The sequence below is a fragment of the Chaetodon auriga genome, chromosome 21 (assembly GCF_051107435.1).
Source record: "Chaetodon auriga isolate fChaAug3 chromosome 21, fChaAug3.hap1, whole genome shotgun sequence".
Taxonomy (NCBI): Eukaryota; Metazoa; Chordata; class Actinopteri; order Chaetodontiformes; family Chaetodontidae; genus Chaetodon; species Chaetodon auriga.
The window spans coordinates 5,460,778-5,604,956 of record NC_135094.1 but is presented as its reverse complement, the minus strand read 5'-3'; the positions used below and the strand labels follow the sequence as shown (position 1 = coordinate 5,604,956).

General features: G+C 41.5%; 2 protein-coding genes across 2 annotated transcripts in view; one reads left to right on the top strand and one right to left on the bottom strand.

Annotated features, from left to right (window-relative positions):
• The window catches only part of cdh19 (cadherin 19, type 2), a 22,106-nt gene extending 11,566 nt beyond the window's left edge, over positions 1-10,540 (top strand). Inside the window, exons 7-12 of the mRNA XM_076761804.1 lie at positions 938-1,191; positions 2,492-2,628; positions 3,959-4,080; positions 4,392-4,509; positions 6,018-6,269; positions 8,217-10,540. Coding sequence (XP_076617919.1) covers positions 938-1,191; positions 2,492-2,628; positions 3,959-4,080; positions 4,392-4,509; positions 6,018-6,269; positions 8,217-8,737 — 1,404 coding nt within the window. The 3' untranslated portion in view covers positions 8,738-10,540. The remainder of the gene's footprint in view (positions 1-937; positions 1,192-2,491; positions 2,629-3,958; positions 4,081-4,391; positions 4,510-6,017; positions 6,270-8,216) is intronic.
• Positions 10,541-32,816: 22,276 nt separating this feature from the next.
• On the bottom strand, positions 32,817-132,875 carry LOC143340181 (cadherin-7-like). Its single transcript, XM_076761839.1, has 12 exons — positions 132,501-132,875; positions 127,275-127,838; positions 89,680-89,974; positions 78,971-79,090; positions 65,389-65,556; positions 63,364-63,551; positions 61,246-61,499; positions 60,019-60,155; positions 57,449-57,570; positions 47,347-47,464; positions 42,806-43,054; positions 32,817-33,476 (listed from the first exon to the last, which is right to left on the bottom strand). The coding sequence occupies exons 2-12, from the start codon at positions 127,509-127,511 to the stop codon at positions 32,962-32,964; spliced, it is 2,403 nt and encodes an 800-aa protein (XP_076617954.1). The 5' UTR covers positions 127,512-127,838; positions 132,501-132,875; the 3' UTR covers positions 32,817-32,961.
• Positions 132,876-144,179: the final 11,304 nt, after the last annotated feature.

Here is a 144,179-nt window from a genome sequence, read left to right as displayed (position 1 = left end):
TTCATGAGTTAACACATTATGTTTTGTTTGTCCAATCAGAGGAAAAAAAACTAAGTGTAAAAACAACAAGTTGTGCATTATGTGCTGGACTCTTTCTTGGTGAGGGCAGAGACTTCCTAACATCTCCACTAGTTACTGGAAAATGACGCTGGTGACAAGACAACAGAGAGCAAATAAGCATAATTCCCAAAATGCTTGGCCCATGAAAGGCAGCTAGCTACGTGCTAGAGGCTCCCATCCCTCTGCTGTACACTGAGCAACAGAGCAGGACAATGGGCCAATCAGCTGCTGCCTTCCAGGAGCAGAATTATCATCAAACAAAAACCAAACAGAAAAATGAATATTGAAAAATTATGACTTGACTGGAAGTCATTCATTTAGGCACGAGCTCTGTGTGTTCAAGTGCGACCCAGTGATTTCAAAAAGTGAGAAAGGCCTGAATAATTTCTATTAGTTAAGAATGCTCGTGATGCTGATTACACTTGGACTCATGTGCCATACTGGATTTATTTTCCCACATACAGTATGCCTCTCATCTGTAGCACAGGAGATTTCAATTTAGATGGTGTGATGATGAAAAAAAAATGAAAATAAAAAAAAAACATTATTGACTGTCTCTGAATCATTCTGGGAATGCGGTAATGGTTTGCATGCTGTTTTCTTATTACTAGCATCATAATGTTAATCGAAAACACAGCATTATTTAAGTGCGTGCTCACAGCTGGTAGCTTATTGACATTGACTAAACAATTTTAACATCCAGTCGGAGTCATCCTGCTCTCACAGGAATAATCATCTCTCTTAAGTACGAGTTGGCAAAACATATTCGAAAAGCTGTTACTCTTTAAGCTTGCTTAATGATGATGAGCGAGAGGTTTCTGCTTTGAACAGCCACAGTATTAATATGAATTGTTACAGCTATTTCTTTCCTTCGCAGCCGTTGGACTTTGAAACTAAAAGACGTTTTGTCATGGCCGCCGAGGCAGTCAATGACCACGTGGACACTCGTTTTCTGACTTTGGAGGAGTTCAGGGACAGGACGACACTCAAGATTGTTGTGGAGGATGTGGATGAGCCGCCTGTCTTCCTCTCACCGGTCTACGACTGGAAAGTTCCTGAAAATGTAGCTGTGGGAACTGTGGTTGGCAGCGTTAGTGCCAGAGACACTGACACAGTCAACAAGCCCGTCAGGTAATGTGAACCGCCTCAACCAGGAAGAATGGCATCTGCCAGCCTACTGCCAGTATGATAATGACGAGGTACATACCCTCGCTGGTGGGGGCGTAATGTCCCCAGACAGCCTGCCCTAGACAGCTTCCTCCACAGGGTGAAAAATCATTCCATTTCAAATAATGTTACTGGCTCGGTGCATCCATTTTTACCCTTGATCTCTGGATACCCTGTACATGGTCATATTTATCTCATATTACTTTAGTAGGAAATGAGCCCTGCTGAATAAATCATGACGATTTTTTTTTTAACCTCACAGGCTTTTCTATCTATTGCTGTGGTATTATCACAAAGCGACGTGGCTAGGACGTGGGAATGTAATAAAGCACCATACGAGGTGGCATATGGAATTGAGATTTGCAGTCATTTGCAAGTGGGGCACGTTGCAGAGGAGACAGCAGCAGTGCTGGTGCCTGTAGTCCATCTCAACAGAGCTTAAGAGTGGCAGGTGCTGCATATCATCCTCAGCCTAGCGTCTATTACTGTCCCTTTGGTGACAGTGTCTCATTGATTAATAAATTCAGGCTGACATTTTAGGGGTTTCCATAGTTCTACTAAATATGATTAAGTTTGCTTTGGTCAAATTAGCTTATTTTCCATGTCATTATCAGCAAAGTGACTCACACAAATGATTCATTACTTGGCGTGTTTTCAATCCTGGTTGCTCTAATTCACCGTGGTGTTATAATCACTTGTATTAATGAGGGTTAAAGGTATGGTGGTGTGAAAGACCTGCGCAATAACAAGCAAATATTTCTTTCATAAATAATTTTGCTTGCTTGGTCTTTGGATGATAAATTTATGCTCTTTTAAGTTTATGTTTACATTCAAAAATGCAAGGAATAGCTACTACCAGGAAACAAAACACAGAGAAGTGTGTTATGTCACTGCAGCTGCACCAGCTGTGTCATTGTGTACACAGACTATTATTCAACTTCTCTGTTTGTAAGAGTTCCTGTCTCACTGCTTTTAAATGACATTTCCTCATTAATGACAAATGGAGAGAGTCTGTGGTCAGCTTAGAAATAACATTCAATTAAAACAACTGAGAAACAATGCACAAAACACGCCATGTTTTTTCTCGTGTTGTTGTTGCTGTGTGACATTATTTGTGTGTGCAGTCCCTTTGTTGGATATCTGTCAACAGATAAAAAAACTGAGCAGTTTGCCTAATTAATCTCCCTGTGGTATCACAATGTTTTGTTTGCCCAGAAAACAACCTTGCTTTCTAAATGTGTATCTCTGTGTTTTTTTCTTGCAGATATTCAATTGATAAAAGGAGTGATACCACAAAAGCTTTCAAAATAGACCCAAACAATGGAACTATAAGCGTCACTAAAGCTTTGGACCGAGAGACTTCAAACTGGCATAATTTGACTGTTGAAGCAAAGGAAACGAGTAAGGAGAATTTCATATCATATGCTACAGCATATTGTTGATACGACCAATTTATGACACATTTATCCCACTCAGTCATGAAACATGTCCAGAATATATTCAAGCCAATGTGTTGATGAAAAATGCAACCAGACTGTTGCAAGAGGTTATTTGATATAAATGCAGTCGACCTTATACAAAATAACAACCACAATTTGATTAAAAAGTATCCGTATACAGAGTCAGCTGTAACACCTGAACAATACCTGTCGTGATTGAGAGCTAGTTCAGAAGCAAGCTAGGCTAACAGTTAGCTAAAGACATGGAAATGGTTGCAATAGAGGCTAAAAAGTAATGAATAAACAGTTGAATTTATTTGCTGAAAGCAATTAATAAAAAGTTGAAATAGCCAAAAAACAATGAATACATTTGTGGTTAAAAGTAATGAATAAATAATTGTAAATAGCTAAAAGCAATTAATAAACTGCTGAAATAGTTAGCATAAAGCAATGAATATGTTGTTAGCTAAAAATAATGAATGAATGATTTAAACAGCTAAAAGCGTTGAGTAAACATTTGAAAGAGTTAGCCAAAAGTAATGAATACATAATTTAAATAGATATCTAAAAGAACTTAGTTAAAATCAATTAATCAACAGTTGAACTTGTTAGCTTAAAGCAGTGAATAAATTGTTAGCTGAAAATGAAAGCATGATTCAAATAGCTAAAAGCACTTCGCTACAAGAACATAGGTTAAAGCAATTTCTAAACAGCTGAAATAGCAAAAACAATGAATAAATCGTTAGCTAACAGTAACGAATAAATGATTGTAGACAGCTAGAAGCAATTAGCCAAAAGCAATTTAGGAACAGTTGACATAGTTAGCCGAAAGCGATGGATATGTCGTCAGCCAAAAAGTAATAAATTAATGATCGAAATAAATAAAAGAAATTAATAAACAGTTGAAATTGTGAGCTAAAGGCATACAAATGCAGACTTCAAATGCAAAACCTACTTAATGTTGGCAGGTCAAAATGCTGCTTTTATGTAACTAAAACTGCGATACAGCATCTAGTTTAAAATTCAGTTTGACTACAGCTGTTCTAGAGTGATCCAAACCCTTACATTTCCACAGAAGGACAAACTTTTCTACTCTTTTTTTTACCATTCAGTCTGTCTTGTTTTGGAGAAAGTAGTGAAACTTCAGTGCCCATTTTTTTTACTTCACAGTCGTGTTTCAGAAAGTACAAACATTTATCAGTCTTAAGTAGTATTTTGACAGAGCTTTTACAAAGCATTTATGATACATGCACCCAGTGGACTCCAGCAAATGTCTATCTTCACTACTGCAGCGCACAACCATTTATCCTCCTCTGTGGTGGTGTTCATCAAAGTGCTGGACATAAACGACAATGTGCCAAGGCTTGCAAGAGATTACCAGCCATATATCTGTGAGGGAACACAGGCGGGAGAAGTATGTATATTATGATGCACTGATGTTTATGATTTACTATATATGCATTTCGGCAATGAGAATTTCCATGAACGTGGATGGTAAAAGTATTACATTGTATTAAACTGTTGTGCTGTTCAGTATGTCTTTTTAAACTTAGTGAAGGAATCACAATGAACCATTTGACTATTGTGTAGCGCTACACCACATAACAGTCAGCTGCTGATTGAGATTCTTCATATGATTACTTAGACCTCCAAGGAAATCTGTTGTGTGTATGTGCCACTTGTTCTGCTCATATTTCCTTGGTAATGTGTCTTTGTGTCTCTCAGCTCATTCAGCTGCTCAGTGCTACTGATCCAGACGAGCCTGTGGAGGGACACCACTTCTACTTCTCCATGGTGCCCGAGAAGCATATCAATCCAAACTTCACTATCAGAGATAATCAAGGTTATATTCAATTAGATGATTAGGCACACACGATGCCCCTGTAGCTCTGAATCTTTTGGTGCTGAAGGAAATGGTTCAATATTTTGGGGAAAACATATCCACCAGCACCTTAAAAGCTCACTCATTAACGAGCTAGAGCTTGTTTGTTAAACTTGTACAAAAATGAAAGTCTAAGAACCACAGCGACTCCCTGGAGTTTCTGTGACAACAAGACTACACTTCTGAGAGCTGGATATACACTGTGTTGATTGGTGAGCTTCAGAGGCAGTGCAAGCAGATTTTCTGACCTTTCTACTGAGCCAGACTAGCTGTTTCCAGTTTTGCAGTCTTTGTGCTAAGCTAAGCTAACATGCTGCTGGCTGCTAGCTTCATATTTATCACGCAGTCATTAGAGTGGTATTCATCTTCTCATCCAGCTCTGTGCAAGAAAGCAAATGAGCATGTTTCCCAAAATGTCAGAGTGTTTCTTTAGAGGTGCACTGCACCCCCCCGAAAAAGACTACTGGTGGTGATGACAAATCTTGGAAATGCTTCACAGTGAATAGTCATAATGAATTACAATAGCAGAATTTGGGTTGTGCATTGAACCAGTTGCTGAATTACTCAGTACTGTTGCACTGAGACCATCAGCATGAACTAAATTTGTGTTATTATACCTCATATTATACCTATCTTGCAGCAAGAAGATTCACTTAGCAAATTACATGAAACCACATGAAGTCACACTTAAAGCCTCATCTGGTGGCTGGAATAATGATGGTGAGCTGTGCAGCTAAACCACAGCCTATATGAACAGTGACATAGCTGACTGACAAAAGGAGAATGAAGGGATATCCTTTATGATAACAAGACTTTGAATTCAAATGAACACTGTGTACCCGTAAGTGTTTTTGTGCCACATGAAATCCTTCGCTAGGTTGTAGTTTTCGTGGCTGACAGCCTCTCGAGTAAGTAAAGTAAAGGAGTGTTTGCCTCGTAGCCAGCGGGCAGTCAACCATTTTTCCAAGTTCATAATGAAAGTGGGCAGTAAAAATCAAGCAGTTTTGTTTAAAGTGTGCAGCAGAGGCAAGTTTGAGTGTGTGGAGTGAGTTAGAATGAAATGTATGCAGGTGGAGTGTATGGGTGGTTAGCCAGGCAGGCACAGCAGTCCAGTCAGCAACCAGGAAATGAATAATGAATCAAGAAGGAACACATTTAATAAAATGCATTTCCATATGCCACAAGGCAAATTTGACTCCCAAAAAGTTACTGCTCAAGACTCTCGATAAAGTCTTTCGGGTGAACCCAAAACCGAAAAGAGATTTTCCGAATTTACTTTTGTACACACTCAAAATTAGATTTGACAAGGTGTTCGGGCCTTTCAGAGAACTTAGATTGTATTTTAAATCACATTACGCGTGTCACTTCACTTGTTGTTCAGCTTTGAATTCCCTCCAAAATATCAGCAGTGGAGGCAGCGCTCATGTGTTTTTGAAGAATAAGTGCACCTCTCTTGACTTCTCTTTCAGACAATACAGCTGGCATCGTCGCACGCAGGAGCACTTTTACCCGCAAGGATCAAACTCAGTATCTCCTGCCTGTTGTGGTGACAGATAGCGGCTCTCCAGCTCTCTCCAGCACCAGCACTTTGACCATCAGCGTGTGCAGCTGCCAACCTGCTGGCCACTGTCCCACAGGGGGGGTGAAGGCCCTCGCCCTGTCTATGGGGGTCAGCCTGCAAACCTTGTTAGGGCTTGTGGTCTGCCTGTTCACACTCACAGGTAAGCAAGCATGGTCTTAGCTTGAATTCACATCCCATCTCAGTCCAGAATATCAATCTGAGATATAATAAGGCTGTATATGAAGGAATACACTGTTTTTCAGAGCTTGGTCTCTTGGAAGTTTTAGCCATCTGGCATCAAAATCGTCTCAGGGTCTGTGTGCAAAATGAGAAATGAAGAGCTAAGTCTGGAAGATTGGTTCTTTTAAATATGGAGCCCCAAAACTGACAAAATTTGGTAAAATGTTGTCAAAACTATAACAGAATGCATCAATAATAATAATAATAGTAAGTTATGCATTCTCTTTATTCTCTTTTCAGCTTTATCCTTTAGCTTATTTTTATCATTTGCAAGTGGGTTTTATTCTCCATATTATTATTAAAATTATTAGCATTAGCTTGCAGGCTAAAAGCTACTGGTACAAAAGAATGTACAGTGACTACACTACTATAAAGGGTATACTATGTATTGTAGTATGTCTTGTTATCCTCCATACTCTGAATTAGTTCATTAAGACTATTACTGACTGATGTATTCAGCTGTATTTTTGACTTGTGCTGTAACCTTTCACTTCATTTTGTCAGCTTCGGGGCTCCATATCTAAATCTGACGTGTCTGTTACGGTTGTAAAATACTGAACGTTGAAATAGACTCTGTCAGTGATAGATGTACTTTCAAAAGGAGAAGATCTTTTTTTTTCATAATCCTCCAGACCCTGAAGACCTCTGTAAGGTTGGGAGCAATTCAAGTGTAAACACAGCAGGCTGTTGATGTACTTCAAGCCAATAAAATTACACCAGGGAGAAGAATTACAAAGATTTGCTATTCATAGAAAAGCATTTTGTTTCTGGAGTTTGGCATCTTCACAGGTTTTTCAAACAGCCAATAAAAAGGCTGTGGCTGGATTACCGAAGATCTTGTTCTGCCATTTTTCTCCAGACCTCAGTGAGATTGACAAGACAGACATCAGACAGGCATGATAAAAATATAGTTTGCTTTGTTTACACAAGAGGAGTCAAGTGGATGAGAGAGCCGACGTTTGCGCCTCACAAAGGGTTTGACTGATGATGTAAACTGACATTTTCATAAGATAGGAGCCATTTGAATAATGCCAGACATCTATAATTACTTGACTCATAGTCATTAGCATTAAGGTGACCAAGGATCAAACTCCCAGAAAGTCAGTATATTCCTTTAGGAAATTGGTCTTCACAGAGGATAATGAAACAATGACAGTCTCACTGATATTATGTTGTAAAAAAAAGTCGTTCTTTTTCAGCGGATCTGTTGAGCTAAAGCAGTTCCACCTCACAGCATTTTGGCAAGTATATAAACGTGTGTTGAACAGCAGGATTCTTCATTAACAAATTTGCACTTTCATTGAATCCCCTTTTTAAAACTCACCAGCGTGCCTTTAACACACACTTTTAAAATGCTGAAAGCTTGCAGAGCAATGATGTCAGGTAATGAGCGTATTGGTTGCAATACATCAGTAGCAATGCCATCCTGGGACACTGATGGGTTTGCATAGTGAAGAGCTTTATTATGACCTCGGCTGCTTTGTGTCCTCCCTGTGCCCATCACATGAAAGATTAATGACAATACCTGCTATGCTAACATTCTGTCGGATGAGCACAATACCCCGTGAAGACACAGCAGAAAAAAATAAACACTCACTTTGCATTCTGGGCCACATGGAGCAAATAAAATAATTCTGTCTTTATGTCTGGGATGAAATTTAAAAAATAAATAATTTATGACCTAATCTGCCCTCATTTTGACTTTTTGCATCATAATTCACAGAAAAACAAATCTGGCTGCTATTATCTTTGATGCACTTATACGTTCGATGCGCATGCTCCATCGGGCGCCCTGGAAGCTTTTTTCTCACGAAGCTTGTGCCCTGTTGTTTAACTGTAATGATCTCCTACTGTGTTGCGTCTGCAGTGCTGTCGATTCTAATGCTGATGGTGAGGAGACACAGGCGGAAGCAGCAGGAGGTACTGGAGGTGGAGGCGAAGGAGCTAGAGCTGCCTGAGACAGTGTCACAGAAGGTGCTGTATTACGGAGAGCCAGGGGGTTTAAGAGCAGACCTGGACTTCTGCCAGCCTGTGGTCCCGCTGCGACCTCACCCCAGGAGGAGGGAGAGGAGGCTGCGGAGGGAGGACGTCAGGGCCAGCATACGAATGTCCCTCCGAGAGTCCCACCTCATAGGGCCGGAGGATGAGGTCTTCAGGCAGTTTATTCTGGACAGGCTGGCAGAGGCTGATCAGGATCCTCACGTTCCCCCATTTGACTGTCTAAGGATCTATGCATACGAGGGTTCAGGGTCTCCCACAGGGTCCCTCAGCTCACTGGAGTCATCTGATTTGGAGCTTGGACCAGAGCAACCTGTTTATAATCCCAGACCCTGCTTGGTTAGACTTACCCCGTGGCATGGAGTACGAGAGGAAGACACCATCTTCTGAGGGCTCTTCTTAATCTTCAATGGCTGTTACTCTAATCTTTGCATGATGGACCAGTTCAATGCATTTCCAATGAGCTGCACTTAAACAAAGGTTCACCATTTCGGGAAATATGCTTACTCTCTACCGAACCCAGAGTTAGATGAGACACTCTCATGCTTGTACAGTATATATAAAGTTATAGCCAGCAGCCTGTTAGCTTAGCTTACTTTATCTTAGCTTAGCTTAGCTTAGTGTACAGGCTGGAAACAGTGAAGAAGCTTTCCTGACTCTTTCTTTGGAGGTCTGTATGAGAGATGCTCGGTGGCTGATTTTCATACTTTCCTCTTTCCAGTCTTTAAGCTAAGCTAAGCTAACTGACTGTAGCTTCATATGTATCATTCTGACAAAAGAGTGGAATTGATGTAGCTCTTAACAAGAAAGCAAAGTCTATTTCACATCTGCCCTCTATATCTGGACCCATTTATGCTTGCTGTATTTTATGAGTTCAAGAGAATATTTAACATTTGTCTAATATGAATGAATACGTCTCAGTGCCTTAAAGGGCAAAGCTTTGTCCTACATTCACTCTAATGCAACAATCATGTCATCAGGCAGCAGATATTATATAGGATTCGTATAAGTGCTAAAAGCAGCTTTTCCGACACTCGCTTCTAATGACTTCTATGATCTTTGAATAGCAAAAATGAGATTAGCATTACATGGGACAACAAGCTAAGTGTACAAAGAATGTGACTTAGAGGCTGCAGTTTGCATCCTTCACCTACCAAAAGTCATTGTTTGTGTTGTCCAACCTTAACCGTGACACTCTCTAACCTTGATGCTGCATTAATTTATTTTTGGTTATTTAGGGGCAGTGGAACAAGCTAAAAACACACTATTATCATATTATATTTAATGAACATGTTACCAATAATTGCCTTTTTACACAGCATAAGCATTCATTTGTGATGGTTGTGTTCCTGTTAGCTCCATTTTGTTCTCCACCAACTTCTAAGACTGGGCAGGTGCTGGACTGTGTTTATTAGAGTTTTTGTGCTGAAAACAAATAGCTCGCTGAGAGCCGTCCTTGTTGGCTGGAAAACCAAAACTTTGAGTTGAAAGAGTTGGTGATAACTTTCTGTTTGTTCATCACTATTTGTTGCTATAAAACCATAATATTCATGTAGCTTTAACCAAGTACTTGTAGCCTTAATCAGACTTGAATCCAAAAAACTGACAGATTAAAAATTACAGAATGTGTTTAGAGTTGGCTTGTAAGGCTTTAAAAATGACCAGTTTTGTTGTTTAAGCACAAGTACTTGTAGCAACTACAGTGGCATCAATAGACCTTCATGTGATCCAGCCACGACACACGTTACTGCATGCAAAAACCATTTTATTTACAGTAATCTCTGATGTTTACTTTGAAGTAGAAAAAGCAGCAAGGGAGAAAGTGGGTACACCATGACAGTGTATTACATCATCAGAGTACAGACATAATGAATATGCTAAGAGTATGAAGAGGTCAGGGTTTCTTAAAGAGTGCAGCACTGTGATTCATGCTTTTATTATTACAGTTATTACCTGCAGTATTACTTACCTATGAAATTTACATTTCTGATCTTATTTAGTTATTATGTTACAGTATGTTCTGTATGTGTATGTGCATTTTACATCATGAAATTATATAAATTAATGTGTACTTCCCTCAGGAATGTCTATGGGAACATGTTATTCTAAATATAGATTTTGTTTCCTGATCAGCCTCATTCTCAGACATTTAAGTTCATATACAGAAAAGTATCCATTAAATATCAGCTGTTTGACATGTATTACGCTGTATAATAGGACTTTTGCTTCTTCTTGAGTTCATCATCACACACATCGGCAGCGGAGAGAGAGCACATGGGTGACTGGCAGCAAAAACTCCCGCAAAGTAAGGTTGAATGAGGAGAAGAAGTTAGCCAAAGCTTGATTTGGGTTGTACAAAGGAAGTGAAACTTTAGAGAAGCACAACAGCTGGAGTGTTGAGGAAATTGTGCCTAATGTTCAGCGCCCGCTCTCTTCTTTCTTCATGGTCATTCACAGTGCTATTGGCCGACACCACATGCTCACTGTTTGTTGTGTGGGTGGCTGCTCGAGGGGTGACTGGAGGTAATTGCATGGGGATGAGGTCCAGCCCCCTTCACCTTCTCATCCACTAATTGGGCTGTTTGCTGTCTGTGAAGGTCAGTGTTTGGACCAGAGAGAATATACTTCTCACTGAGGAAAATACTGAAGACATTCTACACAAGCCTACTTGGAAAGTGGCTCGAATGCCTCGAGGTAAGAGACAATTTGAGGGAAACTACTAATTGCTTGAATCTATTCAGTCCTTCCTTTCCTGCCATGGTTACTTGTGTGAGTAGGTGCGCCACTCAGCAGGACAATTTCCAGACATCACTGCAACTCAAAGTGAGCTTCAAATAGCTTTTACTGTTGGAAACAATCTATCCGGCCAGTTCTTTTGAGACTAAATCATTGTCTCACAATGGCTTCTAAAGACACAGGTGTTCACCAAAAAAAAAAAGAAAAAAAAAAAGGCCTTTTTAAAGTCATTTCAAACCAATCTCTGCAGACCAACATGTAGGGTATTGGATTTGCCCATAAAGGCTCTGTTCTAATTCCTTTTTCAAAAGTACCTTAATGTCAAAAGTCATTCAGCTCCTGGTGTCATTTAACCTTCTGAATTTCTGTCATTACCCATGGTGAATATCACGGGTAATTTAACCTAACAGCCCTTTTCTTTGTGTAATTATACCCATTACAGCAATGTGAAGGATTTCACTCCGTCAACTGTCTCTGTCCTCTGCTCTCCCTCACAGGTTATAGATTTAGCTCGTCTTTTCAAACGCAGTGCCAAACTCCTCACAAAGCGCCACAATGCTCACCAGAGGGTCTTTGAGAGGGGCTCTCGTTTGGCAGACAGTGAGCTGATTGAAAACAGGTCTGAAAGGATTTTTGAAGCACTTTAAAAAAAAAAAAAAGACCATTAGCAACATGTTTGCCTTAAGGTTTGACTGAAGAGAAATCAAAGCATCCATGCGCAATAATGTGAACATAATTATAGAGTATGGAGGTTAAGATTTGGACGTGATTCTGAGCATCATAATACTGTTTAAGCGTACGTGTCTAAATTCGAAATATCACCCATCTTGTCCACAGTGCCAGAATTTTCCAATTAAAGTTTCTGAAAGTGAACAATGCGAGCAGAGACGCTGCAGGCTTCAGTGGCAGGATGCTGGTGAACTCCACCTTTGAAGTGGTGCTGTTGGTTGAAAGTGTCAGAATTTTGTTGGTGTTGAGGTTGAGGAGAGTCTGCCGGTGTTATCGAATCAGACGCTGGGTCACTTCCACCTTGGTGTGATTTGTTTGACCCAGCAACGCCGACCAAAACAACTTCACAGAGACCCTTTGGACGAAGCGGATTTGGTCCAAAATCTGGAGAGTTTAATTTGTGGTGAGATGGGATCTAAACTTAAATTATACTTGAGAAAAAATAGTATAATCAGTGTACTTACAGGATCAAAAGTACTCTTTAACACTGTATAGGAGCATTTTACTGTTGCACCCAGTTACCGGTTCTTGACCCAAACCCTCAGATAAATGTGAAGATAGTTAGGATTAATATGCTTGGGAAGAAGAAAAAACAAGTTCTCATACACAAGTTTGTTTTCAGCTTTTTGACTTCTCTCTAATCTTATATCAAATATTGCAGTTTTACCTCTGTGGGCCTCCTACACCAATTAAAAGTAAATATAAGTTTAACGGGGTATGTCTCTTTCATGGAGCTGAAACATGGCAATGGGTCTTTCTCTCCCGTTCCAGACACATCCAACCAACGAGTGGAGAGAGTTCACCGAGTTCACCCACTCATCCACTGATTTGGACCAGAGCAAACAAACCATAGATGTGAAAATACCCTGAATCCAGTCCAGACCTTCCTGCCACAGCTGACATTGCCTCTAATACTACCAGACACTCCAAAAATACAAAATATTACATGAATCCCTCCGAGGAAAGCTGTTTGTTTTCTTAATGCAGAGCTCAAAAGCATCTAAATCACATCACTAATTTCAGTGCAGGCCATTTGTAGGCCAAGTGTGTCCCTGTAAATGCTAATGTGGGAAAAATAATCAAATTAAGAAAGAAATAATGTTATCATATCCTGAATATGAACATCATGGGTACATTAATGTGCATGTAAAGATACTAATTGACATGTGATGTTGATGACAGAGGCTGAGTGAAGCTGGGAAGAGCTGAATTACACTGAAATGACTCAATTATTATAATAATCATAAAATTTTGGGATGAAAACAGCATTCTCCTCACAGGCGGCAGTGGATGTCTGGCATAAAGGGCACCAAAATATGCAGAATGTTAATGTTAATTCAGTTACATGTCAGATACAGAAAGCAGAGGTGTTTACTGGGGAACAGAAGATCAGAAGAAGTCAAAGGCAGACAGGTCCAGAGAGTCTTGCATAGTGAGAATCAGGTGAGTGGGCAGGTGGGCGTGGCTTGCAAAGGGAGTGACACTGGAAAAGCACGGGCTGAGCAGGTGAGTAGATGGCGAGAAAATGGCAGCAGGTAAGAGACGGAATGCACCACATTCATAAACTGCAAAACAAATGAGCTCACTGAGGGACTACTTACTGAAATTTTTCAATAATATGTGTGTATATTTGTGTTTATATATTTCAAAATGTTATATTTTTCATTGTGTGTGCGTGAGAACCACATGTTGTGTGCCTATGCTGTAATTTGACATGAACCTTTCAGGCTAATGAAAGTATGGAGATAATATCAATAAATATAGCTTTAAAATTCACATCATGAAAGAAAAGTATTAAAAAGTCTTTTGAACATGTTCTATAGGATTTTTTTAAAAAAAAGATGCGATTCAAACCAGACGAGAAAAGAGCTCCATAAGTATCTTCTATCTGATCTCTGCTCGTTCATTCAGATGCGTGAGAAGATGGAGATCGGTGCCTGGTTGAGTAGGATGGAGCTGTGAATAATGCATATGCTTATGAATTAAAATATTTCATTGATATGATCCCAGTGATGTCAAATTACAAGCAATTGAGCAGGAGCAGGACTGAGGCTTGACATTAGGATGTAGACAGTAAGCCTAAACATGACAATACTCAATATTAAACCACACTCACTACGACGCTATAATATTTAACCAAACTGACTACCGTGTGTGAGCCCTTACACAAAATCAGGCTATTATCACCAAAGCATGTGTGCTGGAGTCAAATCTGACAGCAAATGTGTTAAAAGATTATGCAAACTTTAATATTTTAGGATTTGCAGAATACATTTCCTGCAAGTTATTTCATGTGAACCTTTGCTATTCTGGTCCATTAATGAGCTTTCCCTCATTGCAGTGAGACTTGGGGATTGTCAGGCTTTGAAATGAAATTAATAAGTAATAATGCCGTGCAAAAACTTTGGAAACTTGTTTTGTTGCTCATCAGAGGCTAATTGGTGGCTGTTTTCGGGGGTAATGTGCGGCCCCGTTTACAACATAGTTGATAGTTTGATATCATGCCTGAGGCAACTGGATTATTATCAAGACTATTCATGCTCAAGCTGAATTTTCTTTTGCGTTGATGGATCTGGCTGAAGAAACTGTTTTACATTGCAAATTGAACATTTGCTGAACAGCGTCTCCCAATGGCAATTGTTCAGTCATAGTTTGTCAGGGCTTTAGTGAGAGTTTTTAACCTTTTTCAAAAACAAGGAAAGATAATGTAAGCTGTAATCATTAGCATGCCCGGCTAACTAGCTTACATTGAAAAGATACCTCATTTGCAACTAGTGCCGTGTAGTATTTCCCTGCTGCGTGCAGGGTTGCTGACTTTCAGCCTGGGACATGCAGCTTCAGCCTCGGTCTTTTAGCACAGCATCATGTCACATTAAGAAGGCGTCACATGCATTTTCAAGATCCCTCTTCAAGGGTTCTTGTTTTAAAATCAGCTGGAAACATTTAAAAAAAAAAAAGTCAGCCATAGAGAGCATTTGTTACGGAGACTCTGAAAGGTCATGGTGGAATTTTGTTTCCTGAAATTCTTACCTCACAATGTGTGTGTGTGTATGTGTGTGTGTGCAATGAATAGAAATGTTTGTGCTGGCTGAGCATTGTGTTGAAGCCACTGAGCTCCTGTGGTGTATAATACATCTGTCATGTCTGATAAGCTGCAGGACACTTTCTCGGCTAACGTTAATACAGCGTAGGAGCAGTGCAGCCACCATAGGCGTATCCATAGCATTACAGTCTTGTTAGCATTAGCATAACATCATAGCATTGTATTCAATCTGGGCTGCTTTGGGGGCTATTTAATGTTCAACTAATTCACGGAGCTAAGGTTAGCTTAATCGAGTAAGTGGGCTGTCGGCAGGTAGAAATGAGGAGCCATCTACTTTTATCTAAAGTCGGTGATCATTCTTAAAAGACTTTCAAGAGGAAAATCATTGTAAACTCTTTTTTTTTTTTTGCTGTGAGAGAATGAAATTACAGGGAAGCAGAACAGACTGCGAGGGTGTGTATGACTGCAGAGTTTGTGAGCCTGCTGCTAATCTCCCATCATCATTCTGACTCCAACATAAAAACATCAAAACATGCCCTGCCATTTCTTTTGACAAATCAAGATTGCAATTCATTTGCAGCAAAAACTGAACAGTGAGCCACACAAGAGGTAGCAGAGAGGCGTTCTGAATGATGGAGAGGTCATCCGTCAACTAAAGAGGCGGCTTCAGTCCTCATCACAGCCGTCATTATCACTGCAAAAGGGTGCATGCTACCAACTGTAGTTTGCAAAATCCTATTTTTCTTTCCTTTGTTGGGATGCACATTTCTGTAGCAACTAACTAACCTTGTTCTCTGATAAAACAAACAATCAGTTTTTCTAGCTGTTATCAATTTCTTACAACAAGTAATGGGATCTGACATGAACACACTACTACTGTTTGCTAAAAGCATAAATCTGACCACAAAAACACCCAAACTGTCCTGATGAAGCAGATTAACTTTGTTTTTTAGTGCTAAGCTCCAAGTAAAAACTTTTTTTTACATTTTTGATGCTGTTTATGTAGTTAATGCTGATTCACGCGTTGAGTTGTTGCTAACTTGCTAGCAAACATTTGCTTACTTACACCTCCAGCAGATACGTAGCAACGTTAGCATTCATTTGGAGTCTAGTTTCGGTCCATTTGATGAATGTGCATCAGTCCAATATTCACTCCCCTTTTAGCTCTGCTTTTGGTCTCCACCAACACATGACTCATGAGCTGGTAAATGCTGTATTTTCACAAACTAGTGTTTAATTTTGTCTGCAGCATGTTAAACAGTTTGATGCTGTTGGTGCTGTTGGTCCCCATTACAGGGGGAGATCTATAATTAGTAATGATTGCTGTGATCTTAATCTCATGTAAAACTGCCTTAATTTGTAAGGTAAAAATTCCACCACAAATTACCAACCATTTTTTGCCCAACACAGAAGTCATGTGATTATATTAGTCGCGCATAAATCAGCATCTCATGTTTTCTGTTGACAATCGAGGCGAAATTGTGATCGCGGCTCATCACGCGTCAAACAGCAGTCAGCAGCTGCGAGATCGGCTGCATTGACGTTTGAAACGAGTGGTGACAGGGAAGGTTAGGAGCAACAAGTGCAGACACAGAGCATCTGTTACTCCGTCTAAATCAGCTGCGAATGTGCTTGTAGCACATGCAGAAAGTGGGCAAAACAACTCTAAACTATATTTTTAATGTAGATGCTGAGGAACAGATGCTCCGCTTCTGAAACATTGATGTTAGGCACAGCCGTGACATCATATATGGGGGATAACGTCAGTAAATTTGAGTTAAATACAGACTCGGCTCATCCCATGTGAATGTGCCTCACGTAACACAGACGTGGAGGGTTATTTCTAAACCACATGAGGCCCCGTTGAAATACTAGTCCTGTGCGAATATGGCTTAGGAGACAGTGAGAGTGGACTGAAACAATGAAGCTGTAGGTCAGAAAACTGAAAAAACAATGAGCTGAAAGAAGAGAGGAACTGCAGAAGCTGTGGGTTCCTCACTGCGAGCAACACCTTTCACATTACACATAGTAATTTGATCCACTGGTAAGTATTGATCAAGGCATCTTTGCGGTTTAAAGCCACGTTTTCAGGAGCTTTAATACTCTGGTTCCATGGCTGCATGCAGCAGGTGTATAACTTGATTAATATTTTGAGATTGTTATCGAGTTTCTTTGCCAGGATATGGTAGAAGAAGGTCAATCTATATTCCTTCCACCAGTGTGGAAGGAAGAGGACCAAACAGCCTGAAAATGTTGCTGTGCTGTGTGTCTGGCTGTGGAAGGAGCTCTTGAAAGCAACATGAAAAGAAAGTAGGGTCACGTCATGGGTCAAAATAAGCTTCTGGCAGAAAGCACCGCAGGCTGAACTATGGGTTTACATCACTTTAGGTTTGTTTTTGTGATATAAATCACAAGGAAAAGTCATACGAGGAGTTAAATCAGTGGCTTTTGAAGGCAGGTTAGCTTTATAGTTCCACCTTTCCAAGACACCACAGCACTTATCTCATGAAGAACAAGGCCCAGATTATCGAATTAGTCAGACTGACACAGAACACACATGAAACTAGCTGCTGATTTTAAACTGAAGCAACTAAGTCGTGTGTTTTCCTTTGTCGTGACTCATCACAAGAAAGGTTTTTCCCTCGCCACGTACGCCGCGACACGTTCTCATTGAATCAAAATACCTGCAGCTATTTTCAGAGTTTGGCTCCTCACATCTCATCTTTTCTTCGTCACCTCGAAGGGCGCCGCTGAATTTAGAAAGAAATACTTTCCACTTATCATACATAACACATCCACTTGATCTGATTTCATATTGTTCTTTCCTTAGGTCCGTAGTATGAAACTACTATTATGGAATACCAAAGGCCTCGGGTCCAAAGTGAAAAGTCCCATTAATAAAGAAGAGATTACTTTCACTTGCTGTCAAGGCCCTGCGCTGCTAAAGGATTGATGCTCTCACATTAAATCAGCCCCTTGAAAGGTCCTTCCAAAACTGCACGAGTGCCAACTGTACGGGTAGTTTTTTTTCCCTTTATATTATGTTTCACTTTCAGGGCATGTTCAGTGGTATTATTAAGGCATTGATATTGGGATTTTGTTTGTTTGTTGATTTGGTCATTTTTTAGAAAACGCGTATTTGTCATTGATGTTTGCTCGCTTGTATCTTTCTTTCTTTCCCTCTTTCTTTCGCACTTTTCCCTCCTCCATCCCTCTCCGCGGAGCCACAGGGTTTGTTGTTCACTTTTTGTTGTCTGAGCCATCATTCAAAATGCAGGGCTTTCTGCTGACAGGCACTGAAGCAAGGAAATGAGAAATGACTTACACAGTTTAGCTCCTCTTCATTTTCGCTCGCCTTATTATGATCAAACACGTGCACCCCACGCTCGCACACACACACGCAACACGTGCACGCACTTTCACAGATGATTAGTGAAGCCTCCTCAGAAAAAAGACACCCAAATCTGTAAAGTGTTGAGAGGGTTTTTGTCAATGTCCACAGTCCATGACATACAGTACATTCGGGAGACTCTGACACCGCAGAGAGCGATGGCCCCTGCACGCCACTAATTAGCTGTCATTCATAATTGATTAAAGTCCGAATGTAAGTAATAAATGGAAATTGGATTTTATTTGGGGTGTCTTGTCGACTGCGTTTACCTTGGGCCCTGCCGAGACTGGATGTAAACATGGCTGCATAATTGCAAAATAATTTGCCAATCAGATTTATCTAATCATGTTAAAGGGCAGAGAGAGGCTGGAGGTGTCGGTTGGCTTTTTGGGAGTTTTTTTTTTTTTTTTTTCTGATTTAATTCTAAATTCAGGGCATCAGCAGAGGGATGGGCCTGGTCTTACTCTGGAGGCAGCACTTTAAATCGGGCACTTAACCCATCTTGACTTCTTCCTGAAAAGAAAAAAATAATTCGACTGAGGGCATTTTTTCATTTTCTCTCTTCCTGAGAGTCAGTTTTGTTTTCTGGCAGGAAAATGATCCGACGAGTCAATCAGTCAGCGCAAACACATGATTTACTCTGAAGAGTTGATTCTTCTCCCTCCGCTGAGCTGTTTATAATAAAAAACACTCTTTAATGAAGCTTAAAATTATTCATCAATTAACAGAAACCGTGCAAATATTCTGATAAGCGATTGATCATTTAAGGCATTTCTTATTAGCAGTAATGATGGAGATGCTGGTTCCACCTTCTGAATGGTGAGAAATTGCCTCTTTTTGCTGTCTGATCATCACTTATGGAAAGTAACTAAGTACATTTACTCGTGTAGAGAGTATTTCCATTTTATGCAACTTTGTACTTCCGTTGCACAATATTCTTCTTCATTACATTTATTGAACAGCTATAATTACTGATAACACACATGATCAACATATTGAATATGACACATTTTTATAGATTAAAGGCCCTAAATATCCACAGTGGTGTTTTGAGTGATATGGCGATAATGATACAAATGATAGGCTTAAAAAAAATCTGTTTTTAAATGTTGTTGCATGAGATAATAACCAGTGAACACAAATCATTATCTTGTAAAAACACTCTGACAGGGGCCATTTGGCATAACGAGGACATTTAGTTTGACATTTTCAGTCTGTTTTGCTTGTTATACATGTGTACTTTTACTCCAATGGAATTAGGAATGCAGAACTTTTACTTGTACCAAAGTATTTTTACATTGTAGTACTGCTGCTTTTACGTAACTGAAGAATCTGAATACTTCTTCCATCACTGGCGACAGTAAACTGAAGTCCTTGTGTTTTGGATCCCAAGATAATCTGCGGATCAACTGATAATGAAAGTAACATTAGCTCTCAATTTAGCATAATTATTTTGTTTATTTGCTGTTTTTCTCGACATAGCACTAGTGCAGTGGCTTTTATTTTGAAGGGGGCTTTTCCAGGCTAAGTTTTGTTGCATTCTGTGCTACAGTTGGCTGGTGCAGGACGGCCTTTCTTTGGTGTGTTTGACCCTGTATTAAACCACAGCACGGGAATAATAATGTGTACAGTGCAAGCGTGTGTCTGTGCACTTACTCTATGCAAGCACTTTAAGTAATCACTACCACTGCCACCAGTCCCTTCTTGCATTTTGGATGTCTGCGTGTCTCCATTGTGTATGCGCATATTGTGAGGAGTGTGCTCTCCGAGTCAGAAAAAAAGCCATCGATGCAGTCCTCAGAAGTAGCACATCATTAATAACGGAGGGACCTTTGAAGATCCTGCATAAATGTCTAATTAGGTTTGGTAACCTTTAGGAAACTCAAGTGGGTGAATACTAAACAGGCCTGGAGATCTTGTACTGCATGGCAAACTAAGCACTCAACATGTGGGAGAGAGCGCTGACATTGAGGAGGTTTGTTCCCCTGCCTGAAAGGGCATGCAATTTAAGCCACATTACAAGCGCGTCTGAACTCATTGGCCAATTTCTGGCCAATTTATCGTAGTTAACCATCCTGTGTATACACGTCATCACGGAGGTGGAACTAAAATATGCGTTTTTGTTTTTTTTTTTTTCTTTCTTTTGTCCTGCCCTTCAAGCTGTGTGGATCGTTGTTCTGCATAACTGTGACGAGCCTGCGTGGCATTTGAGTCTGAGTATTCGAGCCACCAGCCATGTTTGTACTGATACAGTGTTAAAAGGAGGTGACCTAGAAAATGCTGCCGTGAAAAAAGGCGCTGGGGTTGGTTTACACGGCTGCCCTTGTGTCTGTCTTATAACACAGGTATTCTATAGTCCCGACGGGGCGCTGTGTAAAAAGTAAATAAAAACAGAATGCAGCCATTTGCAAACAAACTGGGTGTAGTAACATCCTTCATCCAATCATGTGCTCACAAAGTGGTGAACCTCGCTCCATCCTCGCTCGTGAAACACTGAGCCTTTCCAGGATGCCCCTTTCATACCCAGACATGATACTATCACCTGTTACCAAAGAGCCTGTTTACCTGTGGAACGTTCCAAACAGGTGTTTTTGGAGCATTCCACATCTTTCCCACACTCAGACACACTTACATACAACATTACATACATACATACAACTCAGAATCAGCAGATATTTACAAAAATCAATGAAGCTGATGAGCTCAAACATTGAATATATTGTCTTTTATTGTGTTTTCAGTTGAGTTTATGTCAACAAGGACTAGCAATTTATCACACTCTGTTTATGTTTTGCACAGCATCCCAACCTGTTTGCTTTATTCTACAATAAAAAATCAAATTGGAAAACAGACTCTAATTTTGTGCATAAGTATGTTCTTAAAACATGAAAATGGACTAATTACAAGAATTATATTTGAAGCATGAGGCAGTTAACGGTTGGTGAAACGTGAAAATGTAAATATATGTAAATATAACAACAAACTAGATTGATCGCGTGAAGGAGCCGCGAGAACCTTTTGAAAGCAACTTATGATGAATCATGTTTTTCACCAAGTGACAAATATAAATAACACATATGTAAAAATACTGATCAGCTTTTCCCGTTGGGTGAGACAAGCTGTGACTGAAAGCCTGCAGGTGGAAACAAGCAGCTTCAAAAGGTTAGAAAAGATATCTGATATATTGTTAAGTACAATAAAAAATTTACAGTAACGCTTTAGATTACGATCCTTTTCAGCTTCCCAGGTCATTGCCTCCTTATTCCCTGACTTCACATCTCATTTCCTTGTACCTGCATTTATGCATCTATACGAACTGGCACGCTGTTACTACAAGAAATTACACTGTAAATTGGGAAGAGTTATGCTGTACATCGCCGGCTGTAATCTGAAATCCAATATATTTATTATGTTTTGTGTCTCCCAGCTGATTTCAGTCTGTCCAGATTTTCTAAAAATAAACACAGAGCGTCCCGGTCGTGATACCTCAAGCTCCTCGCTGTAAACCAATATAAACATACACCTCCCAAGACATACATCACAGGCGTATGCACTCAAACATATTTATTATATGCACCCACTGACTCACACACACACACGCAGGGTTGTCAGAGCACAGTGTAAAATCAGAGGGGCTGTTAATGGAGGCGGACAGCTTGGCTGCTGTTTCATCAAAGTGCAGAGGAAATGCAGATCTGTGTCCTGTAGGATGCAGGGAATTGGATCAGCTTCCTTCTGTCTGCTGAATTTGAAACACACACCAGCAGGGATTAGACAGCCTCCGCCACTGAACAGTGACTTTCTAATGGTCATCCGTGGGAAATATTTACTCAGTGTCTCGCATGTGTTGATACGCCCATCAGGAGCCTAAACATGGCGCCCGGCCGGATCGCTTTATTTAGCTGCCAGCTTTGAGGAAACCTTGAGGATATTTTCCTCCTTTGATTGATACGAGCGGCCCTGAGCGGCTCAAACTTTCCTCTGATTGTGTTTTTATCTGGTGTATGATAATGGAAACACAGTGTAAAAACAATACTCCCGGGCCTGCGCGCTGCTCGTGTTATTGAGCCACTGTATGTTTTTAGTTCTCAGTTTTATGTTGTGGCAGCGCTGCGGTTAAGGTCTGGTTAGGTTCTGGCACAAAACCCACTTGGCTAGGGTGAGGAAAAGATCACATTTTGACTTAAAATCCCCGGTTTTGTCACCACAAACACGCCTCGGGCTGCGATCTGCCTCCTGGCGGCCGTCACGCGAACTCATTGACATGTACCGACAATCTGAACTATGTCACTTTGATACTTAAAGAAACGCTGATCCATTTGAAACGTACAAATTTAACGTATCCCTGCTTTGCAGAAACGTACAATGCTAACATTTTATTCTGGCGACTGGGCTGGATTTTTATAAATGCTATGAGATCTGAGGAGACACAAGATATCCAGTTGTCGTCTTTATACTGAGCTCTATCATCCTCTATAATATCTGCATGGCAGTGTTGTATTTTTATATGACGTTTGCATTAACACGATTTGTTGTAGGTGTTAAATTTGGTGGATTTGCCAAATGCCTGTTAATTTTATCCATAAACAACAGTTTTCAATGGATTTTAATGGACAGTTTCACTCGTTAAAGATTGTCCATCTTTATCAGCTCATAAAAACATGCTTAACATCATTTTATCACCTTGAAACTTTTCATGAATCACTCATAAAGATCATTTTTTTTAGGTCTAACAGGAACTTTGACCTCCTTATTTGTGAAAAACTTTTCAGCAAAGAGAATTTATTTCATCATCCATCGTCAGTATACAACATGAACATAAAATATTTACCTTTTGGTGTTTTTGATTAAAGTTTGCTCAAAAGTAAAGATTTCTACTTTTAATTAATATGATTTTTCCATTATTGTTATTTTTTTAGACACACAGCAGTGGAGACCTCGAACGATGAGGAAGAAAAAAACAACATCCACAAAACACAAGGTTTCATTTATCAATGCCGTATTTTAAAAAAAATATATCAGAAAATAGTGAAAAATACTCGTCACAGTTCAGAGTGAAATCATCTAATTATGTGACCAACATCCCAAAATCCAAATGGGATCAATTTACATTCTAAATCTTAAAAAAGCAGCAAACGCTCTCACTTAAGATGCTGAAAATATTCATTTCTTGAATAATCGATTAATTGATTCACATCTTTCTGTTTGTAGCGTGATTGCTCTAATTGATCCAGCTGCTTCTTTTAAAGTGTCTACAAATAGCAAATACTTCAACTCTCTCTCACCCCTCTCAAAAAAAATTATGAAAGATCATTTTTATGCTAATCACTGAATATCTTCTGTCTTTGTTTCTTCCCCACTCTGACAATTCGTCGCAGAATAGAAGACGAGCCGAGAGGAAATGATAAAGGACGACAGTCTGGAGTTTTAGCCGTTTATACCAGGGCACGTTTTTATGAAACAAATGATAAATGTGAACCCAAATGACATAAACTCAAACTAGAGGGACACTTGTCGTCAGACTTTAGGGAACATGTGGTACTTGGTCTTCTTCGTATTGTTAATTTAATGATTTGTCTCATATTTCTCCGTATGCGCAGTGAAATATGTGATATATTAATAAAATAGCACTGACATCATGTAATTAGGATTCTGTATTCCAGATCATGCAACAAAAAACATGCAAGTTTCATGTTCACGATCATTCATGGCCCTCTTGAATGTACTTGAGTGCTACTTTCGCTGATTCCTCTGCTACTTCTAACACAAATAATCACATATGCAGGAGAAATGAGAGAAAAGGATCAGCTAAACCGCATTGACCCTGCAGGTGAAAGCATAAACAGCCTGAGCCACCGTTCTCCTATTAGACGGAGCTCTTTGTGGCGTTGCACATTTGTATTTCTATTTGGAATTAATTTCAACCTCTAATTACCCTGGAGAAGAGCAGCTTCGCTTTAGAGCAGCTACCTATTTAGTGTGTGAGACAACAACAAAAACAAGTTAGACTTCACGCCATTATGGGTGTCAAAACAAGGTATTTACTAAGACTAAATGCTGGAGCTACAGCAATTCCATCACAGCGCAGGAACAATGTGCCAGATGTTTTGTCATTAGGTATGAAGGCGGCGCAGTTCATCTCCACCATTCAACAAGGGCAGCGTTTTCACGGCTGCATTTAACGAATCACTTTAAAGCTGATGTTATTTTAGGAGAATCCGTGTCAGCCCTCGGGAACCATTGGTGCAATTTTATCACGTTCCGCAATCTGTCAGCGCCATCGTTTTATTTCAAGGTGAAGGTCACGCAGAAAAGTGTCAATTATAATCTTTATGGAAAGTGAATTATGCTCCATCAGCCGCAGCCACAAACACAAAGGCTTACCAATTAATGTAATCAAGAAGCACCTGAAATACCATTCTTACTCCCACGCCTCTTTCCTGTCTGCGTCTGTGTCCTCAGAACTACAAAGAGAAGGTGTCAACTGGTTTTGCCATATTGATGGAGCCGTGGGTCTACGGAGACCTCTAATTTTCTGAGTGAACGGTCCCAGAAAGAGCTAATGATATGTTAATGTTGAATGGCAGACATTAGGGAGGCCGAATGACGGCAATCCCAATTACCTCCGAGGGACGTGCCTTGTGTGGTCTCGTCACGCAAAAACAAACTCCGTAAATACAAATAAGGTGCGGAACAGTGGCTGAAAGGACTCAGGGGTGGCTGACAAGATGTCACGGAGCTGAGAGAGGAACTGAGGAACAGGAGACCATGCGACTCCAGCAGTGATTACGCCTCCACACTTTGTTTAGCTCCGAAAAAGCAAAAATTAACTGCGCCTCACTGGGAGAGAGTTCGTCTCCTGTGAGAACAATTACGCCCGAGCAGCTCTTACCTTCCCGGAAACGTGACAAAACTTGCACGGCTCTTTGAAAATATCGCTGAAAACTTTTTTGATGGCTCCTCTTGTTTGTCCTTTTCCGCCGCTGACTCCAGTTTGGCAGGAATGCGGGAATATCACCGTGTTTACTGCAGCAGCTGTGAGCTGCGTGGGGCGGAAGCGGTGGGAGGAGGTTAGTTTTGAATGAAGCAAGATTGAAATGTGCCACGTTAGATTTTTTGAATTCCCGAGCTTTCCCTCGTGTACATATCCCTTTGTGTGGGTTTACCTGTGAATGCATCTGTTAGTATGTATGTGTTCCTGTTTGGCTAGACTTAGCTGGAGATTGCTTTTCCCCATCCCCTCCTCTAGTGTGTGCAGCATATGGCCATTGTGATGGAGGGTAAAAGGAAATGACAGGCCATTTGAAGATGCTCTAGTCCCTGCGTCATGAATAATGCAAAGGGTGCAGCGAGGAGGTTCTCAGCGCAAGCTTCAAAGTTTATCGGCCTCCCCTGTCTCCCCGGGAGAGAGACTACAGTGCTGCGGGGAGATTAGACCGACACTGAGCAGGGACCTGGTCAAACTCAATTAAATACAACCAGGATAATTCCATCCTCTCATTGTGCCATTCGGTTTTATGAGGAAAATAAACCCGGCATGCTCACACCTTGAAACGACAACAGAAAGGGGAAAAACAGCCGATGAATTATTAAGCAGGGGGTCGACTGTGCGCTCATTTGTTTTGTGTAGAAATATGCAAATTAGAGGATGGCAGAAGACATGATCGATGAGCGTTTTCATTATGTCAAACACCGTAAAATCGGCAAACAGGGGAAGGATTCAAACTTTTTTTGCCGTCCCGGACTCACAGTCATCAACTCAAGGAAGTCAGACTGATAGATTTAAGCACAGTGGACGAAAATGCACAGAAGTGGTGTTAAACCGCTTTTGATGGGTTGTAATAGTCCCATTGACAGATGATTTATTAGTCATCCTGATTTGAATGTATAATTCAGCTAAAAATGACTAAGATAACCCCCCCAAACACCTACAGTAAACCTCACTGTTTGTTTAAATATGCATGTTTCCTTCCACAGTGTCTTTTGAGATCTAATTAGCCCCGAAGCCCCTCCTGATGGCAGATAGGCCTGCAGAAACCCTCCCTGCCACCCAGTCTGCTGTAGCATGTAAGTATTTTCCGTGTCTACATGATAAACAAACACTTATGCCACCCACACATTCAGTGCTATATCAAGCCAGGCTTGGCTAATGATGATAAACCTATGTAAAAGTACAAAGTGCTGCTAATTAGGCCTATGTCGATTATGGCTCATTAATGCTGATGTTGCCCTGACATGTTTTTGCCAATCATCACTGGAGAGGGCTCCAGTGCATCATTTTCTAATTACTTTAATTCATCATTGTACCGATGCTCTAAGCGTGTTCATATCAGCTTTGCAGTCACGTGTTTAAATGAGAATTATGGGGACCACATGACCCAAATTGAATGAAAAGTGGGGTTGATTTTGCAGAGAGTGGACTGACCACTCGCTCTTATTGTATTTTGTATGAGATATTGCTCCAAAAAAAATTTCTTTCAACCTTCCGAGGCAAAGAAATTGGATGATGTAATGAGGTTCCTTCAAGGGAGAGATTTCAAAGCTCAGAATGTAAGAAGACAAAGGTAAAAAAGTGGGAAAATGTTAGAAAACAAGATTAAACTAAATATTGTTTTTCAAGAGTCAAATACAATCTAAAATGTAATAGTCCTTGGACCAACAGCTATAATGCAGTATAATGCACGACTAGGTCTATGGTATGTCCTGTCATTAAATGTGCAGATAAATTTGCCTCCAACCTGAATTAACTTTGACTGAGAGCTGAACAGATCTCACAGTTAGCTTGCTGTTTTTGACCTTTCTGAGATTTACAAAATGGCAGCTGGTGAAAGCTGAATGAGTCGCTCATCCTGATGACCACAATTCATTTTTTCTCCAGTCAAATTTTCCTCCACTGGGCTGCTTTGTAACTCTGACCAATTTGATGTACCAATGAAAAAGCCATCTTGAGTTATTTTCCAGTTATTATCCTAAATTTCTCTTCTTTTACACCCTATTACCCCAATCTTGCCACTTTGACCTACTTTTCCACTCCCCAGGCGCTCAAGGAGCAAGCTGTTGCACTCCTACTCACACACATACCTCTCAAGAGAATTATTTATATTGCCCAGGTCTGGGACCGGTCTAATTTGTGTGGAACTATAGAGTACATAAACCTCAGGTCTGACATTTCTCTTGCTGAAGGCAAGGCGAACTGTGAGCGCTGCTGAGAGAGACAGAGAATAAAACATGGCGCTGCAACGGCCTTTGATCTTCCTTTCCCCCCCTTTTCTCTTTTTCAAAGAACCAGTGAGGAGTCGTCCAGCTGATGCCGGAGCTGGGGCCCCATTTCTCTGCCACCAACAGGCACCCCGGGATGGACGGCCGGCGGATTATTTATTTTTATTTTCGGTCGGTGCGAGAGCTAGAAAACGGAGACAGACTTTCTTTGGAGTTTTGTTTCATGCTGGGTAATCGCAGAAATAAATATTCACCCACATGCATAAATATGCGAGGACTTAGTCCCCAGTTGAGTTAAGCTTATATTTCAACTCATTTCTCAGCCTCTGTGCTGGAGAAGAGGGCAGCTTATACTCGAGGTAAATGTCTTAAACCCCAGCAGAAAGATATACCTTGAGCATATTTTTCACCTGAATACATGTGCAGAATTCTTGTCATGATTACACGTTAAAACACTCGCGTTCACAGTTGTTCAGTTAATGCATTACATTCTGGCACAAAGACAGACATCATGTTAATCTTAAAGTTAAAAGCTACAAAAACACACACTTAAAGAAATGATGCTGTTAATCACGTGCAAGCACTAATATTGCTGTTCCTCACTGAACTGAATATATAGGGAGAGTGTTATTGCGCGATAAATGATCTCAGACACCTGTGTCGCATGTGAAGCCAGGATGCGACAGCAGAGAATGATTTCTTTAACGTGCAGCCAAGAGGTCAAACTCTATTAGCGATGTTCCAGCAGACAGTCTGAGGAAAAGCGTCTTCCTCATCTCGTAGAGAGTCTCTGAAAATGGGCACCTCTTTGTCAGGGCAATTTGTTGATGATGCATGGTTATGATAAGAATTGAGTGAAGTGTCTGTAGCTGCCCAGGGTCCCCAGAGCCAAGTCGCCGGGGCCAACAAGAGTAATCAGCCCAGGTCCAGATTGGGCTCTTGATAGCAGAGGATCCCTGATTGCTCATAAGTACCCCCAGGCAGCAGGCATTTAAGACACTTTCTGCTGATTTTGATTGACAGCTGCTCAATCAAAATCAACATCTGGTTGCAGCTGTTATCAGTGCTGGAGTTTACATCACGTCTGTGTTCGATCCGCTGAGATAAATCTCATGAACTCTGTAAGTGATATACCTGCTGAGTTGAATGTCAGTTGTGTCTGTATTGGGGTTTCTTGTCCCTTTTTTCATAAAACTCAGAAAGCGAATGGCTGTGGAGGATAAAGAGGAGAATTTCATTTGAGTTTCAACACATATAGAAGTTTTTAAAGTGCAACTGTGTCACTTTTGTTGAACAGTCAGAGTTTCTGGATTATGCTACACACAATCAACTGTCAGCATTTAGCTAAAATGCTAAAGTACTGTTACAGTAGAACACGTGGAGCTCAGCACATCTTTAAAGTATTTAAACTTTAAAGTGAGAAAGAGAAGAATTAACTTTGGTCCACTTTGGCTACAGGTGACAGTGAAGTGCTAATGCTGAATGCTATACTATTGTTAAACATTTAGCTAAGATGCTAAAGCATTTATAGAGCAGCACAAGTGGAGTTTCAGAACACTTTTCTTTTTTAGTTTATACAAGTTTCAAACTGAGACTATGCAATGTTTGCTGAACAGCTGACTCAGCAGTTTCAAGTGAGACCGTTTTTATGCAGACGATATGCTGCTCTATATTTGTTTCAATCTTTGCGATCTTAACAAATGATTGATTCTTCTTGGCTATCCTCAGGACATTTGAAAGGCCTCTGTGTCCTCCTGTCCTCTAAAACCTTCCCTGGTTAAATGTTGACAAAAATTAGGTATTAATCATTACTCCTGCTCCTAATGTCAAAACAGTTCAGTAATCCTTACCCGTGTGTGACTCTAAGATTAGGATGTGATGCTGAAAAACATTTAATATTTTCAAATCTTGTTTACTGTGCTACACAGTACAAATAAAGTTAGAACAAAATGAAATTTATTAGTATGTCCATTATGAAGTCGGCTAACATTAGCTACATAAGCTACTGGTCATACGAGACCATAGAAGGTTGTACCAACAAAACCCCAGTATGTACTGAATTTAGGTGCGTTTACAGTACGTTTTATTGCATCTGAATACTTTTTAATCTGTAAGAGGAATTATTTCTTCAAATTGTGAAAACACAAAAATGCATTGAGCATTTTGCCTTTTTTAGGTTTCAAGTTTCATTTAATTCTCTTGGGGTGTCAACAAGAAATTATATATCATCTACCTTCATGTGATTAGAAATGTTCTTCAAAAGTGGAATCTACTGATTTCCACAAGGACCCTTCTCTTTGCTAGCTTTACAAGTGATCTCTGTGGTTTTGAATAAGCCATGCAAGAGGCTATCATGTATGGTAACCCGTGAATATGTAAGAAAGAACACTCTGCTCATCTCTTCCTGTAGGTTTGTGTGAACAGCATCATAATGAGCACACACAGTGACCTTGGTTACTCCTGACTCACACTTAAAAAATCTCAGATGTTTTGTTTTTGTCAGGTTCAAAGCTTTGGAAACTGTGTCAATACCTGTAAGGAGACGACATATTTACCAAGCAAAGATTCATAACAAGCTCATTGCAATGCCTTGCATCACTGTGAATTATTCTGTCAGTTGTAGTCATGAACCTTTGAGTGCTGTCGAGACGCACTGGGAGCTAAGACACTCTAGTCGGCTACTTTTAAACACAAATCTACATTGTTGTGGGTCATCAACTGGGTTAGAGTTGCACACTTGACTGCAGTTATTGCTGAGAGTTCAAAATGACAAAATGGAAGAAGCAGTGCGATCTGGCTTTTGAGTTTGGTTTGAACTCACAGCAAATGAAATCCAATAGTACATTTTCAGATACAAAGTGAAATTGCTAAACAACAGTTATGTTTGTACCATCTTCACAGGATAAATAAAAGCAATCTGAACCCAAAGATGGCACCATGTAAAGACCAACAACCACGCAAACAAAGGACATGAAAGCCAAATAATGGATTTCCCATGGCATGAGTATTCCTAAAATTTATGGTCCTGGTTTGCTGAAGGATCAGTTGGGTCTAATTGAGGCAGTGTATCAGCTCTGTAAGTAGCCTTAAACATTCATAGGCAAGATCTTTCTTTGTCCCATTTTGGTTTTAAAGTACTGCAGCTTTATTTCTAACTAAAACGATTGTGGTAAGAAGGATTAGAGTTTAAACAGCTGCTTATAGATCACATCTGGATCTCCATATCTTTAACATCCATAGACATGTCTCCTAGTCAAGGCTGCATTGAAGCTGCTGAACTATGGGTTTTGTCTCTGGGAATCTGGGGTTTGCATTCTGCGATCACACATAAAATTACACATTGTATGATTTTTAAGGCTCATCCATACATTTATTAACCATATTCTTAAATTTGCATGTTTCTAGGCCAAATTAAGGCCTTCGAAACAACATTTAGTATGCTGTAGGAAGGTAACATTTACAGAAAATAGCAAGAAACAGAAAATGAGAAAAAAAAAAAATTGAATATTAAGGCCTGTGAAAGTGCAGGTGTCATCCTGCAGAGGGACCAAACTTACAGGGAATATAATTAAACTGTTTAATAAGTTTATAAAATTAAGAAACATAAAATATCAAGAACATTTTAGCGCATTTGGTTACTGGGTCAGATGAAGACTGTTACTTACACCGTGCATGCTATATGTCTCCCTGTCAGGCTTAGCATGAGATGAAGTATTTGAACACACCTTTAGTGGAACTTCCGGCTAACTTGCAGAAGACTCCTCAGATGGCAGACGGTGAGCCTGGCAGTCATCACACGAGTCTCCGCGGAGCGTCGGCGCTCTGTGTCGATCAGGCCTTTCAACTACAGAAGCCTCATCAAAAAAAAAAAAAAAAAAAAAGTCTTCTCCTCCTTTCTCCCCAGCCCCCTCTTTTGTTCCTTGAGCTCCCCAAATACAAAGAGTGAGGCACTGTTTTTTTCTTAAATCATTGATTATTATTGTTGCAGGTTGTGGTTTATTATTATGACCTCTGTTTATTTACTCACTTCTGTACGTTCAGGTGGACTGAAAGAAATCCCTTCAGTGTTTTAAGGAACTGAATGTCAATTTTATTTTCAGCAAAAGGATAAAAACATCATCTGCACAATTCTGCCTCTTCAAAATAAATAATAATACATATCGGTTGTACATGTCGACACCCAATCATCGTAACATAATTTGTTTAAGCTGGAAAAAACAAAATCGGCACAATGCGGCACATGATTATTATCATACAGTGTGTCCTTTCACCATCAATAAACAAACCATGAACATTATTGATTTCATTTCTGAATGTCAATATATGCTGGACTCTGCAAACTACAGAAGCAAAATTCATTTACTTACAAACTGCAACTTCACCCAGTTAAGGATTCATTTCAGAAAATCTTTTTTCTCGAGTCTGGGTGGCGTAAATCTCGCTATCAAACATAACAAGTACTGAACCTTCAGCGAAGCTTCCCCACGTAGCAGACATTCCCAGCCCCACCCCACCCCACCCCCCGCCCGCCTCGTACAAAAGCAGAACAACTGAATTTTATAGCTCAGAAATTATACATTGGACTTGGAAATACAAAGGCGGAAGAAAAAACAGACTCAGACAAACACTACATTGCAACATCTGCAAAATGTATTGTTAGGAGAATAAGAGAAATTATACGCTTTCCTGTTTCACCCAGTGGAGACATCAAACTGACAAGAGCATCATTCTTTTTATTATTTCCACAACTTATGTCTTCACGTCACCTCCTTAGCACATCAACTACTTGTTTATACTGTATGTGCACAGTTGCATTTTTCACATAGTGTTGAGACTTATGACAGAGGCCATGAATAATGTGGCTCTGTCATTTAAATGTTTATGAAAAACAGCTTCTCCTCACCCTGCTTCCCAAACCCCTCCAAAAAAAAGAAGAAGAAGAAAAAAAAAACCCCATAGAAATTGTTGTCAAATTTCATATGAACAGTCAAGTGACTACTGATTAGCCGCCAGGGACACAGCATTTCATGAGAAACCTTTATGTTTTTTTTTTTTAGCACAAAGATAGCAAAGGAATGCATCAAAGCAAGAGTGCTGGGCCCGTGCCCATCGCTGGAATGAAAGGACAGGTGCCTCCCTGTAAAAATGCTCCAACATGTATGCATTCTGCAGTCACTGGTTGGAGTGGAGCCCAAATTCAGAAACCTTTAATGTCTTTTGCACACAAGGTTTCCTCCTTAGTCGAGCCACTTTTGAAGTCTGTGTCAAAACTCACCATGGCGCGCTTTTGAAAATCCATACAAGGAGGTAAACAAACCGAAAACCTTTGAAGTCAAAGTGTTTTTCTTTCAATCTCTCTTGTGTTGTCTTTGAATCTTTTCCTCCAATGCACTAAGGCAGACAAAATCATTTTCTCTGACAATAAATTACTCTTTTTTTTTTCTTTTTTTTTATTTGTTTTAAAGTCCGGCAAATGTTAAGAGAGACATTTAGGGGCTATGAGAAGACGCTGGTGCCGTCGCTGTTGCCGTACAGGTCGGCCAGCTTTTTGAAGCGAGGTCCCCAGTTGCTGAGATAGTCATAGTTCTGATCTGAGTCTGTACTTAGTGACTCCAGAGAGCTTAGCGACTCCGCTACAGAGCCGCTGCCTTCAAAAGCATATGTCTGCAGAGAGTCATATGGGGGAGCTGACGGGTCCACATCAGCATCCTTAAGTCGCTCCCAAATGAACTCTCGAAACACCACGTTGTCCGGCAGGGATTTGTAGGACGGGCGGGTAGCTGATGGGTAATGAAAGAAGGTAGGAGTATCTGGTGTGACATCTCGCCGCACGTTGGGGTCTCTGATGACGTTAAGGTTGCGAAGGGTAACCATGTCGAAGGCCTCCGTGTCCTCCTCTCCGCCACCCTCGTCATCGTAACGGACAATGTTCTCTCTGATGTCCCTCTCCTCCTCAAGGATCAGGGGCTCCTTCCTCCTCCGACGCATTGTCACGATTAGCAGAACCATCACTGCAGCGAAAGGGAGAGATGTCTAAGTGAGTGCTGACTGACAATGTGCATATTCTCGGTGCCAGTCAGCTGAAAAGATGTGTGGCTTTTAGAGGAGCTGAATACACTATGACAGTGATTACCAACCAGAGCGAGTACCACAGGGGGTATTTCGGCAGCTTCCAGGGGGTACATGGAGGGACTGTAGAGTAGGCTAGCTCAACTAAATATGTGTGTGTGTGTGTGTGTGTGTGTGTGTGTGTGTGGACATAATTCTGTTTACACAGTCACTCTGTGAGGACTTGTCATCCTTATGGGGACAAAACAAAACAAAAGTTCCCCATAATGTAAATCATAAACTTTTCAGGTGAAGACTCGGGTTCAGGTTAAGGTGAAGGTTAGGTTTAGGTTAGGTAAAGGTTAGGGTTGGGTTTAGGTAAAGGTTAGGGTTGGGGTTGGGGTTGGGCAGAAAGTGGTTGTACCGTGTGTTTGGATGTGTGTTTCCAGCACATACAATCATAAACTCACAGTATTGTATTGCAAGCATTGGACCAACAGTTCAAATTGTTACCTACAAAGTACTGAATAAACAGTTGAAATAGCTAAAGGTAATGCATAAACAGCTGAAACTGTCTACTAAAATTAATGGATAAATAATACAAATACAACTGAATGGATGGTATCAGTAATGAAAAAACTGTAGCTATAGCTAAAAGTAATGAATAAACTGCTGAAATCATTAACTAAAAATGATAAATTAATGGTTGAAACATCAGCTCCAGCAAATGCAGACTTAAACACTCGAGCATTGACAGTTTAGTTGTATGCAAATATTAGGCTAACAATATCCACTTCTTTTATACCACTAACAGTGTTAAATAAGACCCTGTCTAAACTCAAATCAAATACACACATTTACAGGTGTCAGTGAAGGGGATTTAACAGGGCTAAGGAGGTACATCTGACAAAAAAGGTTGGGAACTGTGAATCCAATCAGAGTTTACAAAACTAAACCTGGAATGTAATATATTGTGCCCCTCTGTGATTTCCCCCCACCTGCATTTTGCTTCGAGACGTCAAGACTCCACCACACTGAAATCTGTGGCCCTCTGAGATCCTACCAGGAGCCCTCCTCCAACCCCTGCTCCCTCTCCCATACATTATTGCTGAAAATAACTCTACGCCCAAGCAAACTGGCAAATGTCTAATGATCCTCTATCCATCAATGTCAAGCTGGTGCCAGTGAAATATCGTTCCATGAGCCCATATTTCTTTTCCTTCTCGGCATCGAGCTACTGCAGGCAGCAGTGGAAGAGGCCCAGGAACCAAATTCAAACACCACTTCACACCCTCTAATAAGGGAGCAAATGGAAGAGATGGAAGGGAGAAAAGTGTCGCATGGAAAGGCTGCAGGAGAGGAATGGGTAGCCCTCTGTTGGATATTTGGTGACTGAGGGTACCCTACAACAGCAGCACTAGTGCAGTTTTTGTTGAATACTTGGAATGGTCCCTCCAGTCTAATAACCTCTACTAATATCCGTGACACTTTTTTTTAGTGCTTTAAGACAGAACGGCAAACATTTCTGTGGAAGATTGTTTCCTCTGATTTGAGGAACTCGAGTCATTCTAAATTCTATTCGATTCAGTAGGGCTTCTCCAAAGTGAATTACAAAGTGGCACATTGAAATAGAATATTCTCAGTGCTCTCCAGCAAAGCTCTTTAGGGCTTAATGCTTAGAAGGCAGCTACGATGCGTCACACACTGGAAGTGAGCCAACATCCAATCACGCCCTACTAGGATGAGCAGGTAGATGGCCGAGAATACAAATAGTCAGTGTCAGGTACCAAGGGTCCTGTAAGAAATGATTTCCAGTCCAGACAGTTGAGTAAATGTGCAACCATGATGCTGCAGGAGCCCCTCTCTTCATAACACATTTCTGATGATGTACACTGAATGGAAAACAGAGATCAATTTAGTGCTACAAAGGCTTTTGCTGTAATTGAATTGTTTAAATGATCTACCCTGCACAATCGATACTGAACAAGGTGAGTTTTCTGTGCTGCCCTTTTCTTACCAGCATGCATCATTGAATGCACTTTTCTCATTAAAGTATTTTTTTTCCACGTGCCGTGTGATTGTGGTGTACCTGCGACTGATTATTCACTCATTCTGTCACCCACACACTCGCTATGTTTCTGTTCTGCAGTGCACTTTCTAAGAGGGATGTCACCCTGCCACAAAAGGAAGATTTATGTTTGTAGTAGTGCCATTCTTTTGTTAAAAATAAAACATCCTTCCCAAATGCTTAAAGGTGCCCAAAACCTATTTTCACAATTAGCTTCTTTCTGAACACTACATGAATGCAAAAGTTTCAGAAGAAAGTCAAAATAGTGGTTTTGGTTATGAGAGATTTCTGAGCTCATCTTACTGGTTTGTAGTGGGAGTGATGTTCAATCCTTTCTCATTCCCAGGCTGTCAAACACTGACATTTTTTATCACGCCTCTCATACAGATGCACAACGTTGAGCACCTGTATGAAACGCCTACAAAAAGCCTTTCTGCCAGAAAGTCTTCTGTCAGAAAGCCTTGCTAACATGTTAACATTGTAAAACAGTTGAGTTTGGTTAGGTTTAGTCATCAAAACCACTTGGTTGAGGTCAGAATAAGATCATAGTTTGGGTTAAAAAAAGTATGTTTACGTATATGTATACTTAATATGTATATATAAATTCACTTATGTACGTAAGGTGAAATAAGTCAACAGTGACTTCTGCTTTCAAACGGGACACAAACCTCAGTGTCCTGGGGTAAAGTCTTACGTTTCATCCATCCATCCATCCACTTCGACCTCCTCAATACACATTCTTTGTTGCTCATATGCTACGTCACCTCGTTCTGAGTTTCTTATATTGCTGGTTTGTGACATCACATATTTCCCTCCACCAATCAGGACTTAGTTGTCTGGTAGTTGCTTAGGTTGTCAGGCCAACGTCAGTAAAATCACTTTTCCATTGTTAAATTCATAACAAACAGTACATATGTTTGTTTTCAAACTTTAATTGACTGAACTTTGATTGTCACCAATTTAGCCATGACTATTCAGTGTCATTAAGAAATGGGTCAGTTTACCGGGGCTTAAAATCAGACAGTGGTTGCTAATAGGATGTCCCACGATACGTTGTTGTATCCCTCAGCTACACTAAATAGCTAACGGATGTCCTCAATTAGACAGCAAAGTATTCTGAATTGAACTATCAATACTTGAAACTGTCAACTGATTGTGTAGAGTACAATGTCCAATCGATTGTTCCTTTAAAACTCTTTATCTGGCTGGACAGAGCGTGCTGCCACAGTTTAGGTTCTGATTAAAAGCTTGATTTGATGGGACCAGCTGTTCAGTATCTGCTGCACATATAAAAACAGCATGTGATATTTTTCATGGCCAACTCGTACACAAAGCCAGACAGAATATTTTTACATACAGAGCAAAGCATCAATATAAATTATGGAACTTAGGAAGACTCAAATCCTGTTTCCCATTCATGTTGTTTTATGCTAAATGTAACGCACTCTTTTTAGTAAACACCTTATCGTTTCTCTAAAACTGTAATGTCTTTGATGAACTCAGGGTTATATGCATAAATTTATCTAATCATCTGACCATTAGTCCATAAGATCATAGTAGAAGTTGTGTGTTATGTTGTTTCAGTCATCATAGACTTTGTTTACATTTCCAGAATAAAGTATGATTTATTCATTTCTGTGAATGAAGACCAACAGTCCTCCAGGGCTCCACGCTCGCTAACCTCAACCCATTTTTGGCTGATCAAATCAAGTCTGAAGGATCAGATTTTAATTTCTCTCCTAAATATACATTGCCCACATACTCTATTGCTCTTAGAAAATAAATAATAAACAAATAATTGGATTTTGTTTATTTTTTAATCAGTTTTGACCATATGTTACGCTTGATCTGAAATGCAATTAAAATCTCAGTTTCCACATTTTGAACACGCTTACAGTTTTCAGATCTTTCCACATCTCCCCCTCTTTCTAAAACACTCTGTAACTACTGGGGCTGTAAAAAAATCATTATTGTTATTGTTTAATCTTATTATTATTTTCTTAATTAACTGATTAATTGTTAGGTCTATAAAATGTAAGGAAATAGTGAAGAGTGACCAAGGTGGTCTTCAAATTGCTTGTTGCATGTCTGACGAGCAGCCCAAAACTTGAAGATTTTCAGTTTACAATGCTATAAAACCAAGAAAAGAAGCTAATTTTCACATTTAAGATGGTGGAACAAAGGAATTTTTGGCTTTTTTGCATTATAAATAACTTAAACTAGTATGACTCAGCTGAAGCGATACCATAGCATCACTATATGAAGCAACCCGAGAGTCTTTTGCCCTAGTTTACAATGAAATGCTCATGAAGGTTGTATCACAGCTTAAGCCCTCCACTTGCTCTCTTGACCCCTTCCCAACCTCCTTTTTAAAAGTTTTTAACTGTTTATCAGATGAGATTCAAGCTTTGAATACTGCCCCTTGGCTTTGTCATCAGCAGACATGGCATCAATTGTCCCAGTTACGCTGACGATACTCAACTCTATACATCTATCCTAGCTCAACTAGGATAACACAGATGTACTTGTCACTGCAGCAGAGGCACATAGAGACAAACTGAGCTCTGAATTGGCACTAAAAACCCTGGTGTCTTCACAGACTCTAATTTAAGTTTCACCGCCCACATTTGGAAAGTGTCCAAATCTGCCTTTAATTACTTGAAAAATATTGCCCGATCAACCTCAGCTGAAACGAGATCCAGCTGCTCGTGTGCTGACCAGGACTAGAAAAAGACCACACATCACACCTGTTTTAAAATCGCCCAACTGGTTACCTGTTTCTGATGCCTACCAGTTGTTTTAGCTCTGGTGACCACATTTTTGGAAGTGCAATAATAAAAACACTTTGGCTTGAAATTTGTAACTAAAAGAACAGAGAAGAACAAACGTGGAAGAGAGAAAAAAAGTCCAGACTGTCTCCTGTACAGAGGACAAGGCAACATTTTGAACCACAACTTGACAAAGGGCGTAGAGACACACAAAACCTCCACTAAAACTTCTACATTTTATTCTTTATCACTGCTGTTGTGTGTTTGCTGTGATTCAAGCCGCTTTTATGGTTTCTTTGTTACTGCTGATGTTTTCTGTCAGACTGTTTACTGTGTATCTGTCCACATTATGCGTGCTTCTTTATTGACTTCACATTTCTGTTTTTATTTTGTTCCATGTATCCTTCTGCAAGCTGTTCGCACTTTTTATCCCAATTCCCCCACAAGAGGTCTTTTTAGCTTTTGCCAGGCTGTCATTAATCTGCTCTTAATTGACTTGCTTAGTTAAAAAAGGGCTGATTTGCCTTTTCTCCCTCTTTTTATTTTTAGCATGTCAACCAGTGCTGCAATGATGGCAAATACTCTTCAGATTTTAAACACACAAACCTGATGCAACCATTGGCAGGTTACAATGCGCACGGTCGAGCCTAAAGATTAGAAAAAGAAGAATTGTTCGCTGTCTGAACACAGACAAATAAATAGAGACGCAGACAGGGAGCTAACACCGGAGACAGACAGTAAAATGAGAACCAGATGCATAGACGTGAAGATTTATAGAATGAGTCTGATAAGACAGAAATAACTGTCTGGAGAATCAGAGGGCTACGTAATGTCCTAATTGGCCCTCTGGAGGATTGAGCAATACCTGACCTGTACAGGGAAAAAAGGCTCTGGATCTTAACAAGATAATGATCGTCTCACTAGTTTGGATGTTCCGTCCAAAAGTGACTGTATCATTAAAAAAAAAGGTTTTAAATGACATTTACAAAAAACACAGTTGTGCCCAGGCATTTTTAGGTATATTACTGTGAGGAGTGGAGGACAAGCTCAGTAATTAAATCTAAAAATATCAACCTATGATTAATGACCACTTAGCTTATGAGTACGTAGAGCCAAAGCGAATGCGCACACAGCTCTGCGTGGTTTAAAGGCAGGCAGGTGGAAACTGCACTCTTTGTATCAACTGTAGTGACTGAAGTTCTCAGACACAACTGATGGATCCGAGACAAGTAGAGTGGCACTCTGAAGAGCTCTCCACGCGCACCACGCATTGTGGTTATTAGACTCAGTCATGACGACAGATGACTAGAATCAGTGTGCTGCTGGCAGGAGTGTGTGTTCCTCTCACCTGATGAGAAAGCGAGAGATTGATGCAGGGAGGAAGGGGAAGAAAAAAAGCAGCAGATTTAAGACTGACAGCTCCCGAGGATGACAGCAGCGAGACGCCGGCGCGGGTCTTATTCTGGTTCGTGCCTCACCCTAAACAATACAATCGCGCGCAATCACAGCCTCAATTGCTACCTAGGAGATTGAAAGAGGTCTTGATGGAAGACCATCAAGGAAGATCAGAATAAAGGATCGGGCCGAGCGGTCGCGCATGGGCTGTTAATAGATGGTAAGAAGGAGGGGCTGTGCGAGGGGGAGAGAATATGCACGAAGAGGAAACAGAAAAGAAGGAAAGAGGCTGATCCAATTGAGCAAAACAGACTGATGGGGACAGCTGAGGACACACACACACTCACACAAACACAGGGACAAGGCAACTTGGAGGTATATTAAACTGGAGGCCATTAGTTCTAAGCCTGTGGCCTGAGGCCATGCTGCACAGAATAGAGCCAGCTTTCATTAGCAATGCCGGGTTCAGGGTTGTAACGTATTTCCCCCTGTTGCTCTTTTGAAGTTTTCATTCATCACTAAAACGTATTCTGTTGCAATAAAAAGAAGGCAAACTTCAAGGGGAGTGGAATAAAAAGCAAAGTTTGACCCCATCAAAGGACTCGTTTCAGTTATTGTAAATGCTGTTTAGATCCTTTCAATGAAGCTCACCAAAGCATTAAACTGTGACTCTGCCCTGATGTGGTAACGCTTTGTCTGTGGGTTTTATGAGTAATAATGCAGCCCGGAGGTGATGGCTCAGTGCTGCCATATCTTAAGGTTATGTTAATGAATTCTCATTTACAAGTGTCTTCACTAACATCTTAACATATGGCATTAACACTAGAAAACAGAAGCGGGGGAGTGGATGTCCTTGAAAGGCAGTATTCTATACAGCCGTTATCCTCTGACCTTCATGAAATATTAGAATTAAGCTTATAAAACACACTGAAACGTATCTCGGGGAAGCCATCGTGAGAGCTCCTGCAGATGAGAAAATGATCTAAAATCTGAAATCTCATCACTGACTCAGGCTGCCTTCGGGCGCTGCTTTCTCTCAATGAAAATGCTCGTCATTACATTTTATTTTTTAGCTTAGTGCGCTCAAAGGCAGGAGGAGCACTGTCACATTTCTGACACACAACCATGACTGCCAACAGAAGGTTTTAAATAGCTTCCCGAGACTTCAACATAAAGTGTGAATACTTTGAGGAGCATCTTGTATTTATTTGTGTCCAGTTAAGTTAAAATGTACGTATTAATTCAAGGTAACAGCCACAGGTGATCGCATATTCCATCAGCGAACAAACCTCAGAATTAATTTTATCGTCTGAATGCTCCATAAACTCTACAAGTACTCCAAAATTCCCCCCTAAAAACAGTATAGCGACTCTAGGTAATTGATCCTGTTGGCAGGATTTCAGTAACACTATTTTACTTGTAAACATCCAGGCTGCTATTCAGAGCTGGCAGAGCAGAGGTCACATGTATTTACCAAAGTGGAAATATGAGGGGAAGATAACTCCCCTCAGGTTTGACATTTGCAAGACCTCAAGATGCAACTCTGTTTTAGCAAAGCTTCTCTCACACATTCAACTGCCTGAAGAATACATAACAGCGAAGATGAGTCTGAGTGGGTTGTAAATACTGAGGTAAGCAGTGTTTTGTAGTGCAGCACTGTACGTCTGCATTACCTCCACTTAAATGTGAACTTAAATCTGAACTGCAAAGGTTGTTAGCTTAAATATATTCCTGCCGCATCTTGACAAACAAATGGAGCCTGTGAGGAAGTTCAGGCTCATAACCTGAACATGAGGCGATGCTGGAGTCTATTTAAGCTGTCCATGCCCTGGCCGGTCTGTGCTAAGGGACTTTTTGGATCTTTTCCTTATGCTTAAAGGAAAGCAGTGGGAAGGTCCTTTGAAATGTCCTCATCTCAGATTTGTGCACTCTCTGGAACAGCTGTCAGGAAGAAACATCTGCAACACACCTGGCCAGGCGACTGTCGGACAGATCTTGTACATATCAGGCTAAAACACTGTCTTATTTCATTTGTATTTTTTTTTATTTTAATTTAATAAAACAAAAAATAGAGAGTGGCTGGAATAACTCTGAGATGTCTTTATCATTTTAAGATTTTGGAAGGGAGGGTTCTTTTCATTTTAAGTCAAAAGCAGGGCCAGAGAAACTATTAGTGATGCTTTTTATCAAATGAAATACCAGATTCAGTCTCCTCTCCCCACCCCAGTAATTTTCATGCAGTCCCTAATGTAATGCTCATTTGCTTACTATCTGTAACTCGGCGGCTGGTCCTTCATAAGCTCACATGCAAACAGTCCAACGATGGGAGCTCAAGACAGCTTTGTGGAGTCACAGCAATGTTTGTGCAGCGCTTCCTGCTGCTGCTCTCTGGCATTCAGTGATTGGGTGTTGCTTCATCATCTGTCATATTAGCCATTACGTCTAATTGACTTGGCCACAAACACACATTTCAATGCAAATGCATAGTTTTCCCGCTCTGTTGTTAGAAAGTTAGCACAGCAGCTATCTCTCCAAACGTGTCTGCATCAACTGTCGATGTGACCTATTTGGGTGGGGGGTCTGCTTTTGATTTTGCTTGGTGCTAATTTCTGATTATGTGCTGCTACCATCTAACCATGCGCTCTAAGGTCATTTTCTTTTAGTTGTTAATTAACTGCCAAGATCTGAGGACATGGCACGTTTGTCAGAATAAGCCAGTGAGCAGTGGTGGAACATAATTAAGTGCAGTTCTGAGACACTTGAACTTGACTTGAGTATTATTGTATAACTTTAATAAATAGTACACTTTATACTCCACTACATGTGTTTCACTGCTTTCTACTATTTAAAATCAACTTAATATCAATCACTTTTACTTGTAATCGAGTATTTTTACATTGCAGTATTTAGGATCTAAACACTTCTTCCAGCGCTGCCAGGAGGCAAGCAACACCACGATGAGCTGTGAACAACCCCCCTGTTCAAATGCCTTCACACCAACCTCTTCCACAAGTTGTTAGACGGACTTTTGTTTCTGACTCTGAGGTCATACAGATCTTACCCAGAAGTGTGATGATGCAGCCTAAAATAGCCAGGAGGGCGCCGGTGCTGAGGCCGGTCGCGGTGTAGGCCACAGCTCCACAAGACAAGGCCGCGCCGTCAGAGTCACAGTCGCACACCCGCACCGAGAGTGTGTTTGTGCTGCTGAGGGCAGGACTTCCACTGTCCACTATCAGCACAGGCAGCCGGTACACAGGTTGCTCCCGTCTCCTGAAACCACCTCGCTTCGTCAGTACGGACGCTGTGTTGTCTGCGAAACAGAATCGAAACGTACATTAGGTCAGATTTGTGAGAAAAAGCCTGTAACGTTGCATTTAGTGCGCAAGTTTATTGGCTTTAAGTGAAGAGCGATCTGCATGTATACGACTAGCAAGGGGCTGAACTTCTATTCTGTAATAATTGCTGTGCTTTGGTTGTGCAGTTTGAAATGATTTTACAGTATTAAAATCAGCAATGCCAACAGATGGTGTCATTAACACAATTCATTATATGACACACTGTGGCGTCGCTCCCTGATCTTGACCACCTGTTGGCTAATAACAGCTTTGGTTTGATGGTAAAATCATATATGAATCTCAGCTTATGAGAGAGAGAGAGAGAGAAAGGCAGCCAGAGGAGAACAATATGCCATTACACCAGCTAAAAAAGCCATTTCATGACAACTTTTTCAATAGACTGAAATGTGCTTTCAAATTGAACAGTCACAATTGAAATGTAGATTTCGCCTTGATGGACAACTCCTTTGTTTTTCTGGGTGATATTAAGATTTCTCATTGCTTTGCTCTCAGAGTTTTAGAACAAGGTGAAAATAATATGGAGATGGGTTCTCTTGTGAATGCCACATTAGTGAAATCAACAAAATGTTCTCTCGGGTGAAGAAAAACACACAGTTGGCTGGTAACATCTGTGACGGGTAGAAAATTAAACCCGAATTGTTAAATAAATATGCTCTAGTACCAAATTTGAATTTTGAATGTGATTGCCAAATAATTAATTCCAAAGCCATGAGATGCTACATCGGCCTCCACTCTTTTGGTTTGAGGCTTTCCACAAGATAGAGGAAACTGGATGCAGGGATTTGCTCTCATTTAGCCACAAGACCATTAATGAGGTCAGGCACTGATGTTGGGCGGTAAGTTCTAGCTCGAAGTCTGTGTTCTGGTTCATCCCAAATGTATTGGATGGGGGGATTGGCTCTGACCTGATCCCTGACCTGATTCCTGACCTTCCACAGCAACCTGGGAAAACCATTATTTTAACGAGCTGGGTTTGTGCTTGCAGCCATTGTCATGTTAAAACAGGAAAAGGCCTTTCCCATACAAGCCCAGGAATTGCGTTCCAGTTGGACAACACAGCAAAGCGGAAAGTAAGGGCATGAAGGTTGACATGGTGGATGAATGTGTGCTGTGTTCAACTTTTTTATGTGGGAGACCAGAGTTTGGGCCCCATTACTGCCCTGCAATTACCCCTATTCCCTAAAACTGGCCCCTAACCTGTCGAAGGTCAATCCAAACAAACACAGGGCAGTATTTACCCAGAGGAACCACTGACTGCTGCTAACTATACTCTTTGCTGTAGCTATCTTTGGCTTTAGCTACTAGCTGCCATTAGCAATTTAATTCAGTTAGCAGTGCAGCTAGTTGTCCTATCAGCTGACTGGAATTTGCCCTGACTAGGAGCTCAGAGCACCGGGGGATTGGTGGTGTTCACAATCGACGATCTATACATTTCTCTCCTTGAAATATGAAGCTAGAGCAAGCATAGGTTTAGATTAGCATAAAGACTGGAAACACAGAAACAGCAGGAAATTCACCAGCAGCACTGAGGCTCTTTAATTATCCTGTTACATCTTGTTTAAGCCATACACAAACAGAAATGTAAGTAACAATATATGTAAAAAGTTATCTATTTGCATATAGCCATTTGTTTGCCACAACCACAAACCAAAGCACAGTAGTTTGGACCAATCAGCGTCTTATCAACAATGGTGGCTCCTAAAGAGGTGAGCCCAGATGCTGCTACAGCGTCAGTTATATCAGAACTTGAGAGCATTTCTTCATTGAAAGACATATCAAATAAAGGTATTTCTGGAGAACCAAGCTATCCTGAAAATAACTATACTGTATGTGGCATGCCTAAGTTTAGACATTTTGTATACGCCATGCTCCTGTAAACTGAGAGTACAAGAAAGGACGTAACAACAACATCATTTTGAGGCATGCTTCTGGTGACCTGACCAATGTAAGTCCAGTATTCACTCTCCTTTTAGCTCTGGTTCATCAACTCCTGGGGGAAATATCTGGCTCTTTAGCTGCTAAATGCTCCACTTTGTTCAGCAGCTTTGTCCGTCTGTCTCCCTAAACTTAATCATATTGTTGTTCCCATGCACCAATATTGCAGGGAAATCATTGTGAGAATGTTGGAATGAAATGATATGAATGAGTTTTTGCAGAACTGCCCAGTATTTACTTTCATGTCTGATAATAGTGTTGATGTACATACTCAACATATTAAAACCAAGCTAAACTGTGTGTTCCCAGGGAACCTTTTCTCAACAAAGCTATCAAAAACCGTCTTCCAGCCAAGTTGCTTGTAATCTGCTGAGAGGTTAGCCGAAACATCATTTACCACTCACGGGTCTGCACTCACATGGATTACAGTGGCACAACCTGGCTGCTGCTGCTGCTGCTACCTCTGAAATGTAACATGGCAGCCTTGAACAAAACACTCAACACAGGGAATTACCTCAGAGAGTGTGTCAGCCCTGCACATGTTTTAAAACGCAGCGGGGGTTCATGTAAGCAACCGATGATGTGCTCAGGCACAATTCTCATGTCTTTAAAGCTATATGCAAATGAACGCTTAAGTTTTCCTGTAGGAGAAGCTAATTTTGTTCATTCGCCCACTGGTTTGCGTGTAGGTGGTGAGCAAATCATCGGGGTACAAAGGTAGTTTTCAGCCTGTGTGTTAAGGTTAAAGTTATTCTGTGATATAGTATGTAGAGACCTTGCACAAAGCAGAACAGGGCTGGATTGTAGCACAAATTGAGTTATCTCAGTTGTGCTCCAGTTGCAGCAGAGAGGTTTGTTTTTGCATTCAGTTTTGATGAACAATTACAAAGCAACAGTAGTGAGGGCATTGTCATAGCAGAATTATGGTTTCATTTGGCACAGCTGGGCACGCCGGGAGGCACCAGTTACTCTGTGCTTCTTCTCCTGAGTCAGATTGCACAGTAGATTGTGTCCAGATAGAGGGCAGATATAGAGAGCTGAAGTGAGCAATGGCCAAAGTGTCAATTGCATTGCTGCAAGGCCCAATTCAAAAGCAGCAAATAGACCGTACCTAACTTGACCAACACCTTCAACAGACTCCGAAGGCCACTGGCAATTTTCTCAAGGGAGTTTTTGATTTAGCAGCTGTATGCAACAGGGCTGATCTGACACTTGGAGCTTTGACAAGGACGCAGACATTTAACTTTAAATTGGCGACTGACTTCAGGGTTTCTGCAGAGTTCACCAAGTTTAATTTAGGACTTTTTAAGACCACAAAGAATGCAGTTAGGTAACCTTCATGAAGCTGTCAAAAGTTTGAAAGCATACTGGAAAACCAGTAGGGACAATAAGGCCCAGAGTTATCTGTCAGATTTATGTTGGTGTTTGTATTATTTTATCCTAATGATATTATGATTAAAGCATAAGTTCACCGCTTTTCAAGACAACAGAAGCAACAGTCAAGTACTCACACCGACACCAAAACAGATTTTTCTCGCTGTCATCATTCCTCCCTTTCATACTGGCCATTAAAAGATCCCCTGCTAATGAGGTGAGTCGGTGTAAGTGATAGGGGACCAAATCCACAGTCCTCGTTCAAAAACGTGTTAAGAAGTTTATCTGAAATTAATATGAAGCTTCAGCCGTCTGAGGTAGATAAATCCACTGAATACAGTCAGAAATAACTTCTCATCTTTTTAATGACCAGTAAGACCAGGAGCCATGATTAAAGCAAGAAAAACCTGTTTCAGAGTGTTGTTTTATGACCTTTCCTTTAATGTTATTAATGCGACCTGGACAAGCGGCAGAAAATGGATGGATGGATTAACCAGTGAAGAATGAGGATTTCTTCTCGTTACGACACAGTGAACTTTTTAGCTACCGTAGCTGACAGTGTGTGTAGACAGTGGCTGTTACAGGTCTCATGGCACCGATTGATACTCCACCTTCACTTTAGGTGTATAACGTCTCCTGACAGCCCGAAATCAGACATAAAACACTTCATGAGTAACAAAACTGCCAGCAGGGCAGAGAAAACATTTAAGGCTTTTTAAAATTTAATTTCAAACTTGTTAATACCTTCTAAAGCCTTTTCTGAGGAAACAGAATTCAGTACTTTTTAAGAGTTCTCAAAACCTGCAGATACCCTGGAGTTGCAGATTTCTACCAGATAGAAAGTTAAATTAAATTTAACCACAGATAATCAGACAACATCAGTAAAACCAGATAGCCTGAAGGCAACGTCGAGGAATTACAAAGGCGGCGGTCACACCTTTGTTATCTCGCAGAGTGAAGTTGAGGTTGCCGGCAACAGGTGCATCCAGGGAGAAATAAAAGCGGTGGCCGCTCAGGGGTTCGTCCTTATCCACGGCGCTGATGGTCTGGATCACCTGAGGACAACGGGAACACCAACCAGACAAACGACATGAGTTACCTTGCTGATTTCATCGGCTGATTAGGTGTTAACTCGAGCTGTAAATTGTTTAATGTGTACGTGCAGTAAGAGCTTTGTTATCAGTTTAAGGAGAGCATTGTTGTCAGGCCTTTGTATATTCATCACTTTTCCCCATGTCATAAATTCATAGACGCATAAATCCTTCTTAAAAAGCCAAGCAACAGTGTGAGTGAGCTGGAGATTGGAGACAACTTGATCCTGATAGATGGAAAAGATTTGTTTTATAATGTTTGGCTGTGGTTTTGTGTCATTTATCTCTTGATGTACAGTAAGTGCTTATTTGGCAAGAGCTTGGCACCCTCTTAGAGATGATGTTTTTTCATTCGGGAAGTCTTTTCTCTGGAGCAAATCTGTGTCCACTCCCACCAAGACCATAACACTCAGTGGAAAAAATAATAATAATGGATTTTTTTTTTCTTACATTTCATAGCTCTTTTGGGCACTAACAACAAAAATCTAGTTTTATTTTCCCACTGACCACACAGTTTTGAAATTGTGAGCCTCCAGCAAACAGCTGAGATATCATTTCATGGCAAACATGCAGAGACAGCAGTGATGTCCGACCACAGTAAAAGCAGATTTTTAGCAAACTGCATTCATTATTTTCCATTTTTGTGAAATTAAAGACATTTTATAGTTGCACATCTCTTTTTTTTGACAAGAGCTATATGTAACCCCCAAGAAATAAAGACAGATTAATGGTGGGCCAATAGCACAGCAGTTTTGTACTTTTCTATAAGACATGCTGGCTTGTTTACTGCTAAGTATTTCCTATACACTTCAATTTGGACACACAATTAAGGCAGCAGCTGCACCAGCTCCAGGGGAACACAGTTATGTACATTTCTACAACTGTTATCATGCCTAACATTGACTTTATTGAGCCATTACTACCAATATTATGAGTATGACTCTGGATTTACCGTATTGGTGTATTTTCATTGAAAAAGTTGAGTTCTACAAATACACGGTGAAAAACATTTGATTTGTAAGACATGACAACAGTTCAGAATGAGCCATGGCAGTTTCCAGTTTTGTAAGAAACTGTTAGCAATGCTACCTTCACCAATAATGCACATTTCTACCATCAGGCAGAGCATGTTTTCGATTATTACAGTCATCAGACTGTCTGGGGGACATTCATGTCAGTCCTGTTCAGTCAGTCCTCTAAAACTAAACTACAGTAAATAAATAAAATCCTGAAAATCCAAGTCCCCTGAAGAGCACTGGCTCTGAAAACTGCTTCATACGTCAACCAAGTGCCGCAGAAGGTTCAGTCAGAGTTCAGTACAAACAGCTCAAAAGACCATTAAAGGGTTAATGAATATTGCACACATTGTTCTCACTTTAATATCTAAAGCGCAGGCAGATGTGCCTCCCTGCATTAACCACCACGTAATCAGGCCAGTCCACCGACTGTCACGCCGATGCTGTTCAAACTAAATGTATATGTTATGCAAGCGGGCCTTCCTACTTCATTATTACAAGTATTAAAATGAGTCATGTTAAGACCTGCTCTTGCTTGAGGCGATGCAAGACAAGCATTCACATCTGGGAGTTAAACAAGCGAATTCTATTTGTTTCGTTTTGCCTCCGAACTCGAGACTTAACAGAATCTCACTCCCCTTTATTATATAGCAGTGCTGACAACTATAAATAATGCAGGAAATCAAATTAGCAAATAAACCAATTTATTTACACCCACCAGCATGAGCTGCAATGATTTTTTTATTCATACAAACGTGGTATCTGAAAATCACGTTATCTCTTAGCAGCGAAAAAACACTGAGCTTTAATTTCAGCGCCTTCTGTGCAGCAGCACGTTTCTGCCGCAAGAGAAGAAGAATCTCAGTCAGTACATGCTGTACAGGAGAAGCATATCACACGCAGACATGCCATATGGACGACAAATGATAGCCACCACGACGGCCATCAAAGTGGGTGTTACTGCAGCAGTGTCCTTATAAATTTAGATCAAGCCTCCTGAATCCTTTGTAGGCAATCTAAAAACTCAACCCTGTGACAACTCACACCCGTGGACAGGATCCAAGGGATTCTTAAAAGCAATTCACACTAAATTATCACATCTCCCAGCCCCAAACAGCTCTGCGTCTAACATCAAGACAAAAACAAAATTAAAATAATAAAAAATAAAAAGGGCGAGGAAGAAGAAGAAGAAGGAGAAGAAAAAAAAGCCAATGATCCATCAGGGCTGAGACATGGATTATCAGTTGTCAGCTGTGATTAAATGCTGCTGGTTACAAGCTGTCAGGTATTAGGGGTTGGTGTAGGTGGTAAACGACATCCTGCCAATTATTAAATCTGGCAGGCGGGGTGAAAATTCATGAATATTTTACTCTGTTTCTAAACAAAATTAAAATAGTTCCTCTTTCATCAGCAAAAGTAATCACAAAGTGTGCTTCTTTTTTTTGTTTACGGCTTGGTGTTGCAGCGCAAGGGAAATTAATGTGGGAGGCAGATATGCAAAAAAAGGTTATCTGCTCGAGTTCAAGAACATCTGGGATGTCTGTGTACACAGGCAGAAGTGATGTTTGTGTCAGACCCAGATCGGTGACAGGTAGATGCAACAACCGAGCACCCAAACATGCAGTGTGTGCATGCTCGGCTGCATATCATGAAAGCTGCCATTGATTCAGGGATCATAATAACTCACAAGCCTCTCACTCTGTTATGGAAATTTCACATCTGATAGAAACCTTTCTTTGTGGTTCTTACACCCCCTATACACAATTTGAAACCTTTGATGTCCTTTGAATATTGCAGATGGATTTGGAGCTTATCTCTAGGAAGGTTTCCATTCCTCACTGCGGAGCGAAAGGACTGTAAATCATCCTTAAATCAAACACTTTGTAATGTATAATGCCTTTCATTAGTGTGGCTCTGATGCAAGGCGTTCCACAGAACCTTTGGTGGGGAATTCTCTAATGGGTTGAGTAGCAGACAGGAGGAGAGAGGCAGGGATGTAGGCATAAATTCTCGCTGAGAGACATTAACAGCAGCAGCAGACTGGTGGCTGTCGCAAGGCAAGACTGAGGAGGCCTATGAATCACAGAATTAAAGGTTTTTTGAGTTTACACATGGCTGCACGTCAGATCAGAGAGGATATAAAAGGACAAAGGTCTCTATTTGTCGCTTCGGAGGAGGAGGAGAATGTGCAAACAATGGAGACATGCAAGCACACACATATCCATGCACCTTCAGTGGTACTGCAGAAACGAGGTGCAGTCCATTAGAAAGTTTAATCCTGAATAAAAGGATGTCCGAATAATAAAAACAGCGATTTTTAGCATTTTTGACCTCCTCAAACGAAGCCCGAACGACAACTTTTGAGGTACTTTTTGAGGCTGATACTGATTTGGAAATTTAGGAATTTGACAAATATGATAAACCGTAAACATAGACAACAATTTTGATGCGGATCCCTCAGATTTGTGGGGTTTTTGAAAATATTTTTAAATTGCTGCATTTGGGGCGATCATCGAAATCACTGGAATTACCCACCCAAATAGCACCACTAACAGCGACAACGTGCCTGAGTAACAAAGCTGATCCTGGAAATGAAAACACTCGAGATACTCAGCTAAAACACTCAGTTATAAAGCGAGTGAAAACTGAGCAAAAACAGCCCGACAGAGCGGAACTTTCTGCAAACTTCCAGCAAAGGTGCCAGAGCTTCTGATCTCACGTTTCACCTCGCTGTCATCGGCTAACAATTAAAAAGTGACTCTGCTTCTTTTAATGAGGTGACGCAGGCATCATCAGCCGCATAGGTCACACCTGACAAACACCTATCAGCACTTTGCATTAGCAGTCTAATTATGGCAAAACCCAATCATTAATGTTCTGCAGATTTTGCGTTTGATCAGTTTCAAACTTACAGAACTTTATTTCACACTAGTGCAGCGAGCAGTTCGGTACGTCACGTTAAATGGAGAAAAGGGCGGGAAATCGCATTTACAATGAGTGCGTAGTGTCAAGTATTAAAAGTTAGCATTGAAAACACTGTAAGCGTTGATTATATTTTCTTTAACTGGATGTTTCTTGACCTAAAACAGAAAATTGGACATTTTTCTAACTGAAGATATTTTGTTTAGGCGTCTTTATTTAAAACTGATGCAATGAGCAGTTTAGCAAATTAGGTTAAATGAAAGGATCTTTGTAGAAAAAAAATGTACAAACTTCAGGTATTTCACTGATATCACGACTTTCTTTCGAACCATACCCACCTCTAGATACGAGCTATAATCAAAAACCACTTCAGTCTTGTGATCTGGATGCACATTTCTCCAGACAGACGGACCACCGGGATGATTGAGCTGAACCTTCACAGACCAAACACTAACTCAGCACTTGCAGTAATTCCACAAATAACATCCTGACAACTAGAATGTGCCTCCTCTCGCCGGCGTCTGGCTCAAACAATCAGGGTCCTGCTGAGCAGCTGAAGTATGCAGGTGAACCACAACGACTGGAATTCACCGCACCTCCGACACAAAGCATCTGCGCTGCTTTGAGCGAGTCAGACTCTCAGAAATGTGGCCTCTGTAATGAGGAAAGTATCATCAGCTAATGTGGCTCGGCCGAGCAAAGCCTGCTCACGTTGTCCTGAAAGTGTAATTATCAGATAGTCCGCCAGATGAGTCATGCGATACCATCAAGCCGGCCACTTGAAACCAAGAGTATAAATAAGCACTGCATCAAATAGGTGGCACTCCTTGCCGTGGCAGTGAGACAGCTGTCACCGGGGGTTGTGTTGAAGAGGTGCTGGTCCTGCTGTTTTCGCACCCCTCACTCTGAGCTGCTACGCCGCTGCTTCCTATGACACCGGCGCCCCGAACATCACCCACATGTGACGCCCGCGAGTTCGCCGACAGATCAACAGCATCCGCTCACACATCCCGCCCTGCTGTCACCTCACACGCACACACACACAGATACATCCTAATGGCAATCAATATCTAACATTCAACAAATGTCATCTTTCAATCTCTCTTCATTTCTTTCTCTGCCCGTTGGCTCGGTTCACATCGATTATCTGAACCATGTGCTGAGATTGGTCTCGACACGAGCATGTTTGTTGGCATGATCCCGACAAGCCAGAACTGCTGATGTTAAAGTGATCTCCCGGTGAGATCCGAGATTAAATTTGCTCCGTGTTCTGTCTTTTTATAGAACAGACAGCATGCTGCCACACGTTAATGTTTTCCGCCTTCCGTGCGCCTTGACATATCTGTTTTCGACCCCACCTTGATGCAACACCTATAATAAACTGATAATTTAAATGAAGACTGGAGGTGTGAGGATAGTTTCTGTTGTTCGTGTGATTGATGTGACAGTCGAGGCAGTAGTTAAGAAGCTGTGAGTCAGTCACTTTTGATCAGGGGAATAAAAAAGAAATCAGGACTTTTCAAAGTCTGACACTGTGGGCCTCCCCTCAGACGAAATCAAGACAACCTCTATCTAAACTGTCATTGTTTGTGTGTCCACAGGTTTTCAACACAGGGCAGATATCTGACTGTGAACGGATAGAGGAGAGCGTACCAGGTATATAAGGATATTATTATCAATATTCAGTGGTTATTATTAAGTCTGATGGCTCTTTGTCTCAGTTTACTGTCTAAGTTTTGGACCTATAGCTCCTATAAGACTTTGGGGTATGCAAACAGGAAGTGTGATGTTGATGTGGAGCTACAGCTTGAGGCCCAGTCTTTTTAGCCTGTATTTGTTTACATTTTGGCAACTTGGCAAAATCAAAAGTATGCCGAATTATCTATTAGCTGCTTCTGTTTGCAGTGTATCCACGGCCACACAGACAGCTATCACTGGATTGCTCCGATACTGAAGAAAATGTAAAAATGTGATGATTCTCAGGCAAGTTCTGACACTGCGGGTCGTGATCCTGGAGAAGTGTGAGTCACGCTGAATTCAAAGTTGCATGTATCATGTCTGTGTTTGGATTTGACTGACTTATGACTCAGAGAAAGGGCACAATGTTTGACGCAAACAGTGCGATCTGGAGCAGAGGATTTTGTACCTCAGTTGGGAGGCACGCCTAAACCTGGACAAATCTCTGGAGGATGCTGAACCTCCTCTGGGATCCTGCGGGAGTGCAAGGAGGGGCAGGGGAGCAGATTGGGGGCAGCAGAATGCCAAGTCCACTCATGTATGTAATGGTTACACTGAAGTGATTGTACAACGTCACCCCCTGTCCCCCCACCACCATCCCCACTGCCTCTGCCCCCTCCACCCCATCATAATATCAATTAATATTATGGCAGCAGACAGACGCACCCATGATCCGTAACAAGTGGCATCTCTGGAGAGAGCCAGAGCCACGAGACCGCCTTAATTAGGCCTGAAAAATGGCAGGTTATTCCATCCCTGCACTCCCAGTTAATCTGTGCTACAGAGCCACAGAGTTAACCCTGGCCCCAACTGGCAAATGTTATTATTTCATCTTTGTCTCAGCTGTGAATAAGCCGATGGGCGTGACAGCCAGTGGGCGGCCTAAGAGTTTTAACAAAGCTTTACAGGGAGGCAGAGCAGTCGGTACAGCCAACTGTTCACTGCTACGGCCGGACATACAGAGCACAACAGGAGCATTTTAATTAATTAGGAATCAGGGGGGTGGTGTGGCACACATCTGACAGGTTACGAGTCCACCCAGTCTGTCTGCTAACAGACAGCCGACACCTCGTTGTAATTCAAACAGGGTTTTGCATTCAAATGTCAACCTCTCTCCTTCCCTTTGCTCTGTATGTGTTTTTGGGTGTAAATTTCATCATGAAATTTCCATTTTGCCTGCCTCCATTATTCAGTCTGGAGGTGCAGTCCCACTGGTACACATCAGCTTTGCCTAAACAGAAGGCTTTATTTGAATGGGATTGAATAGAAATTGGAATTAGTGAAAAACAAAAAAAATGAGAACAAGCACTTCATTCGCTCCGACAGTGAAGCGAAGGAGATGACAAAGCTTGTGAGTTTATCAAAAATTCATGTTTTTCATGTGAATTCAACATGAGGATGTTTTGGTTATTGGACATTATGCATTCAAGTGATACTTGCACATGTGATTCTGAGATATTTTACAGGTGAAACGTGAGAAATCGCATGCAAAAACAAGTGTTTCCAATATAATAAGTTCACATGAAGTCAATTATCAGGTTGCTAACAAGATTCTGGTAATATTACTGCAATTCAAGATTACGTAGAGCGTTACTGCTTTCTAATCAGCAGCTAACTACAATACCAGCATTCAATAGAGAGAACAAGAACTTAAAAACACTGGTGTCACGAAACGTAACAGCCACCTCACAAATGTTTAAAGCTGTAAACCTGCACAAAAATGACAATTACCAACATGAAGCACCGTATTCTGAACACACACATAGCAAACACTGAGGTCACAAAGCAACAATTGCATTGTGGAATATAAAACAGCGAACTTAACAAGCTACTCAGTCCAGCACGGCATGATGGGAACACTCTGCTCCGCCTTTGTTGCAAAATGCAGATAAACATATTTATTCAGTGTTTTTTTTTAATGGGCATCAAACTCGCGTTTACGTGCGCAGTTGAAAAAATAGACGTGAAGCATAAATGAATGCTTCAGTGACGCAGGTGAGACACAAATGAAGCACGAGCCTGCACGGAGCTGCTGCAGACAGCTGCATAGATTAACACGAGAGCGGATCTGTTGCGTGACACACGCGTGTAGGAAAAACTGGTCTGATAAAGCTTGTTAGCAAAATCCCTGTCAAACCAATCATATGGTAAGATAACGTTGCCACACAGACCTGGTTAGGCCGAGGCTGCAGCAGAGAGAGTTAGTATTACATAGCTTATTACATTCAAATGACAGTGACTAGTAATATGTAATATATATATTGAAAGTAACTTGTCCAACACTGCTCTCCTTCTGCCTTGTTCTTGTGCAACAGTGTGGGTGGTGAAGCCAAATCAAGTTGCAAACTAACTTTCTAATTAGCCAAATAACTGCCTAAACGCCTGCGTTCAGACAATTGAGCAAAAGTGTGAAGGAAGGTCTCTAAATTCATCAGTCAGGTGTGAGAGGAGAGCACCTCCACACACAACCACAAAAACACACCACTTAAAATGCTGAGAGCGTCTCGACTATTAGCATGTTGAAACTAGCTTCTAGCCATGTAGCAGCTCATTTTATGGCTGCCCCGTTTTAAGAGAGTACGGGCGGAATTTGAATGCAGCACGTCTGCTCGCCGGGCGGACGAGGACAGCGGCCTCCGTCACCGGCAGCTCCTCGCTTTACAGCAGAGTAGCTCCTAGCTACACCGAAGGGGGACCTCACAGCTCAGCTATCGCCGGCATTGAGTAAGCAATCTGTCTGCTACAGCTGAGTAATTACAGATCTGCTGTACCTTTTCCTGCTGATGATGCTGTCATGGGCCATGGCTGTTGCTATGTCCTGGGGGCTGGTTTGATTGTTGGGGAACGACTTTGTTTCAGTGTTGTCGTAGGCTTTGTGCCATAATTTATCAGGTGCTAGTGGGAAGAAATGCACAAATTATGTGTTGAATTTGAGAGTCGGGGTGTATTGATGGGTGGTAGTTGCTTGGGTTGCTCTAAATTTGATACCACAGAGCAACAACAATCATCTCAGCATAAGTGGCAGCGTCATTAACCAGAAATAGACATTCAGCTGTGGTAGAATGCATTCTTCAATAATGAGGGCATCTACTATAGAGGCAGTGTTTGTTCCAGCAAATACTCTCCACCCTGAGGCTGAAATCTGATTAATTAAATTTAAATCTAGCAATATCTCAAAAGACCTTAAGGTAGGTTGAATTATATCTAGGTATATAGGAGGTTCATGTGTTTTTTTTTTTTTTGCATCTTTAAAGATTGAACAAAACAAAAGTGAGACAAACTCAAATACACCTAAAAGCTCAAAACAGCACCAACGGCAGAAAGCTTCACCTGTCAGGCTCCGTAACCTCGCTGAGTAAAGAGCCACATTGTGGTCAAGCATCATGCACACGGAGAAAAAACAAAAGCACACATGAAAAATAGTCCCTCATTTTTTGTAAATGAAATCATTTGCTATGTTAGTTCACCCTCCCGTGAGCACGATGACAAACAGCTCCGAAATATGAATGCAAATAACATATTTAAAAGGGCCTAATAGCCATTTCCAATACAATGCATCATTCTGATCAATTGTACGTTTTCAGGTCTACACGCCTCCTTTACCCTTCGCCTCTGATTGTATTTTCCAAATGCCAAGACCAGACGAATCGCCGGCGCAGACACACAAGTCATTTAGCAACAATGAGGCCAAATGCTAAGCAGGGAAAATGCGACGCATGGCTACAGCTTCTTTTCCCTGCATCTTTTCCTAGATCAAATCTTCTATCCCTGAAATCTCCCAGGATCTCCTTTTTGTTTGATACCGTGATGCATTTTCTGCCCCACTGCCTCCGTGGTGATCGTCTAATTATGCCGGTCTCCAGAACCGAAAGTCAGACCGAGTACGAGCACCACTCCATCCCAGCATGAGATATCACATTACGCCGTGATATTATTGTGGATTAAGACCACAGGCAGAGTCAAGCACTGTCATTAATTTAGTCTGCTTTGACAGTATGCAATGAGAGTAACTTCTCTAATGAACGATAACACCTACAATACGTGCTATTAAATCTTAAGGATGTGTCTCATACTAATGATGCCATCTCCCTGGAATGACCTCGAGCTGTGAAGCGGATATGTGCACAGTGGACTTGTTTTGAGGAACAAGAAAGGGTTTTAATGGCTTTGAGAGTCAGCAGGCTGTCTTTGTGAGTCAAACTTCAAGCGAGCAGAGAGATAGAGAAAAAGAAGTGGAAGTTGAACCAGCTGCAGAGACTTTGCTGAATCTTACCTGTCCTGGCATGGCGTTTTCACAGAGGAGAGTTTCATAGTCTATGGCAAAGACCGGGGCATTATCATTTATGTCCAGCACCGTGATGAGACAGATGCCTTTTCCAATTTGGGTTGGGTCCTCTGGAAGAGAAGAGAGAGGAGAGAGTCCCCCGTTCATTTCACAACATTCAGCAAACTTTCTTTTAAACACTTTAATTCTGCATTGATGCACTTGGCCAAATTATGGGATATTGATTTTAATCATGTGTTTTAATTAATCACAAAGGAGGAGGGAAAAAAATGCTGCTGTAATGAAATATGCAGTGTGCTTCCAACAGCTGGCGTCCTTACCCACACTGCTGTGGATCAGCCAAATTGACTACGCTCGGCGCAGGCTTGTAGTCGGGGAAGGCTGCGTGTGCCGGCGAGCCATCTTGCACGGCGGGCTTCACGCCACTGTCTGCCTGACACACACTGATGGCTAAATGGCTGCGTCTGAGTGCAAGATGATGATTTGGCCTGGCGTCGCCGCCATGCCGGCCAGAGATGACGTGCTGACATTCGGGCAGGCTGATTTGATGGTGATAAAAAGGACGCGCGGAGCCTCGGGCCACAGACTTCTTGTCATTGGCGTGGTCTGGGCAGAGCGGATGAAATGTGAGTGACTGCAGCTCAAATGCACAACATCCCTCAACCGAAGAGTCCCTGCACTCTTTTCAGTTACAAAGAACCCATTTACTATAAATACTGTCATAAGGCATACAGGGCAGTGGATTTTGTTGCCAGTCTGTGAACTCAAAGATGTTTTCAGCTGGAAACAGCGCCCGAGTGTCACTATGTGTCAGAAGCCACTACCTCATGCATGAAGGACTGTTGTGACATTTCATATGGCTATTATTATATGCTGCCTTTTCTTTGTTGCTATATCAGGCAAGTGCTCACACTCGGGAATCAACCGAGTACTGCTTCTGTGTGCTGTTAGATGTAAATAAAAACACATCTTTGAACCAAAAAGTGATAAAAAAGGTTTTGGGAAAAAAAAAGACCTTTTTTCACAGCGTTCAATGTGAGGATGTGAAGGCAGAGGGACTGCCGGGCTGACAGGCTGGTTGTCTTTTTTAACTTATACTGATGTGACGCAGCTGTCTTGAGAGCTCGGCGGATTTTGTGCTGATGACTGCTATCCATTGCGTTTGCATTACGGCGGTGAAATGATAGAAACACTGGGAAAGAAAAAGGCACTCGTGTCCTTCGAGCCTTAGACAGCTGAACAGAAAGTCAGATGGCACTTCTTCACATACACATATCGCATTAACATAGATCACCCGTGGGTGAGATCGCCCACCCTGAGTCAGCATCGCGTCCCCACGGCTCAGGGACACGTGGAGGGCAAAACGACCGTCCTCTGTGTGAATTAACATTCCCCCGACAGCCCTACAACAAACCCAACAACTACACTGTCCACAGCACAGAATGCTATATGAGATTATGAAGAAGGTAACAGGACAGGACCTTAGCTTTCATATGCTTTCTCACTGTGACAAGTAAAATGTCGATTCGCTATACCCTGGTGGCACTGCTCAAAATTCTTATTAATTTTGGAAGCAGTTGGTCCTTAATCTAAAATAGAGGTAGGCAAAAGCAGTCATTTCTAGCCAGCAACCATCGATTTGACAGTGCTAGCTGTAGCTAGTGAGCTAATTTAGCTAAAGCTAGTGCCATTAGTTGGTGGAAAACTCTCTTCCAGCTGACTTCCAGCTTGTTTTAAAATGAAATTTTTGTAAAAGAAGTCTACATGCGTGAGACATTACTGAGCTAAAAGGCTAAAGCTACATGTCCCAGGCCAAGTTAGCAGCCTAACGACTTCATGACTCATGTAGAAGACATGGAAATAAAGTGTTGCTCTTGTTCTGCAAAAGTGTTGTATTGTTGTGCTAGTTAGACCTCATACTAAGTATGTCAAGGAAAACATACTTCATATGAACATAACCCTGTTTTGCTGCTTAGCTTACATGCTTGCCCATATTTTTAAAGTGAAAGTTTGATTTCACTTCTACTTCAGAGACAAGGCTTTCGCGATGAGGACTAACCGATTAGCGAAAGTAATTCTATCTCAGGTGATGGGTACTGGATGGAGTTGCTGGATTGTAAATTTTCCCAAATCCAATGCCAGAGCTGCTAACGTTTGCCTAAATTCTGAGAGTGTCCAGGATGAGTTTCGCGACAACGGGGAAATACAAGAGTTAAACCAGGCTTTTTTAAACATGCCTGCAACTCTGAAAACTAATGTAGCGAATGCTCCACTTGGTTATGACTGTGGGTCCTGAGCTACTTAGCCAGACATGACTGCACTGTTTAATCCATACACGTTTGCTCTTGTTTTTGGGGGGTTAACACAACTCTTTAAAGCTGAGCATCTGAAACCAGAAGCACCTCAATATGTGTAAAAATCCAAAGCTTGACAAATGTGCCCTACCTAGTTAGAGTTGCCAGGATATGAATGACAGCTGCTGCTCAGGGAAGGGGTTCAGCAAATGGTCAACTCCGACTGGAAAAGCAGATCTGGGTGTGTACTTTAAGTAAACTTACGGCTCTCAATGGCAAAGATGGTGAGGTTATGCACAGAGTTGGCCTCTCGGTCCAGAAGCTTGGCCGTGCTGATGACCCCACTTAGAGCGTCCACGTTAAAGAAACGCTCCAAGTCTGTGTTTCTGTCAATGGAGTACCTGGACATATAAATACACAACCATACACACAATCAACATGCTTTTAAAAAATTGCTTTGGGATTATGTTATTGATTTGACATTTCAATGTTTCTTCTACTTGTAAGAAAAGATTATGGTAGTTTTCTTCCATCAAGCTGTGCAGCAATCACACCGTAGATTCTCACTTGATACCGGGAGAACTTTAATCAATTACCAATAAACTGCGTTCACACTTTAACATAAGATTTTGAGTATAAAAAGTAAAACTAATTAACACCAGTTCGGAGATTACTTTGAATCCAGAAATGCGGCAGAAACTTACAGCATGAGTGAAACAAAACCCTATTAAATTTTGATAAAATTGAAGGCTTTCTACTTGTCCCTCAGCACACAACACTGATCAAACCCTTTCAATACACAGCAACTCGTATTTCTGGAGAAAATTACAACTTCAATTAGCCTACATCCAAAGGGTATTATTGCAATGTAATTTGACTCTTGTGGCTGCATTAGTTCCACAATAATTTTAATTTCAACAGATGTAGTGAAATATATTGCAGACGCTGATAACAGTCACAGGAGCAAAAAGAGGCAATTTACAGCAACAATGGTGGAGTAATTTGATTTTCTGATTAAGATTACTAACAATCCTAACAGACCAAGCATGAATACCATACAATATTCATTCAATTAATGCAAAATAGGTGAGGATCTCGAGAGTGACACCGCACAGATTGGCAATGTGAGTGCTTGTTTTGAGTCATAAATGCCATGGCACAAGTGTTGAGCTCTGACCCTCCTGCAGGAATGCCCTTCTCTCGTTCAAGATGGCATTTCAGTTTTGCAAATGCTGCACTCCTTAGCCCTCCCACCATCTGGCATTGTCATTGTGACAGCCACACAGGGTCTTTCGAGGGGCTACGGATTCTGTGTTTGTAGATAATGTGGAGTCGTTGAATGGATTAACCCCTTAATGAACAACTTAATCTTTGCTTGATTTGGGAGCTTTACAAGGATTTCCTCTTGGGGTTTCTTCTTTAACAAACAGCTCTGGAGAACAGCTTTTAACACTATAAGATTTGTAGTTTTTAAATGCAAATCGTTAGTACCTGATGGCATTGTTGGAGGTGTCAGGGTCATGGGCAGAGACTCTCCCAATTGAGGTGCCCACTTTGGCGTCCTCCGAAACGACCATCTTGCTAAGTGGCGAGGAAAAGAGGGGTGGCTCGTTCACATCTTCCACTGTCACCTTGACAGATGTCGTGTCGCTAAATGGGCCCAAACTCAAGAAGTTGGAGTCAATGTTCCTGTTTGTGGCTTCGATTCTCAGAGAGAAGCTGCTCTTCGTTTCAAAGTCTAGAGGCTGGAGGTGACAGACAGGAAGAATACATGAACATGTGTGAGAGATGTTCACTTTTCTTGTCAAAATAAGAGACGTGGGGTTTGAAGTGGTTAACAATGTTCAGTCCTTTGTTGGAGAGACTGCACAGTCAGGGTGCCAAGGGCGAAAGAACAGCTTATATATGTGTGTAATCTGTAAATCATTCAAACAATGCTGAGATATTGATCCCAATTAAAGATGCTGATTCTAAAGAGCCATTACAATTTAACAAGGAGTCAGACTTAAACAGTCATTTTCTGATGGATTATAGTTACTTTGTGCTGTGAAAGCAATCATATTGATTTTAACGAAGGCACACAACATTCTGAAATGAATGCTTTTGAAACATTTTGTCATTTTGTCTGGAACTCCCTATTGCAACATATAATATACTGCAGGAGAACATTGATTTGACAGTTTCATTGTCAGTGACTCGCTCCATTGTTGTAATTGTTTGAGCTTGGTGCAAAACAAACAAAGGATCAAATTGGCCCATCTGACAAGAATTGCTCGTGTCCAACAATGGCTCTCCCTCCCCTACAAAAGAGCTGCAGCAATGAACTGTCACTTCCAAGTGGCCTGAGGAGATCATTTCAAGTCCTCTGAAACCCTGAAATGTAAAGTATGGGCCACGAGCTCTGGTGCATCCAAAAGTGAGGCAAGAACGTGCAACAAATGTGCTGTAGAAGCAAGTAAATGGCTTTGTTACACATTTAACTTGAGAAGTTTTACTTATCACTGTAGGCAATTATTTATAGCATCCTGGTTCCCATGGTGAGAGTTTTTTTTTTCCCGCTTTAAAATGTCTCTAGTCCCTCTATCACTGCCTACAGAGATCTCTGTGTGCTGCTGTGGTTCGATTAACCATTGGATGCTTACTTCAGTCAAAGCTGCTGGAGACAGTCAATGCTGATTTGTCATTGGTGATTATCGACTAAGAGTGAAAGGGTGAAGGGGAATAATGGAAACTGGGAGAGGCAGTTATCCGAAAATCCTGCAGCAAACAAACAAATGCTGCCTGGTGCTTAAAGACCACAGTGGGTCTGTTCATCATAACCCAAGAATGCATCACTTTCTGTGCGTCACCATAAAAGTGTGCGAAAAGACCAAAACCAACAATGCTTGAGTGCTGTCTCTTAATACTTTCTGACTGTCTGTGCATGCAGCCCCATCATTCCTACTAAATACTGCAATCATTCAAAAAACAAGTCACAAATACCAGTGGCCAGCTGTTTTTAAAGAAACAGCTGGCCACTGTAGTTCTTTGCAAACACTACTCAAACAGGAGTGAATAGTAAGTTTGTTGGGGACTACTTTCAGCTGTGGATCAATACACATTTGGTGTCCTTGTAAATATTTACAGTAGATGGTGTACAGGGCACTCAAAATAAACTACAATGCCCATGTTGCCCATGTTCATGGTAATGAAAGAACATGTCGCCGAGTGCAAGTGTGTATCTCAATAATGTATTTTCAATAGTTTTTGGACAACAGTGGAGCTCTGTGGCACAGAGGAATAAACTGCATCAGCCCTGATAGGATCAATTCGTTGTTGGTTGAGGACTTTTTACGGACTTATGCTTTAATATTTCACTATGAAAAAGTCAGGATTCATTCATATCTGTGGATTGGCTACTTATTTTGTTCCACAGTGTGATGACATGTTCGCTTCTGGACACAAAAATAAATACAGACATGTAGCGCTCACAGTTTGGCATTCAGTAGGGAGGAACAATGTAGAAATGTAGAAAAAAAATTGAGATTTTGTGGTATTTGATGTGGTACAATCAATAACAACAATACTCAAACCCACACCTGGTACACGGCTTTTATGAATATGCAGTACCTTTAGAAGGATGATGATCCCGTCTTGTGTGTCCTCATCTGTTGTTATGTTGAACATGCCAGGCCCGTCCCCGTCCATGATCCTATAGTCCATCTCTGCGTTGGAGCCTATATCAGCGTCAGCCGCTTTGATTCTGGCCACCACAGACTGCACCGGCAGTGACTCCAGCACCGTGTACTGATAGTTCTCTGGGAAAGGAAGGACAGGAGGGGATGCTAATAATGGATGTGCTTATTTCACCACCAACTCACCTTCAAGCGGCTCAGCTTTCGTTATACCCCTTCAGCTTTGATTCGGTTGTGTGGCTCCTCAATAAATTCATGTTGCATAACACAACAGGCAGCAGTGGTGAGACACGGAATGGAGCACTTGGCTTTTCATACTGCAGCACAGGCAGTGGAGATGGCAATAGAAAAGTAAAATACGCAATTAAGAAAGCAAAGACTGATTTCAGTTGTCAAATTTCTGCAAGTTGCTGGCAAAATACAGAACCCCCTAAATGTTATCTGGGTGTAATGGGTTATTTCTTCGACCAAAAACGCAGAAAGTAAGAAAAAAACCATGAGTCGGGTTTAGATCCCTTTGGTACCTTTCAGGGGATGAAATGTCCACTTGAAGATTCTATTACTCTGAAACTCTCCATTGTGTTCCTTGAGCTTTTGTCTGACCCTTCGGATTTAAAGTACTCTTATAAGAATAAAGAAGGGAATCATATTCATAATCATAATCTCTCCAATCACCATGGCAGAGCTCATTACCAGACCTTTCTGTGTTCCTCACAGTGTCTCCCTCAGCCACCGTCTAAATGCTAATCTGCCTGACATTGTTTGCCGCCATGTAATCTTTATAATGGCTTTTTAATTTGCCGTGGAATAGCAGCTCTTTAAAAGACCAAAGAATTGCTTTCCTCTCACCGTTTTGCCCCTGCACCTACCTCTTTTCCCTTCTCCCCACACCTCCCCCGCAGCCTGTCCTCTCATGCAGCTAACCTTGGCTTCTTTCCCCTCGTTTCTTCCAAGGACTAGCTATAGCTCCCATCTCTATCAGCTCTGATGCTCCATAATGGTCTATCGATTCTGACCCATGACCCTGGGAGTGCGACGGCAGGAGCAAAACCTAAAACTTCTCCAAAGTCTCTTTTTTTCCCCAGCGTGACAGGACTGGGTTAAAACTGCATTGATGACTTGTTGTGCAAACTTGAACCTTTCTTTCCCCCAGGGGCCTGCAAATTGACTCTGCTTCATGGCAGTCCGGTGGTGAGTGCACCAGCCAGACAGTGGTTGGGCTATCAGCGGTAAACCGATTGCCGGCGCTTCGGATTATCATGAGAAGCACTGCATGCCTTTGAATCCTAAAGCTCGGCCTGGAACCCATTAGCAGGCCGTGAAATAGGCTGACAACAAAAAAACGGAGCCTGATTGATCCTGGTATCCGACGCCAAAGCAGCCCCCCTGCTCTGCTGAAGAGTGAAGCGCGGAGGTGCACACCTTGCAGGAAGGCTGTTTTTTAATTTGGTCGTGAAAGTTGAAATGTTTGCTGAAAAGTACAAACGTGGGGAAGTTACAGAGATAAACAAGAACGAGGTTAGGAAGGCAGTTAACATAACCTCAGAGAGTGGACGAGATGAGGTTCACCGATGAGCACTTCACTAGTGTGGTTTTCTTCTGAGATTTACGAGTACTTTGTTTTCAATTGTATTCGACCAAAAATTATTCTAGTCTTGTTACATAAAACAAATTTGATATTTTCCAATGCTGTCTTTTTGGCAGCCCAGTCTTTTTCGTGCCACTGCATTCACTGCAGACAGTACTAAGTATGCCCTCCTTTGCTTGTCTGAGTTCAAGTGGTTTTCTCATGATAAGAGATATTTAAAGGCCCATTCAGCTAGAACAAAAAAATCCTGTGAATAAGAGAATCAAGGAGTTGGAGGTTTTATTCTGATTGCCGAGCTGTTGAGAACATGACATGTACCGTACATGACAAGCTTAATCGACCCTGTAGGGACAATCAGAAGCGGAATCTTACTGTGAGCGAACCGAGGCGGGTTGTCATTGACATCTGTTAGCGTGACAGTGACAGAGGTGGTGCCGGAGAGGCCGCCCATCTGGCCGACCATGTCTTTGGCCTGGATGACGAGAACATACTGGTCCCTCGTCTCCCGGTCCATGTTGGGGAGAGCTGTTCTGATGACACCTGAGGAGAGAGGAAGAGAGGGAGTAAATGTGGTTTAGGCCAACATACTGAACCCTCAGATTAACTCCCTCACCTCTTAATAAATATTAAACAGGATGTTACTTAACACTGAATATAACAGTGGGTAGCATGCCATGTTGTTTTCATACATAATTGTCCATGTTTAGTTGATTTTGGTTAGCATTTTTGCTACCATTACCACAACCACCTGAAGTGGCTGAAGGTGGACATTTCAACAACTAACTAACTATTTAGACTTCACTGTCTGCTTGCTAGTTTTCACACACTCTCACTGCAACACATGCTCAGGCCTTTCAAATGATGGACATATAACCCTTATTTTTTAAAATCAATTCGCAGTTTCTTTTAATCAGTTGAGCTCTACAGTCTTTTCTCATTGGTAATTACTGCTTTAGGTGACACAGTGTGTTTCGGAAATGTTACTTTCGTCTGTATTTTCCTATTTCTTCTTCCTGATGGTGGTCAGAATCAACAGAGCTTTAAATGCCTCAAGTTCACTGCAAGTCCTGGTCTTTAATATGAAAGCATTGAAAAAGCGTGACTAAAAGACATCAACAAAATTACACCTCCAGCCCTAAAATTATTTCAGCAGCTAGGTGACAAGAAGAACACTTCTGGAGTACTGGAAGGATTTATTCTTGTCAAAATAGATGGCCTTAAAAACATGAATTCAGACTGTTAACTGCAACTCTTCAAGTAGTAATTACAAGAATACATGACTTAGGTTAATGGATATTTCCATAATGGCTGGTTGTTTACAGAACAGCAATGATTTATGACTCTTATGTGCCCTCAAATGTGCTGTCACTCCAAATAGTTTAGCGGTCTGACATATGATGAGGATGTTAAGACGTTGTCAGAAAAGTGAGCACATGCAAAGGGACATTTTAGCCGCCAGGGGAGGCATTATCTGTCTGTCCCCCTGTCTTGATTGATCTGTATCAGAAAAAGATCAGAGATGTGACAACACTGGCATCAAATGACTGGCATTTGTCTGTGGTTTGCACCTGAGCTGCTGTATGATACAACCAGTGTCAGGCCAAGATGTGGCACACATGCACAAAATACTAAAAAAGCTCGAAAAGAAATCTTCTCATTAATGACATTTTTTCCAATCTCAACTTTATCTCCTGACTGCGAGGATGATAATTCCAGAAAAATTAACGGCATGAATTTAAATGCAAAGAAAAGTGTCCTAATCCTTCAAAAGCAATCACTGTTGCTCACAAAGTTAATGACTTACCACACAATGTGTTTCATTCATTAAATGGCACTTATTAAAGATTCCTACAGAACATGGCAGATTACTCATTACGAACCCCACAAAGCCACAGCACACAGTTCCTGAATAAATGAATCATTTTTAGCTGCTTTATCACATTCACAGCCTGATGAAGCAGATCAAAGACAGACTCTTGCTTAGAGTTGGCACCTGAAGAATTTCTCATAATCCTTTAAATTGCACAGAAATTTGACATGTAATTGAGGCCCATTCTCACGACGAGGAAAAAAAAAAAAAAAAACGCTGGAGCTATTTGCTCATTACATGAACTGAAGAATTCTCAATCAGCTGTACCCTTGATGAGGGCTGTGTTGTTCTTAGACCTGGAATTACCGAGGATGTTTGCAGATTCCACCGGTGGATTTGAAGAAGTCGAGGTAGATTTATACCTGTTTTTTACTCCCACTGCAGACAGACGGTTAGCAAATCGCTGGTGAACATAGTGGAACATTTAGCTGCTAAGAAAGCTCGATATTTACTCAGAAGTTGATGAACCAGAGCTAAGAGGAGGGTGAATATCAGACTTTGTCAGGTTGCCATGACTCAAAATGAAGGAGGAAAAAAAAGAAGTGATCTTTAAAAATAGATCTTCACTTCCTTTCTCGTACTCTTACACATGTACTGTACCTTGATTTACAGGCTAATGGCACACACATCATGTAACAGTATAGTTATTTTCATTATACACTGGTTCTCAAAAACACCATTATTTGGTATGTGAGTGGTACATACTGCTACAGGCACAGTAATAAAGTATTTGTGCAATTTCAAATGGTTTGGTATTTTTCATATTTTTGCCTGCATGTCCACAGGTTGTCTAACCCGATGCACCAGATGGTTTGTTGCACCGAACCATCTGGGAAGTCGTCCATGGAAACTGGAAAAGGGCAGGCACTTTCAGAAAATACTTGGCAGGGGATTGGATGAACCATCTGTCTATCACAGGCTAACTTCAACCAATCAGATCAACGAATCATATGCACAGTAGGCCGAAGCCAGTCAGGAGGAAATGGTACTCTCCTGTTCTGACATATCTGATGCTATAGGAGCACCTCAATAACCTCTTTAGGAGCGGCCATTGTTGCTCTCAAATGAGCAGTCTCTTTCCTCGCCGTCGTCACACCCGCACACCACCTGCAGCTGCCAGGAGCTCCTCATAGGACCCTGATTGGTCCTCACGCCTGTGGTTTGGCCACAAGTGCATAACTTGAAGCCTGCCAAGATGGCTTCTGTGCTGCTCTTGTGAATCCAGCTGCCTCACAAGATAAAAGGTTCTCGGCTTAGAGGCAAACATCTCTGAGTGAATACTGCACATACTGTTACACTGATACCTATGACGGGAAAAAAAAGTGATTGTTATGGGTTTTGTCACCCATGTTGTTTTCTTATTTCAATTATGCATTTCAGTTCCCGTGATGTAAACAGGAAGTATAATTTGAACATGGAGGCAGCTGATTAGCTGGCTGTAGACGACACCTGAGCCCATCCTGTGAGCCTAAATTTGTTTACATTGTCAGTTAATCTGCACCGGGGAAAGTAGCGCTGCATTAGCTGCTTACACTGTGGCCATGGGCAGAAAAACAACATTAAAACGCTAACATTAGATACTGCATTAATTGTAAATGGGTCTGTGGATGTAGTATATCAACAGATTTCTGATAAACTGCTGTCACTATCACGATTAAGGTCCACTGTGTATATCAGGTTCGTGTGTTCGGTTTTGACTTGAGTTATGACCCTGACTGGCAGGTGCTGTTTTTTATCCCAGTGCAAAACCACAACCCTCATCACAACATGTCTGACCTGGCCCTCATTCTTGCTTCATCCTGAAGAAGGATATCTTGACCTTGCGAGTGTGGTCCTTTCAAGAATAGAACAAGTACAAAGCACACACACTCTCTCTCTCACACACATACACATAGTATTTGTAATTAAGCTTAATCCAGGAACAAAGGACGACGGACAAACAAATCAAGAAAAGCGGGTCAAAAACACTTTAAGAGAAAAATGAAGACGCCTTTTGACCGTTAACCATGGCTGTACTAGAAAATAAACAATTCCATTAAGTGTTTAATTTTCTCTCTCTCTGCCATCCTTTATTAATGTCATTACAGCCCCTCCAGCTGAAAACTGTTATTGGCTGCTCTAACTAAATGGCTCAGTTAGCTAAATTATAGTGAGCCGTCCACTTCTTTTTCTCCAAAGTCCCTGCCAGTGGGCTTACAGTGGGATGACGGTGGTCAATAAAGCAATAATCTTTTGCTGTTGCTCTACAAAACACGCAATTTCAGTCCTGCATCAAATAATGAACAGTGGGACGCTGTCACACAGCAATGGGGGAAAACACGACTGCCTTTCTCTCCTTCAGTTAAGCCTCAACAGCAAAGTCAAAACTGTCGTCTGTGTCTTTTTTTTTTTCCAGCCTAATGCTTTTATGCTGAGAATTCATGCGTCCGTCTCTGTGCTGTGGATATTCACCCATCTGCTCCGTTTATCCCTTGCATCCATCCTCCATCCACCCATTCATCACCTCTCTGTAGTTTCTTCCACAGTGTAACCTCGTAGCCAATTAAAGAGCACCACCACTGCTCTGGTGCCTGCTGTAGTGACACCTGTGAACCCTGTTTGCTGAGTTGCATCAGAAAGGTTACTTCAAGCCTTCAATCCTGCAAGGCTCCCTTAATACTAGCTAGACACAAACAAAGCAAAACTTTTCTGTTCTTCACACCACACAACAATACCACAGAGACAAAGCATGCATGTCTAGACTTGAAAGAGGCATCTTTAAACATTCAGGAGAAGTAAAGCTGAGGAGGAAGCTGGATAATGGTTGGACTATAATAACATCTGCAACGGATGGCTCCTACAAGGTAAAATAAACTAGAGAAAGATGTTCAGATCTTAAGCCAGCAGTGAGACAAATGAATGGTCTCACTAAACCACAGATAGGATTCACACACAATTGATATACTTATTTAATATCAGCTTGGTGTGTTGGAGCCTGAGAGATATTGGCGGTGGTTAATGATGCCATGAATCCTGATTCCAGCACGTTAGAAAAAAACCAGCGACATGTTTTTCCTCCCGCCTGGCCAGAAGCACACATACTTCTCGCAGAGCGACACTGCTAATCCACACGGCGATGTTGCAAGGCTGTTGTTTGTCTGCTGGGTGCCAGCCCCCCTCGCTCTCTATCTCTGTTACCCCGTGCGGCGCTGGTGTCATTCCTGGGGAGAGGCGATGATTAAAATCCTTCTGTCGCTATCACGGCACGGCCTCGCATTGCGCCGTGGCTCCTTGCCTCCGGTGCAAGCCAGACGCATTGTAGCCGCGCATTTATCTAGCTGTCTCCACACCACTGGCGGCAGACGGGTGGGCCATGCTCCCTGCTAAAGCCCAGATACTTGACATTTGTCTTGGGAAGAGGAAATAAAAGTGCAGACTTTGGAGGAACCCTCTGGCTCTGCGTGCAGCTATGAGAGGCACTGATGAAGGTGATGAACACTTAAACATGAAGGGTGCAGTGTGTGATTTGCTGAGCCCTCAGGCGGTCCACTTACAGGGAATAGATCCCATAACACAAAAAAACAGGCCATACAAACAGGGAATAAAACCTCCAGCCCAGGTAGTTTATTACTGAGTGACATTCAAGCATCGTGCTCTAATCACGGGTCACTATACTCACCCGCCCAGCGAGCCAGGAGTGCGAAATAGCTGACAAAATAAACACTATCCTTTTATTTAGTCTCAGCCTTGGTCCTGCGTCAAATGTCTTTGTCTGCTTTTTGCATATTTACTCAACCTCTTACCGTTTTTCTTTAGCTGGAGATTTCAGTCTTAGTCAAAGAAAACATAACAGTTTTAGTCTAGTCTAAGTCAATGAAAACTGTTGACATTTTAGTTTAGTCATCAGATTATATTTAACATTTCAGCCAATCTATTTTCTTTAGCCTTCTGTTATTTGATGAAATAGAATAACCGAGCATTTTGTAAATCTACCTGTTTCATTGTGGTGAGCCTTAAAGGACCTGTCTGTGGTGTTTAGTGGCATCTAGAGGTGAGGTTGCAGATTGCAATCAACTTAACACCCTTTGTTCACTATTAGCATGCAGGACAAACTTTGAACTCGCAAAAAATGTGAAAAGCGCTTTCTACAGCGCTTTCTGGGCTACTGTAGAAACATGGCAGCTCCTTGAAAGAGGACCCCCTCCCTCTGCGGGTATAAAGAAATCATTCATCATTATTTTACTTATTCTCCGTAAAGTAGCACATAGAAATTACTCCGAGTCTGAAAAGGCGCCTGCAGCGCGGGAAACTGCAGCGAAAATAAGACAGATTCTGTTTTGTTTTGTTTTTTTTTACATAAACTATATTTGAGTCTTTTTTCATCAACAGCACGTTGATATAGTCACAGTTAGCATTTCATGACGTCGCTGCTGTCTTCTCATCGCTCTCGTCTTGCTGATCAACGTATTTCATCAAGGTTTCTGTTAACAGAACTAACACTGAAAGGGCCCCTGTGATGGAGTACAAAGAGCCCAAGTGTTACAGAAGCATATTGTCGTGTCAAACATGCTATCGAACACAATATCCATTAATTTGTAATGTTTCGCTGAGAGGAAGTGTGTTCATCTGTGTGCACATGCAGGCATATGTGTTTGTTTGTGATTAAAATTGAAAAATTGCATCTCCCTCTCCATATTACAGGCGGCAGCCAGATTTATATCTAGCCTTCAGCTGTAGTGTTCTCGATTTAGTGCAGTCACCACTACAGGAATCTGGTCCAGAGCTACAGCAACGCACACGCTTAAAGAACAGGGTAAAGAAAACCTCAAGGTTTTCAAAAGAATATGCTGATATCTTCATCGCTGACGTGTCTCCTCTTGACCTCAGCGTCTGAATTTCACAGCAGCTATAGATTACACAAGGATCTGTTCCTGGCCTTCTCCTTTATTTGAGCAGATTCACTTTAATTAGATTCTCAGGCTGAGAAAAAGACAAAGCTCAGTCCATCCAGCCTTCTCTCACCTGAGTACCTGTCATATTCAGAAGTCACAGTCGTGTCGCTTTGAGAGGCAAACCGTGTCACACCTTAGATATCCCCTTTAGAATGTAATTAATCCTCTCACTCAGCCACCTGCACTTTCTGCTAACTAAATTCTTCTCTTGTTGTTCCAGCCATTGAGGTTTGTGAGCATGCAGGCATGCTTAGCAGTGCTAATGTGTGTGGATAATTGTCTCTGGAGGACTTGCCATATCGCCAAGGTGTACGGAGCTGGAGGCAGCTGTTCAAACCTCCTTGAGCTTGCCATCAATTAGAACGCAGTCCTTAACAGCATAACCATTTCTGCATCACCTTCAAACTAAACTACAAGCTATCAATCAACATATATTACAAAACGCTGTCTTAACTGTGCACCTGTAGGCAACTTATATATTTTGCCAACATTATGCATTGCTTGGAAGTTATTGGAGCTATTCAGGATTAAGTACTTTTCCCAAGGGCACCTTGTAGATTCAATTTGGGATTAAGAACCAGAGTAAAGAGACTTGTTAGACGAAAGAGAGCCATGATGCTTCCCACCTAACACCAGGTCACACGCAACCTCCTCCCCTCCCCCCTCAACCATTAGCCCTCTGCCACTTAATCGCTAGCGCAGTATTGCAGTGTGGAGCTTAGAGTGTATTTCAGCCCAGGCACTTTGTCAAAGTCACCCTCCGCTATGGCCCAGGCCTGTGCTGCAAATGGGACTAATTAGTAACTTGCAAAGACAGAAGCACAACGCTCATCCCACAACACTCAATCCTACGGCCGCTGTCTAAAAGCTGGTGTCTCACCCCGGGAGTTCATTCTGTAAGATACATGGTATTGACAATATGTTAAAAACCAACAGTTAACACAAACATTGTGGTCCCTTTCACAGCCAATACTGAGGGTGGACACGCTATTTAACACCAGTAACACCATTTAAACTGAGACGATGTAACTCTCGTGAGAAAAAAAAACAACACAATACTTCTACTAAAAAAGAGACCACTCAATACTTGAAGGAGTTTTTCTGCTGCAGCCTTATTTCTTCTGGTATGACCAGTAGTTTGTGGTGGTTAGTGTTAACTCAGTTTGTACATCATCAGTTAGCTGACTTCACGACTCTTGTCTACATGCCACTGATGAATATCTCGACGGTATTATCACAGCAGTGAAACAAGCTGCTGACGGAAAAGAATCTCGGAAAATGATTTCACTGTGTCGTCATCCTGTAGCTTCCAGCTGTGGCCACAGAGGGCGCTGTTTGGTAGATTCATTGTGCAAGCAACAACTTACGTCATGCAAACTTTAGTCAAGAAATGCTCTTGTCTTGTTAACAGCATTTGTAGTCCTGCCGCATTGGACTATATTTTGCTCAGATTATTTCCTCCAACACAAACAATATTTATACCATCAATTCAGAGTCTGGCTGCCTGAGAAATGATGCATCTCTCACCCAGGTTTCATTAAAGCAAGACTATGTAACATCAGCTAAACAGCAGCAACTGTGGCAGCTCTGGAGACAAGCTAAAAAAATGGCAAAAATGTTGTGTAACAGTTGCTTTTGAGTAAATGTAAAGTCTAACTCAGAAATGTGAAATTTAGCCATGATTAGCTAACATTAGCCACCACACGCTAGATAAGACTGTAACAGCCAAACCTCTGATTGTATTGAGGCGAGCTGTAGTGCATTTTACTGCTCATGAATTTAACTTTCAATGTAAAAAAAAAAAAAGAAAAAAAAAAGGAAATTGAGTTATTTCTTCTCTAAAAATACGGCTTTAAAATAGGATCAGCGAAAGCAAAGGAATGCTTTAAATAGGAGCACATGAAAGGCACAAAGACATCGTGAGATTGTGATTGACATTTCTCAGCTCTATAAACCTTACTAAATTCTTATGTGACAGAAAATCTGAAAAAGTAAATTGGTGTCAATATGCAAACGAACGTACATGTAAGCGACTGTCACTCTGAAGATCTGAGAGGCAACGGTAAACACTTTGGCAGCTAAATACAGAACAGAACGCAGGTAGACTGACATTTGATGGCATCTGTGCATCACGTCTCATCCGCCGTGCTGACTGTCTCCACGTCTGCACGGGGTACAGTTTGACATGAACTCTGGTCAGCATCACAATCGACTGTGGAAGAACGCAGGCCGCACACAGTAAGCAATCACAACCCATTAAAGCTCTTGAAATATCAACCTTGGGATTTAAAAATCCACTTAGCTTAATGAAAAACACGTCATCAGCTGAGGCGGTGAAAGAATGAGCTGCGGTCATTGAGCTGAATGGGTCTTAAGGAAAACATGACATGAGAGTAATGGGGACTTTATGGGGCAGACATGCTGTTTGAACATCACTTAAGTAAATGTCTGCTCTCGCTCTAATTGGTATTGGTGTCATGAAGTCTCACTTGAGACTCATCGATGCATTTGGGTGTTCTTGCAAACTTTGTTAAAGATCACTGAGCAGCCAGAGGGAAGTGGTCAAAAAATAAATAAATAAATCGTCCCGTCCTTGTTTTAGAAATTTCTGCTGGACACAACATGATGGATGAGGCCCCGTTTTTAAGTTCTCCATGATGAGAATTTCAATTTAATCATTTCACTCCCAGCTGTTCTTCTTGTTTTAGTTGATTCATTTGCTTTAACTCCTTCATTCAATCTTGCGGTTTTATATATTTTACTAATTTGGCTTTTTATTATTTTTACTTTTTAGCACCATTTTTCATCTAAGTTTCCAATTTGAGATCTACACTTCAATGTATTTCTGAGCTAAAATAAAAGTAAAAAGAGCGAATAAGAAGTAAAGATGTATTATCCAACAACAGGTCACCAAATACCAAATAAATTCTTCCAAGTGAGACGAGTCGCTTGCAGATAACATAAACATTGCCGATACTTTGTGACAAATGTAATTATAGAAGAGGAAGTGCTGTGATTTTTAAAGAAAATCAAATAAATAAACCACAAATAGACAAATAACTACAAAAAGTGGACAGTTGGTAAAAAGGTGCGACACTGTTAGAAGTTGATGACACTACAGGATCTTGGTTTTTACAGGAAAGCAGCCAAGCATTTTTTTACTAGCATAAATTTTTATTTCCCAGAGGTAGTTCTTCTTGAAAGGCAACTAAATTAAGATGAAGACGAAGGTAACCGGGTGAACACCTCCTAATATTTCTCTCAATTACAGTCTCATACTTTTTCAGGGAGCAATATAAGAGGAAAAATCTTAAAAAGAAATCTGTCCAAAAAATTTCCGTAAACCAATAGAGACTTCTGGGCTGTAACAGGATGCGGCTGTAAAAGCCTGCAGGATTTTCCCCTTGACACACAAGTTACTGTTCTATAAGCCGTTGTTTAAGGTTACTCCTGTCAAACAAGAGAGCATGTCTTCATGCTTCCCTGCATCAAGTCCCACATGGAGTCACACCTCCCTGACAGTCATCCATGCTATTCAGCTCTGCCACCCATATTGCATCTCATAACCATGAGATCCAATCACCCTCTACGTGGATGGAAAGAGAGCCAAGTATAATCAGTCGTGGTCAGGCAGTGATGGGCAGCAGAAAACCGAGGCGCTGGCAGGGGCCCAAGGGCTGTATCTGAGTGCACATTTAGGTGTGTGTGTGTGTGTGTGTGTGTGTGTGTGTGTGTGTGCGCTCCGTGTTTGACAGGTTAATAAACCAGCCGTTGCCCTTCTATAGACAGAGTTCCAATGTGAGTTTCGTTTGTGGGCTTAAAGTTTTATGCTTCAAGTTGGAGTTGGTCATGTTGGAAAAACCAGTGCAGCACATCACTGTCATCGCTAACTGTACCTCATGCTAACCTAAACCTCGAGCTAGCATGTTAGCATTGGGAAATTCTGGCTTTTTTCTGTGCGACTAGCTCACTATAGCTTTAGTAATACTTCTGTATGTAGGTCGACAGACAGGTGGGCCTCAGCTTATTACAGGCCTGCGACAGCCACAGATACCTGACTGCTGTGAGGATGCAAAGAAAGTAATATTTAAAAAAAGACTTTAAAATACATTACGTACCCTAGCCTTAAAGTCAATCAATCAAAGCAGGTTTAAGGGAGGAGAGAGGCAGAATGTCTGATATGTAGTTCAATTTCTGTCTGTAGTAACAGTTTAGACTTCATTTTTCCATGTTAGCTTGTCCTGTGAGGAGACACGAGCACTACAGGGTCGTTTGCACAGGAATCTGCTGAGGTCGGGGAAAAGAGACACTTCAAGTTAAGACATCCTCCTTCACTCAAAGTCTCTTTGGTTGGTTGCAGTTCACTTAAGATAGAAAGAAGAAATGACTTGAGGGATTTTTTAAGCATATAGAAACTTTAAAATATCTATTAGACTGGGTGTTTGTACAATGTAAACATGAAGAGTGAAACAGCCACCTTCACTGATATGATCTGTCTTTGGGCTAAATTTGGACTAAACCAGCCACATTTCCAGCTTTTTTTTTTTTTTTTTTTTTTTTTTTTGCATAAATGATGACTACAATTAAAAAAAAGGATCTGAATTACCAACACCCGTGCATGTCTGGTGCTTGATCACCAGCTGAGCAGAAAGGAACTGAGAAAAACATTGAAGCACAAATTCCCAAGTTCCAAACCAAACTCATTTTAAGGAAGGTGATTGCAGCATTTTAACACATTAATTAGCCCACAGTAGTTTTAGCTTCTAAGAAAATCAAAGATTTACAGCCTCAGAGAAGTCCCAGTGGAACTGTTGGAGCTTAAAGAGTATCCATGAGGAACTTATTCATTTAGAGTGTATAAAACATGTAAATGTTCACCCCAAAACACGGAAACATGGAAATGTTCCCTAATGAAAGCTTCAGCAGGAGGCTTCATTAGTCAAAGGTCTCCAGAAAGTGAAAAACAACATAGAAATCCTGTGATACTGTGCAGACTTCACAGTTAAGCGTGCTGAAATGTTGATGTTCATATCTTTTCTTCCTCAGACACCACATCCATAACGCCAACACAGTGCAAAGTCATTTCCTTTCTTGTGATGTACATTCATTTTTCTGGAATGCTCTATTTCCTTCCAGTGGTTAGGCTTATTGAATGTTTACAGTGAACCTCACAGGTCACAGAGGAATTATTGTTGTCGAGCTTCCCTCCTATTTCTGTGTCTGCCTGAGTGTGAAAAATAAACGACATAAATCCCCGCATTGCAGTGGCTTTCACCAGTTCATGAATTAGAACGACATTCATAAAATCCCAGCGTGTATGTATGTGTTGCTCGCCGAGCAGAGGATGGAGCCTAATATTATGGGATGGCCCATATTTTTCTGTTCTCTTGCAAGAGAAGTGTGCATGAAGTAGCCGAGCCCGGGCAGGGCAGCGGCTAATGAGCCAGCTATGAAGAGTGCCTCGGCACCTCTCAGGATAAAACGGCCCCCAAGTCAACAAACTACCTCACATCTTACTTTGCTGTTTATTTCAACTCTTTTTCTCAGGCTTTTTTTAACCGTTTCCTAATTTGATCGCTGTTATCTTTATTGCGCCGAGCGATGATAGAATTTGGATGTCAGCTGCTTTCTTGGAAACTCGGTGCTTTAGCTTGTTGATTGCAAAATAAAAGTGTCACTGGTGTTTTTACCGACAGCATCGCGGCACTGAAGTCTGGTGGATTCCAGTATGAGCGACGCTTACAGCCGCACGGTGCAACTTTTGACATAACTCCGGGGTTTGGCCGCTACAGTCTGACTTGATCCGGTATGAACACGGGCTTATATGTTAGCTACAGTTAGCAAACCTTACACAGACATTGCTGTGCAGCTGATATAACTGACTTCATGGCTCTTTTCTGCTTGAGGTACTGTTGAACTACATTATATAATGTCTCAGACAATCATTTCAAAGGTTTTACCATTCAGGTTAAACAAGAAGTACACATTTAGACACATTTCTGAAGGCCTTCCGCTGGCCCTCAATCAGCTCGCATTAATTACGATGTTTTTAAAGCTACCAACTCACCAGAGTGTTGGGAAGTACACTGTGGCCACTTTATTAGGTACAACTGCACATTCTAATTCAATCCAGCTGTTGTGCCATAAAACTGGTTTTATAAAACCTGCAATGTTCAGTCTTTTGACACTAGCATAGAGGTGTTCATTAGATTTTATCATTGAGGTCATGGTGATGTACTGGATGAATAAATGTTGTATTTAGAGGCGCTTCTAATATTCTGCTCTCCTTATGGACAAAAGAGTTAGAGAACTTTTAATATAAAGTACTCCAGTACAACACCACCTTTAACTATGACCTCGGCAGTGAACATATAATTGAATTTACACATTTCTGATAACAAAAACTGAACATTATGAGCTTCGTAATGGTATAATTAATGGCAGAGCTGTTGTATTGAATTAATAGACTGTGCAGGTGTTCCAAATAAAGTGGCACTAAGTATAAAGAAAAATGAAATGTGGCTATTACTGCCACTTGGGGCCACAGTGACTGCAATTCAACTTGTGTAAACCTTGAAAGCTTATTATAGATGACTGTCTTTAACATTGAATACTAAGGACTAAATAAAAAAAGATATACTTTGAAACAAAAAAAAACAGCCTAGCTCACTAACATACACGGTAATACAATAATTACGTGTCATGATAATAACGTAATTCCAACGATTAGTAATCTGTCGAGCTACAGACAGCAGTCAACAAGCCAGCGTCAGCTCATAGTTTTTGTGTCCAGACAGGAGACTGTTGTGGAGCTTCCTGAGCTTCAGACACAGATGAAACAGATTACAGTGTCAGCATGTAAGTCTCGACCTCACCTGCATGCTGTTATTGGCTGGAGGCTATACACACCTGCCCAAAGGTTGCAGCCCAGAAACATCCTCAGCAAAATAAGAAGAAAATACAGGCAGAGGGTAGAATAACACACACACACTTCTAGTGGGGCAAAAGGGATGATTGAGATGGATTACTTTAGTGTGAGGCTGTACATCGTTTTTTTAGGAAAACCCTGCATAAAATGCCTTTAAATGACACGCAGCGGCCGTATCTGTGCATTAAATCTCCCTCGCTGCCGTCTGACATATGTCGCACCAACCTGTCTTGGGCTCCACGGAGAAGTAGGGCTGTCCGTGGATGATGCTGTACACCACCCTGGCGCTGTTCCCGTACGTTGGGTCATCCGCATCAGTGGCTGCCACTTGCACCACCATTGTTCCTGTAGGCAGACAGCCCTTCATTAGTTTCCAAGACAACATCCAGAAGACAAGTCAAACAGAGCTAAATGTGGAAACAGTCATCATATCAACAGAGTGTGTGACCGATTCTACTTGAAGGCGTGGGAGGGTGGAAGCAATGAAAATGTAACTTCTGAGGCGATAAATAATCTCATTAGACATTAGTCATGACACTGTCTTCCTTTGTTGGGACCGGTGTTTACCTAAACTTTGAGTTTCATTTTTATAGAAAATGCCCGAGTTTAAAGCAGTTTTTCACAGAAACCTTCAGCAGCACCAAAAGACGTGACGTGCTGTGTACTAGCTCTCGGCCTCAGAAGCTGTGAAACAAACAACACTTCCCGTTGTTGCCATCATTTGCAGGGATGCTGCAGCCGGATTAAAGTGTAACTCCTAGCCTTTAGTGATCATTTCTTCGCCATTGTTTCCATTTGCCTCCTGCAGATCAGTTAGGAGCATCTTTTCCGGTAACTTCAATCTGTTGATTCTAACTCAGCAGCCAAATGGGCTCTGCCACCAATCTGTGCTGTGTGAAGGGAGGCATTTCACCACCACCAAAAAAGAAGAAGAAGCTCAATTATTATGCATCTCATGTCATCCTGATCTGAAAAAACGCTAAGTTTTGTTTGGTTTTAGAAGAGTCAAAGAGTTTGAATTTGTCCTCCAGCGATGTCACAGGAGGACACTGCATCTTTGTGGTGCACTAATTAGGGCTCAATAAAACTCTGTAGATTAAAGAATTTTATAACACAAAGTTCTGGAGAAAGATACAGTTGGGAAAACATTTTTTTCCTTCAATTTTCCACTTTTTTGAATTTACTCTCACTATTTTATTTTCCAGTTAAAGTCTGTGTTAACATGCACAGATGGTAACCCACCCAGTTACTGATTTAGGGTCCACAAACTGCCGCTGTTGATCTGCAGAGGAGAAAAATGTGACCATGAAAACAAAATGATATGTGAAGGCGAGAGGCAGGATAGCGGTTTTGTTGCACAAACATCTCAAGTGTTGTTTGTTTATGATGCTCTGTCAAATTCTGGCGCTAGCACACAGTGAAAGGCAGATCTCCTTGTTTAATTAAGTATTCCATTTCTGTTTGGATGAATTGTTCTGCTCATAGTACAGTGAAAGGCTTTCTTTTCTGGAAAACTGAATTAACCAAAACAATGCAAGTTATCTATCAAAAAACAGATATACTGAGCCTGAATCCTGATAACATGTGAAATAGAATCCCTTAATCACCAGAAATGAATCCTTAATTCACCCCTGAACACATACACCCACAGTAACACCTTAATTATGAATACAGATACTTCACGTTAGCCTTAATTTCTAAATAATTAATCACTTTCTTTTTAAGGAGAAAACCCCTTATAAAGCACCCTATTTCAAAAAGCCCTCAACTGACAGATAATGTATACTTTAAGGGGTTTTAGGCATTTCCTTTAATTTACACATTAATTTGAAATATTTGACAAATCCCTTAATTATCGTTTCATGGTGTTATTAAGATATATAAGAGGTTCATAGAAGGCAAAAACTAATCTAGGCATTGGATTAACACCTTAACACCTTAATTTGAAAACCCCTCATTTAATAAATCATGCCGATTTCAAAGGGTGATTTTCACCTTAATTTACATGTAAATTTGCTGCTGCTAACGCTCACACGAATGTGATATCTACTCGCTATTCCAACTCCCTGTCCTACACATCAAATCCACATAGCAACACCTGTCATTTCATTGACCCGTCAATAGTCCAATCACAGAGAGGTTTTAGCTCTCTTTTCTCATTGGTCACTTCTTCTCTGGTCAGTGAGGGAGTTGAGCTAATTTGGCTCCTGGTTCCCAAATAAAAGCCCCATTCATTGTCCCCATAGACGATTTTATGTGACTCATGTGGATCAAAGTTTGAGGTTCAGCTTTACTGCCATTATGCAAGACAGGACTGCAAGTTCATGTGGTAACACACACATCTGTTAGCCACAATGCTAACTTAACACCATCCACTCACCTGTACCTGTACTCCACCACCAACCATCTAGCTATGTAGTCTCAACCTGTACAACTCTGTTGAACTTCAGTTTCAAGACGGTTGCTAAACACTGTTGTATGGTGGCCTGTAAGAGCCACGATCGCACGACCAACAAACAAACAAACAAAAACTAGCTCATGCTAAAGTGCTGTGAATGCGGGAGCTAATGAAAAAACGTAAAAAAAACGAGTAAATGTGTCATTACAACTTTAACATTTTCACATTTTTAGAAAAACCGGGAGATACATTATGTAGGTACTTAGAATTAGACATACTATGTAGGAAACCGTAACATCATCTACTTGGTTAAAAGCGCCATCTGCTGGCTGTTTACTCTAGGTGTAAGAACTGCTGAACCAACACAAAACACATGTTGAATAAATATACGATAACACTGTTTCATTTTGCAAGACAGATTAATTAAGCATGATTACTCAGTGTTTTGTTAGCAGTCAGTCAGCATAACATTAGCTAGCCATATTATTACGTCCCTTCAGTTTTGTAATATGTTGCTCCTTTGCTATCTAGTACGCTATCCTCCAAAAATGGCGGCGCTGCACCAGAATGCTCTGTGATTCCCATTCCCAACTTAACCAGTTAGCAACGGCGGTTTGATTGAGAGCGAAGGAATCTGACGTTCAGAAAATGTTACGTTTCATGTTGGACTGTCATTCAGTGAAGAAATGATTGCCATATAGTTCACCATATCACCATAGTCTGTGGATAAAACACATTATGTTGTGGAGTTTTTGCTGATAAAACTCAAGATATAAAGTCTGATTTCATGTTAGTGCCCCGTCGTGCCCCACAAATCCCCCAAACTTCCTCCCATCTTACAAGAAGGAAATTTGTTTTCAAACTTGACTGTAAACTCTGCTGACAACTGACAACTGTTGTTTCTGCGTGCAGTACTGTATTGTCCTCTCCCACTCTTCCTCCGAGGCAGAAGAAGAAGACATCAGACATGACTCCTTGTGCATTTCTTTTTAAATGTACCAACAGAACGTGGCTGATGTGACTTGAGCTGACAGCCGTGGCGTGGAAGGTAATGCAGAAAAGCGTTTGAAGATTTCACAGAGAAAACATAATCAGCGACAATCACTGCCAATCAATTTCAATAGGTCATTCATTATGGTATAAATGAGCCTCGTGGCTCCAACTGGGCTCATTTATTGGTTACGGAGTCTTTTTCAGGCAAAGTAATTTCACGTCAAAGAATTGATATCCATCCGATAATAGAGAGGAAAAGCCAACAACCATTACGATTCAGGCTATTTTTTGCTGTTAGACTGTACGTCAGGGTTGGTCTTAAAGCTGACGCCTACTACACACTCGGCAGCGATGAAATCATCAACAATAGGCGTTGTTCAAATGACCTTGAAAATAAAAAGGCACCATCTCCCCACATCCAGTGAAAAACCAAATGTGAGCGAGCGTTTTCAGTTGTTGGCCATAAATTATGGAGTAGTTTTCCACCAACAGCTAGATCGTCTCCCTCCATTGATACGTTTAAAACCCACCTGAGGACCCATCTGTTTTCTTTAGCCTCTTAATTGTCACCATGAAGACATGCCGTAACAAACTCGCAATGCTGTTTGTCTTATGATTCTCAGCTTCACGTCTGTGCTTTCATTTGATCATCCCTGTGTTTCTGCTGAAACCTAATCATCAATCGAATAATCCCACCATTTAATCTCTCTGTAAAGCACTTCAACCAGCGTTTGTTGTTTTTAAGTGTGCTCTATAAATAAATTGACTTGACTTGACATTTCCCATGAGTGCGCCTCTTCCAGTTGGTCAGATTAACGGCCGGTTTATGCTGGAGTATTTCACTTTAATTGCTGGCTGCACACATCTGGCCGAGCTTGAGCCTATATTGTAGCATGTGACAGAAAGTGCTGTCTTACAAGTTGGTGATTCTTTATTTTGGAGAAAACATCCTAATAAAGATCTCACTTTCTAACATGAGATGTATTTTACAGGCTTTTACAGAATGAAGTGATCATGGAAATTGAAGATTAGAGTCCTCCATTCTGCTCATAAAGCAGAATTAACAGGCTCTGGCCCTGGATGTGGACGATATAACGGAGAGGGAAAAAAAAGCTCGGTGAAGCTGGAGAAGTTATCACCAAGCCGGTTGTAGAAGGACACCCAGATTATATCATCACCTCTTAGTCATGACAGGTTATATTACAGGTAGTTTAAAACACCAAGGTCAAAGGATGACTGTATGAAAGAGAACTCAGGCAACGTCTAAATCTCTATTACAGGTTGATAGTTAAAATCACTTCTCACAGCGCTTGGCAGACCAGGCTGTAAATTAACATTCAATATGGACTCAGATAGAGCACAGCTTTCAAAGGCTTTTTCTTTTTTTAGCTTCTTCCTCTGGTTGTTTGCCCTGTGAATCCAACAAACATCCGTATTGTCAGAATGAGAGGTAATACCAGCAGGGTGAGCTGCATGTCAAAATAAAACACCCTGAGCAGATTCTTTCTGCTCCACAGGGCTGTCATCTGCTACTCAATTTGCCCTGTCTGTGTCCCTTCAATATTTGTCCATCCTCATTGACGTGATGGATCCGATCTCCACATTTTGTTTTATTTATTCCCCCGCAGCTGCGTACAAAACAGGTTTCCTCATCAATTCTGCATCTTGGGTGAGCAACTGTCATCTGCCAGTAATGAAAATAAATGTGGCATGCTTAATCTGAAGGGGAGACAGGTATTCTTCAGCCACTTGGATATACAGGCTGCGCCCAACTGTCAAGAACAATATTCCTTCCTGAGTGCACACTTATGATGCAAATTCGTTAGCTATTTGTATTGTGGGATGTGACCCAGAATGCGACTTATAACTTTTTTTATTAATACAAACTGCATCTGTTTTCAAACGAAGGGCCATCGTCTGTATGCAGAAACGCAAATATATTTTCATGTGACTGGAGGAGAAACCAAATCTGTGAGCTGGAAATTTGATTGCAACATACAGACATTAGAAAAACAATATTAAAAATATTAAAACCCTTTGTTTAAGCCCAGGAATTCAGCAATGCCTTCATGAGTATTCAAAGCTGGCAGCATTGATTAGGTTGATTATATTCATGCACATTCACACCTGCGCCCCACTGTTTCACATAAGCAGCTTACTGCGTAGAGTTCAATTCACAGGTTTTTGGGGGTTTTTGCATTCGATGAGTGAAAATGAATTACAGCACTTTTAAAGAAAGTTACTAACTGCCTGCTGTTTTCTATACTTAATATTTCTTACATTCAAGATACACGTAGGTACACCTGCACAACCCAATGCAATCCAACACAGCTGTTCGGCCATAAAGTTGTCTTTTATAACGCCTGTAACGTTTTACACACCGTCGTCACTGTTAATTCAATTATATGTTTATCACAGACCTCAGAGTAAGTGATAGTGTCGGACAGGACTGCATTATATTCAGAGGTATTTCTAATATTCTGCCCCTCCTCATGCTTGAAAATGGGAAGGACAAAATATTAGAAACACCTGATCTCAGTAACAAATGTGTATTTCTGACCACAGCTGTGTTTCCATCGCATCGTCACAAAAAGAGAAAATTCAAAGTAGATGTGTTTCTTTTAACTGGTTTAGAGGAAATAAACAAGGCTACCCAAAGCGCAATACAGAGGCAATGTTTCACATGGCTGTAATAAAAAAAAAAGTAGATTTTGTGAACAGGAAACAAAACCAGATGTTTGCCAACCACCAAAAATGTAGAAGAAGAAGAAACAAAAGCATTGCCTTGGCCATCGACCAGTAGTCTTCACAAAGTTTACGACAGCAGAAACAGCTGCTTCCTCTTCTCTCTCAGAGCAGACACAGCTAATATTTGCTGTTTCCACCAACCTTTTTCTGATATGATACTTCAAAATGTGCATAAAAGTGCACTGATGTTGATGGAAACACAGCTGATGTCAACAAAAACCAATCAAAGGTCCATGTTATGGGAGGGCTGCTGTACTAGATTGCATTAGATTGCTAGAGTGTACAAGTGTATCTAATAAAGTGGCCACTATGTATATTTCAAACCCACAAAGCAGAGGAGAACCGACATGACACCAAATCTTCACCTGCGATGAAAAAAAAAAATAATTTGGATCGACTTTCCCTAAGCCGGAACACCTTTTTCATTTCCAGAATTAAATGACTATCCCATCCTTGATCCGCTCTCATGAATTAGACAGGAACAATGACAGCTGGATATAGGACTGGTGAGTAGTAAATTCAAGGGCTGTGGCCTTGGGTTGACATTACATTCTCTATGCTTGTAATGAGCCCTCAAACTGCTCCTTTGGCCCTTCGCTGTGCAGAGGGAGAGAGCCGAGGCTCGCGATTGTCACACCTCCGACTGTCCTCAAGCCCTCGTCTTTTATTTGACATCCCTGTCGTGATTAAGACAAAAGCCTTCAGAGAACCTCGGGCCGTAAGGTCTCCACATGTACGGACGAGCACTGCCTCTAATTACTTTAATTAATTAAATTCATGATTTCCTCTAAATTGAACCCATTCATCAGCTGTGCAGAGCTGTGACCATTAATGATTTAAAGACATCTATAAAGGAATTATTGCGGACAAGAGGTGCTTGGCCCTTCCCTGTTCTTTACTACACTGATAATTGCTTTGAGTAGATATTTACAAAGACAGGCGACGCATTATTCTCCTGTTGTTCTCTCAACTTGAGATGAAGACCTTCACAGGAACTGGCAGAGTAAATAAAGTGGCCAGGGTGACCCTGCGTCTCGGCGCTCGTCGTGTGAACGCATCCTCCTCTGTGGTTGATGTACCGAGTTGCTGTCTTATCTCGGGTTGGACACGAGACTCCAAGCCCTTGTACTCTAATCCTCTGGTTCCTTAAGCCTGAGCTCTGTACCCCCCGTTGACAGTCGGCTGTGTAATCCTTCAGAGATCTCCGTGCCTGTGTAGTAAGCAAAGCACTGCTTCTCTTGGAACGACTCCCACTGCCGCTGTTTGCCAGCTGAAATTTTTCATTTTGACTTTGAAGTTTCTAAAAGAGCCATATACACCTTTGTTTCCACTCACTTCCATCTGTAAGGCCACGCATGTTTGAGGTATCGAGGTGAAGCCGATGCACGCGATGAGCTTTTCAGTTCTTAGTGTTTATCGGTGTGAGGAAGTGCGATGAGCTTTCTTTTGCCATGCTGGTGAAACCCTGAAATTTAAAGTGGCAATAATCAACTCTGCAGTGCTACAGGGCTTCAGAGCTTCAGGTGACTCCCAACTCGACAAATACAGCGGTCAAGTTAGCCAATAATAAACAAAGGCAAAGGCAACAAAACTACTTGATTGGGTTTAGGAAAACATTGTGGTTTGGGTTAAATAAGTACATTACTGATGCACACTAACTCATGCATGCTAATGTAACCTCACTCACATACGAATTATGCATGTAAATACAATTTTAGGAAGACGGCTGTACGGCAACATCACAGATTTTGGGTTTTGCTTGAGTATATTAACACAAGTCTTCTGCCATATAGCGTTTACCCTACAGACTGGTACCAGGATATGATGAAAGTTTAATAAAGTGAGTATTTAATTCACTAACTCAAAAAAAAGGGGGGGGGGGGGGGGTATAGTCTTAAATTAGTGATGATGCCTGTGGTGCCATATCTCGCTGCTACTTCTTCCACTTCTGATAATTTCGACACTGTGAGTGGACTGACCGCTCGGTCCACTTCTGACAATGATTCAGACTGAAGTGCCCAAATGAATCCATGTTCATGCACAGGTTCAATATCAAACGTGTAGAGTTATTTTCCTCTCAGATAATGCACAGTGTCCTTGCGTTTGACTAAAAGTTCCACATTAAATGTCTGCTATTCATAATCAACAACAGCTGAAGCTTGAACATTTATCATATTTAGATTTTTGAACTCATATTAAAAGGCAGCATGACCTTTTTCTGTCACTTGACATCTGAGTTCATCTCTGTCTCCATCCTGTCAGTAAGGGCTCAAATGTGATTAGGCCACAGCTCCCAGCATGCCTGGGAGCGCCGAGGGAACCCCTGGGAGGAGCTGGAGGAAGTTCAGGATGCCTGTCCTGCTCTGTTAAATGGATGGATAGAAACGTCTCTGAAATACATTTTCAGAGACATTTTCAGCAGAGAGGTACCTGTAAATACCGGCTAGCATGAACTCCGAGCCTAATTTGTGGAAAACATGCCTTTGGCCTTCGAGACTGATTCAGACCTTAAGTCTGCTTGAGTCCGTTTTGCGTCACTCATCAACATTTCTGAGCCTAGAGGTCTTTGTTGGCATATGTGTGGTGATAATATGTAAATGAAGGTACATCAGAGTTAAAAACACTGCGAAACGGCACACTGATGGCATTTTATGCTCTGCACCACCCATTTCTTAGAGTTTTAGTAGCATTAATGTAAACCTGGAAATTCATACTAAGAAAGAAGAAACAAACCCTCAAAAAAATAACCTTAACCAGCTTTGGTAAACTGATGAAATGTTTTAAGTGCTATGCTAAGTTCCATATAAAGAGCACATGCATCAGGGGTTATCAATATGGACGTCTCTCTCTCTCTCTCTCTGGCTCCAGCTGTGTCTCTTATACACCTGCTACTTCGAAAAGCCTCAGGATGTTGTTGTGGCTCATTTGCATTTACTCGCATTTTGAGCTCGAGCGTGACCTGTTCAAAACCTTGGAGGAAATCTTGACCATGCAGCAAGAAGCAGCCAGTTAAAGACAGGGCCTGATATGATGGCCCCCTCCAGGACCGCATTTAAAACAGACAGATAAAAGAAATATCTGCAGTAATGAATGCTAATGTGATCAACAGAATATGAACTGCGAGTCCTTACGACGACCAACACCTGTATAATGTTTTTGGCCATGCTTGCAGAGTGGTGGTGGTTGGCGCACCACTTTTCAACACTTCAAACTGAAGTATTTGATGGATTGCCGTGAAAGTTTGTACAAACCTTCATGGTCCCTAGAGGATGAATCACAATGACCCTGGTAATCCTTTGATTGTTACTCTAGTGGCATCACTTCACATTTGAGTGAAATGTCTCAACACCTGTAGGACTATAAAACTATCAGTCTGAATATTAATGCACAAAAAATTAGCCATCATTGTATATGAATATATAACAAATCCACATGTGAAAAATAAGGTTCACACATGTGCCTCAGATGCTCACAAAATGTTTCTTGTTTTATATAAATATAGTAGAATTTCACAAAAATACCTATTTCTGTGAGCATTCATTAATACTGAGACTGATCTGACTTCGTAGATTACTACTTTATTTTGTACGGACATTCATGGTCCCCTCAGGACAATCTGCTATGACTGTGGTGATCATCTCTGCTGTACTTTGTGTTTCCTCCCAGTGAGCAACTGGTGGCATGCTAACATGGTAAAATAAACCAGTGACTACCATCAGACATTAGTGTAACCTCACAGAGCTGCTAGCATGGCTGCAAACCCTTACTCTTAATTATTTTACAGCGTATGAGTACTTTGAAGGACACTTGATAGACGATAGACAACAAATGTCTGAGAGGTGAACAATGGTGCACCCAAGTGCTGTAAATTACACATTTTGTCTATATCAAATGAATTACGCTGGACACTCTAATGACTCCAACGGTGCTGACGATGTCCACAACCATCTCAGTGTTCTAAGACTTTATTTTTCTGACTTCACCCACAACATGAACCCTACAGACCTCTCAGATCATCGGTCTTCTTCTTGTTAGATTGCAAACAGAGTGGAGCTGCTTTCAGCCTTTGTGCTGCTCATGTCTGAAACCTAAACTCTCAAAAGATTTGTTTATTTCCAAATGAAGGCCACAAACTTACCTGCTGTGCTTCCACTCTTTTATTACATTTTTGACTGTTTTGTATTTCCTTTTTATTTTTTCATCCTGTTATTTTACCCTTAATGTATTTTGTGTGGTATTTGGAATTTCTAAATGTGCTACGTGAATAAATAGCCTTGCTTTTTTCAAAGTTCCAAGGGCGCCTTGGGAGTTCAATCTTTGTACATAATCCTGCTTTCAAAAACTGAATCGAAGGTTTTTAAAAACTCAAAGACCTCAAGAGGAGAAAAGTCCAAGGTCTTATGTATTAGGATACAGTATTAGCGAAAAGACCAAAGAGGCCAGAAAGAGCTCTGCATGCTCTGATGACGGGATGCTCAAAGTCAAGCAGTTTAACCTGGACCTCAATGGATGTGGAGCCATGTGGAAGAACCTCATGCAGTTAAAAATGGGCTCGATGTGATTAGCACATATCGAGTCTTACAAAGCAAACACGCTGGATTCAAATGAATTTTTCAATATATTCCCAAGTCTCCCCCATGACCTAAAGACTGAGACAGATGAAGACAAATTCAGTGAAGTGGAAAATTATCAAATGCAGATGTTGGAGAGAAAGTGAGAGTATGAAGGGGAGAGAAAATAAGGAGAAAGGAGGAACTGTTATGGGATTATTTCTAAGACAAATGGGGAGGCTTACCTAAGGGTGACATCTCTGGTACCCCCGCCAAGTACGGTCCATCAAGAAACTTTGGCTCATTGTCATTGATGTCCTGAACCTTGACCACGAATTCAGACCTGGGCTCCACGGGCACATTGGTGAGTCGATCTACAGCTTGAGCTTGGAGGGTATAGTAGGCTTGCGCCTCCCGATCGAGGCGCTTTGTGGCGTGGATGTCTCCTGTGTTCTCATCAATGGTGAAGATGGAGGTGGCGCCCTCGCCAGATAGCACATACTTCACCTTGCCATCTCCTTTGTCCACATCTGAGTGTAGCTGTTGGAAGAAAAAAAGAGCATCAGAGTCATATAGAAAAGGAAATAATCTACTGGAGAAAAACAGAACTTTTATATTTTAGTGGCGATATTAGACTAGAGGACTTGAGGGCTTTCTGTCTTAAAGGACTGCTCCACTTGCAATTATTAAACAATAATTACACAAGTGAGGTCGATGCTTCACATCGCCTTCACATCGAGATAAAAGGCTGAGTTGATTAAACTGAAATTGAAACTTTCCTGTATTTAGCACATTTCCCGTCACTCATTCTACTCCATAAACAGTGCAAATGTCTCACATTACATCTGACTAAACTGTGTAAATGGTGTGTGAAATATTAAACAGTTGCTCAGTGTGACTTTCAGTGTCGTATCTTTGCTGATATGTACATCAAACATGAGCACAAACAACACAAGCAAACACACGTCATGTTTATTGGACAAACATCTGAATCAGATCAAAAAACATCGGAACACGCAGCGTTTATTTGTGAATTAATTACGTTGCAAAATCCTGCTTTGCATTTTGCTGCAAATAAGGGAATTAAATCAAACGGTGCCACTTACTACAATACCATTAACCAATGTACTGGCCATTATTAATTATGAAACTAGCAATTATCCAGTAAAACCTGCGGCGATAACTAACTCAGCTCACAAAAAGAAACGCACAGTGATTATTCACCAAATGGATCTTTGGATTTCACTTGTTTTCTGTCATTTTTAATGTCTGCATAAAATATTTCATCATGGCAAAGGTTTAATGCAAAGCTTTCAAAATGTCCTCCGAGAAGCAAATGAGGGAAATGTTTGATGCAAAAACACTTCTGCCCGAGTGGAGACCCTATACTGTATGTTCGCCGTCTATGCTCAAATGATAACAACATCGGGTGTAGATACTTCTTCGCGCATAGGTAGTGAAGAATCCAATATCCTAATTGCCACTTGACCGGCTCTGTTGAGAGAAAGCTGGACTCAGTGGTCCATGTTGTGCTTCTATTGGAATAAAAGGAGCACAGATGGTGTTGTAGACACAGATGTTCTCTGTGCAGCTTCTCAATGACATGTCTGTATTACATGGCAGGATATTAAAGTTCAGATATTTTTAACAGTTCTCTTGTCGAGAGACGCCAAAATGCAAAGTGCAGCTTTAAATTCATCCACTACAGATTGCAAAAATGAATTCTACAGGTTTTTGCCTTCGGAGAGTCAATAGTGAGAGCTGAGGTCATATACAGAGCCACGCTGTCAAGATCACTCCTTTTTAACAGTCATGTAAAGCATCCTTCTCTAAAATTAGTAGCACACCAAATAATGTTTGAGTACATATCCTCGAATCTTGTTTCAGCTGGAGTGTTAATTCAATTAAAGCTGTTTTGATGTTACACACACAGACATACCAGGTATACAAAGAAGTCAGGCAAGCTCCATTTTTATCACTGAACCTGTGCAGTATTACAACAACGCTCTGCTTACGGTGGATTTTTAATCTCAGAAGAACAAGTCATAAGTGTAAAGATGACTTTAGACCCCTCCTCAAAGGACAACTAAAAAAAAAAAAAGGATCCTTGAACAACTCTAAAAACAGAACACTTGAAGCTAGTTACCAGCCTTGAATAATCCTGTTTGAAGTCAGAGCTGTCTGATGGCCATCAACCCCTTCAATGCGCTGAACATCAGAGCGATCACAGAAACTGCCATATATCTTAAGGGAAGGCCGCTGTTGGTATTCAAAGATGGACAGATGGACCATTTTCATCTGTCAGCATTTAGCAGAGTGCATATTTCTGTCTTCACTCCATCACCTCCAACATGACAAAACACCTCAATTAACAGCATAGCAGGCAGAGAAAGCTTTTAGTGGATTTTTTCAGGGGATGTTTTTCCTCATTCTGGATATTTGCTGTTCAAAGAGCACATAATAAAGCTTCAATTGAACATATAATGTCTACACTTCAGCAGTGCTCTCAATCTTCAAAGTGTTTTGAATCTTGTTGCCTCCAAAGCAAGCGTAAACCCACCGCGACATCACTCGCTGGTTTATGGGCTACTATTTCGAGGCCTTGAGTTTAGCATTATGCCTATCACCATCTTGGTTTTTGAAGCCAGAATGACCATGTATGGATGAGAGGGTGGACCTGGGGAAGATATGCATTGCTACCCATCTCTGTTGATTGGATGGGACTGAGGACTCGAGGACAGTAGCAACATGTCAATCACAAAGTAGCCACACCTTACAGTATATCCTGCTCTATTTTACCACAAATGGGAGCGTAATTTACAAAAATGAGCATCATCATGTTTTGAAAAAGACTTGAAACTGGAAATTGAGAGCATAAACTCATGACCAAACTGAGAAAATTAGCGCTGCAGCAATCAATCGATTAGTTGTCAACAATTAAATTAACTGCCAACAATTTTGATTATCTATTAATCAGTTTTAAGCATCAAATAAAGGTCAAAATTCTCTCATTCCAGCTCCTTAAATGTTATATATTCTGGTTTCTTCAAACCGCTTTGACAGCAAGCGAATATCTTTGGGTTGTGAAACAAAATGAGACATTTGAAGACATCATCTTGAGCTAAGAACTAATCGATTAATCAAGGAAATAATCAAAAAATCAATAATCCATAAAGGTAATAAATCAAGTGAGACATGGAGTAATTCTCTCATAAGCTTACATACTGTCAGACTTCTCTTTGCAACCAGTGGAGCTGCCCCCTGGTGGCCATCAGAAAAGATGCTGGTTTAAGGCACTCGTGCATTGGCTTCACTTTTCAGACCCAGAAGCTATGTCCACTATTTATACTGTCTTTGCTCCAAACCAATAAAATCAGGGAGGACCAGGTGGGATAGACAGATGGACGCCTGTCTGTTAAAAAGAAATAATTTAAGTCTCCCTTCTTACTCACAAGCCAAGCTCTGTCCAGTCCATTGCACTGAGACAAATGGTCTCTGTATCAGCACACCGCCAATAATCACACTGCCAATGATCACACTTCTTTGCAAACTTTGCAGGGTTCTCCAATGATTCGGTACTGCATTGCTGATCCCCGTCATTTTCAGCTCAACTGCAAAATTCTTCAACAGGAGCCGGATGAAGGCATGAAGCTAACAGGGCTACATTATCAGCAGAGGAGGTGCAGTCCTACTTCATGGTGGGAGGTGATAGAGGAGTCAGGGTTTGAACTTCTCTAACTCTTTTTTCATTCTCTACAAAACTTTTTCTTTCACTTTTCATGTGAACAACCCAGTACGACACTATAAATGAACTGATTCCTTGTCTTATTTTGTTTCCCACCAGCAGTAACACCTTTAAGACCCAGCCCTACTCTGCCTCTGATTGGCTCTTACTCTGGCATTTTTTCTAACCCTAACCATCTAACCCTAACTCTAACCAAGCGACAAACACTAGCCAATCAAAGAGACATTGGCTGGGTGTTTTCATACATTTTTCAGGCTCTTGAGGTTTCAGAATAACATGCCGCAGAAATACACGCCACTCAACAATACACAAGCTTCAGCAAGAATGCTCTTACATCTCTGCTGGAAATGCAAACACAGCTCTTGCATTATTTCATCACAGGATTTTATGAAAAATCCCAGCATGATTTGCATTTTTGCTGCAAACAAAGAAATAAAATGAAATGGTGCTAAACTGTCTGTGTCAGTTGCTACAAATGATCAAACTAGCAATTTCCCAGTAGAACATCTGCCAATAACAATTCTCGTTGTACATGAAACCCAATCTCAGCTGAAGTTAAAGATGCTAGTGTGTCCTTGTGTGTTTGCAATAAAACAATGATGATTCTTCAGGAAATGTTTATCTTCCGCATTTTCCTCCCCCAAATTAAGGCAAATTAGGGCTTATAAAACATGCAAAGAAAGTTTTGCAGCTTCTTGCAGACAGGCTTCAGATTCTGAAAGCTGCACCGGGAAACACTTCAGGCAAAAATACTTCTGTCCCAGTTGAGAACATATAGCTACTCCAGGTTACCAAATGAGGCATCCTACACTCTACTCCTTGCCTGTGCCTCAAGATTATGTCCCTGGAAATAACAAACAGAATTGGTGATAATGCATAATCTTCACCAAGAATGTTCCTAAATCACCACTGGAAATGCAAACACAGCTCTCTCCATGGTTCAGATGCCTCTGGCTCACCATAAAACGAACCTTTTAAGACACTTCAGGGGACACTACATACACATTGTTCAAGCTACCAAACACATGTAGCATAGACGTCCAATGGCACTCCAGTGTGCGAGGGTGAAGAGCTGATCAACTATTCCAGGAGCCCGATGGAAACCACGGTGCTCCTCCTGAATCTGAGATCCATCAATCAGTTGCGATCTGCTTGTCGGCACCCTTGTCAGGCTGGTTGTTTCCTCGAGGAGCACGAGGTGCTGTTCCTGAACTCCAAGTGACACTGGAGAGGCATGTTACCTATGACAACCAGAGCCTTTTGCATTTCAAGGCAAATTTCCTCCACCCCCCTGCTTTTTAACTGCCTGAGAATCCTCTGACAGGGAGATGGTTGAGGCTCAGAATGAGTCTGCCAGTATGCCTTCCTCTTGGACGATGTGACATGGGATTCAGGAGATCTCAGCTGTATCACTGCATGATCTTTAGTTGAGATTAGCAGCTAATAATCATTGGTTTAAACAGTCAGGGTCAAGTCCTGCCTTCTCCCTTCCACAGTGGTCAGACGGTGTGTCAGAATCTCTTTGACGCTACGTGATTTTCAATATCTTTATCACACCTGATCCGGTGCTCAAGAGCACAAAAAAGAAGAGCTAGTGCATTACTCTGTGCAGGAACAGTTCATAGACATTACATTAGAGCAATTGAATTATTTTTCACCGTTATGATTATTTCTATTGCCAAAACATGCACATTGTCTACTGCACTTTTCAATTATGCACTGGCCTCTTTCGTTGTTCATTGTGTTTGTGTTTATTGTGAGCAAAGACAAAAGGCTATTGTACAGCATATCTTTTTATATTACAATGTACTCACACAGGACTGCTGTTGAAACTCTTCCTTCAATTTATCCGTAAATGTCAACATCTCATTATGGGATAAATAACAATGGTATTTCAGGTTCCAAGCCAGCGCTGCAGGGGTGGAGAATGATTAGGTCAATATTATATTGGTGGCACTGAAGGAGTACATGCTGAACAGAGGATATAACACCAAAGGTCTTTTATTAATGGAATCCATCAGCCTGCTGATGGATGCTGCGTTCGGGCATGATGATTGCATTGGTTGTGTCCTCAAGCCTCAGCATGCATATGCCGCCTCTCTTATGGAGCTCACCGTGTTTATTCACCATCTCCTGCTGTCAGGAGCAAACTTGAGGTAAACTGACAGTCGTGGAGAGTCAACATTTAATCTTGAGGAAACCATCCGTGGCAGTTTGTTTCCGGTAAATGCCATTGACAAGGAGGACAACACTGATAGGCCACAAAGCATGCAAGACGGGTCAAGGGTCAAGCGCACTTTGTGGTCTTTTCAGTGAACTGTTTGGCTTGCTCCATTCACCACTCTCTGCCTGGCAGTGGAAGGACATACAACAGTGCTTCAACTGGCTCCACATACTCCATCCCTAAATCTCATCAACGCTGAGGACTACATAAAATATGTATAGCTTGGCAAGGCTTATTAAAAGTATACCCTGGTCAAATACTTTTCTCTCTCATTAATCTAGCCCATTTTAAAACCGTCACTGCTCATTTTCAGGTGGTATTTGAAGTTTCAACTCTTATTACTTTTACTGAGCACCATAGTTGCTTCACTTGCAAAAATGTACAGACTCCTCTTTAATTCTTTTCTTTGCTTCCCTTGAGGTGAGTGTAACACAGCATGCAGCACGGCGGTGTACCTCAAAGGCACTCCCAGGGATTGTGAAGGAGGGGTGGGATCTGAACACGAACCCTTCTGAAATCAGTGCTGACACTCATCATCACTTTGTATGCAGGCGGTTCTCCAGGGACCAGCCTGTTAGCTTTGTGTTTGCTTGTTTACCTTGTAGCAAGGGAGAAGGGTAAAAAGAATAAAAGATCCCCTAACAAACCAATGATGCATGTTTGTCCTATCACCAGAACTACTGTACAATGCGTTCAAATTGTTCTAGCATTTGAATTTTCATTGTCTCTGTTCTTTGCTACATGAACACTCATGTTGTTGCAGAGTGTAATTCCATTTTGTTTCTCCTTTTTACGCCCATTTGGCTCGGCTCTGCAAACAGGAAACTATAAAAGGCCTCAAATAAAAGGAAAAAATAAATAAAAATAAAAACGCTCAAACCCCCAAGATGCAAGTTTCAAGCTTTGTTTGTGCGTCTCTCTTGAGGAGAGTACAAATTCTTCTATTCAATGGTCTGTGCACAATCCAAAATGGATACAAACGTCCATACCTACAGGCAACCTGTGAGCAATACTGGATGCAGTACACCAAAACAGGCTCTGCTGCTGCCCAAGAGCCCTTAATCAACAGTCGCCCTCAAGATATTTCACAGAGCTTGAACGGTGGGGCTTAACGGGGTCTCCACGAGCAGGTAGTACAGCATGTTTCACAAGCAACCCAAAAATAAAACGTGAAACATTGACGAGGGTCCACTCTGACATTGTTTCCTGTTGAGAAATTGATCCTGCACAAGAAACCTGCACAAAATAATCCTTCCCACAGTTTAAATCACACAGCATCCAGCTGAAACCATGAACTGAATCGCTAGTGGATGCTGGACACTTAATATGTGTCATTTGTAGGAGTTCAGACTCATTGAAGAAAGCACACATGAAGCTCAAATAAAGAAGGGTCATTCTGCTACAGAAAAAAAAAAAAAAATGCAGGCGGGGGCTCCAGTGCAGCTGTCACCGACATGAGCTCCCGACATGCTTGGCTTTTCATCTATTCACTCGGCCATGTTCTGGTGAGTAGCCATGGTGCTGTGCCCTGAGAGAGGCTCCGAGGCTCAGCCGCTCCTCTTTCATTTCAAGCTGGGAGGTGGGGAATCGGCCATCACCATGGAGAAACTGTTAGCCATCACACACTGCTGCACAGATGCATGGGATCTGTACACACAGGCTTACCCTTATTGTCCTTACATTTAATAAATGATGTCTTTCACTGTTGACATTACATTATATGACTTCAAGCCTTCCTGGTGCCTTATCTTTTATGCTCCCCATGTTCTATATTTGCACACCTTTGGTTGTTTTAATATTCATCATTTTGACAGTGTGTCGGTTGTCTGATTTTATTAGTTTTTAAAGCACTTTGACACTTTGGATTTGATGGTAATAATCTTTCAAAACACTCACACACACACAGAAGATTACATGACAGGTATCTGCTTGGATTAAGGTTGCATCAGAGCAGAGAAACTTTGCAATTTATCTGCAATTTATACCTTTGAAGCTACAAAAAAACTGACCCACAATCAGATCTTCTACCCAGGACAGATGAAATCACAGGTCATCGACCGTTAATATCTATGTGTAAGAGGTACCAGAGGTATGCCTGCACCAGCACTGTGTGCACACTGTGTGCCAAAGACTTTTTCCTTTTCAGCCGTGGTGTTGAAAGAGGTATCGAGTATCGTCTTTTTATACTAGCACTGAATCGAAGTTTAAAATTCTGCTATCTTAGTTTGGATTTGTGCCATTTGAGTCATTGAGATGAGGCAGACTTCAGCATGAGCACATACTGTTTATAAAAGCATAAGCCTATTTACAATTTCTGAGGCAATCTAAGAGACTTAAAGCAACACAGATATTTCCAGCAAAGATCGCTCCAAGAAAGCCTCATGTTTTTTTTTTCAACAGCTGCACTGTTTTCTGACTCATTTGCAGTTAATGAGTCTGTTTCTCCACAATAACTGTAAGTTATTTAGTTTGCCAGATGGAAACATTTTCAAGCACGCAGATACTCGATGCTGATGGAGGAGGCATCTTCCTATTAAGCTTAACTTCCTTAAGTAACTGAGGTTTACTGTATGCATCACATTTCGGAGGCTCCTGTCATTACTAGAGAAAAGTGTGGCAGTCTGAATGAACAGCTCCAAACACAGAGTGTTTATTTCTGCAGCCACATGTTCTTTATGATGAATCACCGTTCAAAGTTTTCAAAAATGTAATTAAAAGTCTGAATTATCTGTTTGTGCAGAAATTGCAGATGTAAACAAAAAAAATATGAAGGTAGCGACTTGAAACGTAAGTCAAAGTAGTTTAAGCATCACTTTAAAGAGCAAATAAAAGGCAGCTCGATGTGTGAAGGCTTAAATCTGTGTAAATTAAAAGGGATTTTACGGAAACGGATCGTTATAAAGTTCACTCTGCAGTAAGATTCCTGCACGATTCAACATTAAAAAAAATCTAAAACCTCGACGAGGTTCAATAAAAAAATGTTTTTTCTTTGCACTGAAAACTTTGTGTGTAAACGGCATCTTTAAATGTGAATACTTTGCATGAAGGGTGGACAGATAAAAATAAAGATGGCGATTCCTCATCACCACAGGAACCGTGGCCATACCATGAAGTCCAAGTTCTCTGCTTGAGTCACATGACTTTTTATGGATTGTCCCACCAAGTCTACTGTTGACACTCCTGATAGATAGCTAGCTAAACGCAGAACTAACTTCACTGACTAAATCCCTCTCAGAAACATGTTTTAATCTTGTCAAATAAGGACTATCGTAGGGATGGGCATTGAAACCAGGTATTAAACAGGCCCCGGGGCTGAATTATCAAAGGCCCTAGTATTTATAAGCTCCAATGTATCAATACTTTTTAACATTTTGGTGTAATTTATTATGATGCTGCAGCTTCAACACACACACACACACACACACACACACACAAAAGGAGCAAAGGCATCAAAAAGCAGATTCTACAAGCTTCTATTGGAAAGTTGGTGCATTCAGGAGGCTGTTAGAGTAATTCAGTAAATTCATTGTGGCAATAATACAACAACGCATTAAAAAGAAAATGCACTTTTGAATACTTGAGCATTTTTAAAAGCAAATACTCCAAATACTTCACCTCAAGCAAAGATGAGACTGAGCAACATTTGACCAGAAGTATCGACACTTCGGCTCAGGTTACCACTGTTGGCATGTGAAATATAATACCGCTGCTGCATTTTAAGATGAAGGACTTAAAGAAGTTGCAGGTTAAGTGGAAAGAGTCTGTCGAACTGTAGGAGATAAAAGCAGCTGAAATTAGTTGAATCGCCGAGAGCGTTTTCAGAACAAAATTAAATAAAGAGAAATTCTATTTTCTCTCCTGAATAAGCGGATTCCAAACGAGCCAAAAAGGCAGTTTAATAGACTGTTAAATCTACACAAATAGATGTGTGTGATGGCTTGACAGCAGGTACAAAGTGAGAGCAGATAGCTTTTCTTTAGAGGATAAATATGAAAATGCAGAGAGGCAGTTTCCAGCAGGGATGAGGCAGGGTTCACTGCTCTCGCTCTCTGATGTGGTGACTTTCCACATAAGAGAATCAGCTTTCAATCAAAGTCAGAAATGATTTTTCTGAATTCTGACTGCCATTTATACACTTTGTCTCCATCAGACAGCGGCGGCTCCTCATATCTGCACCTGCCGGCTGAGTCATAACACCGCAGAGATAATGGCTCTGTTTCCATGTGAGGGGAAAATGAATTTGGATTTTCATAAAAATGGGCCTTAACAATGTTTGTCAAGCTCTCAAAAGGGAAAAGAAAAGGGTATAAACACATTTTTTAAATCCAGGTTCTGATCTGAATGCTTATTAAATTAGCCATTCATGTTCCTGTCAGTATTTTCACATCGAGTGAAAAACTAACATGAACGTGGGCGTCAGTCGTTCATACGTCGGACTGTGCTCAATATAACCCTGAAACATAATGCACTCAGCATGCGGCGCACAAGGAAACACAGGAGCAGTGTGTGGATCGTGTTGGTGAAACTTAGAGTACAGGGCCAAAAAAACAGGCTGTTCAAGTCCAGATCACATCTCACTTCTCAGAAGAGGCAACTGACGGTGTGTTAATTAATGATTATTGGCAGCGGACCGTCACACAGACGCCCTTATTACAGTTTAAAGACTCACATTAAACGTATCTGCGATGCATTTATGAGCAGTCAAAGTCTGAATTCAAGATGTCTCTAATTACATTTTGACTAGTAAGAATTAACAGCTCAGTTGGATCCAGAATATAAGAAGTGATACCTCGATATGATATCTACTTTTCACTTAATATGTCTCATTACCTTCTCCAGGATATCTTAAACAAAAGTTTTGACCACTCATAGGAGCACAATGTGAATCCTGTCAGTATACTAAATGATAAAACAGTGCGACGATTTGTGCGACGTCATTGTAGAAATCTCTTGGAGGATATCTTGAATTGTTGGTCTTACTAGCCAGAATGCATCTGCCGATATCTCGAATTATAATTCAGGCTGCTCAGATTGTAACTGTGGCTGCTCAAACTGCATTTGCAGACGTCTGATATGTAATTAGAGATGGTCGAGTGAAACCTATTGAAGGTTAAGAGGGCTTTGCAGTGAAAGAAAGCAGATATACTGCAGCCATTAAAAGTATCAGCCGCCGCATCAGAAATGGACAAATTCAATTTCTGATAGTGAGCTAAGCAGCTGTGTCAGTGCCAGTATGAATGCTAGAAATAGCCTAGCATCCGTGCACTTCTGCAAATACCACCCATTCTACAAATCAGTGTCTATCACATAAAAGCTGCACGTCAACTGCCCAACATGAGCCTCTAAATACACCTTTACACTTTTCTAATTTGCTTTAGCACAATACGCTGTGTTTGGAGTCGCCCTTGACGCACACATGTTAATTAAAGACATGCAGGAGTGCTTCCCAGGCCTTTCAATGTGGTGCCCCGCTGCCTTTTCTGGTTTGCCAGCTTTGCCACCATGCAGATTTGTCATCCACATCAATGAAAGTAATCAAGCTAGCAATCAGGGCAAGCTTTCACTTTATTTTTTTATTTTGCGTCTGTGTGTGTGTGTGGGTGTGTGTGTGTGTGTGCGGCATTCAGCTGCCCTCATCACAGAGCTGCACATAAATGGAAGACAGGAATAGGCATCCCTTTCAAAGTATTATGGGTGAGGGAATCAAAGCTCTTTTGTCACAAAAAGGCTCCTTAGATGCTATCGTTGTGACGACTGTTTTTTCCTTTTCATGTGAGTACAGGCTAGAACTGACAGCCTATTGACGGACCAATCTAAACGAAAAAGTGAGCAGCGAGGAGGAAACTGTATTTCCATATCAGGTGGTGTCAATACAAGAAATCAGCTTTGCATGTCGCACCTACGGCAACCGTCGCTGCTCCTCTAGTCTGCAGGTGAAGATGTAGAAAAATAAGGGCACGGGCGTGGACACAGTTCAGCAAAAGTCGCGATGAGAGAAACATTATCGAGCATAAGGTTAAAGTGTGTCGATGTGAATTTGACGCCCGTTTGCTAATAAAAGCTGAAAAAGCCAGATTCGTTTAACCTTTCAGTCCAAGGCCAAAAGCAGCATTTTTTCTATTCTATTATTCTATTTTGCACCATTCATCAGCTTCTCGACGTCTCCCATCGGCTGCGAACATGAATCTGCTGCACATTTTCTGTTTCTCAGAAAAACCCGGACGAGTTGACAGTGAAGATTTGTCTGAGTGAAGAGTTGAAGATTTATAATTGATTGTATATACATGTAGAATTTAGGTTCGCCGACAAACAACTGTTGCAAGCTGCATTTTATCTGAATTGCCAAACAGTAATCCGACTAATGCGTAACATCTGCGACGGTTTCGGTGAAACAGACTTAAAACACTCTCATAATAAAAACATTTTGCTCATAAAAAAAGCATCAAACAGCTAAGATTTACTCAAAGTAACTTTTACTCCAGAGTGTGAAAGTGTCAGCACGACCTGGCAAAAATTTTCAGGTGCAAGACAAAAAATATATCACTGCGGGCCACAAAGGAGAAACTCTGCACACTGTTAGGCTCCAAATAAATAGTTTAATTCTCCTGCAGAGGCAACAATTCAATCTACAAGATTTTCCTCAGGCAAGATCTTCATCAGAGTTTCCAGAGGAAGATCTCGCAGATTGAAATGTTGCCTCGAAAAGATAATTAAACTATTTATCTGGAGCCGAACAGTGTGCAGAAGTTTCTCCTTTAACTCAAATCAAACCACGTCGCTGATTTTTCTGACTTAATAGGGGTCAGGGGTCAACAACTAGAGGGTGAATTATCCAAGAAGCATCCAATCAGCAGCCAGTGAATAACAGACGCTGAACTCTTTACAGCCTCTAACAGGTTTTGATCCCCACATGTTGATTGGATCACAATAACACATGAGGAGGGGTTACAAGCAGGCACGATAGCTCATTCTGCCTATGAGCACCGGGTCTATTGATATGTTGATTGACAGCAAGTTATGCAAATCGGTTCTTGAGCGAGCCTCACTTAAACCGCGGACGGGACTGATGGGATTACAATTCAATCTCAGAACTTTGAGAGAGTATTTGCAAAGTAGGCTCCGATAAAACAGGAGGCATTTGTTTCGGTGACATTGCTATGGGCATGTAAAGTCACACAATGACAAAACTACATGCAAAAGTGATGAAAAGGGCTAATTTTACTGCTAGGGACAAGTGCATGACACACAGCAGAGTATAAGAGGCTACAGAGGGCTATAAATATCACATGACATATTGTTCTGAACCTCTGGTCCCAGGCTGAAACTGGCTCATCCAAAGGTAAAACCCACTGAAAACACAGAGACAGTGGGTTTCTGATTCCTTTTGCCTGTGGCTCTGGGTAATACATCTGTTTAAATACATTTATCACAATTTGACATAGTATATATGCGAGTTATGATTTCCTGCTGAAATGCAAAGCTGAGTATCAATATAACATTTGCACAGCACTTTGGTCGACTTATCTGCTCTCAAATGTGCAAGAATAATAAGTTTAATTTGTGCACTTACTGGACGCGCTTCAGTCGAATTTAATGCAAATTAAAGCTAACAAAGACGAAATTGAACCATGATCCAGCCACTGTGGAAAGTTCAGGATTGAAATGTTTTACTTGTGAAAAGCAGGGTGGCTGCGCTTAAAGAATCAGAATAAAAAACAGAGTTAAAATAAGAAGCAACACAGAAACACAAATTATAAATATATATATGTATTATAAGGGAAATGTACACTTGTGTGGTGGTAGGTGTGGGAGGAATGTGCAATTTTCCCAGCATGTAAAGAATTTAGAAGTACAATCATATTTCTATACACAATAAAATTATTCCTTCTCATTTTGAATGGCACGCGTCAAAATACGAGATGAACAATACATTTAAATGACAACCTGAAGGCTACTTAAACTGTATTTGCACTCCACGGAGGTCATACGAAGGCTAAAAATGTCACTTTTTCAAATGGAGTCTGGTAGACAAGGTGAAAGCAAAAAGGAGAGTAAACCAGGTCTATATGAAAAGCCCAACATCGTTCTTCAGACAGAAGCTGTGTTCCTCATAGGTGACATGTCACAAAAACGCATAAACAAACCTTAAATTTAGCAAAATTATGTCTGTGCCTCGTTCTTGCACCTGCTTGTTGTGACAGCCGACATTATCCTCTAACCTGATAGTGACAGCTTACTATAGACCCGGCTCACTCCTCTTCCCTCCATTGTGAATCGCTTTGAAAGGATTGTTTCCTGACTCCTATTGAGCTTAAGTGTCAGGTTTAAAAAAAAAAAAAAAAAACCGCTGTGATTGCTTCAGAGCAACCTTCGTCATTTGAAGCAGCTGAAGGTTTATACAATCAGATTACACTCTAGCTAGAAAGGCAGAAATAATATCAAAGAACAGAGACGTTCAGGAGGAAATAAAACACTTTTACATGTGCCAGTCCTCCATCCGGGTCCCCATGAAATGATTCATTTGACCTGGATGATGTGTGTGCAGTTTCTTCATGATGTAAACTTAACTTTTGACGTCTAGGAACTCCATTGTCAGCATTAAAAATGCGACTGAGTAAAGGCAGCTTTATTTTCTACTGCCTCTCCATAAAAAAAACATATTATCATTCACACATTGTGCAGATAATAGGCAAAAGTGAGTCACAAAAGATGTTCAGTGACTTCATGACGACCACAAACTGCTCTCCCTGTTCTTTTGTTATCTTATTGTGCCAGCTGCATAAGGTAAAACCTCCAACACTACTTGCTTGCGATTAGTCGGCTCACACAAACAGCAGTCCACTTCGTGTGGTTGCCTCTGTAAAGTTAAAATGTGCTACAACTTTAGAAAGTGCTCCACTCTGCCAACAAAAAATGACAGGCCTTTCCAAAGTGGCTGCTTTCCATCCGTCTTGCAGCCGCTCCCCATTGGCTGTCATATGAAAAGGACCCTGGCACTTTGTTAAAACTGGAGGCTAAAATGAGGAAGGTATTTCCACTGTACCATGTAGAGGAATTCACCACACTTTCTGTGTAAAGATGACATTAAACAACTGCAGTTATTCCAGCCCTGATACATATTTTTCTTGCATATCTGGAAGTACTGTGTGAACTGGATTTGCTGTTTAAGTCGTCAGAGTCGTCTGAGAGGCTTCATTAGTCCAGCTGACTGATAATCACGGGGAGCTCCCAGACATTTAAACCCGTGCAGGTGCTCTGGGAGCACTGAGATCGCATGTGAGGTCGCATGGCACTCATGAGAGTCGTCAGACTAACGTTAATTAAACTGTGAAGTGGTGTGCAACTGCCTGGGAAGGGATCTCGGGATAGCACTCAGCAAGTAGGTGATAATCACAGAACTCTGATCTGAGACTGAAATTTCTCCACAACCGGTGGATGAAGCACCATTAAATTTTGCTCCCACATTCATGGTACCAACTATGGTGAGCTCGCGAGTCTTCCTCCAGCACCATCATGAGATTGACATTATTTAATTGGGACATATCTCAAACAACCACTCAGTGGATAGCCCTGAGGTGCATGTGGAGGATGAATCCTCCTCACTGCGGTGTTCCTCTGTCTTTATCTGTACCATCAGCAGGTTTTGATTGAAACATCAGAACAAACATTGGATGGATTGCCATGAAATTCAGTACAGACTTTCATGTTCCCCCTTTCATGTTTAATTCTGATCTAGTGCCATTATCAGGTCAGAAATTCAATTTGTCTAATACTTTGGTTTGTGACCTGACCTGCAAAACTAATGGCGTTCCCATCAGCCCCAGCTTTGCTTTGTGCTAGCGCTAACTTACAAATGCTAACATGCTAAACTAACAGGGTGACAGTGTTACACATTTTAACTGCTACACATCAACATCCTAGCATTGTTACTGAGAGCATGTTAGCATGCTCACATTAGCCATTAGCTCAAAGTACAGGTGTAGTGTACCTACTGTGCAGCCTAACAACGCAGCTAGCATGGCTGTCCACTCTTAGTGCAGTGCAGAGGTTTTCAAACTTTTCAAACACAATACACATATTTTAAGATTCAGTATGACTTCAACTTCCCAGTGATATCATTATCTGTGTCCATTGCAAACAAACATCACAAATCCTCTTAGAAATCATAGAAAACGACGCTCCTTACCAGAACTTGCCTGAGAAACATCAGGTTTTTAAGTTTTCCTCAGTATTAAAGTAATCCGGTAACAGTTGTGTTTACTTTCATGGGCAAACTGCAAACAGGAACTGCTAGTAGCTAATTTGGCATGCTTTTTATGGTCCCAACATGTCCACAAATACAGGCTAAAAGAAAGGGGCACATGTTGTAGGCCTCAGGTGAGCCATTATACTTCCTGTTTCACCCCCCCGCAGCCACCAAATCATGGGAAATGTAGTTCCAAAGCATGATGATTCCCTGTACCAAAGTAAGACACATCATGACAAAAATGATTGGCTACCTCGCCAATGAGTAATTTGATAGGACGTAGATAAGAAAAGCCTTACAGCATGAGTATGTTAGCATGCTGACATTAGCATTTAGCTTAAAGAGCCGCAGTGCTGAAGTTAAAAAAAGAGCAGCCACCATTGCTCTAGACTCTCTTGCTCTCTTCTATGCTATGCTGTAAATATGTGCAGAAGCTTTTTGTCTATGATACCGTATGTGCAAGCAGTCAATAGATATCCAGAGGGTTTACCATTATAATTAAACAGCTGTAAAAAATGTGTGTTCACGTGCCCGAACAAATAATCTCCATCTTCAAAAGAAACGCAGATCACAGATGAAAGGTTTTTGTCAGTAAAGAAAAACTGGAACTATAAAATAATGACACGGTATCTTCACAATCACCTGCATTCAAAGTCCTCTGAATCCCCCGCTCTCTTTAGTGATTTTGATAATCACTGTTTTCATGTCATTCATATATCTTTTGAATGCTTGAGGAAGCATAACAATGTTTGTTTACTCCTGTTTTTCCACATGCACTCAAGCTCTCCACAGAAAACAGGTTTCGAAGGCGTTTGACACACATTATTTTGATTAAAAACCTGTTCAGTGAAGAGTACTCATCGCTGCGAGCACTCTGAGGTGACCGCCTGATGACAGTGACATCAATAATCGCTTCTCAGGCGCTAGTCACCTACAACACATGGATGAAGATGACCGACAAGGACAATGAACAATCCAAATATTGGAGGTGTGGATCAGGAGAACGATAACCGCCTTATTATTACCTATAAATCACTTCAATTTGAAGAACTGGAGTCTGGCATTTACTTCACCATCTATGACTCGAATGGACAAAACTGCCTCTTGCAGGGGCATCCTGTTGGCTTAGGGGTTTGGGATATTGGCCAAAAAGCCCAGTTCGGCCTCATTTCCTGTCAGCTCTCAACTGTCAAAGTAAAAAAAACAAGACCAAACGTATATTTGAAAAGATACTGAAACAGATATTACAAAGCTCAAGCTGATTTTTGGCCTTCTAGACTGAAATCTACATTCAGTTATGGATGTAATATTATATAAGTCTTTAAGATGATCTTTGAAGTAAAAGCAAAGGTAACATCTCAGCATGTTGCCTTTATACCTAAAAGGTACCCTCACCCTAACCAAGCTGTTTTACTCCCTGTATCTGTTGTCTAACCCTCACAATACTTAGTTTCCTACTCTACACTTCTGCCTTCCATGAAAGTTACCAAATTTGTTTGCTTGCATTAACAATTAAACTACCATTGCTGTGATGAATGTGAAGATGGTATTTCTGGTTTGTCCACTGTCAAACTGTTTGGCTGTGGTGTTATTTATTTCCTACAATTTGAAAAATTCCACATCTACTCTTGTATGGAAGCCCGCAGTGTTCAATATCGAATATGACAATGCATTAATCACATCTGGAAATACACAAAACATATAACAATGGAATGGTGAAATAATCCTCTATATTATGTATAAAGCTCAGCTCAATATCATGAAATGTTACTGCACCCTGCTTCTTTTCTTAATGACAGTTTTTTTCAGGTCAAAATGATTTTGGTTGATCATTCATTTTCATTTTCATATAAAAACACCATTTCCTCCCATTGACTGTTCTCATTTAAAATGGCACTTTTAATCACCATGTTTGTCAATAGACATACATTATTATACACACATTCATCAGTATGATTATTTATCTTAGTGTCTCATTTATTCATTCAGTCCTGAACACTGCAGGTCTCTACGCACTTGATCAATATGAGCAACGACTACAGGCAATATAATGGTCTGCTATTAAAATACCTCATCCTGCTCTTGAACCAGTGCCAAACAAACTGTACAGTATAATAATAAAAATAGACTGGACATGTTCACATATAGCTGTCGTATATGTACTTGCCAAGGAATCATTCACATCTAATGTGTGAAGAATTCATATTCATTGCAAACAAGGAAGGGACACACACAACTTTGCTCATGCTGGAAGCACACATCAAACGAAGAAGGTCCACACTCACAGCTATGATGCAATCTTTTTATTTTAAATTCTACGGATCAACATTTCAGCACATCTCGCCCTCTGCAGAGCATTTCAGAGTTGTGAGTGTGCAGCTTTCCCTTCCAGGGCTGCACTTTGCAACTGGAGTCAAACAAGTCCTCGTCAGTGAAGGGATGGGATCGGGAGGGAGGGGCTCAACGTTTGGCTGAGCGGGACGTGAAGTGAAAGGGCAGGCTTCCTCAGTGGTGGGAATAAATACTGTCGTCACCAGTGGGAAACGATCCATTTGTTTAATGTGCCATCTCCGAAGTGGAACCCTTGTAATCCTACAGACATGGCAACCTCACCGTGTATATCACCCCTCTGGAATTTGATCAGAGCTAAAACTGTTTACCAATGTTTGCAGCCTGACATTTATTGAAAGTGGCCTTTAGTAAAAGTCATAGCTAAAGCGTGAAGAGGTTTTCTGATGAGGCGGTGAAGTTTCTCCATCTTCAGGGCCAATAAGACAGAAACTGGTGTGTTAATAGAGCAATATATCAGTCACATCAGCCGAGAAACGGGCGCCTCAGAGGACTCAACTCTCAGACAATTACATCTGCATTTGCTTAGAAATGTGAAAATCTGGAGTGCTGCAAACGCAGATTAAACTGAGGGGGGTACTTAAGGACTGCACTGAGACGCAAGACCACAAGTGATGGTAGAGGATGGAAAGACAGGGATGGCAGTGCTGGCCAGTTAGCAGGTCCTGAAATACCCCAACAACCACTGGATGGATTACCACTAAACTTTACAGAGACATTCATGGTCTCCAGAGGATGACTCCTACTGACTCTGGTGAGCCCTTGACTTCCTGTTGCGCCACCATGAGGTGGACATTTTTGCAGGCAGTCATATTCCCCTCAGGCTGAACTGTAATACTTTGATCCCTGAAGTAGTCGTTGTGAGCTAGATTTGGCTTAAAGCACCACTATGCCTACTGCCACGTTCATGTTAAACCACAGTTATTGGAATTATAAGTTTCCGACTTGTAAATAGCATTCGTGTCAGCTTCTGAGGCAGAAGTACGAGTGGGATTCTTCTGAAAGCTCTGATAAATCCGACTTGCAACTTACTAATATGGAAATACCTGAAAACAAAACAAATATAGACGCCTCACGTCAGCCAAAGCTGTGGTTGGATGTAATTAAACCCAGATCTAACGTCGTTTTCAATCCATGAGCACGACGAGCTCCGTGTAACCATTCAACCGTGTGGATGACACACGAGCCATCAACATGGGAATACTTCCCATCTCTGCCTTCTGCCCCGTATGACGTGACTGCAGCGTTAGTACAGCCAGCAAGCATGGCTGCAGGCTGTTTCTGATGTTAGCTTATCACCCGGCAGAGGCTGGGTGATTGTAGGGATTACATAAATTTACACTGATCGAACAACTGCCTCACGTCACCTCATGCAGCCTGCTGTTAGTTTGGAGTGGAACCTGAAAATCTGCCACTGTTGGCGGAAACACTGAGCAGTGCCGACACCCTGGACATTTAAACAATATGTATGCTTCCTTTGTGAGTAAATGTGGTATTATGGGCAACTGTGTTCCATCTATTGCTCACATGACACTTGGGAATCTCGCTGTCAAGAACGAGTCAACTTTGATTTTGTCTGCTGCTTGTGGGAAACCAATGTGTTGTTCCTGTCGCCTCGCAGTTGCCTTAAGTACCCCAGACAGCAGAAGAGTGAGGCTGACATCTCTGCTGTATGTGCCACCGTCTGTGGAAAGACCCCGAGGCCTAAGGATGAGGAGTCAGCAGAAGTTTGGCCAACGCGGGGATGTCATGACTCGTCCTGGTCCCTGATTCTAAATCAAACCAGACCCGCGTGACTTGGCAACATGTACTTGCTTTTCACCTCATCATTTCTCTGATACAAGGTGAACGAATGCTTTAAATGTTCATTCACAGTAAAAGCTTTTAACTACAGTGGATTTTTCTCCATTAAAGTGAAAGAAAATCCTTTTTATGGGCAAGAGCAACATCTAAAATTCAACAAATAAAACTGTTGACCCTAACATAAACATTTTTCAACGTTTAAAGAATTTAAGCCAAATAAAAACAGCAAAAAGTCATAAACTGCAGCGCAGTCTTTGTAAAACTACGAGCCCTGGTCATCTTTGTGGTGGGGCGATGGATCCACCTTTTCGCTGACTTGCATTCAAACAGAAGACGACCGCTTTCCTATTCACTTCAATCTGGATACATCCTGTTACTGTGCTTAAATTAGACTTAGTTCAAGTTGTATCACCCTGCATTTACCTCGTTATCACTCTATTTTCATCGATAAAACGTCTGTAAAACCACACTGATGCAATAATTTGGATAAATATAGAGCATAATAACATTGAATTTATCTTATTTACAAAAGTTTATGTGCAGAAACATTCTATATGATGGTAATATTCGGTTTTGTTGTGCTACTTTTAGCACGAGAGCTCGAATGTTAAACCAGCTCGACTGATAAATCAGCCCACGTTAGCTCAGTGCAGATATGTCAGTATCAATATCATTTTTATAGTCCAAAATTGTTTTCCCAAAAACCAAAAAGCATTTGCTGCTGCAAGTTACAAAAAAGTTACATATATAAAATTTATTTTGTATGCAAATGGACATGGTATGATAACCAATGCGATATGTAACCAGTATACTGCTGCAACTAATCTCAACACTATCATTTATGATTGCTATCAACCTGAAAAATTAGGTATGCTATAATTAGCATTAATGGATATTTCAACCAATTTGTAGATGCTTTTTTATTTTCATAATATAAAGAAGTCATTGCAGTGTTTAGGGGTGTTTGTTTAAGCCCTAAATAAAGGAAAAATACAATGATTACCTTTGAGATTTCTCTCTCGCCAACTTCCTGGAAGGAAGTGCTGAAGGCTGCTAAAGATAGCTCAGTCACATTGTGACAAGTGCAACTAATTTTCAACTCTGACTGTACGCTGATCACTCTGTGGGTGAATCCAGCATGTTCTCCTTCAGTAAATCAGATTCAATGTGTCTTTAATGACTTAAATGTTCTTTTAATTTTGTTTGACACATAACAAAAGAATCGGGTCAAAAGTGCAGCATGTTTGCACCTCCATGTCCAACACATTTACATCCAGACCACTTGTGTGCATGACGGATTTTCAGATGAGATTTGTTTGCGTATGCTTGGTATTTAATCGATACAGAGGTCAAACAAAAGCATAGGCTCGTACTATGGCTTCCATCCATTATTAATGTTTAGTGCTGTTAAATTACTTTTTTCATTTAATCTCAGCTGGCCTTGCCTTCTCTTACTTCGCTTAATGATTTCCTGCGTTTCCCAAAATGCACAGGCGACATACCTGAAGCTGTTGTATGAATCGTACGTGTAGGCGGAGAGAGCAGTGAAGCTCTCTTGACATTTACCGCTAATGTTTTAGACCTTTAAATAAAAAAAAAAAACCAGAATCTGTAAATCAAGTCTCCTGTAGACATTTTAACGTTTCTTAAGGTGGTATTTTTGCATTAAACCCTGTCAGCATTAGTATCTGTGGCAAGTGCAGACAGATATTTTCAAGCTCATGACAGATGTGATTAAATTCATAAACTTTTAACCTAGTGTGGGAGGTGAAGACAAGGAATTTCATTTACATGTAATAAAATCAGCATATCTTAAGAGTGTGTCTAAAATTCACAAGAACAGAGACACGCACTTTTCTAAGCTACCTGTACATGTGGCCAGTGTGCCCAATGCTTCCAGTCAATAGCTCTTGGCAAGCAGACAGCTTTACATGATGTACTTTAATTGATGGGACTCTGCAGGAAGTCGGACTGATAATCTATGGGAAAACAGACGCAAATGACCCGACAAAGCATTTACCCAGCTGCGTTACAGTTCACAGCTAATTATAATGAAAGCCTAGCTTGCAGTCAGAACGGGCTGATGCATATTCACTGTTCTATATCAGAGTGTGCTGATACCAGCCTCTTAAATAACTGCTGTACGGCGCATGCGTTACTTCTCTCCACTCTTTTCTCTGCATGTTACATTGTTAGATGTGTGAAAAAATACTGAAACTCAAGTCCATCTGTTCCACAGTTTCTGGCAGGGGAGGAGACACTGAAAGCTGAAAGTACATCAGCACATATATCAGCACATATAAGAGTGGACACATATGATGCCACTGTCATCCTCTCATTTTAAAAGACCTTAAATTTACCTGCTGCAGGTCTTTGTGCTGGATTTGTGAGACTTCTTCTGATACAAAAAAAATGTCTCAAAAAAAGCTGATTAAAGTATCATTACTCTGTATTTTCTCTGTAAGGATTTACTCACATTTTAGAATTTCGGATTCTCATTTTGAACGAATGCATCGGGCTGCGACTAATGATCATCTTCACAGCAAATTAATCTGCACGTTCTCTTTTCGCTTAATCGTGCGGCCTGAAAGATGTCTGGTAATAAAAGTACATCTTTGTCTGATCAACAGTGCAAAACTCAAAGATATCTCAGTTTTGTGACATAAAATGGAGAGAAAAGCAAGAAATCTGCATATTTGAGAGGCAGACAGTATGATTTTATTTGTTGCATTTTGCAAGAAAAATGACTTTATTGATGAATCAAAATAGTTGCAGATTATTTGTCGATGGACTAATCGACTCACCGCTGCAGCTCGAAACATTTCAGAGTTAGACAGTGTCATCTTCATCATGTGCTGCTGCTGGCAACTGTGGAGCTTTTTCAGCGGAGGAGCACAGTCAAATATAATCCACGTCCTGAGAATATTTCTGACACATTGTTCTGGTGGACGATGACTGAAGTCAAACTGTGCTTGTACCAGTTTCTCATGTCAGACGGTCTTGTGGGAATCACCCCTCTGAGCAGGATGTGCTGCAGCCGTACCTCTATGTTTTAAACAGAAAGGAGAATATCTGGAGACTGAGAGGAGTATTCTTTCCACTTTACTGCATGGCTGTAATGACTCTAACTGGAATTATTTTAACTTTTTTCCCCATTAGGGCTACAAAACAAACCCCAAAAAGAATGCTGCCACCAAGCAGTTATTTTATTATCCATCAATGTGGTGATTATTTCCTCATTTTTAGCCAGAAAATACTGAAAAATTTGCTTTGTTTTATCCGACCAACAGCCCAAAACCTTAAGATAATTAGTTTACGCAGAAAAAAAAGAAAAAAAAAAATCACAGAAAACAAAGAAAAGCAGCTAATCTTCAGTGAGACTGGATTTTTGCATGAAAATTTTCAGCAATTCTGGAAATATTATAATAGATGACAGCCATTCCTTGGTCTTGCTGAGGTTTTGTCTGACAAAAACTGAACAAAAACAACAATTACGACCATTTTCTGTTTTATTTTGTGATAAAAACTGTGATGTCAGGCGACTGACTTATTTCAAGATGCATCAGTGCCAAAATTCAGAGCTTTACAGATGGAAGAACATCCATGTTTATGCTTTTTGCATGTGCAGCATCTCACATTTCCCTCCAAGTTTCTGTTACAGTGTGCAAAAAAAGCCTTGCGACAAAAACATGTAATGCAATCAACTTGGATGAGGTATGAATTTCACGATAAACACTAAAAACCAGTGATAATTAGAACCACAGATGGAACTCTAACAAAGGAGAAACAAGAAACTCTGAGGGGGCGCGGGATGATTAACTGGATAAAAAAAGGAAAAAATACAGAATCAAGTTACACAAAATTCTGTTATTTTCTTCTGACTAGTATTGAATCTTTGCTTTTTAGTGAAAACTCAAATGTATTTTGTATTAGATAATTCAATGCCAGTGGTGGGTGATGCACATGCTTGTAGGTTGACGAGCTCTCAGCATTATCACAGGTTCAGGAGGACGACTGTCATTTAAAACGCTGAATTATTTTGCTGTATTGAGACATCGACACTAAACAGATGGACCAAAATTTAAGCTAAAACAAACTCCTGAATCAAAGCCACAAGATAAATTTCATGCTTCAGTTTTGCTAACTTAAGTTCTAATGAAGAGCTACACCTCCACTTCAGTCCATGATTTGGCATTGAGTGGATTGAGGAGACTGAGACTAAACTTATATGAACAGTGTTTTTTGGCTTTGAAGCGGTCAGTGTGTGCGCGTCTGTCGACTAAACTGTGTGCATTGGGCTCTGGAGAAAAAGCCTGATGTTCAGACTTTGTCCTGTGTGCAGAGAGAGCACGAGGAGTCGTGACGCAGTGGCTTTGAGGCCTCCTCTTATATCACCCCTCCTTTGCTCGGGCGTGTTGACGACCCTAATCTTGAGCAAAAATGTCAAATTATGTTACATTACATTCATGGCTTTGTATTGGCATACTGACCAAAAAAACCTGTTATTTATGAGAAAGTTTCAGAGCGGCAGAAACAGTAACCATAGTAACTCTCATTCCCACCTGCAGGTGCACGGTGCTGCTCTGTGATTGGCCTCTTTGTGCGCTACAATGTTAGCAGCTAGGAATTTGTTTGTGTGACAAAATGTTGGCGTGAGAGTGTTTGAAAAGTGTCGTACGTGAGTCTGTGCAGCATGCAACTGACCACCAACCGCGATGCTTTCAAAGACTGCAGTCATGTGGAATTTCAGGAACCTTCACACACAAAACCTTACATACCATAACCAACAAACATCACCCACTGCTGGCACTGAAGTATGTAATCCTGAACCCTGTGACTCAATCCTTCCTGTAGTTCTTTGGGCAAAGAATGAAAAAGCCCACCTGGACTCTACAGCGTAAGCGAAGCCCGGTGCGAGTGAGAAAGAAAACACGAGGATAATGCCATGTCTTTTACACTACCAACAGTGCGGCTACCATCCAAAGGGATTATAAACAACTCAAACAAGCAGTACTACTTCAAACAATAAAATACCTTATTAAACCCCAACATGAGAGGGCCTTTGGGAAGGAAGACTTTTGATGTGTACACAATCCCTCCAGTAGTGAATATATTTAGTCTTGCACAAAGAAAAAGAGCAAATCACTCTCCTGACTCCATTCTTCATTCTGAGGGATATCAGGAGCCAAATTCAATAACAACTTTAGATCATAGCCCAATCCATCTCTGAATCATCCCATAGTCTTTGCATAGCCTTAGCCCCTCGGCATAATTTAACACTGACAGACTATGAACTCATCTCTTCCATAGAAAATGAATGGGCTGGGTTCCAAGTGCAGGGTATCTTCACAGATATCCCTCAAACTTCTCTGGAGCCACTAAATTTAACTGAATTCAGGCTGTGTCAAAGTCATATCTACTGGAAGGGAAAAATGGGCTGAAAGGGAATGAAGTTTGGTCTGAATGGAGTGAAAATAATTTGTCTTACACCTTTAGCTACGATTGTACATTGGCCCTTTAACCAATTGTCAGCTTGAGGCGAAAAATCCTATTGACTGAAGGTAAAGTTTCAAACAGGTGAGTCTGGATTTTTGTGCAAAGTCACATTTTTGTGGAAGAATCGCATTCAGTGGGAGGAAAAGACATGAATGGCATCAGAGGCAAGTTTGGTAATGCGCATGTCACATGAAATAAAATGACATGCTTTAATTTCACACACAGAAAATGTCCTTGGGTTTTCATAAGCATTAAAAAAGTCCACAAGAAAGAAAAATGATTACTAAACATTTTCTGCACCACCTAAGATCCACTTATCCCTGTTGTCCCTGAAACTGAATGAATGCTTTGGGGTAAGAGAATGAAAAGAAACAGAATTGATTCAGCCACCAGCTCTTTTCAATACACTTATTGTGGTTACTTTTTTGTATGAATTAGCCCTGGGCTCCGAAAGTCCAAAATCAGTCATGTGGAGTCAGTAATGAGAGGGGTTAGTTTCGTTCAATGAAGCAATTATGCTTTTACAGCCACGCCTTGCAGAGATGAAGCGAGAAAGCGCAAAGGTCACCTCTTGCATTCTGATTATTTACCGGATCAGCTTGTCATTACACTCAGGCTTTGAACAAAGTGATACAGCCTCGTTTTCCGAGCTCTCATCATCGTTTATCGGGGGGTTCTCCTATACTACTCATAGCTTCACCACCCCCTTAAAATCACGATGGGGGCCTAGTCGCCACAAACTCTCACAATGCTCAACTTTACTGGCAATAAAAACCCTGTCTGTTCACTCAGAATGACGTCTTCCTCATTGAAATACCCTCAAAATTAAAGACTTATCATGAGCCTTATATGGACACTGGTTTGATGCTATTAGCAAATTTTAGCATGCTAACATGCTAAACTAAAATAGTGAACATGGTAAACATTTCACCTGATATACATCAGCATGTTAGCATTGCCATTGTAAGCATGTTAGCGTGCTGAATTTAGCACTTAGCTCAAAGCACCATTGTGCTTAAATAGCTGCTAGCATGACCGTAAACTCCATGACTCTCGGACCCCATTTACACTTGGCCTTAATATACAACCTGTATCTGATCTGGTTAAATGAATGCATGGTGTACACACACAGGGTAACCACATTCTCCAGAAAAACAAAAACAAAATCAAACTGAAGGATCACCTCAGTCTGCCGACTCCCGCTAGCTTAAGCTGCCCAACAAACGCAATATGTACAAATCACAGTAATCGTTCCTCAAGAGTCATTTGAAAATGAAATACACCCGTAGCATTGCTTCACTTGACCTGGGATGTGCCATGTCTGCCAGTGCTGCCTAACTAATTGCATATTGACGCCTAATTACAATGCAGGCAGAATCATAATGAGCGAAAGCTTCAGCTTTCAATGCAAATGTTGGTGGTTCAGATGTCATTATCCAGATACAGGTCACACGTTACTACCAGGTGGAACTGGGGCCTTAGTCTTGTCCAAGAGGCAGACATGCAGTGCTAGAACGAATATATTATTTAGCAAAAAAACATCCTCCAGTACACCCAGATGAGAAATCTTTTGATTGACATGACTGACATTCAAGGCTCATTATTAGGCAAGAATAAAAGCTTGAATTAAAAGCTGAAATGTTGCATTCTCTGATGTAATTAGTGACTACGTGCAATTAGAAAACAAAAAAAGACTGTAATGAATTCAACACAATGATTCAAACACACAAAACAAAGATAGAAATCGTAATTAACGCACTTCCCTGGATTGCAACCAAGTACACTATTTCTTCTTCTCTCTGCGGCCATTCAAAAAAGAAAAACAAAGTATGTATTATCTCTGTGTTCTCCTGCTGCCAAGTGTATTTTTTACACAATGAATCGGTGACAGTATCTTGGGCTGCTACCAACATGGTCTGCAAATGATAAAATACACCTCCAAGAGCAAAGGTGCAGAGGCACCATTGTGAATCACCGACATTAGTCCGATGACTGGCTCATACAATACCCTAATTGCCTCGTGTTCCTATGCACAGATTCTCCTCAGCAGAGAAACGAGCCGTTGCTCATATCGCTATTCAAGTCACAAAACATTACCCGAAACCAGGACACAAGAAGTTACAAAAGGAAAAAAAGATTTGACCACATTATTAAAACACGTGACGTAAATCTTTTGAGGCTGCTACCTGATTTTGTTTACCGTGCCCTGTGTGATACATATAAATAAACCGCACTGATGTGGAAATAAGCACCACACTAGTCGGTTACTTTCAACACAGCTCAGAGCGAGGCTTGTGTGTGTTTGTCATGTTTTAAAAGGGGATGCCAAGTAAAAAAGCTGTAGTAGAATGACTATACTAAGAGCCTTTCCAGTACATGTAGGTCATTTCTCCTCCCTGTGGAAATATAGCCTGTTTTAGGATTAGAGGCTATGATTCATTATGACTGAATTTAATTACAGCGAGAGGTGGCCAATGCATCCCCGGTTTTAGCATATTAGGGTCCCTTCATCCATTGGATGGTAAATGTCTAGAGGAGAGTGTGGGGGTTTGTGTGTGTGTGTGTGTGTGTGTGGAGGAGGGGATGGAGGTAGGAGGCTTCAGGTTACTTTAGCAGAGCTGCAATTTGAACACGTTTGCATGCACACACACACACAGGCACACATGCAGATACACACACACACATAAAAGCAGATTACTGTGAGTAATCAGGTTAAGGTGAGAAAGTAGGATAACTCATTTATGTGTTTCACTCTCCTGTTTCCAAAAAACTGTCTGACATCAAAAACAGCCCTCAGTGCACTGTTGTTAACAAAGAGAGTGCATGTGAGCCATTATTAAGACTTCCTACCATTCTAATAAATAACGCATATTGTTATTTCTATTAGAGAAGTGACTGCCGGTGAGACATGAGGTAGTGCGCTGGTTCCCAGCCGCTACTGTCACATGAGCTCCAGTCGCCCTGCGTCCACACCAGCTGTCACGTTCCTTTGAATTGATTTTAAAGTGGACGTGTCGACTCTACGCCTGCAAAAAAAAATCAGCATTGTCCTTGTGAGCTAATGGAATGCTGATGTTAGCATTTAGCTCAAAGCAGCGCAGCACACTTAGCAGTTTGAGCCTCTCTGATAGCTTGCTGGCTACTTTTCCTTACGTGGCCTTAAGGTTTTGGTTATTGCTTGTTGTGAGAATTAGACATCAATTTACCTACTTGCATTTATTTTCCTCCTACACACAGACATGTAATATTATAGGCTACAATATGTAAGCCTATATTTGGCCAAATTCCTGTGCAACTCCACTTTCTTTCCATGCTCCCTCTGGCTCCAGCACAGGTACATAGACCCTTGATTGGGAATCATTAGTGTCGTGTGCTCCTTCATTGGTACTTTCCAACATAAGCAACAACTCCAAGACACCCAGATAAGGTTGTACTGTACAACCGTTTCACCTTCCAAAATAGCTTTGTTAATCCAATTATTCTTCCTCCCTTAACATGAAAAAGGAAACCAAATTTCTCACTTAGATGAAAATTAGATTCTGAAATTAGACTACTGCGTGAAGTGGGGAATAATCTGATTACTATGGAGCCTCCATGTTTGTTAAATCAATGAAGGTTTGATAGACTTTAAAACCTGGTGTCCCACGAGCAACAGAGGGTAATGAATCAATCTCAAAACACACCTGACACGATGAGCAACTCTCGGATGTTATCTGTAGTAAAAGGAAAAATAATAGAGATGAGGAAACTCAATACCTCTGTACTTTAAGGAAACATTTGTAATGCCTCAAGTCTCTTGTCTGGTGGTCTATCAGGCTTTATGAAAACCTATTGCAGAAAACTGAGATCAAGCTGCTTTCCATTCACACAGATATCCGTGTGGAAGGTAATTAGTCAGCCCATGCAAAACGAGCGCCGTTCTATAGTGCCTCATTGCATTTTGAGAACAGTCCAGCAGCCTCTGCATACAGATGCCTGACCACCATCTCTCCTCTCATATTAGGTCTTTTCCCCCGCTTTTCAACTAACTAAATACAGTTTTATATTCACAAAAGGCAAATGGTCTCTTCTTTAAACCTCAAACTCTTGCAGGAGGAAAAAGTCGCATACATTTAAGCAACTTCTTTGAAATGCATGAACTGCCTATATGCAGCTGAGCCTTGCCATGTTTACATTATTCATTGAGATGTAGAAGAACACTTGATACCACTGTTATACCAAACACAACAGTCTCCAGGCCACCTGTTATCCACTTTGTAGAGGAAAAATAGAGAGATCTAAAACTTAACTTTTGTGTGTATTCATAGTACGTCTACCCTCTCAGCACAGGCTGAGGACCTCTCTTGAATTATTCAGGATCAGACCTGTTGGGGATGTCGAAAATTCAATACATCAGCACTTCAGGAAACTTCAGCAACCCCGAAATTCAGGAAAAAAAAAAAAAAAAAAACATAAAAGAGGATACAGACAGAAAACATAAAGTGAAATACACAGTAACTTCAAACTATCTCGCAGCCGCCCCGGCCTGTAATACTCCTTAATATTTAAGTACGTTACAGTATTATTAGCTACAAGAAAGAGTACTTATCTTACATAGTACACCAACATACTGAAACAAAGCACCTTTGGTTTCACCAAGCCTTCAACAGGCCGCCATTAACTTGAAGAATGTAGCCGAGAAGTCAGACAATGGGAATCCAAGTTCTAAATAAGTTAAGTTCGACAAAAAAGCAGCTTCTGTAATAAGTGCCAACACATAAGAAGAAAATCACTGTACAAGACCACCTACACCTGCCGGCTTTGACTTGGACTGGTGTTATTTGAGTAAATGTGTTGTAAATATGGGTGCAGCGGATCACAAAACTCAGGGTTCGGCTCATATCGAGGTTTTGAGTCACAGATCGGATCATTAATCAGATCAGGAAAAAAGGGCTTTGGGTTAAATAGATTTTAAAATGTTTCGCTCTGATGCAGCCGCCTCTCTCTGTCTGTAGTCACTCACTCATTGCCCCGCCCACAGGACTATGTGATTGGTTATCCGTCAGACAGACTGCTTTGCCACTGACGTGCAGACAAGTCATAGGGAAGGCATTTCTATGATGACACGCACGCACGACCACTGACAATGACCGAAGTCTTTCAGCGGAGGAGGAAGCTGCGACTTTAAATCAGCCGCTCAAACTCAATCATCATCAGGTGAAAACAGAGAGGACACCATGTTTAAAATACTGGGATTTTATGCTCCGTATCTGGAGAGCAACCGTTTAATTTGACAGATTTATCAAGGTTAGAGTGAATTCACTGGACGTGAAGCTTAAACTGCCCACTGGAGCAAAGTTGACTGTTGAGTTTATGAGCGGAAGCAGCTGCAAGCCCCGACAGAGCCATCGTCTACCCGCGTTCACTGGTGCTGCCTGTTTAGACCTTTACCCGGACCGCGTGGGCGTGAACAAACCGTGCTTGATTGACACCTCCCTCACTCCCCTGCTAGTTCTGTTGCAGGTGTTGGGGCGGGACCGCGTGGACACCCTCTTCGTGTGAAAGAAAGTGCACATTTTGGGTCAAAACCCACTGAGATCATGTGTGTAAATGCTGGCCTTTAGTCGGAGCCCATTGGTGGATGAGTGCGTTGGAAACCACAGCACAGATGTTTGGCACAGAGCTGAACATTTTCTCTAAAATGAAAGCCTTTGCGTGATTATTTGGTTCTTCGGCTTCTGGCAACACTGATTAATCAATGTGTCAGTGGCATGAGGTGGAATAAATATTTACAGGAAATTTAATTTCGTTGCACTTATCAGTTTGATGGCGAAGGGTAAATCACATTCCCTGTTGAGCCATCGAAGAAAACTCATATTTTCCTGGTTGAAATGTCCAGTTTATTGCGTGTTTCGGTCTTGAATCAGTCTCACTTTACTCGACACTGACTTGACTTTGTCCTGACCTCCTTCTGGACTTTACTGGAGCTAAAATTGCCCCGCTGATGTTGACTCCAGCCTCGGCCCTGTGCTGTATATGAGAGACGCCGCGACAGTAAACAATGTTCCTCCTCTGTCCTTTCCCCTACCCCGCTGATAACTACCCTCTAGTCTGGTTTACACCGCTGTTTTCATCCTCTTTGATTCCCTGGCTCAGATAAAGGCTTTCCCACCATCCCAGAGGCCCCCAGGATGCTTCATGAGCTCCCCCCTCTGTGAGCTCTTGTCCCTGGGTACTGTGTGTATGATGTCTCCCCCCCTGTCAGTTTGAATCACCCTCCTCCCCGGCTCAACATGCTGCCCTCACCACTCCCCAGCTGCGCCGACGTGTTTGCGGCACCAGCGAGTGTGAGTCGACGCTATTGAGACTGACCTTTGCAGCGGCGCCCTGCGCTCTATGATTCTAACCCATTTGACAGTGAACGTCTAATAGAATGCTAATGAAGTAGTTTGCATAGTAACATGTTATGTTGGCTCCGTTGCAATTATCTGTGGAACCATCCCTGATGCCCACGATGCATATTGTTTGATTATTAAACTGAATTACTGTCACGTACAACACCAGGTTCTTGCTTCCAGGTCAGAAATTATTCATGCTGCGCGCTCATAAAATGTCCAATGATTATTGCAGTAAATATGATCAAATGTAAGACTTTTTTTTTATCCACTTTAAGATTTTGCGGGGAGCAATAAGAGATCCTTCTATTCGGAGATGTTTGCCATTCTCTCGCTCCTCATCGAGCTTCTTTTATTTGTACTGCGAGAAAAGCCTCTGCGAGGGAGGAGAGCCCCGGCTATTGCTGCCTGAATGCAGCCTGAATTATAAGGTGAAGTAAGTCCATCTATTACTCTGATGGTTAGTCAGACTGCCAATCTAAAGACACCTTTGTTTAAAAAAAAAAAAAAAGGGTGAGATTTGGTGTGTGTGCTTGTTCCTCCCCTGATGTGAAGCAGTACTCTGCCTCACGGGCTGCGAATGTCTCCAGTCACCTGAATATAAACAGATTCATGAAAAAGGATATGTCCTTAACAGAATGTAGCGGTGGCATTACAAAAGTTATTGAAAGGAGGGAAAAATATTCCAGAGTGTAAAGCGAGGAGAGTTAACAAAGTCCTAAACATGACTGTTGACTTGTCTGTCATGTGGTACAGCACTGCACGTCTGCGCTTCTTCAGCAGAGGCTGCAGACTGGGACATTTCTCAACACTTAATCACAAAAATGCTCTGCAGAAAATGTTAATCGCATCATGTTTACCAGTAAGTGTTTGTTAAGTGGATGAGTTGCTCCAGCATTCTCGCTTGTTTAAATATGTGCGTCACCAATTTGCGGCGGAGAATGTGCAGTTTAAGGTTCTTTAATGTATGTTTCTGCTGGCGTGATGTGACTGCAGCTGATTCCAGGCCAGTACACTTACCCGAGGCAGAGTGCCAAGGCATAATGAGACATTTGGTTGTGAAATTCAGAATCTGACAGAATGCATTAAAGCCAAGCAGACTGCAGATGCAAAGGGAGCAGCCAGGCCAAAGCGATGACTTCCCATTTCCTACCAACTATATCATATTTCCCTTTGCTTCCAGCCAAACAAATGACCAAATTGTGCAACGGCTGTGCCATTGTTTGGACACAGAATCCCATTGTTTGTCATACTAGATACATCGGATACGTCTGACAAAAGCAATCAGTGGTCATGTCAGTCTGGTGTTTTTGCTTATCACCTGCTGGAAATTTTAGAGCTGAGTATGAAAAACTAGCTTCTGTTTGGCTGCGTTTTTTCTTTTTTTTGGCAGAAGCTACATGAAGAATTAATTTCTGGTAAGGTCATTTTCTTGACATGGCAGGACCTTCCATGTCGCTCACACTGAGTCACGAGGTCAGGGTGTCCCGCCCAGACTTTTTACAGCGTGTCCTTGTGATACCAAACAAACACACACCATGTGACAACCGTGATCTTAGGGAACAAATAATGTGACAGCTCCTCAAGCTCCCAGGCAGCCCGCTCTGCCCACGGGGAGTAAATGAATCTGATTTTTCCTATTTCTGGAATGGTTAGATTGAGCTCTGGCACGAGGTCAGATGTAAAGATGGAGCCGGCGTGACTTTTTTCCACACTGCTGTGTCGTCCCCTGACTGCCAGGACCACCACTGTAAGCACCAAAGCAAACAAAAGCTCAATCGATACATGTGTGAGGACAAAATAAAAAGGCTACCAGTTAGAGAAGGGGCTGCAAACGAGTTTGTGTATATTCCATGTGGATAAGCAGATCTCTACACATCTATGAATAAGTAATCAGCCTGTTCGCGTCCTGCGGGATTTACTAACAAGAAAAGCAATCAGACATAAGCATGTGTAAAAGAAAAGCACTCGAAATTTCCCGGCTGCCGCGCTGGCCTCTCTTTTGTAACTTTCAAAATGGGCAACACAGGACAAGGACACATTTGAATCAGAGAGCAGATGTTCACGAGCAAAAAATACTCTCCCCGCTGGTCAGATATAGTAGATATCTGGAGACACACAGATCAGACGAGACAGCGTTTTAAGATACTGTGGACGCTTGGACAAGAAATGACCTTTAGCTGAACTCCTGCGGTGTCACAAATAGGCTCGTTCTGATTTAGATGCTTCCATCCCTCTGGCAAAAACAGTGAGGAGAACAATAGGACAGTCAAATGTATCCTAATTCCAGCTGGAGACGCTAATCCAGTTCAGAGACAGCAAGGAAATGGGCTTGTGAGAGCAGACCCGGCAAATACATGCAGATGAGAATGATTATCCTGCAGATGAGCGGAAAGATGAAAACTAATTTAATAATAAGACCAGAAAATTCTCCAAGATAACAGGGATCTAGAGACCAATCCAAGACCCATCTGGCCTGCACTGCACACAGCAGAGCCATTTTCTAGGCAGGAGCTGTCCATTTACACAGCGGTGCTGAAAGCCTGGGAGCAACGTTTGTGTACACCAGACCCTGTGATGTAAAACACCAATTTTACAATACAATTTAAAATAAAATGGATTTTGTTATACTATGGGTGTTGATTAGATACAAAAAGTACATTTTGAGGTACTTTTCCCTGCATTTTACCGAACTCTTTCAGTTTCAAGCTCTCTTGTTTTTTCTTTTTACGTTACATTGATTTTACAGCTATAATAACTCGTTTACTTGCAGTCGTGGACTGTAACTAAATACTATTATTCATTCTGCGTTTAAGTACACTTTGAGGTACTATATTTAACCTGACACTTATTCAACATCAAAACTTACCAGTTTTGAGGAGCATACATATATATATATATATAAATACATATACTGCACTAGACTATTAGACTTCTATGGTACTATGTATATCTACTGTATCTCAGAGGGAAATAATGTACTTTTTGCTTCCCTGCATTTATTTGACGTATATTATATCCTCAAGTTGCAGAGGGTGGTCCTCAAGCTCTCGAATTCTGGGTTTGAAGGACCACACTCTGCAACTGGATATTGGACTTCCTCACAAATAGACCCCAGACAGGCGGTCGCACCTCCTCCACTCTAGTGCTCTACACCGGAGCCTCTGATGGCCGTGTGTTCAGCCCCTTCTTGTTCATTGTACACCCACGACTGCAAACCCCGACGTGTAGAGAACTCTGCGGTTCAGTCTGCTGACGACACCGCCATCATCAGCCGGGCGACAAAAAATAATGAGAATTCACATCAGGAGGAAATAAACAATCTTGCAGAGTGCCGCTCAGAGAACAACCTGCTGCTCAACGAAACCAAAGAGCCGATTTTAGAAAAGTGGAGGCAAAGACCCAAACCTGAGTCTACATCAGTGGAGCCGAGGTGGAGCAAGTGAGCAGCTTTAGGCTCCTGAGAATCAGCATCACACTGAAGCAGATGTGGTCGTCACACATCCTGGTAAAGAAAGCTCAGGCACAACTGAAGGAGACTTAAGAAGGCAAAATTCCCACCAAGTCCTTCTTAACTTTTACAGGGGAGCAATAAAAAGCATCCTGACTGGAGACACTACACACAGGCACGTTTGTGCACACGGCTCAGCTCAGGAGGGGCTCTGCAGCGGGTGATTAAAGCCACCCAGATCATCACTGGAACCCATCTAGCGAGCATCGGAGACATCAGCGAGGTGAGGTGTCTGCACAGAAAGGACCCAAAGGACAAAAAAACACCACAAACCCAAGTACAGCCTGTTCACCTTCCTGCTGTCTGCTGAGCTTTACACAAGTATCCACTGCTGTACCTGCAGACTACAGAGCAGCTTCTTTCCTCAGGCTGTCAGACACCTTCAGTCATATTCACTTATTATTTACTTATTCATTTATAGAATTTTTGTGAGCAGCATAAAGGGACAACAAAGAGCATCTGGTTATACTACATCCACTGAATTCCTGTAATTAAAGGCTCTAAAAAGTCAGAACTTCATGTTATTTTACATGAAATTTTTCATTGTTCTGTGCACTTCTCACTGGTTTGAAGTGGGCGGGGCTCACTTAGAAGCAGGTGATGTCGCATGCTGCAGGGCACCAATCAGAGCAGAGCAACGTCAGACTCAGAATCAGATGACAGTTGGTGGGATGTTTGTTTACCGTCAATCAAACCTGATCAAAACAACACCCACCCAGTCCTGATGGAGCAGAAATCTGCTCAACTCTTAATAAACAATACCTTAAAAATCTTTTTTTTTTTTTTTAATTAACATTGATCGTTGCTTATTTTGTCATGAATATTTAATGCTAGAGAAATACTTTATTTACAGTATTTCCATTTTATGCTACTTTCTATTCATACATCACTACAGGGATCAACAACAACAACAACAACAACAACAACAACAAGAAGTTGGGACAGAAGCAGCTAAAGACTGGGAAAGACATGGACGCTCCAAAAACACCTGTTTGGAACATTCCACAGGTAAACAGGCTCACTGGTAACAGGTAAGAGTGTCATGACTGGGTATGAAAGGGGCATCCTGGAAAGGCTCAGTCGTTCACAAGCACATGATTCTGTTTTTATCATGTTTTTGGAGTCAGTGTTGTAAGATAAGACGAACTGTTATACATTTAACAAGACAACACACCTTCACCCAAAACACTCACAGGAGGCATTTTCCTGCATTCTGAGTACTTTTACTTCTGATACTTCAAGCATATTTTGCTGTAAATAAATGTCTGTACCTGCTCACCGCTTAGTGTTACAGGTACGCTCACTTTAGCTTCTTAGCTCATTTTGTTGGTGCAGTTTTATTTTAAATACAAATTTGACTGCAGGACATTTACTTGTAATTAACTTCAAATGACATTTCTTCAGGTGAAGACTCTTCTTCCACTGGTCTGTATATATTTCTACCTGAAGGAACGTGATCCATAATAGAAAAGCAGAGCTACCGTACCTCACCAACGCATGCTTAGTCACTTTGTCTCTGTACCCTCTCATTAATTATGCCATTTGTGTCATTGGGAGGGTTTCATACTTATTTATCTGCCAAAACATGCATTACTTTGATCTATCTGCTTGTACCTTGGCAGAACACCTACTCCACAAAGACACTTTTGAGTAATATGTACCTTTTCTGGGGAATGATTACGGTGCAAATTACCTTGTCAAGTCGTACAGCGTCCTCTAAACTAAAGCTGTACATTTGTACAAGAACACACTTCAGCCTGGCTGGAATAAAATGCAGGATACCTTCCCACACTGTCTGTGTTTTGTCTTTTCATTTGTTTAACGTTTTATGTAGGGCATGGGGAATATGTACACCTCTGTAAAACTCTGCTGCGTCCCAGTTTTTTGCAGGTCATTATGGTAAGAGGTTATTGATATGTGTATTACTGTACAGGTGCACTGAACCTGGTGCCAGAGCTGCAAAAATAGGGTATGTGAGGATGTGTGAATCAGTTCATCACAGGGTTTAGGAGGCAGATTCAGTCACATTTAAAGCAGCACACATTGTTAAGCCGTGCTAATGTTGATCCGTTAGCAGTCACAGATCGCTTACCTTGCCAACATAGAGGGGTTCATTTCCTGTGTACTCCTCCAATACGAAGAACTGGTTCCATACCCAGCTGCGTTTGTGCCTGTGCAGGACATCCCAGGGGTCTGGATCAGAGTGTGGGGACTTCTCCAGATCCCCAGAGCTGGGATTCAGCCCCCAGCAGCCCCTCTCCCGCAAGGGAAGCAGGAGTGCCAGGAGAGCCAGGGCTCTGCATATGCCTGAGCAACACCACCCCATCATCTGGGCCTCCTCCAAAAAGCACTGAGGCCAGAAGAGGAGCAAAAACTAAAAAAAGACAGTGAGGCTGAAATGTCAAAACCCTCAGGGTTTTATCCACACAGTCGTGACCCTGTGTTTCAACAGAAAGCAAGAGCAGTCAGACCCTGCGCACGGGTTGAAAAAGAGTCAAGCTCTGCATTTTGCTGCGTTGCTCTTCTTTTTCCCTGATTGGAGACTAAAAGTGGGGTAATTCCCTCCACTTTGGAGCCGGGGAGTTGACATTAAAGCTGGCTAACAGGGTCAGTGGCGACCAGGCAGGCTTCAACACACAGGCTGTATAATTGGCACCTATCAGAACAGAGAGAGGGAGAGAGGGAGAGAAAAAAAGGAGAGAGACAAAGACATAGAGGAGAGAGGAGAGAAAGTACCGTCAGCAAAATTGCCTCTGTGACCGCAGTCACTTTAGACAGCAAGTAATGTGCCTGCTGATGCAACGATAATGACATTTTTCACCAATCATAAAGAAATTGGTCAAAAATGAATAGACAGTAAATATGGTGCAGACAATCAACATAACGTCCTTCACATGCGCACACTCACCTACGCAAATGGCATAGGAAAATCGCGGGGGAGGTCAAAATGTTAATCAGGGTAAGATGGAGACACAGAGTTTTCAATGCACACGGGCAAAGAGATTTCACAGCGAGTGAAACAACAGTGGCTGCACGGAATAACAATCAAAACGCCATTCAGGCCGGCTCCCAATTATCCGGGCTTTACCTCACCAAGGTCATTATTTTGTCACATTTTCTTTGTATAAGATCATGGCGTAATGGCGGCGGGGCTCGCCACTCAACGCTAACAAGCCGCATGATCTGTGTGGCGAGCTCTCATTGCCGTGATTAAAAATAAATCTGAGCTGTCAGCAGCATGATGGCCCGAGCGCTCCTGACCTCTACTCCGAGCAGTCTGTTTGCCGGCCTGAGCACATGCAAGGGGATCTGTCTCCCTGCCGTCGTCATGCCGTGACAGATCCCCCAAGATGCCAGAACATGAAGACTTGTCAAAGCAGAGAAAAGCTTCAGCTCCTGACAGATAATGTTCGTCATGTCACAACACATCCTGGTGGTCCTGAGCAGTTGAGCAATTACACAAACTTCATAATATCGCTGGTATTATCTAATTTGACGCGTAACAATGGCTTTGACTGATTCCCACAATAAATATTGTGAAGGAGCAACACTCCACGCTTGGAGGCGGCGAGGATGCGCAGCAGAGCTCGCTGGCAAATTTATGCAATATCTTGGGAGGATACTGACTCAGAAATGCCATTTCAACTTCAGGAGGTCTTCTGAAAGCAGACGCTTAGAAAACTGAGAGCTTGACCGCACGTATATTTATTTCCTCGCTGACCTCTCTTTCTCTCCCCTCTACGCAGAGTATTGGCAGGGGCCTGGATGAGGAAGGTAATTGCTTTGGCATAAAGTGACCTCTTTCTTCCCACACACAGATTCTCCGGTTCTCATTTTACTTCCTCTCTGATCCCCCCAGCAAAATAAAAACAGCAAACCGCACATCCTGTGGAAGTGATTTGTTGTACCTCGCCACGGCAGAGCCATTATTCTGTGCTAATAATTAACACGGAAGTAAATCATAGCGCCGTGATTGTCACCTCTGCAGACACCTAGATCTTTGTGAGAAGCACCCTGAACATAAGGGAATCTAATTTTTATAAATATCTCAGTTTAAATTGTTTTTTTCCTTTCAGTGCAGGAAGCACACGAACCCCTACGAGGCACAACTTTATCCAAGAAGCCATGAAGCTGTGAAAACAGTCACCCTGACCTGTCCACGCTTCCAACATGAACTGGAATACAATATACCGACACGCTAAGGCTGCAACACGTGAACGTGCACAGACTAACACGGACAAAGTCACTACCTCTGCATGACAATTTAATGGTAGAGGTGGAAAGTGGAGCAGATCTGGCTGCAGGGCAGCACGAGTTGCGAAGCCAGGTTGCAGCGGTGGTATTGTGGGAGAGAAAACGGCGCGGGGTCAGATTGAACCGAAGTAAACGCTTCTAATTTTGCTAAAGTCTGAACACTAGAGGAGACGGGGTCAGATACAAACTGCAGATAATGCTAATGTAGTTGTGGGTGCAGCAGCTTGCTCAACAAGGCACGTATTGGCTTGCTGGTAAATGAGCTTTTGCTGATTTCCTCTGTTGTTGATTTGTCCAAATTATTAAGCATTTCAAGCTGCTGAGAAATCAATTCTTCTGAAACATTTCTCAAAATGAAAGCATATTATGTCAAATGTGGCTTCAAAAGCTCTTCACAGCCAAGCAAATACAAAGAAATGGACGTGACGAGACAGTGCTTCCACACGATGACTTCCATTCCTTCTTCCTGTTGGTGTCAGGTGATTGACCGTAAGCAGAGCGTAATGCAGCGCTGATATGAAAACACTCAAGTCAGTGCACGACGAAGCGGCGACGAAACAGAGGGAAACTTTGGCGGAAACCAAATGAAGGCGTTGTGTTCACTGCGATGGATTATCTCACTCGGTGGAAGCTGCTTTTCATACTGTACAGGAGTGAAAACCAGGCCTGATGTCTGCGAGTGTGATGACTAAAATACTGTCAGATTTAAAGGGCAAAACTGAGAAAAACAGAGGCATTGTGCTTTAACTACCCAGGCAAACTGCCTATTATTCTTCATTTAAAGTCAGTTTTACCCTCCTGCCTTAAAGCGCTCGCAATGTTTGGTGCCAAACGCTCTAAATGCTTCAGTTGGTTTTCCACCCTGCAGAGAAAATCAAACTGCTGCTTTTTGCCCTCATCATTTAAAAATATTCAAATATCAGCACAAAATATCCTCTTCTGGTTGACTCAGTCAGCCTTTTCAAAAGTGGTCAAAGTCCACATTTGACTTCCTGTAAAGAGAAGCAGACTCATTGTTGGACAGTGCCAAAGCGATGACGCTAAATTAAGTGAAAATGCGAGATAAATCCGTGAATGTAAAGCCTCCCAGTCGTCCCCCGGCTCTGTTTCTCTTACACACACTGTTCTAATCCCATTTGCCAGTCTCACAACAGGATTACCAGAGCTACAGCGCTCAGTAACCAATCGCACGCTTCCTCTGTACCATATTCTCCTCAATCATTGTGTACATTCACAGTGTCTTCCCTCGTGGGCCAGGACGCACGACACAAACTGTGTGAGAACTTGAGTTGATTATGGTTTGAGACGCTTCATAAAGGCTTTTTATGGCGTCGTTTAAGTTTATGGGATATTCTCCTTATTTTTGAATCATCTGCAGGTGGACACCAGCATGTAGATCACGTCTTTGCAATAATTATATGAGCAGCTTTAATATAATCAATAACGAGGCACTTTGTTGTTTTTTCCTCGACCTTCTCTTTCCCCTTTGTTTGTCTCTTTCAGGGGAAAATCAAGAGCGCGGGGGCAGCTGAAGAGCCACAGTAACCCCGGAGCTGGCGAGTCTTCAAGGACACTCACAGCACACAACAGGCCAGAGTTTAACAGAGGCAGGAGCTTGAACCCGAGTCCTCCGGGTGAAAGGTGGTCTCCCCACTCAACGATTTCTGACTCATTCATTTGAATCCAACCTTTGCAAGTGGATTTGAAGCTGACTGACACGCCGCATGGACAAGACACAATGCAGAAACTGTAAAGAGCTCCACAGAGGGCTTAACAGAGTTTACTACAGATGCTGCATGTTAGCAAAGACAGGAATTTGCTGAGTAGAGTGCAGAATAAAGTCTGTCCACCCAAACAGCAAGTGGATACTTGATAAATGAAAAAGGCTGAGTTATGACACTTGTTCACTCCAATTCATATCCCCGCGACAGCAGCGAAAACTATGTGTTAAATGAAGTATTTTTGGAATCATGCTTTAAAAAAGTCTTTAAAGTGAGACCCACACATTCACAGCCACATAAACACGTCTCCCTGTCCTTGCAGCTACATAATATGAAATGCTGCGGAGGGGTTGTGCAAAATACTATATCACACTGCATTTTCCACTCACTATGATGATTATATGGCTCACAGGCAGCACAAACACAGCTGATTATTTTGCAGGGCAGAGATCTCATAAACGTCGATGCATCTTGCTTGAAAATAAACATGCACTGCAAGATCCATCTTTAGAAGTCATTTTATTGTGTATTGATCCACATGTAATCTTTTTTGGTCCTTAAACAAGTGGCACATTCTGCCAGCTTCTGCCACTTCTTCCCACTGCAGTTATTACTTTCATGAATTTCCTCCAAACATGTGGAAGTACATTAAACTGAAATATAGCAGATCGTTTATTTTAGAAAAATCTAAATTTCTATCCCCCCCCCCCCCTTTTTTTTTTTTACCCCGCTTGCAGTTTTTTTCCCCACTTGTTCACGAAGAAAAAAAATAGATGTTGCAGCCTGTAATCTCCTGACATGGACTCTTTGCAGTGTAAATCAGCAGGTAGCCCTCCGCTCGGCCTTGCGCACCGATGTGCCCTGACTGCTTTGACCCTCCTGTTTAGTATCAATCATTGCGCATTAGCTGTCAACACCTGCACAATGCAGAAAAAAGTTCGCAGGACGCACCTGTTCCCGAATCGATGAGACACGTTCGTCCAATTTAAATAAATAAATAAAACCGCTCGCATCATTAACACAGATCGATCGAACATCTGAACAACTTCGGGCTTTAGAGAAATAAAGCGGAAGATGACAGATGACGGTGCCAAATAAACACAGGATGGGAATCGGGCAGCACGGAAGCACCGACAGTAAAAATCTCTGCGAGCGACCGCCGCAGGAAACCTGTGTCCACGGAATACTAATTACAGAATAAGCGACGGGACAAAAAAAAATGCACAGAATACCCAAGCAGATCATAAATTAACTGCGACGCATTGTGGGTACGTATAAATAAAATTCGCCACATGACTGCCAACTGTCCTCACCGCGCTCTGAAATCCGCTGGAAATACTCACCAAAAGAAGGTGGGATAAGTTCACCGCCGCACAGATGGTGGCTGCTGGTAAAAGTTGGGTTTTTTTCCTCTCCACGCACCACACAGAGGAAAACGGCTTACGTCGAAATGAAGAGTTTAAAAGTTTTCATGGTGAAATTAGTCCTGATGGCAGAGCAGGGCTGCTGGAGATCGGCGACTGGATCGCGCGTAAAAATGCTCTCACCCTTGGCAGGGATATGGCAAGTCTGATCTCTCCCTCTCTCCCTCTCTCTCTCTCCCTCTCTCTCCGCAGTGCTGCCTCCGTGCAGGGAACCCCAGCTGCAGGGTTTCGGGTACGCATCTATCTCTCCCCTACATAGGCAACAGGGGACGCGCAGCAGCGAGGAGTCAGAACGCCGGGCGAGACAGGAAACGCTCTCATCTGAGCCAAATCCTCGCTGACTGGAGTGGAGAGAGCCTATCGAAAGAGTTTGACCAAAATAAGTTGGCGGGGAGGGAGCCAGAAACACACGCCGCGATCTGGCAGAGAGAGAGAAGAGCCGAATTTTCAAATCTGCCAAGTTTTTTGGCAGCAGATGGCATGTGTACTGTTAAATGATTGCCTCGCTGGTGCAAAAAAAAAAATCAATACAAAATTCTTGACACCTTCGACCAATGAGAGGAGTGGAACACCCCCTACTTCACCTTGAAAAATAATTAAATCCTGCAAGTCACATGTTCAAATACAAGACATCTGAGTGATTCTCATTCAAGGTTCCACTGGACGTCTGTCATTTTGTTTTTCCTTGCATAATTCACACTCCCCGAACTGGCTTTTAAAATACCCATTTTTTTTAAGTGCACTTCTGCATGGATATCTGGGCCCCCATTTCTATTTGTTTTTCATCCAATTAGCCACAAACTGAGCTTCTGTGGTGACAGAAGAATGCAGCATGGGGCTGGCTTCTCTAAACTACTGCACCTCTACACTCGCAGACCTGTGAAGCCAGAAACAGTATTAGTTACATTCCTAATTAGACACAGTAAACATGCAGTGTGCACCAGCATCTCCAGTCATAGCGGGTGCATACGCACACTCTTCAAGCCGTGTCAGCGTAAACAGTTAGAATTCCTCTTTAGCAGGTGGTTTACACTTATCTTTTCATAGTAAATGCACCTGTTCTCATATAAGGAAACATTATATTTCAGTTGAAACACAGCCCTGATCATAAGTCACCCAAGGTTTCCCTTCCGTGTATTTTTCTCCATGCTATTTGCATTTTTGAGACAGAATACATTACAGTTGTGCGGCTCCTTTTGTTCTCTGCTCTGTCATTTAGAAAGAGAGCACTGACCCAAACTAATAGAAAGAGCAGCCTCTGTCTGTCATACCTGGAAGAGCAGTTAGCAAAGCTGAAATTAGGGACACGGGACAATGGACAGGTAAAAATGAGCTATACCACATTGTAGTGGGATAAGAGGAAGAATAATGTTGCGTGAGGCGAAGGGAGAGCAGCCAGAGAAAGGGAAGTCGAAGGAGGATAATGCCATGGAGATAAAAGGAAAGAGAGCATAAGCTGGACTAAATAAGAACTCAACTTAAAGGCAGACAGGGTACAGAGGGAGAGTGGGTGTGTGATAATAAAGGGAGAGGTGAAAGGGAGGAGAAGAGGGAGGTGTATCACAGGAGGTGGGGGGCTGCAGTTCAGCGGTGAGAGTTATTTAATTGGAGAGTGACATTGGGAGCCCGGCTCGTCAGCTCTTCCCCATCAATCACGCGCGGTCAGGAGATGCCCGAGGTGATGCTGCCCATGCCCCGCTCCCTCCGGAGCCCACGGCTGGTCCCGGCATTTAACCGCCATGCCTCCATTACATCTCCTCCACCCTTACCGGCCCCCCTCCACCCAGCCCCCTCATCAGGATGTTCTGACCTCCGCTCACCTGGCCTACTGTTATCTGTTCCCCTGTGACACACGGCTTGATGGGTCTTTTTGTTCACAGACTAACAAGGAAAACAGCGAAGGGACACTGTAGCAGCTTATGGAGCTATAATAAAAAATGACCTCCAAGGACAATCACGTTTGATTTTTGTGTGATATTTACTGCTTCTCAGTAACTGTGAGCAGGGTACTTATTGCTCTAATGCAGTTAGATACCTCTTTATTGACACTATCCATCATGTTCCAAATGTGTTCATTTGAATTGATTTTAAACAGGATGTCATTTATCGCTATTAACTATGTAAACATATCAAATTAAACAGGCATATCTGTTTTAACCGCATATTAGGTTTATCTATGTAAACACTCTATCCATTACTTTTACTTTTTAGGCGACAGTTGAATTATTCATCTATTAATTTTAGCTCATTGTACTGTTTATCCATTACTTTTTGCTATTTTGATGGTTTATCCGTACGTTTAGTGAACAATTTCAGCATTTATCCATTCCTTTAGTTAACTGTAGCCTTATGTTTATCTATTACGCAAATTTTAGCTATCTTAACTACTTATTAATGCAAATTTAGCTAACGGTTTCAACTTTTGGCCATTTTTTAGCTCACTGTACTCTGTATCCATTACTTTTAGCTCTATTAACTGTTTATCCTTTAGGCTACTTCTAGCTAACAATTTAAACAGTTTATCTATTACTTTTAGCACATCTATTTCCACCATTTATCCATTTCGTTTAGCTATTTCAAATGTTTTTTCATTACTTTAAGCTAAAAGTTTCAATTGTTATTCACTATTTTAAGCTAACAGTTTCCACTGTTTTGCTAACATTGTTAATTGTTTCTCCGTTAATTTAGCTCTCTGTTTCAGGACCATATTTGTTACGTTTAGCTAACAATTTCGAATCATTTATTAACAACTTTAAGCTAACTGTTGCTAACTACTAACTAGTTTTCATACATTCGCATCATGTGGTGTTCAGCGTTGATTATTTTTCAATCAAATTGAATTTCCCATTTTTTGAACTGGACGTGTCACTCTACAATCTTTCCAGATGTCCCCTGGAAAGTGCAAATATATACACAGATACATGTGGATCAATGCTCCTAATGGCAAAAAAAAAAAAAAATGATGAGTCATGTTAATTGCTGGTCAATCTCTGACCTGTTAAATGGTCGTTGACATTATAATTTCAGTAACTGCCTTTCACTGTCATTGGAAACAGATGATTGTAACATTGACTGTCCAATTTCAGTTCTAAACAAGGTATTGATTTCCCCGGTGGACATTTAAAGAAAACATGCTGCTATGCTCACGGCTACAGAGCTGCCATAACATGTTACCCTTTCAGAACAGCACAGTACAGACACAACACTAAAACGCTCAAGCACAGCGAACAAGAGTTGGAGAATACTGATGAAATACCAACGCGTGATCCGGCTCTTCTTATTATACAGATAAGAAAAATTTGCATTGAACTGCAGTAATTTCCTTACAAGTGCAGTTAATTTTGATTCAAGTTTTTAAGTTTATGAAAATAGAATTCACTACACTGCGTCAGCCTTCGTGTTATTTAGTGCTGGCGGAGCAATGATTCAAAGCAAGTGACCTTTTTCACACCGTGATCTTGACAGTTGGATCCTGATTTATCATCAAACTGAATTCCATTTAGTGGTTGTTCTAATTCATCTCTGACTCCTTCTCTGCTCCATAATTGCACCAAGACATTTGCACACAAGTTTAAATCCCCATTAAGTGTTTTTTTTTTTTTTTTAATTTTAATTCTTTTTGTTGATTGATTTTTCTTTCTGTTGAGCCCAGATGTATCAGGAGCAGTCCTTCTCTCAGTGATGCTCGGCCAGTGTTGGTTTTGCATATAGAACACAGCATGTGAACATGCATTTCACTACATGGTGTTCATAAGGCTGCAGAGAGCCGGGGATCAGAGGCAGCAGAGGGGCCTTGATGTTCAAGGGACAAGGCCGGGGAGTTGACGGCCCCCTGACTCCAGCACCATGACCAAAATACAAAGCTGGACTTATTTGCATATGCTGCATCAAAACATTCCTGCTCCTCCTCTTTGAGGAGTAGGGATTTGGACTAATCATCCAGCAAGTATTGAGCGATTACATTTTCATCAGATGCAATGTAAGAGGGTCGAAAGATCAAGTGAACTAATGGATGACCTAATCATGGGGGATTGGCTGTATCGATTCAGATGGTCATATCCTTATTGTCTGTCAGGCCACTGAAGCTGGAGGCGGACACAATCCCTCACTGGCTGAAACCACCATATTCAAGAAATCCTCATTCAAGATTACACTAATTTAGTCCATACCTCTGCTGGTCCCCTGAGGGTTAAATAGATTATGGGGAATAGCAATCTTGCTGAGTTGCAGCTTAGAACTTGTCTTGCAGAGGGTTGGATTTCGCATAATTTAAGGTAACAGGTTTTTATCAACCCTTCTCCCTTTTTAGGTATTTTATTTCTTTCTCATATTTCCTCATGAGGAGATTCTGCATCTCATAGTACCTCTGCTTGCACCCACCATATATAAATTGTCTTAATCGTCATTGATATACAGTGTGTTGAAAATGTTGTCATGCTTGCAGATGCAATTTTGCACACAAGCAAAATTATGACTTGGTGGTTGGTGACACTAGCTGCCAACACTGCAGAGACAGTCATTCTTCAAGGACAATCTTCTGCATCTGTGTGAATAATCAATGTTACTGAAACTTTATCATGAACTCGTGGCATCTTTCATATAGTGGCAGGCAGTATCACTTCTGCAAAGCACATCTAGAAGTAAAATGACATTCATTCTTCCTTCAGAAGATTGAAATAGAAAGCCCTTAAAAGAAAAAAAAAAAAAAAAAGCTAGGTAAATACTTGAGATAGATAACAGGTAAGTACAGAGGTCATCCTCAGCAATTTCCCTCCAGATGCGTCACAGCAGGTTCTGAAAGAGAAACGTCTCACTGCAGACAGACATGTTCATTCACCTCAGTTTGTGTCGACTGAGACAGCATCCTGATCCGAATCCTAATGACACACCAACTTGCTAGTATTCAGTGGTCTGTGTGTCACAGAGCGGCAGAGCCGTGGCAGCTCAGGCTGTGCTCTCAATTCACACTCAGATCTGCACCTACAAAATCTCTGCAAAAGGGAAATAAGTCTGTCAGAGGGGATCCTCCTTTTCAACACAACCACTAAAATATAGTGTAATATATACAACGTGAAGGTATGGCTTCTGAAACCTCGGGTTAAGGCTTCAGAATGTGTTTGATTCATGGTTTTCATTCTATTTATTCGCATAAGAAATGTTTAAAACTCCATTAATTAAAAGCTTTAGACAGTATTCTAAATGAAAAATGACTACATTTAAGCTGAAAGTGTTTTTATAGCAGCCCCTTTAAACTCTACAGAGCTTTTTAGCCTATTGTTTTGGCTGTACAACCCACAAATCCTAATTTCATCAACTTCATCAGCAGCCAGGACCTGTTTCCAACAAAAAAGCTCTGATTGTGCACAAAATGGAAAAATGGAAATCCAGCAAAGTCAGCAATTAGTGAGTTAAGAATACAAAATGGCAGCAAAAACAGTCAAATGTTTCCCTCAGGAGACCAAACCAGAGCTGAAAATACTGAACTTACATTTGTCACGTGGTCAGAAATACTCCAAATAAATGCTAACACTGCTGTGTGTCCTAGCATCTGCAACATTAAGCTAACTTTCTGAAGAAAAGCTAACTTTGAGCCCTTTAAAGGTCTTTTTTCCTGAAGGGGCCACAAGAATAAACAAAACAAACAAACAAAGAAACTATTAATGCAGCTTTAAACTTAATCACAATGTTGCAAACACCAGAATGACACCGTGGTTCACCATTTTCTAAGTTTCTATGGACAGTTCAAACGTCATGTCACCCAAAATCTGTCACAATTCATCGGCTCCTTACCTGCTGCCACTCTCCCTCTCATCTGCTCACCTGCTCTAGCCAGCACTCTTCAGCCACGCCCACCTGCCCAGTCGCCTGGCGCACACCTGAGACTGATTTCTATCAGTGCTGTACTTTCACTCTTCCACACTCACCGGTTGCCAGATTGTTCTTCGCCTTTATGGAAGACTCTCCAGCATCGTTCTTTGGATTGCTTTCCCGTTTCCGACCCCGCCTGTTTCTGACCTCAATTATTCTCCGCATTATATTCTCAGCGTTTAGCCCACCTGGTGAGGACACCTTTCAACACCATGGACACCACAAATGCAGCATTTTTGTTGCCAGGTACTTTATGAAGGAAGCATGAGCCTCCCGGAGCTCTTTAGAAAAGACCAACTTCCTCTTCGGCATGACAGCTAACTGTTAGCATAATGACAGGTTCTGTCAGAACTTGCTGAATAGCTTTTTCTGACAGGGCATGTTCACAAGTGACTCATAAGCAAGCAACAGCCTTGACGACACGTTGATTGACTGACACATACAGACAAATCAGTGCTGAATTCAGAGGCCTGGTGCAGTGTTGTGTTTTTATACCAGTTTGGGTAAGAATGGGTCGGACAGGACATGATAAACGTCTACGTAAGAGCTAAAAACAAGTATAATATCATAATCATTATTCAAATTGTGGTGAAAACTGGGACATGTTAGTGTTTTACAGATAATTGTCAAAACACCCAGCTTGAAACCAGCACAATCCTGGATAAACTTAAACAAACTTACAAATTCCACCTTTCATGTCTACAGGGTCTCAGCATTTGATGCACACAAAAAAGAGATTCTGGAAGAACATCACAGCAAAAAGTTGCCTCTTAAGCCGTTTTGTGTGGTGTCCTCTGTCAAAAATCTTCCTTCACATTAAGGCACATGACCATTTCAAGGAAGCTGCATGTGGTTGCATATCAGATCACATCTGTATTCTTTTCTAGCTCACACATTTCTAGTTTATTTGTTGTACCTCCAGAGCCAGGGTTTTCAATTAGGATTTCCCTGAAAGGTGGCAAATGTTCAAAGCTTTTGACAGCAAGCCTTGACTGCACATCACCCAGATGCTTTTCTTTCCATTTTGAAAGAGGAAAATAATGTCACCTTGTGTTATATACAATGAGAGAGAAAGAAAGAGCCAAACAGAGAGCGAGCACAAACAAGACAGAAATGAGGACAGGATGAGACAGAGACATAGATGAGGAGCAGGAAGGGACAGTAAAAGGAAAAAAAACGAGGCAAAGGCATTGGCTTTGTCATGACAGTCTCCTCTCCCATGGCGGGGAAGATGTGTGTTCACATGCTCCAGTAGTCAGGCTGAAAAACCCAGGCCTGTTGCATTCAATCCAGCAGAGCAATAGCACTCATGGTTGCCTGGTTGGCAAAGAGCTTGTTATCCCCCCATCCCTTCATCTGCGTGCTCCTCTTCTTTCCACATCCCTTTTTCCCACACCACAAGCATCTGCATTCTGTTTGCTTCAACAAGCTCCCGTGTTTCCTGGCCACCATGTAACAAGCAGCGCCTTTTTATTCTCCTTGCAAGACACAGGTGAACACAAACAGCACAGCCAACTGTCCAGGTGGTGTTTGCGTCAGCCGATGCGTCCTCATCCTGAAAATCAAATGCGGTCCTGTCAAGCCGAATCTGATGCTCCCGCGGTGCCTGGGCCATCCTGCTGGTGACAGAAGTGAGTCCCCAATCTCAAGAAAAGGAAATGAACAGTGATAATCTAATGGACTCGATCAACCAACAAGTGTCAAATGGGAATACACAGGCACGCATGAGGAGCTGGGTTGACTGAATACACTGGGTAATGAATGCCGGTGAAAACTCAGGTCTTCTTCCTCTTATCGGGCATATTTCAAACACTTCTCATTAACTCCAGGAGTTTCTATTCTGCCCATTAAATTTTCTTTCCGTCTTTATGTGAATGGGACTGTATGAGCCAAGAACACTTGCTGAGTCAGTGGGTGGAGGGTGAGCAGAACGAAATACATTACCAATCTTGCTCTTTTCTTCTTGGAGACAGAAAGTGAATATAAAGTAAGGCATTGTTTTAAGCACAAAGTAAAAATAGACTCGAGAGCGTGAGCAGATTGTGTTCAAAATGGGGAAAGTAAGACAAATATTTGCTGCAAACTGTGTAATACCCCAATTTGTTCAAATGATGCTGCTTCTTAGTGCTGCCTCATAATGAAATAAACTTTCAGGGGTAACAACATAATTAGAAATCTACCTGTGTTGCCTGTGAATCAAGGATAAAACTGCCAAAACTCATATTTGCAAATTTCCCTTTTGTCCAAACTCCTCACTCAAACAGTGACTGTTCGATTATAGATTATCGGAGCAGCTGTAACCAGGCAGGTCAGGCTTGCCAAGGTTTGGATTTATTTGTTGAGGCTCTAATGAGAGCAGCCAGCAGTCAAATATTCAAGTCACCAGTCAAAGAGCAACCTCCAGGGCTGAAAAATGAAGCCAACATGGAAGTGCCAAATGGCCACTTGAGGTTGGCTCCAACAGTGATTCAGTCCTCACAGACCCCAATAGTAAAATGTCCAACTTTACAGCGGGAACTATCATGTTTACAGCCTGGTATTAAAAAAAAATGGTTTTGGTCTCTAGAGCTAATTCCCGGCCATGAGAACTCTATGGGAGTGAAATTATTAAGGTTAAAGTTATGAATAATTCTAGGCGCCGCTTTGAGTGACAGCTAGCCGCTAGGTTTCAGCAATCGGGCTTCATTTGAGCCGCCTCAGCTCCACCCAAGCCCTGCTTTTGGGAGATTGGTGGAGTCCGGCACTGCCAAGATGGTGACAGCCAGAGCTGCTGTCAGTGAGCTTCACAATGACTCCACAGAAGCATATGGATGTTTTATACAATCGATGGTTTGAATATGAGCTGCAACTGTTAGCACATCGGGCTAAGTATCTCACATTCAGTGCTAAGCTAGTTACTTAGGCCAAGGAGTATTTCATGCTACATTATTTTGTGGGAGTTAGATGCTACATTAAAAAAGTCCTGTTCACTATTTGGACATACACAGTGTTGTATTTTTCCACTTTGTGGATGATGCTACATGCTAACATGTGTGGGGTAATGTTAGCAGCTCTGTCCCGCTCTTTATTGGATCTGGAGAAGTTTCTGAGATGGCGTTTCATTGGCCCAACACTTTTTTTTTTTTTGCTATACCAACAATGCTAGAACTAGCTAGCTTTGCACTCCAATATAAAACTTTTATCCACCTCTATCTACAAGCAAGGACCAATTTCTTCAAAAATTACTGAAGAAGTTTCAGTAAATCTGCCTTTATTATAAACCACATATGTGCCATGCTAGAATGGAGAGCTTGACAAAGCTAAGCAGCAATAAATAAAGAGGGATAAAGGTGAGCAGGAAAGTTTTCTTAAGCTGCACATTACACATTTCAACACTCAAGGACTGTATCAAGAGCTCTATCCGTCTTGTTAGAAAATGACCACAGACTCCACGAACATTGAGACAAACAAGGAGGACATAAATAAAAGGAGGAGGATGACAAATGGTGATTAAATCTATTGTCTGAAAAATGGGTGCAATCAGTATACATGAAATAAAGATTAAACAACAATGAGCCCTGTTGCTCATCAATGTGACCTTAAAAGAAAGAAAGTCTTACAATCCCCCTCACAAAATAACGTCCACTCGTCCATTTTCACTTAATTTCTCTCTGTTTCTAACTTTTAACACTTTGATTTCTCATGTGAGGACAAACTCACGTTCGAAATGGGAAAAGTTCTCCACTGGTGCGGCAGCAAAGCTCAGTCTAGAGTGGCACAAGTTGATTGAGTGTGTGTGTATGTGTGTGTGTCTGAAGCCCTGTAAGCCTTTTCAAGAAAAGGCCCCAATGGGCTTTCCATGGTTCAGGAGTGTGCCGGTGCCACGCTGGCTTCAGCTGACAGGACCCCCCTCCGGTCCCGGCAGCTGCCAGGATGAAGAGAATACTCTGAGTGGACACACGGTGACAGCAGCTGATGTGGTCGTCCACGTCCGTCACAGCTTTCATTTCCTACGCCATGCCATTGATTTCCTGGCCGGGTGACATTAGTGACACTCTCTTTTAATCTGTTGTAAAGAGCTTGACCTGCGGAGCACGTCTCCTGGGGATGAGAACAAACTCTCGGCTACTGGAGCCCAAATGGAAATTATCACTTTCTCCCCGGCTCTTTCAAGGGAAACCTCGCCACAGCAACACTTCTAGATCTGGGGGTTGTTTTGCTTTTATAAAGAGAGAATCCCACGGGGGAGATATAAATGCCGGGCTACCTGGAAAAGAGCAAAAGTGAGTCGACTACAAAGGGAGTGGGCTGAGAAGGGAGGATTACGTGTGATGACTTATTAAAAGAAAAAATGTTGGAAACCATTACTCCATAGGGAGGCGCTGGCATATGATTTTCTCGCGGATATTTGAAATCTGAGAGTGACTTCAATTTGAGCTTAGAGACGTTCTGCTCTGAGGAACGGTGGGCTTCTTCCGCGTGTTGTCAAAGCCGTTTGACATATTGTTTCAGGAGTGGGAACGGGAGGGTGTGCCGGTGTAGACACAAGCCTGCATTCGGCGAGCGAAATTAAAGGTCATTTTGAGAAAGTGAAAATTAATGTGAGCTATCAATTTCACCCTTTAAAAAATGTGACACATTTCAGCCTGACACATTTTAATTAGGCCATCAATAGTATGGCAACAGTGGCTAATGGCGCAGAAGACACAACCAGGATAAGTTGCCTTCACTTTAACTGTTGTGGACACATTTAAATGGGATTTAAAGCACTGCATTGACACAAACAGAGAATTTTGAGACAGTTTCTGAAAAAGATTTATTCTGTCAATATGTGCAGTTTCGGTCGGCGCTATTGGTAAAACGTGCAGATGAAAACACCTATAGCAGAGGACTATCAATATCAATACTGACTGCAATGTAATCTCCGGTCTTTGGATTTCATTTTTATAAGTCATTGTGAGAGAAAATTGGGCCGTCTGCTTCGATCTAGGATACTGTACGTGATTTAATTAAGTTTTTTCTGGGGAAACCAAAACAATCTTCCACTTGCAGATTTTGGTTTTCTGAAAGAAGGAACCTTCTTCATTAGCAGCACACTCTTTAAACTGTTCCTGCTTTTGTCCCCCCCCCCCTTCTGCCCAGAGAATAAATAAGATAAGAGAGAGCAATGAACGCATCCATCATTCAAAGTGGAAAAGGGTAATTTAGCTTGGCCCTCCTGACAGCTTTACAACTTTGCACGCTATTCTATTTTAATTGGCAATCATGAATTAACTGAATGAAAGCCCTGTTCACTGCCAATGTCTTTCTCATTGCAGCTTTTAATTGGGTTGACTTGATGAGTTCCTGAGATAAAACCAGACAATATATTCTCATGATTGGCAACTCGTTTGTTGCCATATAATTAGGCTGCAGACAAATCAAGCACACGACTGTTTCCTCCGCAGCCGGGCCCCATCCTTTCATCACAAGGAGCTCTACCTACAGTACAGTGAAGTGTTACGTACGTGGACATTTGGAGCAGAGCTCGGACAGAAATGTCTCATTGTGGTCGTAATTTTTACAGAAAAGGAAACGTGAATAATCAAATGCTGCAATAGTCTGATTTGAATAATATGTAAGTTCGCTCCAATAGAGCAGTGAGCAAATTCCTTTTTTTCTCGCTGCTGGCTCTTAATGATTAAAACAATCCCCGAGGCTCCTTAGACTCACCCTACACTTTTACATATAAGGTCAAATGTTCAAAGCTTT

What these genes read in the sequence shown, in the direction of transcription:
- LOC143340181 (XM_076761839.1), bottom strand. Translation starts at nt 127,511, where the DNA reads ATGATGGGGTGGTGTTGCTCAGGCATATGCAGAGCCCTGGCTCTCCTG. An exon ending in AACCCCTCTATGTTGGCAAG is followed by an intron (nt 89,975 to 127,274) that starts GTAAGCGATCTG and finishes TTCTTCCAACAG; the next exon opens with CTACACTCAGATGTGGACAA. An exon ending in ACCTCCAACAATGCCATCAG is followed by an intron (nt 60,156 to 61,245) that starts GTACTAACGATT and finishes TTATATGTCCAG; the next exon opens with GTACTCCATTGACAGAAACA.